Source organism: Eschscholzia californica, unplaced genomic scaffold (assembly GCF_041429995.1).
Source record: "Eschscholzia californica isolate CP2 unplaced genomic scaffold, dmEscCali1.0.p SCAF_3, whole genome shotgun sequence".
NCBI lineage: Eukaryota > Viridiplantae > Streptophyta > Magnoliopsida > Ranunculales > Papaveraceae > Eschscholzia > Eschscholzia californica.
In genome coordinates this window covers 53,025,226-53,161,333 of record NW_028238420.1, presented here as the reverse complement: position 1 = coordinate 53,161,333, position 136,108 = coordinate 53,025,226, and the positions used below count along the sequence as shown (strand labels likewise).

At 36.3% G+C, this 136,108-nt stretch overlaps 9 protein-coding genes and 1 pseudogene across 16 annotated transcripts; 3 read left to right on the top strand and 7 right to left on the bottom strand.

The window, feature by feature from the left end:
- Positions 1 to 2,306: 2,306 nt before the first annotated feature.
- On the bottom strand, positions 2,307 to 3,113 carry LOC147551799 (uncharacterized). The gene has a single exon (XM_086668597.1). It carries the CDS (start codon positions 3,111 to 3,113, stop codon positions 2,307 to 2,309), a length of 807 nt encoding a protein of 268 aa, XP_086524723.1.
- A 23,182-nt stretch (positions 3,114 to 26,295) lies between these two features.
- On the bottom strand, positions 26,296 to 30,406 carry LOC147551798 (AP2-like ethylene-responsive transcription factor ANT). The gene is made up of 9 exons (XM_086670259.1): positions 29,300 to 30,406; positions 28,498 to 29,206; positions 28,303 to 28,385; positions 28,152 to 28,160; positions 27,966 to 28,054; positions 27,802 to 27,875; positions 27,652 to 27,702; positions 27,488 to 27,564; positions 26,296 to 27,245 (listed from the first exon to the last, which is right to left on the bottom strand). Exons 1-9 carry the CDS (start codon positions 29,658 to 29,660, stop codon positions 26,608 to 26,610), a joined length of 2,091 nt encoding a protein of 696 aa, XP_086526385.1. The 5' UTR covers positions 29,661 to 30,406; the 3' UTR covers positions 26,296 to 26,607.
- A 22,825-nt stretch (positions 30,407 to 53,231) lies between these two features.
- Positions 53,232 to 70,132, top strand: LOC147551797 (pre-mRNA-processing protein 40A-like). 5 transcript variants are annotated; one of them, XM_086664727.1, is made up of 30 exons: positions 53,232 to 53,718; positions 55,845 to 55,924; positions 56,012 to 56,080; positions 56,170 to 56,457; positions 56,589 to 56,777; positions 56,958 to 57,034; positions 58,064 to 58,133; positions 61,217 to 61,269; positions 62,105 to 62,162; positions 62,249 to 62,595; positions 62,692 to 62,758; positions 63,017 to 63,115; positions 63,187 to 63,255; positions 63,336 to 63,413; positions 63,548 to 63,634; positions 63,712 to 63,746; positions 63,874 to 63,979; positions 64,662 to 64,742; positions 64,858 to 64,950; positions 65,019 to 65,072; positions 65,154 to 65,270; positions 65,373 to 65,471; positions 66,311 to 66,358; positions 66,429 to 66,521; positions 67,290 to 67,397; positions 67,519 to 67,583; positions 67,670 to 67,772; positions 68,662 to 68,946; positions 69,058 to 69,185; positions 69,737 to 70,132. In XM_086664727.1, the coding sequence occupies exons 2-30, from the start codon at positions 55,892 to 55,894 to the stop codon at positions 69,750 to 69,752; spliced, it is 3,015 nt and encodes a 1,004-aa protein (XP_086520853.1). In that variant the 5' UTR covers positions 53,232 to 53,718; positions 55,845 to 55,891; the 3' UTR covers positions 69,753 to 70,132. The 5 variants fall into 5 exon arrangements, with proteins under 5 accessions (XP_086520853.1, XP_086520855.1, XP_086520854.1 ...); XM_086664728.1 differs by having other exon boundaries at positions 53,499 to 53,718; positions 55,869 to 55,924; XM_086664729.1 differs by lacking the exon at positions 69,737 to 70,132 and having other exon boundaries at positions 69,058 to 69,189.
- An 8,680-nt stretch (positions 70,133 to 78,812) lies between these two features.
- LOC147551796 (protein PHLOEM PROTEIN 2-LIKE A10 pseudogene) lies at positions 78,813 to 80,716 on the bottom strand (annotated as a pseudogene). The gene has a single exon (XR_015236968.1). The product of XR_015236968.1 is annotated as a protein PHLOEM PROTEIN 2-LIKE A10 pseudogene (transcript).
- Positions 80,717 to 82,992: 2,276 nt separating this feature from the next.
- On the bottom strand, positions 82,993 to 87,227 carry LOC147551795 (uncharacterized). Of its 2 annotated transcripts, none has more exons than XM_086666208.1 (3): positions 85,959 to 87,227; positions 84,291 to 84,478; positions 82,993 to 83,759 (listed from the first exon to the last, which is right to left on the bottom strand). In XM_086666208.1, the coding sequence occupies exons 1-3, from the start codon at positions 86,698 to 86,700 to the stop codon at positions 83,223 to 83,225; spliced, it is 1,467 nt and encodes a 488-aa protein (XP_086522334.1). In that variant the 5' UTR covers positions 86,701 to 87,227; the 3' UTR covers positions 82,993 to 83,222. The 2 variants fall into 2 exon arrangements, with proteins under 2 accessions (XP_086522334.1, XP_086522333.1); XM_086666207.1 differs by having other exon boundaries at positions 84,291 to 84,490; positions 85,959 to 86,797.
- A 4,983-nt stretch (positions 87,228 to 92,210) lies between these two features.
- On the top strand, positions 92,211 to 98,733 carry LOC147551794 (WD repeat-containing protein PCN-like). The gene is made up of 11 exons (XM_086665333.1): positions 92,211 to 92,735; positions 92,828 to 92,965; positions 93,452 to 93,764; positions 93,861 to 93,924; positions 94,097 to 94,210; positions 94,330 to 94,492; positions 95,544 to 95,697; positions 95,787 to 96,373; positions 97,046 to 97,227; positions 97,571 to 97,828; positions 98,252 to 98,733. The coding sequence occupies exons 1-11, from the start codon at positions 92,568 to 92,570 to the stop codon at positions 98,583 to 98,585; spliced, it is 2,475 nt and encodes an 824-aa protein (XP_086521459.1). The 5' UTR covers positions 92,211 to 92,567; the 3' UTR covers positions 98,586 to 98,733.
- A 1,744-nt stretch (positions 98,734 to 100,477) lies between these two features.
- On the top strand, positions 100,478 to 104,401 carry LOC147551793 (P-loop containing nucleoside triphosphate hydrolases superfamily protein). Its single transcript, XM_086671098.1, has 2 exons — positions 100,478 to 101,392; positions 103,449 to 104,401. The coding sequence occupies exons 1-2, from the start codon at positions 100,644 to 100,646 to the stop codon at positions 104,104 to 104,106; spliced, it is 1,407 nt and encodes a 468-aa protein (XP_086527224.1). The 5' UTR covers positions 100,478 to 100,643; the 3' UTR covers positions 104,107 to 104,401.
- Positions 104,402 to 106,827: 2,426 nt separating this feature from the next.
- On the bottom strand, positions 106,828 to 108,400 carry LOC147551792 (protein SOB FIVE-LIKE 5-like). The gene is made up of 4 exons (XM_086666206.1): positions 107,697 to 108,400; positions 107,488 to 107,571; positions 107,349 to 107,402; positions 106,828 to 107,091 (listed from the first exon to the last, which is right to left on the bottom strand). Exons 1-4 carry the CDS (start codon positions 108,069 to 108,071, stop codon positions 107,059 to 107,061), a joined length of 546 nt encoding a protein of 181 aa, XP_086522332.1. The 5' UTR covers positions 108,072 to 108,400; the 3' UTR covers positions 106,828 to 107,058.
- Positions 108,401 to 111,563: 3,163 nt separating this feature from the next.
- On the bottom strand, positions 111,564 to 114,862 carry LOC147551791 (heptahelical transmembrane protein 4-like). Of its 2 annotated transcripts, none has more exons than XM_086670703.1 (4): positions 114,527 to 114,862; positions 114,094 to 114,359; positions 112,793 to 113,099; positions 111,564 to 112,390 (listed from the first exon to the last, which is right to left on the bottom strand). In XM_086670703.1, exons 2-4 carry the CDS (start codon positions 114,342 to 114,344, stop codon positions 111,737 to 111,739), a joined length of 1,212 nt encoding a protein of 403 aa, XP_086526829.1. In that variant the 5' UTR covers positions 114,345 to 114,359; positions 114,527 to 114,862; the 3' UTR covers positions 111,564 to 111,736. The 2 variants fall into 2 exon arrangements, with proteins under 2 accessions (XP_086526829.1, XP_086526830.1); XM_086670704.1 differs by having other exon boundaries at positions 114,094 to 114,363; positions 114,527 to 114,734.
- Positions 114,863 to 121,691: 6,829 nt separating this feature from the next.
- LOC147551790 (uncharacterized) lies at positions 121,692 to 123,680 on the bottom strand. Its single transcript, XM_086669643.1, has 3 exons — positions 123,410 to 123,680; positions 123,117 to 123,300; positions 121,692 to 122,044 (listed from the first exon to the last, which is right to left on the bottom strand). Exons 1-3 carry the CDS (start codon positions 123,456 to 123,458, stop codon positions 121,999 to 122,001), a joined length of 279 nt encoding a protein of 92 aa, XP_086525769.1. The 5' UTR covers positions 123,459 to 123,680; the 3' UTR covers positions 121,692 to 121,998.
- Between the last annotated feature and the right edge of the window lie 12,428 nt (positions 123,681 to 136,108).

Genomic DNA, 136,108 nt, shown 5'->3' with positions numbered 1-136,108 from the left:
AGATCTGTATTATTTGTATGCCTAATTAGATCCTTGAAACTATTGCAGTGAGAGAACAAATGATCCCTGGTTTCAATCTCCCTTCTGTCGCACATGGTACACAGGTTAGGTATATTGGGTACTTTACTACTGATATTGGTTCGATTAGGTAAGCCATCATGAATTAATTTCCATATAAATATTTGTATATTCGGATCCATTTGTTTCTGTTTTCAGAATTTCTTCCATGGAAAGTTATAAGCTTGATCAGAAATAATAGGAGTGGTTTTGATCTGTTGGTAATAAGATTTTGTGGAGAATTGTCCACTCTCTACTGAAGTCCAAATAAGCCTATCATTTTGTGGTTGTTGAGGAAGCACTATACTTGAAATAGCCTGTATTGATGATTCTTCAAAATATGTGTTAAGTAACTCCATATCCCACTGTTTAGCCATTGAATCACTCTTTATTAAATCTGCCACCCAATATATGTTGTTTGGAAGTTCTTGTTTAAACTGTAGCTGATGACCTTGTAAGTCAGGGATCCAAGGATCTTGCTTAATTTTAATTCTTGAACCGTCCCCAATGAGCCAAAGACAATTCCTGTGAATTGTCGCTTTAGTATGAGTAACAGCTTTCCAAAAATTAGATGTCGAGGTTGGATTAGAAGAAGACCAAAAGTCATCACCCGTAATGTATTTTGCCTTTACTAACTTGACCCATATACTATTTGGAGTTGTTAGTAACTTCCAAGTCATTTTAGCTATTAGAGCTTCATTGACCTCCTTTAATGACCTAATACCAAGTCCTCCACTTCTCTTTGGACTACAGAGAATATCCCACTTTATGAAATGTAGCTTCCTCTCATCGGAATCATGCCCCTACCAAAAATTCCTTTCTACTTTTTCTAACTTATGGATAACAGTCTGAGGTAGAATTTGGAAACTGAAAGGATATGTACAGAAGGAGGATAAAATTGATTTGATTAGTACCGTTCTTCCTGCTTGAGTAATATATTTCATTTTCCAAGTTGATAGAGATTTTGTGAATTTTTCTTCTAACCATTGATGACTTTTAATCCTGTTGCTTGGCTTGAGTATGAAGGACCCGAGATACTTTGATTGATCATTCATAAGAGGAGCTTGGAGTTGAGAGGTATATGAATTCCTAATGGTGGTTGGAACTCCCTTGCTGAAGTGGATTGATGATTTATTGAAGTTTACACTTTGCCCTGAAAACTTAGAGTAAACATCCATTATTTGTAAAGTAGATTCTAAGTTTTCTTTTGTTGTTTTACCAAAAATAATCAGGTCGTCCGCAAATAATAAGTGAGATATACTAGGGGCGGCCTGATTAACCTTGTAACCTGTAAATTTCCCTTGTTGTTCATAATGAGAAATTAAGAGGGGGAGAGACTGGGAGGCTAGAATAAAAAGATACGGGGACAATGGGCAACCTTGCCTAAGGCCTCTAGAGGCCGTGAAGTCTCCTACCAAATTACCATTAAGGAGGATGTTGAAGTGAGTAGTAATGATGCATGAAATAATCAAGGATAACAGGGTACCATTGATACCCATGGCACGGAGAACAGCTTCCAAAAAACTCCAACTAACACGGTCATAGGCCTTAGCCATGTCCATTTTAAGGGAAAAATGACCATTTTTATTAGTAGACTTGTTCATGGAATGAAGAAGCTCTTGTGTGATGATAATATTCTCCATGATCTGTCTGCCCGGTACGAAGGCATTTTGGGTCCACATCACACATTCATCTAAAAATGGACCCAGACGGTTGGCAATGATTTTGGTGATGAATTTGTAGACCGAGTTACAAAGAGAAATCGGTCTATAGTCTGCGGCCATACTCGGGTTCCTGATTTTGGGAATTAAAACAATAGTCGTGTAATTCAGAGAAAGAGAAATACAACCTGATTGAAATGCCGATTGAATATAGATAGTGAGATCTTCCCCAATAGTATCCCAATTATGTTAAAAAAAGAAATGAGGCAAACCATCAGGACCCGGACTTTTGATTGCAGGCATGTCCATCACGACTTGTTTTATCTCCTCAGATGACGGAACCCTAGAGATGTAGCCCAACTGTTCGACCGTCAGTACCTTGTATGAATTTAGGATCTCGGTAGGTGGTGAATCGACCATATCCGCCTGAAACAAATTCTGAAAATAGCCAATGAATTCTTCCGCTATTTCATCCTGACTAATCTTTCTCTCACCATTAGCTAAAGTGACATGTTGAATTTTATTTTTGTGTCGTCTCGCCGACATAGCCATGTGGAAAGCTTTAGTGTTACGGTCACCATTCTGAGTCTATTTTGATCTGGCTCTTTGTTCAGCCTTCAATCTTTGAACCTCCTCTAAATGTATAATCTGTTCTTGTAATTCACTCTCTATGTTCAGAGAGTCATCAGTAGGGGTAAGAGATTGAATATCTTTGAGGCGTTTTCTAAGGATTAGAAGTCTGTTCTTAATAATACCAAAAGCCGTCTTGCTCCAAGAGCGGATACTGTTTTTAACTTGACTAATTTTCTCTGGGAAAGATCCAGTAGTGTGACTCCAGGCGGACTGAAAAGTATCATTGTAATCTCGATGTTTAGTCCAATAATTTTCGAACTTATCGATGGTATTCAGAATCTGTCCTTGAACTTTCAATTTGAGAAGAATGGGAGCGTGATCACTGTTGTAACGGGGTAAATGAAAGACCCCCGCATCCGGGAATTGCAAAAGCCAATTTGAATTGCACAAAACTCTATCCAGTCTCTCTCTAGTGAGATGATGAATGGATTGATTATTTGTCCAGGTATATCCGGGGCCATTGAACCCTAAATCAATCAATTGAGCATTCTGAACAAATTGCTGAAACTGAGACAAAAAAGGAATATTAGTGGTACCACCCCATTTTTCATTTCTGGAAGATAAGGCGTTAAGATCGCCAATACAAATAAATGGGTGAGGAATGCTACGGATTCTGTTCAGTATATTGTTCCAGAAGGGAAGCCTATCTTGGACCCTAGGAGGTCCATAAATGCAAAGAATGTCCCAGTGGTCTAAATCTGACGGTCGTTTGACCCTAAGATGAATAATATTAGCATTAGAAAAGACCACATTTACATCCATAGAATTAGTCCAGTGAACCAGAAGTCCGCCACTACGACCATTCGCGGGAACATGGTGGAAATTAAGCAGTTCATATTTATTAAAGAAAGAGAAAAATTCATAATTAATAATACGAGTTTCTGATGGGTCATGAAAATGTCCCATCAGAGTCGTTTAAATTAGCCGAGTTTGTCTGTTTCGAGTCTTTATTGTAATAAAATGGTTGGTTTTCTTGATTAGGTGTCTTTTGCAGAGTTAGGTGTGAAAAATGGTTAAAAATGAGAAAAAGATGCATAAAGGGTATTTTGGTCATTTGGAGTCAAGGACATTCTGGAAATTTGGTCAAGGTCAGTGCGTGGTTGAAAAGTAGAGGTCGAGACGAGTCCGTAGGAGAAAACGGAAGTCAAATCGGAGTCCGGACGAAGGAATAAACCAAGGTCAAAGTCAGGTCAACATTTGGTCAGCATTCGGTACAAGTTCGGGCAAGTTTCTGGCCAGCGGTATGCTTAGGGACACGTTTCGTAGTTCGGAGGTCGGAGCATCTAAATCGCGTGTTCGCGCTAAGCAGCGAAGTGGCCCCTATGAGCGTGATCCAGTACTCCCGTTTGCAACTTAATTCCGTGCATCATATCCCACGTTTTAATCTTATCCATTCACTCCCGTGTTTTTGAAATCGTGCGGCTGCTATTTGTCCCGTGCTTTATTGCATTTTCCGTGTACCCGAAACAACTTAAAAGCGTGCTCCTGGACGCGTGACTCTCTCCCGTGAAGGATTTATTCGTTCGGTCTGAAGGAGATGTCCTTCCGAAGGAGTGTCCTTCGACCAAGGTGGCAATGCGATCAATTTGTCAGTTAGGATAACGATGACCGCACGTAAAGATCATCCAGTCCGGTCCAATTAGGGGTCGTAATGCTTTGCTAGAAGCCAACTACGATCATCGGATCAAGGAGTTGATTCGAGGCTAACATAGACCGGATCCTACAACGGGTTACACATAAGAGTGGTAACTTGATCAGAGAGTATTGACTAGACGGGAACTGGCTTAAGTTGGATGGGATTCAACCGGGAAGGCCAAAAGGGTCCGAATGGAGATTCGGGACAAGATAGAAAGGAGGCTCTTTGGGCCGGCCATGAGATGGCCGACCAGAGTAAGTGGGCCGGCCATATAAGGCCCATAGTGGGCTGCCCTGGCCGGCCACACTTAAGGGGATTATCAAAATACCCCAAAAAGGGTATTTTGGTAATTATCTTTTCTGTGACCCAGAAAATAGAAAACCTAATCTGAATGAGATTCTAATTAGGGTTTGTCTATATATTGGGTCAGTTAAGAACAGAAAAGGTGTGGATTTTTCTCTAAGGAAAATTATACAGCTCTCTCTCTCTCTGAATATACAGCTATTGGAGAGAGAGGAATATAGAGAGAAAGTTCCCATTCTATCAATCTAGTCAAGAAGAAGAGTTCTTCTCAACCTTCTACTAAGTCCTAGCAGTCTGAAAGGAAGGGAGATCAAGTCTATTCACTCGGTGTCTCAAGTAGAGGAGCTACAGTTGGAGCTCTGATCTTTGCATGCGATTGGAATGGTTCGAGGGAAAAAACGCGTTAAGGTATTTATCCCTCTCTAGTTCATTGATTAGTTTATGCATATAGGTCCTGGGCAATCTAGTGTTAAACATGAGATGTTTGAGATTCCGCTTACAACACTAGGTAGTGTATGAGATACACAAAACCCTACAGTGGCATCACGAGCCGGTTGCATGAAACTATCTCTGACTAGTCGAATTAGATTCGAGCTTGATTGATTAGATTATTTTATGTTTAAATAGGGATTTAGACATAGAATTGATTAGTTTAAATTAGATTTAGACTTAATCTGATAGAAGATTGAAAGAGTTTCAATGGAAATCTTTAAAATTTGGTGTTTTTGAAAAGAGTTTTCAAAATAAAATTTTAAAGTGGATGGTTTTTTGAAAAAGAGTTTTCAAATTGCTGAGTTTTGGATGAAGAATCATCAAAACAGCAGCAAAAGTTGGAGTTTTTTCGAAAATTAGAGGAAAACAGGGTGCTGTCCAGAGACCGGACTGACCAGGACGCGTCCCAGGACGCGTCTGGCCAGTCGCGGACGCTCAGGACGCGTCCCAGTCCTTCCCGGACTGGGAATCCGAGAGCGTCTCGGATTAGGACGCGTCCGAGAGTTTCTCGGACAGAGGACGCGTCCGAGAGCGTCTCGGACTGGGAGTCCGAGAGCGTCTCGGACAGGGATCCCGAAGGATCCGCGTCCAGCACCTGAGGTCGCGTCTTCCAGACGCGACCACAGAGACATGTCCGGACGCGTCTCGGATTGAGAATCCGGACGCGACCAGGACAGACCTTCTATATAGCGTCTGGGACGCGTCTGGTGAGACCAGAAGCTACCTCGGACTGGGAGTCCGAGGAGCACAGACTTGGGCAGAGCGTCTAGGACGCGTCTGCTGGGATGGAAGCGTCTGGCCTAGGGCCAAGACGCGACCACCTGAGGGACAAGGCACGGTCTGGAACGTGCCAGTCCGGGTCTGACCTTGGTTCAGACCTTGACCGAGACTTGACTGGGTCAAGTCAAAGGGTCCCTTGACCAAGTTTGACTTAAGTCTTTGGAGTTGGACTCGGGTCTTTTGGGCCTTGACTTAAGTGGGAGGTTATTTTCTTCTGCCAACTTTGACCATATTTTTTTTTTTTCCGAAAGCGACCCGGGCCCACCAAAGCCCGAATCGGAGTTTTTCCAAAACGATTTCAAAATCTTTTAGGATAAAACCAGAACGAGCCATTAGTCAGAATTATGAGATAATTAGACTTAAGGCACGTTAGACATAGAGATGTCGGTAGTATCTCCCGAATAGCTATCTAGAACATAGCAAACCTAGATTCGACCTAAGTAAGCGAATCTCATACATACTTGGGTGTTTTATGAATGTCATATTATTATGTGTGTATGGATGTGAATGCGGGTTCTAGTATGGCCATAGAATTGTTCTATCTTGTTTTTAAGCACGGATGGGTGCCCGTTGTAATTAATTTAATTTCAAGTTTTATACGATCTGCGAATCGTTGAGTCTTGTAATTAGAGTTTAAGGGTACAATTGAGTCCATCGAAGAGCCAAAGGATGAGATCGTGGTTCGAGTGGGAGAATTCAATGGATGTTCGAGGATGGAGATCCAGGCGAACGGAGGTTAAACAAGCAAAGAACCTAAGAAGATTAGATCTTTTAGGTTAGGGGCCATACTAGGATCATATCTGCTTGATTTATTTTCTCGCGCGCATTTACTTATTTACGTTTTGTGTGGTGTATGATTATGTTAGAGTTCACAGTAATGCATGCAAACAAAAACGTAAGAGTCCCCAAAAAGAATTTTGAGTAATGCCTACCCAGATTAAGACACCTGTTGCGCCCTTGTTCATCGATGGTGGGTCATGCCAAAGCAGGGTGCCATCTTTTACCTCGGGACAATACGGGTAGACCTATGAAGAGGTCTACATGTCTAAATGGTTATTCTCAACGAGTCAGCAAAAGAGTTTTGGATTTCGAGGCAAAAGGATGAATCTGACACATAAGTGTTATTCATCAACCAAGAGTCATATGAGATATGATCAGTAAGGAGTTACTCACCCAGGAGGGTGAAGTTAAGGGCAGTGCCAAAGTACGCTTAGCTTCACAGGAATGGGGTCTTGGAATCGTATTATTCATAGGGGGACGTTTTTTCATTGAATAATATGGCAAAAAGTGTTTTTGCGTAAACATTGAATGTAGTACTTAGCAAAATCCTTATTTTGTTTCTGTAAAGTAGAGATGGCAAATAGGATTAGTTCACGTTTAGATAGAGATCTATACGACTTTCTAGATTGGGAGGAAGATCAGAGAAGAGTTCTCGATGCTTCAAAGAAAGAAAGCGTAATAGAGCTACCAGAAAGGGAAGTGGAAGTCGGTGCCTATGTTATAGAGGTCAATTTGGCAGATATGGCTGACTCTCCCTCATGGGTATATGATACCGGATGTGGAGCTCATATAATTTCAGAATTAGATGAGCTCAAGGAGGTCAGGTATCTGACAAAGAGCGAGATGGTTCTACGAGTCGCAAACAAGGCAAGAGTTGCTGCTGTGGCTGTAGGAACTTTCGAGCTCAGTTTAGAGACTGGGTTGATATTAGTGCTACGTAATTGCTATTACGTACCGACTATATCGAGGAACATCATCTCTGCGTCGGTGTTAGACAAAGAGGGATATCACGCTATAATAAAGGACAAGAGTTGTTCTTTATACAAGGGTGAGATGTTCTACACCAGTGCTAAGCTGCGTAATGGTCTTTATGTTGTGAACATAGAAGACGAAATCCTGAACATAGACACGAAACGGCTTCGTACTCATGATTCTAACCAAAGTTATCTCTGGCATTGTCGTTTGGGTCACATTAACATGAAACGCATGCAGAAGCTTCATGCAGATGGACTTCTGGGATCGTGTGATTTGGAATCGTACGATACATGTGAGCCATGCTTAGTGGGCAAGATGACAAGATCGTCCTTCAAAGGGAAAGGAGATCGGGTGAGTGAACCCTTAGGACTGATACATACGGATGTATGCGGACCTATGAGTACACTCGCGAGAGGTAACTATGGCTACTTCATTACGTTCACTGATGACTTCACTAGATATGGTTACGTGTATCTAATGAGGCATAAGTCGGAATCGTTTGAAGTGTTCAAACAATTCCAGAATGAAGTAGAGAATCAGCTTGGCAAGAAAATAAAAGCCATTCGATCGGATCGAGGTGGTGAGTATTTGAGTCAAGAGTTTGAGGATCATCTTCGGAGTTGTGGAATAGTTTCACAACTCACTCCTCCAGGAACACCTCAGATGAACGGTGTGTCCGAGAGGAGGAATCGAACATTGATGGACATGGTTCGATCGATGATGAACTTAGCCGATCTTCCTAACACTTTCTGGGGGTATGCTCTAGAAACGGCTGCTTTCACACTTAACCGAGCTCCGTCAAAAGCTGTAGAAAAGACGCCACATGAGATGTGGACTGGAAAGGTTCCAAAGTTGTCTTTTCTCAAAGTCTGGGGTTGCGATGTTTATGTAAAGCGTTTACAAGGAGATAAACTAGCACCAAGATCAGACAAGTGTCTCTTCGTCGGTTATCCGAAAGAGACAAAGGGGTATTACTTCTACAACCCGTCAGAGAACAAAGTGTTTGTTGCTCGTGATGGTGTCTTCCTTGAAAAGGAGTTCCTTTCCAAGAAGACAAGTGGGAGAAATATAGAGATCGAAGAGGTTCGATCTGAGCAACAAACTGACACCGTTGCACCGATGTCAGAAGTCGCGATTCCTAACTATTATGAGCCGATAGAAGAGGAAAGAGGGGATGAGATGGTAGATCTCGGAGATCCTCCCGCGCAGAGCGAATGTGATTCGCAGGAGAACCCTCAAGGAGTTGAGAGTGTCTCACCTGTTGTTCAAGCCCCGCGTAGGTCCGCAAGGCTGATTGAGTTGTCTCAACGACAAGAGTTGTTGTTGGTAGAGGATAACGAACCCAGCACCTACGAAGAAGCTATGACGAGCCCAGACTCCGAAAAATGGCTGGGAGCCATGAAATCCGAAATGGAATCCATGTCTGAGAATCAAGTTTGGAACTTGGTTGATTTGCCCGATGGAGTAAAACCCATAGGATGCAAATGGATTTTCAAGATGAAAACAGACAAGGATGGAAACGTGAGCGTTTTCAAAGCTAGACTGGTGGCAAAAGGTTACAGACAAGTCCAGGGTATAGACTACGAAGAAACCTTTTCCCCTGTCGCGATGCTTAAGTCCATTAGGATTATTCTAGCAATTGCAGCTCATTATGATTATGAGATTTGGCAAATGGATGTCAAAACCGCCTTCCTGAACGGTAAACTGGAAGAGGATGTGTACATGACACAGCCTGAGGGTTTTGAGGATTCCGGGAATGCTGGAAAGGTTTGCAAGCTTCAAAGGTCCATCTACGGGTTGAAGCAAGCAAGTCGGAGCTGGAATCTTCGATTCGACGAGAAAATCAAAGAGTTTGGTTTTCTGAAGAATGAAGAGGAATCTTGTGTATACAAGAAGGTTAGTGGGAGCAACCTAGTTTTCTTGGTCCTGTATGTGGATGACATACTGATCGTTGGAAATGACGTTCCTATGCTTGACTCCGTGAAAGAGTGGCTTAGGAAGTGTTTTTCAATGAAAGACCTAGGAGATGCAGAATATATATTGGGCATCAAGATCTATAGAGATAGATCGAGGAGGATGATTGGACTTAGTCAAGAGACTTATATAGATAAGGTTCTTGGGAGGTTCAAGATGGAAGACTCTAAGAGAGGATTCCTACCCATGACACATGGTACGACGCTTAGCAAGACTCAGTGTCCCCGAGATCCTGATGAGCTAGCACACATGAAAAAGGTGCCTTATGCTTCGGCAATAGGATCTATCATGTACGCCATGGTCTGCACTCGCCCAGACGTCTCATATGCTTTGAGTATGTGTAGTCGTTACCAATCTAATCCAGGGGAGAAACACTGGACCGCAGCCAAAAATATCCTGAAGTACTTGAGAAGGACTAAGGATCACTTTTTGGTGTATGGCGGGAAAGAGGAACTAATCGTGGAAGGCCATGTGGATGCGAGCTTCCAAACAGACAGAGATGATTTCCGATCGCAGTCGGGATATGTCTTTTGTCTAAACGGAGGAGCAGTAAGCTGGAAGAGCTCAAAGCAGACTACTGTAGCAGACTCTACTACGGAAGCAGAATACCTTGCCGCTTCGGAAGCAGCGAAGGAAGGAGTTTGGATAAAGAAGTTTATCTCCGAACTTGGTGTAGTTCCTAGCATAGAGAATGGGGTTACTCTATATTGTGACAACAATGGAGCTATCGCCCAGGCTAAGGAACCAAGGGCACACCAGAAATCCAAACATATCCTAAGGAAGTACCACGTGATTAGGGAAATCACTGAGCGAAAGGATGTGGTCATTTGCAAAGTCGATACGGACGACAACGTTGCCGATCCGTTAACTAAACCACTGCCTCAGCCCAAGTATGAGAGTCATAGAAGGGGCATAGGTATAAAGCGCATCGATGAATGGCTTTAGGTTGTAATTGGATTAATGAAAAAGGGTTTTTCATGTAATCAATTAGCTACATTCAATAAAAAGAAATAAAGAGTTTATTTCTGTCGTTAAATAATGGTTTAGTGTTTAATGACGGTCCAAAATAATGAGGAATTCCAGGTGGGTTTATCAGATACGTGATCTGGTGAATGGAACCCCACTAAGTGAACGTGGAATAGATTCATTATTAAGTCCCTAGTCCAGGTCATTGCATGGACAACAATGACTTAAGAAGGCTAGCATGGGAATTGACTGATAGCGCAGTTCCATGGGCTATAGGAATATAGTATTTAAGTCAATTACATGGATGTAGATTGGGGAATCTACATTGGATTAACCCAAAGATGAGAGTTTTTCCAAGGAGTTGGAAAAGGAGTCACAAACTCTCATAGGCAAGATTGGAGAGATTCCGTAAACATGAGTGCTCCACTCATCTTATGTAAGGAATGTCGAGCTTTGGTACTGTCAAACGCCGCGCCGTAAAAGGAGGTTATAAAGGCAGCATACTGGGGGAGACAGGATAGACATGAAGTTAAGTGGGAGTACAAGACTGGATGATGTCCTCCTATTAAGTTAGGGATAAGTATCTCCGGGCCACTTGAGGAGAAGCAACTGGAAATGTGTGGCCACACTCAAATGGATTAAGAGTTAATCATTTGGTTTGACAGTTGTTCTCTGGATCAAGAAAGTCTGAAACGTGTGACGTATCAGATGGGATACTAAGCGACATGGGAATCGAGCATTGCACTTGTTCTAAGTACAAGTGGGAGACTGAAGGATTTATTCGTTCGGTCTGAAGGAGATGTCCTTCCGAAGGAGTGTCCTTCGACCAAGGTGGCAATGCGATCAATTTGTCAGTTAGGATAACGATGACCGCACGTAAAGATCATCCAGTCCGGTCCAATTAGGGGTCGTAATGCTTTGCTAGAAGCCAACTACGATCATCGGATCAAGGAGTTGATTCGAGGCTAACATAGACCGGATCCTACAACGGGTTACACATAAGAGTGGTAACTTGATCAGAGAGTATTGACTAGACGGGAACTGGCTTAAGTTGGATGGGATTCAACCGGGAAGGCCAAAAGGGTCCGAATGGAGATTCGGGACAAGATAGAAAGGAGGCTCTTTGGGCCGGCCATGAGATGGCCGACCAGAGTAAGTGGGCCGGCCATATAAGGCCCATAGTGGGCTGCCCTGGCCGGCCACACTTAAGGGGATTATCAAAATACCCCAAAAAGGGTATTTTGGTAATTATCTTTTCTGTGACCCAGAAAATAGAAAACCTAATCTGAATGAGATTCTAATTAGGGTTTGTCTATATATTGGGTCAGTTAAGAACAGAAAAGGTGTGGATTTTTCTCTAAGGAAAATTATACAGCTCTCTCTCTCTCTGAATATACAGCTATTGGAGAGAGAGGAATATAGAGAGAAAGTTCCCATTCTATCAATCTAGTCAAGAAGAAGAGTTCTTCTCAACCTTCTACTAAGTCCTAGCAGTCTGAAAGGAAGGGAGATCAAGTCTATTCACTCGGTGTCTCAAGTAGAGGAGCTACAGTTGGAGCTCTGATCTTTGCATGCGATTGGAATGGTTCGAGGGAAAAAACGCGTTAAGGTATTTATCCCTCTCTAGTTCATTGATTAGTTTATGCATATAGGTCCTGGGCAATCTAGTGTTAAACATGAGATGTTTGAGATTCCGCTTACAACACTAGGTAGTGTATGAGATACACAAAACCCTACATCCCGTCCCTCCAGATCCGTGCGCTTCAAGATCTAACGGTTGCTGTGTTGTCCCATCTTATTATCTCACAACCGGCTACACCAAATCATCCGAAACCCATTATAAACCCTAGCCGCCGACACTTGTGTGCTTTTAGCGTTTTTCAACTTTAAACCCTCCCAAATTCCAAAAGTAACCCTTCTTTTACCTTTTCCTACCATTTAACCCAACCAAAACCAAAACCTACCTATAAATAAGTCCCTTTCTCCTCCATTAAACCCTAGACTTGCAAACCCTCTCAATATCTCTTCTTACCTATTTCTTTTTACCTATTTCTTCAAACTTCCTCTTACCTAATCTTTCTTCTCTACTACCTAATCCATTTTTCCCATTCTTTTTCTATCTTCTCTACTAATACTACTACTTTCTTCTCTACCATTAATAGTCATCTCCTTCTTTCTTCCATATTCTTCCATAATCTTTATCCCCTTTCATCTCTTCTTTCCAACTTCTTTCTAGATCTAATTTCTTCCTTTTCCTTCTTTTTCTTATTTGGGTTGCAATAAAATAGCTATTACTTGGATTTCTTGGAGTACAATTCTTGAACACAAATGGAGCAAATCTTGGATAAAATGGAGATACATGAGAATATGGAATTGGACATTCTTGGTGATTTCTTTCCATTAACTTCTTAGTATTTTCATTTATTTTACAATGTCAATGAATGTTATTTCTAGATTCCATGTATAGTTAATTTAGCAATCTAAGGTTGTAGAGGAAACCCATATTTAGGCTTATTTTGAGATATGTTATAAATCAATGAATCCTTGTATTGAGCTTCAATGCCTATTGATTGTCATTTCATGTTGATTCTATAACCTTATTGTCATTCATGTATTATAATTAGATATTTCATGCTTTTATTGAATTATTAGATGAGATATGCCTTTTAGATCTTGAATGATAGTGTAGGAAATTAGTCTTATATGATAGTCAATCATACATTCTTGATTTTGAATCGTGTTATTAAAGAATATATTCCGAAATCTAAATAGTTTATTATGTTAGATTTTGAGTTATACATGAGAAAAGGGATTTGTTAATTAATGCATGTTTTAAGTAGTCCATTTATGTGCCATTTTGGATCTTTATAATACTTGCTCTTGATTAATTAAATCCTTTGATGTGCTTTAATGTCTATTGATTGTTTATCTATATGGATTGGATTTTCTTTCCATTACTCATGCCTCATAATTAGATATTTCATACTTTCGTTAAGTTGTTAGATGGAGTATGCTTTTTAGATGATGAATAATAGTTAAGTGATCCGAATCTTTATAAGGAAGACAATTAGAATTAGTGATTATAAAATTGTTTTATCTAGAATATCATCCGGAATCCAAATAGTTCATTATATTGGATCCCGAGTAAATACAAAAGAGATTTAAGTAATTAAGTGCTTGTTTTATAAAGTGAAATTATGTGGTGGAATTTATAACCTTAGATATCTTCTCTCATCTCTTTCTTAGATAGGTTTAGTTAGTTTTATTTATTTTCTTACTTCTTCCAAATCAATCATCAAATTCATGAGTGGGGTGTGTGTGTTAGTCTAAGTTAGCTATTGACATCTTGATGATTGGGTTAAACCCGCATTCAATATCCGAAGTTACCTACCTATCTCTTGGGACGATACTCGATCTTATTTTCAATACTATAACTTGACCCCGTATACTTGCGGGAAAAGACCTAATTTTAGGCCCATCAAGTTTTTGGCGCCGCTGCCGGGGACTAAGCTTGAATTTGTCTTATCTCATTTCTATATTAGTTTTATTTTTGGTAAGTTTTTATTTTTGGACACTTTGACTTGCTTTTCCATTTTTTGTGTGTAGAACGCTAAGGAGCAAAGGAAGAGGCGCAACAAGGAGAGGAGCTCAAGAAGGAAAATTTACATTTTATTTTTAGTATTTTTTATTTTATTTTATTTTTTGTGAGAGAGAGACTTTTAGACTTTCTAGTTTTTATTTTTGGTTTAAACGTTTTGACCCTAAATTGGAGGGCATTTAAATTGTAACCGAAAACCAAAACGAAGCCTCGGGTTCGAACACTCACGGGAGAGTGGCCCGGGTCGTCTACAAAGGTCGTCGCCCGTCTTGAACGGGAGGTAACTTCTTGATCACCCACGAATCTCCTGTAAGTGGGTACTTGTGATGTTTCTTGCTTGTTAATTGATTGTATAACTATTAGTTTAATTATCATATTAGTAAGGGCATCAACCCATTACAAGATAGGAGTCGGATTTCATCACCGGTCTCTTGCCCATCTAGGTAACAACATCGCCGATCCCAAGCCTCACTTAAAATTAAAAATCGATTTAGACATTGGCCAAAGGGTAACGAGCTTATAGGACACTCTTGACAAATCTCGAACTTGATTAGTATTTGGAGTTTTCCCAGGAAGAGGGAACGATCCAAGAACACAATTCTAGATCGTTGTACTGTGACGGAGTAACTCCTCATAAGAATCATAGTTCAAGTTTGGTGAGAAGTAGAAGCTGTCTAGATCAATTTTTAGGTGAAAAAGACTACCCGGTCGTCTAGATTGTGTCTAGGTTGCTTGGTGGAGTCAGCTTGCTTGCTTTGTTGTTTTCCTTAGGATCTTCGTAGTTTCCTTAATTCTTTTCTTTTCAAAAAAAAAATTTTCAAAAAGAGTCCCTTGTCTTGTCTCTTGGTTTATGCCCCCTAGGTTACGTGATAAGAGAGGTCGTTTTGTTAAAGAGTCTGATTTGAGTATTTTACTTGAAAACCTTTCTTTAAACGAGTCTATGGAGGATCACGTTGATCAAGCTAGGGTCGAGGATCAACCTATGACTCTCAAAAACTACATGCATCCGGCTAGAGTTAGCCAACCATCATGCATTAGGCTACCCCCGACAATTCCAGGCTAGAATACTCATTCATTCGTCGGCATTAGGGATGCCGAGACCCTTTCGTTGTCGAGAATAATTTGCTTGGCAGATCTCTTATACTGTCTCTTAGGTCTGTCTTCCTTTCCATCTGTCCTTATCTGATCATCCTCGTGTGATGATTTCATGATGGAGGTGGATGCTGCCATTCCCATTGGGCTGAACGTGGTTGGCGTTCCCATTGAAATATCAACCGAGACTCCTTGTGTTGGAGTAATTCTACTCCGTTTAGCCTGTGATGGACTAGAAAGCGATTCACCCAAGTTAGAATTAATGGAATGTTTGCCAGGAGTTTTACTTACAAAATCTGTTTGGTTGATTTCACCAACGTCTTCCAGATCCAACAATATTGCTCTTTCACTGCCAAAAGAACCGATTTCTTTTCCTTGATTTCGCTGATTAAGAGGAATTTTGTAATATTCCTTATATTTAGGGGTCATTGCCTTGAGAATTTGAGATCTCTGATCCTCAGACAATTGATGTTTTAGAAAGTCACCCAACGCCAACATAGTTGGGCAGAATTTGATTGTATGCCCTAAAAAACCACAATTGATGCAAAACCGGGGTAATTTCTCAACTCTTATTTCAATGGAAATAAGTTTAGTATTGGATAGTTTGAGATTTACCTTAGGAGGCATTCGGGCAGTAAGAGAATGTTCAATTCGAACCCTACCGAATGAACTCCATTTCATTGCATCCTCCACAGTAGTTGGAACGAAATTGCCTATGGTGGATGCTAATCTGTTCACTACTGTACCATTCAAATGTCCGAGGGGAATCCCATGGAATTGAGTCCAAAACCATGCCGATTCGAATATATGATCAGCCGGGGAAACATCTTATTCGACCCGAATTGATTACAGAACAACCAAACAAGAACAAGCCTAAAGCCCAACTAAACTATCGCCTTAAGTCCATCTACATTATTAATGTCTTAATAATCTCAAATTCAATAATCCAGAGATTACACCTCCTCCGGGGTCGAACCCTAAACCTCCAAAGACCTTTGGAGTAGATGAGAACAACCAAATTTTAAAGTGTCCACGTGTTTGTTTTTTCTTTCCAATTTATTTAACTTCAGATTTGGGGATACAAGGAGTGTTTGTTCTTCTTTCCAATTTATTTAACTCCAATTTGGGGATGTTTGTTATCAGTGGACTCGTTTAAATAGCTTATTTGAGCCATTCTGAATCCTATTAAATGATATGATTCAGACAACGAGAAAAGGTCATTATTTCAATACTAACCGCGTTAATTTTCGGAGCGACAGACGTCTCTTCACCGACCTATGCCTCTAAAGAAAAATTCCTCAACACATTTTAAGTGTGGAACTATAAGTTACTGTTTTTTTAAACATTGTTGAATTCGTATCCAGTTCATATGTTTTTTATACTTCAAATATATTAATGTATACTTGAGTCTCATTATTAAAATCAAATTTTAAAATCAATTAACCTTTTTTTAAATCAAATATATTAATGTATATTTGAATCTTAAACATTAAACTAAAATCATTACATTAAAATCTAACCAGTTCTGTATATCGGCCTGCGGTTTACATAAATCTCTTTTCTTAGCAACATTCTCTATGACAGTAAGAGCTAAATTCTACAAGAAATTTTTTGAAAAATCGACTACAATCTATGTTAACTGTTACAAGACATTGATACATCATGAAAATGTGATAAGCACAATAACTGTCTAAGTTAAACTTACAACGAAATAGACCTAAAATCTAACAACATGAGATCTCTGGCATTTTGGAGTTTATGTCAACACTTATCAACCACTCGGGCAACCAAGTGTGGACCGAATTTTAGAACACTTAAAGACAAGGATGAAGAATAAATTAGGAGAGCTTGTAGGTGTATAAATGGTGGTCCGTCTACATAAGCCCTTCCCAAATAAGGGATTTTTGGGCTGCCTACAGCTTAATCCATAGTATATTTTTTTTTGGGGTGACAGCTTAATCCACAGTATTTTTTTGTTTTTTGGTGAAAGCTTAATCCACAGTATATCTTCTGAGAGTTGTGTATATACATACCGGCCGTACATAATTATTCCTCTTAATCAAATCAAAAGTGGTTTAATTAATCATCACTTGACATTCATATTTCTCTGACTTTTTAATTAAATATCTCCACATTGGATTATTGAAGAGATATTCACACATAAGAAGTTTGAGCGTTAGTTCTATCATTCAGTATTAGTTTGGTGATTATCAATAATGAAGATAAACCCAAATTGAGAAAAAAAAAAAAAAAAAAGACAAGTTTGGTGCCTTAGATGATCCAAAGTGTTGGGGGCTGCTTATAGGCAAATACCACCCCTTAAGAAAGTTTTACGGACACCACCATGATTACAAAATTCCACTATAAGTTGCTTGGGAAATTCTAAAAGGGGCCAAGAGATCTCATCAAGGCATTACAAGGCATGGGATCTGATATATCATCAAAATGGGATAAACATGATAACCGTCTAAGTCAAACCATAATTAAAGGGGTCTAAAAATCCAACAATATAGAGCCTAAAACCCGACATGTTAATTTTTTTTTCTTAAACCAAGAGAAACCATATTTCATTGATAAGTGATTCAATCACAACTTACATGGATGATAATTGTAATTCTTTGAGAATTACATGAGAGTTACAGACGATAAGTTCATAGAACTTTCGAATGTAAAGTGCCTCACGAAGGGAAAGAAATTGACCAGACACATATTCAAACAAAAAACCCTAAAAGTCGACAAAAGAAGATCCTAAAGATCGAGAATGAAAACACCCTAAAGGTCGACAAAATATATAAACTAATACTAAAATTGCTCCAACCGAGAGAACTACCGCCGTCGATGAATGTAAATCGCAAGGTCAACCACCACCATCACTGCCGAACAAGTCTTTGAATCCTTCTGTTTAGACTTATTACATGATAGATCCAAAGATTCAAGAAGCTTCAATCAGCCAAATGTTGTTGTTTCAATTTCTGTTTGAACCTTAGAAATCCCAAATCTCTCTTCTTTTCTTCCTCTCTCACTCCATCAATCTGTTACTAAATCATTTGAATCCTTAAATAAAATGAAAGAAGCAATGTGTGGTGAGTTCAGAAAACAATCCCTAGAAACTCAATCTCTGATGGAAAACAACCATAGAAATTCTTTATTGATGGAAAAACAAACTACAAAAGGAACCATAAAAGGGTTCCGGCGAAGAGATGACCATTCGCCGGGGGAAATCGACGTAGATCTGAAACAGTTTAAAAGATAGAGAGACGGTTAAAAAAAATTCAGAGAGAACCGGGGTTTCATTCCGACATGTTTATTATTATTTATACCTTTAATAACCTAAATTCAATAATCATAGATTTCACCTCCTCTCGAACCTAAAGACCTCAGGATTTTGGAGTTTCTGTCAAGACTATAAACCATTTGGACAACAAAGTATTGATAACAAGCCCAATTACTAGTAATGGTAAAAAAAAAGTAGTAGATTGTATGAACGACGAGTTGCACCCATTGTCATTGTTGGCATTTTTAATACTAATGATTATGTGGACTTAATATGAGGTTTATAATATATAATATGTTGGCTATTTCGAGTAAGGGTCCTTAGTGGTCTAATTAATTATTATGTGGACCTATTTACTAAAGAATGATGGGCTCTTTAGTAATAACTTTGGCAACTTCCAATAATTGGTTGGCAGTTCCGTCAATAAATGGGCAAATCCCTGAACCAGAGAGACACGACTCTGATTTTGTTCTCTTCCCATTAAGACAAAATTACTACAGAGATCTCTCTAGGTTTAGAAGATTTAAATTTCATCTCTTTATTCATCAAATATGACTCCTGGAATGTTTTTCATTGTTTAGAATCGATAACATGTTTGATTCTTGTCTATAATGATGAAAAATCCCAACAGTCATTTCTCTCATTTCCCTCTCTCTCTCATCGAGGGTTTCTTATGTGGAACCTACAACGACATCGGGAGAGATAAAAAAATAGGGGGAGGATAGAGTGGAGGCGGTTTAATTTTTGTGAAGATGGTGGTGGCAGTGAGTTAAAATTTTGTGAAATTTGTTTGACTATGTCGACACTTTCACCGTTTTAAAATTCTTTTTTTTGTTACAATCCATTTTAAAATTTACTGTCTTGAGAATTATATCAGACTAATAATTTATAGTTGAAAAATAAAAATAAAATTTTGCACACGTACGTCACACACATTTAAATCTGATTATTGAGATTCCTCCATTTTACAACCCACATTAAAATTGAAAACTCAAGAACTCCTAAAATTTCTTAGGCTTCCAAAATAGAAGTCCAACTGCTCGGCATTAGGTTTGCTATTAGAGGTCCGAGCTTTGTAAAAGAAATAAGAAACAAACAAAATACCAAAACAACATGAAGAAAAAAAAAGGAGGGTGAGAGAAATGTGTAGAGACAGAGAGAGAGAGGGAGAAAAGCATATATCTTTTGTTAGATTGGAGTGAAGAATGTGTAGCTGTCAATTGGTCAAACTCAAACCAGTGGAGAAAAGGAATGTGTAATTGGTTGAATTAAAACAACAAAAGATTCCAAGAAGCAGCTAGCTAGAGAGAGAGAGAAGATGACAGAGGGGTTTGGATTGGATGGGATTGGGATTGCATGACTTTATGTGATAAGAGTAATAGTACGGGTGTTTAGTTGTTTGGTTGTCTTGTCTGGTTTGAAGTCGACAACTCCTCCTCCCTTAATCTCTCTCTCTCTCTCTCACTCTATCTAACCAAATAGTTCTCTTTCTCTCTTTCCTTTCTCACTCTCAATGCTTTTCTACTCTCTTTTTTTCCTTTCTCTCTTTTGTCATTGGAGGTTGTTGTTTATTGATAGTGTACGATCACCTTACATGAGAGAATTGTGGGTGGTTTATAGGTGGGAATCAGGATTGTGGGTGGTTTAGAGGTGGGAAGTCTTAGGGGGTAGTGGTTCAGGACATTGGAGGACACTCAGAGACAAAATATTTCAGAGACATTTCAAGACATTTCAGGACATTTGTCCGTAGACAAAATGTCTTTATGGACATTTCAGGACATTTGATTCATAGACAAAATGTCTCAGGGACATTTCAAGACATTTGGTTCATGGACAAAATGTCCTGGGGACATTTCAACATATTGAATCCATGGACAAAATGTGTAGTGGATATTATTATTATTATTATTATTATTATTATTATTTATTATTATTATTTATTATTATTATTATTATTATTATTATTATTATTATTATTATTATTATTATTATTATTATTATTATTATCTCATCATTGAAGGATAATTGGTAGACATTTATTATTTTAATATTATTATTATTGTCAAACCATATGAAATAATATATTTGTACTCATGTTTCAATAATATATTTTTCGACTTTTGTGGACATCTGTGGATATCTGAGGACATTGATGGCAATTGGTAGACATTTATTATTTTAATGTAATCATTATTGTCTAATCATACGAAATAAATTTGCCCTACTACTTTGAAAATATATTTTTCGACTTTCGTAGACATCCGTGAATATCTGTGGACATTGATAGATATTTAGTTGATATTTATTATTTTTAATATTATTACTGTCTTACCATATGAAATAAAAAAATTAATTAATATTTCCAAATATATACTTTTCGACTTTCGTAGACATCTGTAGATATCTGTGGACATTGATGGACAATTGGTAATAATAATAATAATAATTATTATAATTATAATAATAATACAATAATATAGTAATATAATAATAAGATAATATTATTATAATATGATTTGGTAATAATAATTATTTTTATTATCTTCCTTACTCAAATGTCCCCAAGTGTCTTCCATATTTTGAGAGACATTTTCTCTCCAAAAGCTCTCCAAATTTACACTAAAATGTCTCCAAATGTCCCCAAAAACAATTTGTCTTGAAATGTCCCTAATTTCGTGTCCCGAACGAATAACACAGACATTTGGGGACATTTGAAATGTCTCCAACCAATAACACGGACATTTGAGGACATTTGGAGACATTTAAAATGTCTCCAACCAATAACACGGACATTTGGGGACATTTCAAATGTCCCCAACCAATAACACGGACATTGGGGGACATGAAAATGTCCCCCAATGTCCCCAACCACTACCCCCCCCCCCCCCCCCCTTAGTACATCTGATCTAAAATGACAAACACATTGAGAAAAATGGACTATTATCTTAGCCTGCTTAGCCCACATGGGCCTAGGAATGGAATTTAGAGGTGGGAAACCCCCTAGTCCGATGCGTAAACAAACAACCCGAAGCTCGTGAGACGGCGAGAGGTTGTTCACGCATGACCCGCCTAAGGCTGGTCGGCAGGCTAGGACTCTATTCGGAAAAAAAAACCTACTCGCTTGCCTAACCTAAACATTAAGCGCAGTGTAATGTTTTTTAAATCTCCCTACGAGTTTCAATTTTAAAGGTTTTTGGGCAAAATAATGAGATGGAGATCAGAGATGCATGCCGTGACCCGTGAGAAATAATAAGCAGTGGATTCGTCATCTTCCTCAACAAGTGGAACCAAAATCTTAGCCCCTAACCATAAATGATCCATCTCCGTTTGCATCTTCGTCCTTCTACTCAGGCACGACTAGAGCAAACCCAAGTTTTGCGATACATCCTCCTTCAAAGAAAATAACATGAAAGAGACGAATGGTCGATAATTCCCACTGGTACTCGAGCGTCATCTAATTCCCATCTGCAGCCCAATACGTGGGGTGATCGGGTTCAACTCACGAGCAAAGCGAGTAGACTTGCGATATGAGATGTATAAAGATAATTTCTGTTGGAATCGGAGCCGATTTTGGATCGGTTAAAGTCGTCAAACTCAGAAACGGAGCATGCCATTGCGTTCGTCTCGTCGAGCTCTTAAGTTTAGACTCAAGAATCACTCAAATCCGATTCCGGATGAATGAGATATTCAAGTCCGAAGTTTGATCGATGTTTGGTTGATTTAGGGACTAAGTCGCAATAAGGAAAAGTTGGTTTAGGGACCATTTACGCAAAGCGGACACGGCCAGATCTGATGGCAGGCGTTCCTCCCGAGATCTTGAGCGAGATCTGACGGTCCTCATTGTTGCCGACAGAAACCGTTGCTAAGAAGTGATCCGTCACGTTTCTTTCCAACAGATGCGTCCCTAAAAGCCAACAGACCTGTCCCTTATGAATGCATCTATTCGAAACCTATTTATAGGACCCAAATCAACTCCAAATTTCAATCCGTTTTTTCCAGAGTGTCAAGCATTGTTAGAAGATCATATTAGAGTGTCTAAGAGAAAGATTTAGCAGAGTTTTCAAGGAGTTTCATAAGCAAGAAGTTTGGTCCATTTGCATAAGTCAGAGGTTAGTATACTTTCAAGTTCGACTGCTTTCTAATTCGAAGTACCATTGAATCGAAAGGTTAATCGTTGTATCCTGGGAGACAAACGCCGGTAACTGTTTGGTACTATACAGGGCGTCAATTGTCTTAAGGAAAGAGGAATACCTCGCCTCGATTAAAAAAATTATTCTTCTTCTTATCCTCTGATTTTCTTTTTCTTTTTAGTCTATCTGATTTCTTAATCAAAGACATTCTGATTTTCCAAATCAGAAGTGTGTTGATTTTTAAAGTAATAAATCAGTAAACACAGAAGGATACAATTCCTCTTTCCGATCTTAAATCGATAGTGAGATTCGACTACGAATCATCTGTTCTGGATAACAGACATTATCGGTTAGAAATACGAAAGATATTGAGTTGTTTTATTCCTTAGTTTTTCTCCATTAATTTGGAAAGAAAGTGTTTTTGATTAATTTACAAATAAAATCAAAGTAGTAACCAGTTTCACCAGTGATTCGGTTATAGACTCGCAGAGTCAACTCGTTGAATCGGTACACCGAAACCAACAATTTCTTCTCTTGATTACTATTTGAAATGTTTTTCTGATAAATTCACACGTAAAATAAAAAAACACAATGAAATGTAGATTAAGTGGTTCCTACGTAGTTTAATGGTAGTGAAATAGTAAAGTAGGTATCTTATAGAATATAGAGTATTGACGGAGGTGAAGTTTACTTTGTTTCTGTACTTAATTTGTATGTCTTTCACCTGCCAGATTATAGGGTTGGGTTTTTCTTATTGAGGAAAGAAAAATTTTGTTATTGAAATTCTTCATTTGGTTACTAAAAGCATAAGTCATGAATATTTTCCAATCTCCAATAACATAACCTATTTTTGGTCTCAGCTCTTGTTAGTGGTGGTGGAACCTCCCTCTTGCATTTCTTTTCTCATTGTGTTCTCTCACTTCTTTTATAAATTTAAGTCAAACTAAGAATACAGTGAGTAACTAATAAAATTTAAAAGCTCAATTTTAGACAATTAAAAATGGCAAAGCCAACTCCAGACAATTAAACAACCAGTCAAACTTTCAGACCATCATGTCCCTAAAAACCTAAAAACATTCACATCTCAAAAACCTTTTATTCACTCTCACAGTCTCACTTGGGCAATTTTTTCCACATGTTCCACCAATTGTTTCCACATTCAACTTATAACAATTTTAGTTCAACAAAAAAAAAAAAAAACTTATAACAATTTATTTTTATTTGTCAATGATAAAATGGTGTGGCATTCTTTTAAGCTAGTATATATTTATATGATTAGTTTCTAAGTCATACCATGATCACATAGTTATTCAAAATCTATAGTTCACAAGATGTTATATTTATATGGTGGCATTCTTCATTAATATATATTTACTTTTCGGTAAGTGATCATGTTAGTGTATATTTAGGTTTTTACATGGTTCTTGATTCCTATCATCTCTAACTAATATAGGCATGTATTGATTTGTAAAGGCATCATCCGTCTCTTTTCCTCAAAAATGAAAAGTATAAAACTTAATTTAGTTATTTTCGTGTAGTCACTCAAATCATTATGTCTATATCGTCTTTAACTTTGACACTTAAGACCAAACCCAAAGGGTACAAGTTTTGTTCTTCTTGCGAGGTCTCACAAGTCCACCGTGATGGCATCAATGTCCCAAAACCCTGACATCCCTGGCCTATAGTCCATCTTCCAATTGTCGCCCTAAAGCACTAGATGTTGTGAGATTAATAAAGTGTTATGAATTTTTTATGCAAACTTTTCATATGCAACAACCCGACGGTAGGGTTGGGCAAAAATAGACCACACCAATAAAAGCAAACTAGACCAAAACCAAACTCTTAAATTTTAATTCCAAACCAAATCTAGCGAAATTGATTTTGTTGGACTCTGAAAGCATTTTTGGAACTTCTTAAATCAAATGGAGTGATCTTATACCCCATCAAGTCTATCAGAAAAATCCCCTCCACAAGAACAACCAAACATAGCGTGATAGAACCCTACTCACTCCTGCATTATTATGACTTGAAAGAAAACTTTTAATAATTGACAAAAATATTTTTTGTATTCGTTGGTCTAACCAAACCAACTGAATCAAATCAAATTGACTTAAATCGAACTTGATAGGCCGAACCCTTGGGTTGGTTTAGCTTGGGTTGAGCAAAATTGATAGACGACCGACGTATTTTAACCAGTATATGACAAAACCTACTATCATATATATATCTCAGTATCTATATTTTGTGCTTTTTCTTTCTCTATTTGTTTGTTTCTTGCCCTTCCCCATATGAAAAAACCAAGCTGTATTGCAACTCAACAACTGATTAGGACGTTTTGGTGGTGGTGACCCAAAAATCTTGACTATTATTTTGATTTGATTAGATTGAAAGTTTACTAATTGATTAAGTTTAAAATCACATGATTACAGCTCTGTAACTTAACTATATATGTGGTAATAATGAATAACACGTGTGGAGATACACACGTGTGATACCATTCACCATGAAGATGAAGAACACTCATGGTTGCTTGAGCTCACTATAGAGACATAAAAGTGCTTTTAAGACCTGTTTTTGTCTTTTGACCTAAAAGTAAAATAATGAGAAATGCTAAATGGTCCGAAAAATTAGGCCGGTGATTTGACGTGACCAATTGGAGCCGATCACATCCTTATTAAGCTTATGGTCGGCTCTAATTTTTGGGCCATTTAGTATTAGAATATACATGTGATATATTGAAGTTGTAAGAACAACTTAATGCAACTTAGGGGTGAGAATCATGTCGTGTGATTTTGTGGCTCCTTATGACATCAGATTCGCTATACCAAATGGTAAAGGTAAAAGTAAAACACGATTTTCGGGTTGTATTAGACCTAACATGTAAGAGATGTCTAACATACACCCATGCTTTTCTATTTTTTCAAGCAAAGTGGGGTTCTAGGCAGTCGAGCCTCGAGCTAGTAGCTACGTTAATCTAAGTTTTTGCTCAAGTAAACTAAGATAGACACATAATGTAAGATTTCACCTTGGAGGTGAAGTTAGAGAAACGAATAACTTTACTGGATTGAGATTGACATAAATATTTAGGTGTAAACATCACTTGAGAGTACGTACAAAACATGCCACATTTACGTATTCCAAAATTTGAAATTGATGTGTTGATCAACTAGTATTTTGACGAAGAATTGCAGGAACGCAAAAGACGAGCGGAATTATGATTTAGTTACAACTAGAATCTCTTTTTACAAAGAGAGGAGACAAATTGCCATCATATTATGGCCATAAAACTTAAACAAAACCACCTAAAAAGTCACTAAATTTTAGAATCAACCTAATAGCACCTTTTGAATAATGGAAGGGAATGTCTGGTGACTTTGGGAAAAGCTCTCATATGGAAAAGAAGAATTGTCATGATGGGATTATGCAGGGATAGTGAGAAGGCATAGGTGATAATATTTTGATGAGATACAGAGAGATAAAGGTTACTTTGCATTATTATAAAACATTTTCACAGAGGGTGCGTCCCTAGGCGCCCCCGTCATTTTATTCTTGGTCTTCCTCCCTTCTTCGCACCCCCACAGACTAGGACAATCTGAGGGCATTCGGACTGGACCTAATCTGTAATGGGGTTTGAACAACACGGATTATTCCAAGTCTGAGATCAACGGAGAGTTTCAAGAGAGGGATGGGCTAAGCGCAAAAGGATGAGGCACATTTAGAGTCACAGTCGTCATCCAATCGTTGTAAAATAATTGAAGTTATTGAGATTTGTGATGAATTGGTTCCAAAATAGAGATGATTAACAAATCATCTGTAATTGTTTCAATTTTCAGATTTGTGATGAATTCCAAAGTATAAAGGCAGGGTTTTACTTTTATAGTTAAAGAAAAGTTAAAGAATGGATCACTTGAATTCCCATATTAAAACAATAATAATTCCAAGAATTTAATCATGAAATCTTGCTTTAAAATCATTCCCCACCATTTCTGCAAAATCCATCATTTAAGATAAGCTAAAAAGGGTCAGTTTTGAAATAGTTCAAACTGTTCTTACAATACTAAAAGAAACTAGGTCTACTACCCTGACCTTCATTAGAATCATCAAATATACCACCATTGACTGAATCACTATCTCCTCTACCTAATTCCCAAAAGCAAAAATTCCCTCTTTTCCCCCCCATAACATTAGCCATCATAGTTCTTTACTTTTCTTCCCCCTTTTTTTCATGCAAAAAGAAGATGAACAGAGAGCAAAGTTTAAACATCAGTCCAAGCAGCAAACATGGGCAAATGGGTCATCGAAATCGCAGGCTTAAGTTGTGCAGATGGTATCCAAGAATTTGGTGAGGTTGATGGGCTCATAAACTTAGAGGTGGATGGACCGATAGGCATCGAGAGTGTAGTCTTATCAGGGCTGCCTTCTCTTGAGCTACTCAAGCTTGTAACTAACGACGAAGTGTTCGATAAATGAGCACTTAACTTTGTTGAATCTTCTATTCCTTGTTGGTTTGAGTTCATTGTATCAATACCAACCACATCATGTAAATCCATTGAGAATGGAAGGCTCAGATAATTACCCATTCCAAACGGCTTTCGCTCATGAGATTCAACTCTAGTAGTTTGTTGTTCTTGTTGGGATTGATTCAGACCCACTTTGTTCCAGTTTGATCCATCAACAGATAACCTTCCTTCTTCTAGTCCTCTACCATTTTGAGTAACCTCATTAACCGGTACTATCTCTTTGTTTCGCTTGGCTTGTTCTCCGGCAAGAAGGGTATTACTCGCTGTAATTCTTTCGACATCGTATCGTGTTATGTCGAAGTTTGTGACAGCATTTAGACCACGAAACTTGATTGCTGCAACATCATAAGCCTCAGCTGCTTCTTCTTGGGTACCTGAAAAAAAATTGAAGTTTTAAGAACCTAAAACATTTAAGTTTCAAAGAGAAAGCTTTCTCTTTTCTTCTCTGATCTAAAAATTTTAGCCTTAGAAAAAGAAAAGTGTTTACTATAAGAATGAAAGCAAAGTAGACCTTTTAAAAGTTCTTAAAGCACTTCTCAAAACTTTTTTTTCTTACAATTTTTTTTTATCAAGTTAATGTTTCGATTAGAGATGTTTATAACAGAGATAAAATTACTGAATGTCCCAAGGTAAAGATCTTTGTTTCCCGCTACTCGGCCGATTCTTGCTTGCCATCGACCATGTTGATGATGCCTATAGAGAACAATAAAAGACCAACGATTAGATAACGAGGACTATTTTCATTATGGACTTCCAATGTAAATTCAAAATCTTTGAGACCTTGTTACGCCTCGATACATTGAAGCACCCCTCGAAAACCCACTACTTTTCCTGCGAAAAAAAGATCGAAAAAAACATATAAATATCGACATAACAAGTGAGAAATGCAGTAAGACAAAAATCAAGCAAGAATATCTTCTTATGCGATACCTTCTCAAGTGAGCAACATATTCTTGCCTACTCATGTTCTTCATTTCTTCAAGCTCTTCTTGATAATTTTCCAACTACCCAAAACAGAGCAAAAAAAACTTCCAAGTTTTAGCAATCAAAAGTATAAATTCATTAACAAATTTGTTTCGGGTTCGAATCTATACCGAGAAATTGATATGGGTTGATGGTCCCCAATATTTCAGTGCTGCTAGATCATAAGATCTTGCTGCTTTTTCTTCCATATCATAACCCCCTAATAAAAAAATAAATCTTTGAATGATTAAACTTAACATTATAAACACTTTTCATTTTGATGTTCTTTTAATCTTTCAAGAACAAAAAAGACTTACCAAGATAAACTAAATGATATTATTTGATTTGAATGGCATCCCCAACCAAGCAAGAAATATGAACAAAAACAAGAATAGTCAGTCCAAACAACAACAATATAAGAATGCAGAAAAATACTGAAAAAAATGTTGTTTTCTTCTTGTGACCAACCTTGTCTTCCTTTCCTAGTCTGCCCTTCTTTTTTGCAACTATTATCCCACAGATGAGCTTCATATCTTCCAGTCCATCTATGTCTGATAAGATCAAGAGAAATCCAAAAACATAAATGTCAAAAAATTGAAGTAAAATAGTAAAAACCCAAGGAAGAAAAACAGTAAAAAAAAAAAAAAAAAAAAAACAACTCACCTTGTGACACCTCTATATTGTGAAGTTCTTTGCCCAAATGTGTCAATGGATTTCCTATGAACAGGTTGTTTTTGACCCATTTTTGAAGATCCTCTCTTGTTTGTTTCAATAGTAATAGATTGATCAGTTCCAGTAGGTGAGATCTGTTGTGGAACTGTAACACAACTTGATTGTGAACCAGGACTCATAGATAAACTCAAAGACTGTAAATCTCCATAACCCATTTGGCCAATAGAACTAGACCCATTACCACCACCTCCATGATGATCATCATGACCTAAACAACTAGCCATTTTCTGGTCCATTGATGAATAATGTCTAGCAACCCAGTTATTAAAACCTGAAATTCCATCTTCTGTCATTGCAGGAAGTTGAAGACTACAATTTCCAATAAGGGTTTCCTTTTGATCTTCATCTAATGTTGGTTGTGTTTGATATATCTCATGATGGTTTGTTAAACCAGAGAAATATGGGTTTTGTTGGACTTGAATTTGATGATCATCTTGTTGTCTACTAAATGGTTGTTGAAAAAAGTTAAGAGCATGTTCTCTATTGTTTGAAGGTTCGGAGTTTTGATGATAATACATGCTATCTAAACTAAGAGCCATAGTTTCTCTTTGATCATTACTTCCATATTGATGATGAGTAGCCATTGTTGCTCCACCACCTAAGAAATTTTCAAGTTTTGGGGATGAAGTTGGTACCATTCCTTCACAAAATGTCAAAAACAAAGAATATTAGACAAAAGGGTAGGTTTAAAAAGTATCAAAAAGCTAAGAACTTCAACCAAAGAAATATAGACCTTCTGATTGTGATGATCTATTGAGAGCTTCCATGATACAAAGAGACCCATCTGATTTTAAAGGCATTATAGCTAAGTGAGAATAAAACCCACTATTATCATGACTTCCTCCAACTCCATAACACAACCCATTGTTGTTCAAATGAGGAGACAGAAAGAAACTTGTTGGTACTGTTGTTGTAGTTGAAACAACAGAAGAAGAAGAAGCTTGTTGTTGTTGGGTTTCATTATGATGATGATGATGATGAGATTCTGAAGGTACTTCCATGTTCATGTGGGGTGAGAGAGAAAAACCTAACCAGTTATTGTTGTTGTTGTTGTTGTTGATATTGTTGTTGTTATCATTACTCAAGGACTTCATCTTCTTTCTAAATAAGTTCACAGAGATTCTTAACAGGATCTATTGCTGCAAGGAAACTCAATCATTGGGTAACAAATAATCTAATCATTTCCAAAATCTATCTTCCTCTCATTTGAACAAAAAAAAAAACTTGATTTTTTTTTTTGTTTTCTAGCTGCAGAAACTCATACTATATCTTAAACCCAAATCTAAAAAACTCTTGATTGAATCTATAAACACTCTTCTACAGTCCCCACTACTCTCTCTCTCTCTCTCACTCTATAACTAAAATCTTGTAAACAAAAGAGAACAAACAAGTCCCTTTAAACTAAAACAAAAAGAATGAGTTTCACCAAGTAAAAGCACAAGAGGGTGGCCTAGGCCTTGTTGAATTCTATAGGGATCTGTGTATTTGAAAAAAGATTAAGTTTTTTTGCTTTCCTGTTTCCTTCTACCCCTTCTTCCTTCTTTTGCTCTTTTTCTTTAATCCTTTACTGAAAAAATAGAAAGCAAAACCCCAGAGCCAGATGAGGGAATAAAATACTAAATCCTGCATAAAGACAACTAACACATTCAAATTTTCAAATTCCACCCACTTTTCATAAATGGGGTTTCTTTTTTTCTATGGAATTTGCTTATTAGCCATTAAGACATAGTAATTCTTAGTAAATATTTTTCCTTTTTTATGATAGAAATCTAGTGGGGTTTTGTTGAAAGAGGATTAAATAACCAAAATATGGTCACTTTTTTTTTTTACAGTTTTATTAGGAGGGAGGGTTTGGAGGGTACTCAGGAGCTTGATATAGATTTGACAGGGAGGACAATTCTCCATCTAGTCTCTTCAAAAAACAGTACCCAATCTGCACAATTCTGCCACTTCTTAGATCTGAAAAATTAAATGTTTCAATAACCTCTGTACCAACTTCTCTCATGACTATCTTCTTGACTTTTGGTACTATCAATCTATATGTTAATTATCATATAGTGGAGCTTGGTTATATGCTATGCATGAAATATGACAATGAATGGTGCTGCTTTGATGCTAGAGGTTGTGGTTGTAGACATTAGTTGACATGTTGGGAGATATTTGAAATGTTCTCCAATATCTATGTTATTTTTTAATAACATTTTTAGGGGTAGTGGATTGAGACATCGGTAGACATTCGAGGATTCTCAAATGACTGGGGCATTCAAATCCAGAAATTTGAGAATCCTGAAATGTCTGAGGCATTAAAATTCAGACATTTGAAAGCCCCGAGATGTCTGAGGCATTCAAACCTAGACATTCACAAATCCCCGAATTTCTGTGGCATCCAATTATAGACAAAATGTCCGCGGACTTTGGTAGACTTCATAGTTTGATAGGTTTTGTGAAGGTTTGGGACAAATTTGGAGGTCAAAATGTCTTTAAAAAAACAAGAGACATTTGAAGTCTATCATGTGATCAAACAACAATAATAATATTAAAATAATAAATGACCACCAAATGCCCATCAATGTCCACAAATATTTACAGATGTCTACGAAAGTCAAAAATATACTTTTTGAAATGTTAGTATAAATATATTAGGGTAATTCCGTTTTGGCCCCCGATTTGTGACCAACTGGTCGTTTTAGCCCCCATAAGTGTCCGGCAGTTCGTTTTGGCCTCAAGGGTCAAATTTTTGACGAAATTATCCTCGGGGGCCAAAACAGAATTATTTCTGAAAAAGGATAAAAACAAAAAAAAGCCACATCACCCCTTTCTTTATCATCCACTTCACCTTATCTCTCCTCCATCTCACCACCTCCTCTCCACCTCACCCTTCTTCTCCGGCGAAAGGTTGCCGGCCGGAAAAAAAATTCCGGCCGGCCACCTTTAAAAAAAAAATTTTCTCTTTCTCTCTCTTCTTCTTCTTTCTCTCTCTTACTCTTCTTCTTCTTCTTCTTTCTCTCTCTTTTCTTCTTCTTCTTCTTCTTCTTCTTCTTTCTCTCTCTCTTCCTCTTCTTTACTCTCTCCCTCTCTCTTTACAAGTCCGGTGAAGGGGAGGACCCCCTTCGCCGGACGTCTGGTTTCCAGACCTTCACGGTCTGGAAACCAGACTTTGAAGGTCTGGAAACCAGGCCGTGAAGGTCTGGAAACCAGGCCGTGAAGGTCTGGTTTCCAGACCTTCGTCTGGATCTGGAACTCCAGATCCAGACGAATCTGGAGTTCCCTTTCCAGATTCGTCTGGATCTGGAACTCCAGATCCAGACGAAGGTCTGGAAACCAGACCTTCACGGCCTGGTTTCCAGGCCTTCAAAGTCTGGTTTCCAGACCGTAAAGGTCTGGAAACCAGACGTCCGGCGAAGGGGGTCCTCCCCTTCGCCGGACTTGTAAAGAGAGAGGGAGAGAGTAAAGAAGAGGAAGAGAGAGAGAAAGAAGAAGAAGAAGAAGAAAAGAGAGAGAAAGAAGAAGAGTAAGAGAGAGAGAAGAAGAAGAGTAAGAGAGAGAAAGAAAGAGAATTTTTTTTTTTTTTTTAAAGGTGGCCGGCCGGAATTTTTATTCCGGCCGGCCACCTTTCGCCGGAGAAGAAGGGTGAGGTGGACAGAGGTGATGTAATAATTGTTATATGAGGTGGACAGAGAAAAAGAAAAAAAAAATTACAGAAATGCCATGGGGGTAGAATTGGGAGGTTGGAAAAAATTTGGGGCCAATTAGGAAATTTTTGGGGTCAAAACGAACTGCCGGACACTTATGGGGGCTAAAACGGCCAGTTGGTCACAAATCGGGGGCCAAAACGGAATTAACCCAATATATTATTTCATGTGATTAAACAATAATAATAATATTAAAATAATAAATGTCTACCAAATGTCCACAAATATTCATAGATGTCTACGAAAGAAAATATATTTTTGAAATGTTAGTATAAATATATTATTTCATGTGATTAAACAATAATAATCATATTAAAACAAAAGATGTCTACCAAATGTCCACCAATGTCCACAAATATTCACAGGTGTCTATGAAAGTCGAAAAATATATTTTTGATTAGTACACATATAATATGCATTACACATTTTGTCAACGGACTCAAGATCTTGAAATGTCCCCAGGGACATTTTGTCTATGGATCAAATGTCTTGAAATGTCTATAAAGACATTTTGGTCTACAAACTCAATGTCTTGAAAATGTCTGTGAACACATGTTGTCTATAATAAGTCATCTGAAATATCTTGAAATGTCTACGGGACATTTTGTCTATGAAAGTCTGTGAGAGTCTCAATCCTCTACCCCCTTAGTGTTTACCAATTTTTTTGTTACTTTGTGACATTTTAAACATCACCCACAGTTTTACTTTGTAACATTTTAAACATCTCCCACGGTGTCTTACTTCTTTTAGGACAATTCAAATATCTCTCAATATCTCTGCTATTCGTTTGGTATGTTCCAAATGTCCTTCAATGCCTCTATTATTCGTTCAAGACAGGAAATCACATATATTGTAGGACATTTTAGTTTCATAGACGTGGTAGACATTTTAGGGTAAACTTGGAGCGCTTGAAGTAGCGAGAGAGATGAAGTGGAAGAGAGAGGTGATGAAATGGAAAAGAGAGGAAAGGATGAGGTGGAGGTTATATTTAAAAAAAAAAATTAAATCAATTTCATTTTGACCTCGAACGGTAGTTTCGGAAACAGTTGAAATTTTTTTGGACCTCGAATGCCAAAACGAATAACAAGACACTTATGAGAGCCTTAACGAGATTACCCTGATAATAATAATAATAATAATAATAATAATAATAATAAATGTCCTCAATGCCCAACAAATAACTATTAGAATATCATTAATATTTTATTATTTCATATAACAAACTCATAATAATAAAAGGCCGCGGCTCTGGGGAATAAAGAAAATTCTCCGGGAAATAAATTCTAGAGGGAATCCAGATTTTTTGAAAGTTCTCTAGGGAATAAATTTTTATGGGGAATACAGAATACATTTTTTTTTAAAAGTTCACCTCCATCTCATCTGTTCTCTCTGCCACTTCATCTTCTCCGGCGAAGGTCGCCGACCGGCCAATTTTCTGGTCGGCGACCTTCAAACATTAAAAAAATTAAAATTAAAGGTCTGTTCGTGAAACCTCTCTCTAGACCTGTTATAGAGAGAGAGAGAGAAAAGGAAAAAAAATGGAGAGAGAGAGGAGAGAGAAAAATTATTATTATTTTTTTATGTTTGAAGGAAGCCGGTCGGAAAATTAGCCGGTCGGCGACCTTCGCCAGATAAGATGATGAGATGGCGTGAAGATGAAGTGGTAGAGAGAGGTGATGAAATGGAAGAGCTTTTTTTATAGCATCTTCTAAAATTAGAAGCCCCTTAGCAATAAAAAGAAACATAAAAGTCAATATTATTTGACTAGTTTTAAGAAAAGTCTTTATTCTCCGAAGAATTTTCTTTATTGCCCAAAGCCGCGGCCTAATAAAATAGGGTCCATGAGTTTTAAGTCCAAAATAAAGTTCAAAAATGGTTTAAGGTCCAATCTTCTCAAAAAATGGATTTTTAGTCCTTTTCCGTTTTGGAATAAACATTGTTAATACATGATGTGTTATGTATGACACATATAAAAAAAATGAAATAAAGTATGAAACTTTAACAATAAATAACAGGTAATTTATGAAACAAAACAAGAAACAATAAGTAGAAAAACGCATTAACTTTGACATATATACATACTTTAACTAATTTGGACTAAATATCCATTATAATTATTATTTTGGCTTAAAATCCTATATTAATATTAGGGTGGACTAAATGTGTGTTTAGGGGTAGATTTTTGGACTAGGAACCCAAAATTTCAATAAAATATCCGCAAAATTTTCACCAATGCTAAACAAGGTATTTTCGAAATTTCTATGAAAATAATTTTTCAAAATTTTTTTTGTTGAAATGATATTATATTAAAACTATAAAATAAGGGTTCTATTAAAATACATACGATAATTTTTTCATTTGATAAGATTAATATTATTAAATATCCACCAACTTGTCCCTTAACTTCTACAAATGTTCACAAAAGTCCGAAAAAATATCTTGAAATATTAGCGGAATGTTGTTATTTTCATACGAAAAGATAATAATGTTATTATGATAATAAATGAAAAGGAGCAGAAGTTGTTTTTTCTATGGACTCAATATATTGACTACAATAGTAATCACAAAGGCACTGATATATCAATGAACTGTTTTATTTACACTAAAGTTAAACGATCTGGGATTAACACTTTCACATGATCGAACTTGAGACCTCCGTATTACGAAGTAGATATACTACCAACTTGGCTGCCAGATGTTGGCATCGACCAACATCTTTATCTCCTTCTACTTTAGGGGTGTGATTTTAGCTTGTGGCCTGGTACCTGACCACGTCCGCCCGCGTCCAGAGGCTCTGTGGACATCCTGTGACCGAGTCGGTCAAAACCCGCTCTCCGACAGATGTTTAGCGAACAGACATGAGCAAGGGCGCCTAACCGGTGTACCGCCCGTTTAAGTTGTCCGTTTACCCGTCCCGTAATACCTCACTCATAATAAGTACGAACAATTAAATGTTTAGAGTAAGATGGTAGTGTTTGACTATTTTAGACTATAACATATAACCCTTGAAATCAGAAGAAGCTCAATCCTTTTCTTTCCTCTTCTTTTCGACTCTCTTCCACTCATGTCACTTATGATTCTCAACAGCAAAACCCCAACCATTAATCATAATTGACGATTCCTCTCTTTTGATTAAACCGAAATGCCGGTTGTCCCGAAAAGACAATTTTGAACGGCGTCCGTTCCGCCCGGACCAGAAGGATAGTCGTCCGCAGATGATTAAGGGTTGAGGTTTTGCTGTTGAGAATCATAATTGACATGAGTGGAAGAGAGTCGAAAAGAAGAGGAAAGAAAAGGATTGAGCTTCTTCTGATTTCGAGGGTTATATGTCATAGTCTAAAAGACAATTCCTCTCTTTTGATTAAACCGAAATGCCGGTTATCCCGAAAAGACAATTTTGAACCGCATCCGTTCCGCCCGGACCAGAAGGATAGTCGTCCGCAGACTACCCGTCTGGACCGATTGTCCCCCCTATTCTAGTTAGTGAAAAAAGCACCCACCTTGACATGTTAGTCAAAATTGTGGACTTAACCTCATGAATCTTCACTAAAAGACTAAATTGTTTCCAAAAGACAGGAAACACTGTTTAAGTCACTAAAAGTAATTCTGTTATCTTCAGAGTATGTAACAGTGCATTAGGTAGTCATTTATGGATGGAATTCAAGATGGGTTACTATCTATTTATGGGAATCATGAATAGTTCAAGGGTGTTTTACTAATTTGCAAATTATAGGGTAGGGAGTGAAATTAGTTTATTCTTTTCATTTTTGGGGACATTGAGATGCTCTTTCACAAAAAATAAAAAAATAAAAAAAGGAATAGAAATTATCCACCTTCTTCTCACTTGGCTTTTGTAATGCCTTTGGATGTAGTCAACACTCAAACCCCTGTTATTCAGAGACAAAAAAGTGAGAAGTGGGTCTCTCTATTAATAACTGGAAATATTCCAGAATGATGGTTAAAGGCCCCTCAAAAACAAGCTTTTTTTTGTGATGAGACATAAATATCACATCCCACCATATAACTAGAACCTCTCTCTATTCACTAGCTTGTTATGTAATATGTATAAACTTTTGTAGCATTATTTAGGTATAGTTTTTCCCTAAGCACTTATAGTATGGAATGAACGAGGTTATAATGTGTCCTTCGGGCAAGAACAGTTCTATCAAATGTGTCACGTGAGGTGATCTATATGCGCCCCCACATTGTAGTTATAGGCGCCCCTCAAAGGCTAAAGTTTTAAGAGATCCATATGTAAACGGGACGCCTACAACAATAATATGGGTGTCTTTAAAGTTTCCCAAAGAAAAATAGGATCTTTGATAAGATGCTATATCTTATAGAGTCTACGGATTTTAGGCCCAAAATAAAATTCAGAAGGGGATTAAGGTTCAATCTTCTCAGAAAAAAGTATTTTAGTCATTTTTCGTTTTGAAAGAAACATTGTTAATACATACTGTGTTATGTATGACAAATATAAAAAAATGAAATAAAGTATGAAACTTTAAGAATAAATAACATGTTATTTATGAAACAAAACAAGAATCAATAAACAGTCAAACACTGTAACTTTGACATCTAGACATACTTTAACTATACTAAATGTGTTTTGTTGCAGAAACATAAGTAATTGATACTAAATAACATGTATATTGCGAAACAGATAGTAAGTTTGAAATCAATCGAAAAAATCTGAGGAAAAAAAAAAGAAAGAGAATTTTGGAGATTGGTTTTCAAAAGTGGATTTTTTTCTTATGTAAAAGGTTATAATGAATATTATGGTTAAATATAAATGATAGAGATCGGTTTTTCTATAGAGATGAGTCGATTTAGACTAAATATCCATTATAATTATTACTTTGGCTTAAATCCTATATTAATATTAGAGTGGACTAAATGTGTGTTTAGGTGCAGATTTTTTTACTAGGAACCCAAATTTTTTTTCTTATAATCTCAAACCGTGGTTGATTTTTAATGAAATCTAGACCCTCAAACTCTGATAGAGTAAATCTTAACCATTATAGACAAGTATGGGAGAACAAATTTTAGCAATTGGGAGGAGAGAGAAAAATACCCTCCTCTCTTACTATATAGAAGATTTACCATATCCTACCAGATAGTTTGAGGAAATAGATGTATAGATTAATAATTGGTAATTGTAGTCGTAATTTTGTTTATTGCATATCTAGGTAGGGATGATCTACAAGGGATTGGTGGTAGTTTTACATATCAGGTGAAGTAATTAGTTGAAAAATGAAGATTACGTATTATTCGAAACAAATAATTTGAATAAATCTAACTTTTGGACGAATAAATAAGGTCATAAGTTTTTATTTCCTAAACGAATATGTTGGCCCAATATTTTAGTAATTGCAATGTATAACATATGATTTCACTACAAACAAATTTTTATGGTGTGTTTGGTTGCAGTATTTCTAAGTAGAATTTCTATCAAAAGTGAGATTTGGTAGGAATCAAGAATCTTTGGTCTATTTGCCTACTAAGAATCCTAGGCCTCTTTGGACCAAAATCTCAACCTACCCCTTAAGATTTGCTAGAATTTTGATTTATAAATCTCAATTTCAAACTTAAAATAAAAATAATATTTCCTTCTACAAAATAATTATATTAAAAATATTATTTTGAATTTTTTCAAAAATAAAGTTTTTTCCCCCGAAAATCGTTTTGTTCCCGAAACCGATTCTTTCTCAAATAATTTTTTTTCGAAATCCTTTTTTTTAAAACAGTTTTTTCCTTGAAAACACTTTTTTTTTTTCTCCAAGCCCATTTTTTTTCTCGAAAACGTTTTTTCAACAACTGAAATTTCCTCGTGAAGACCATTTTTTCCCGAATTGTTTTCTTTTTTCATGAAATCTCGGTTACCGAAACAAATAGTTTTCAAAAAAAATAATTTTGGAAATTTTTTTTTCGAGAAAAAGGGTTTTCGGGAAAAACATATTTGAAAAAAATATTTTTGAAGAATAAAATTTGTTTACGGAAAAAATCGGAAAGCAGTTATCGAAAAAAAATTTATGAAGAAAACGGAGGGTTCTCGAATGAAACAATATTTGAAAAAAACGACTTTCGAGATTAAGTTTTCTTCAATATTTTTTTTAAAGAAGCGTTTAAAAATACTTAAATAATAATATAACATAGGAATCTTATTAGTTGTCAAACAAACCATAAAATATAATTTGAATTCATGAATTCGTGGATTCACGATTCCGTCATCCAAACACACCCTTAACGTATCCTATGATGGGATCTTGTATTGGACCCAAAGAAATTCCACGGTATAAATGTAGTGTTTCAACAAAATATAAAAAGGTATAAATGTAGTTTCATATATTCAGGATATTTCTTGTAGTAACCTAATATATCAGTATAGCTACATATTATCTTGATTTATTTGATCAACTAGGAATATTAGGATATTAGAAAACCCCAACTCACTCTATAAATATGAATCGGGTCTTATAGTTCATTCATTTTGATTATGTCTAACCAATGTAACAAATCAAACACACGATTGTGGTGAATACTATTAAATCCATTATTAGTTTCCCCCAGGGCCGTGCCTGACAATTTAGGGGCCCGGTGCCAAACTTAAAACGAGACCCCTTTATATGAAAAACACGAGAGTTGAAATATTTCTTTTACTTCAAAATTTTGTTTTGAAATGATTTAACTATGAAAAAAAAATATTGAACCATTGACGAATCCAAACTCAATGTATGATGTTAATATATGATTGACGTAACACTATTCATGTAAAATTTGTCTGTTTTGACGAGTTTTTTTTCTCATAAACTATTATTTTGAACTTTAAGACATGAAAACTAAACTATGAGAATAAGGACATAACACTATTCATGAAAACTTCTTTTTGAAATAATCAAATGTTATTGTCTGGTGAGATACGAGAAAGATTGAACTATCATCCTCTCAATGTACGATTGTCCATTATATTTTGACCTACGACAAACTTGAAAGAGATGTGAGGTCGATGAACAAGAGAAATAAATTTTTTGGAAGGAGATACACGCCAGATTGTGATGAAGCGTGATTTGTTTGCAACCATTAATACTTATTTGATGTTGATGTAGAACGCAGCGGAAATAAAGAAGACGATAAACTAACGAAGAACGATAAAAGAAAGATTAAAATAACTCTAAAACTGGTAAACTTTATTAAACTCAAGGGGATTTTCTCTTCAACTTGAAATTAAAAGACAGACTGGAACTCCTTTTATAGGATAACATACTTTCCTAGATAGACTCGAACTAGACTTTCCTAAATAATTAAAAGACTGCAACTTCCTAAATAGATAGACTCAAATCTGGACCTTTCCAATTATTGGAAATACTAAAACAATATAATTTCCTAAACCTAGATTCTTTATGAATCATACTAAATTTGGGACTTCCTAAACTAATCAATATGGCCGGTTGGCCTACGTGGCCGTTAGGGCCACGGCAAAAGCGTCCACGCCGGGTGCCCCTGCATCAGCTTTCCCTTCTCCCACGAGGTTCGTCCCGAACCGTTTCGATGAATAAAATAATTTGATGCTCCCGCATACGATGAGATATGTCATGGCGATCCGTAATTCCCTTTTCGAATGACTGTAGCATTGAGTGTGAAAGATACCAATATGCAAGAAATCACCAACACTATTCTCATATTGCAATGAGGCGCGCCAAACTAACATTAGTGAATTAACAACATTCATCTCGCCATCTTCCCACGGTAGACTCAACCACTTGACAATCTTCAAGAACGTGTGAAGGAATTTGAGCAAGTGTGAAGTCAGAACAATTGTAGCTAATCCCCAATAATCGTCAGCAAGAGCCAAACACAAATTGCAATAGTCACTCAAAGCGTTGCCGCTTCCAGGATATAGATGACTAGTCCATTTTAGTACTTGACACTCTCTTTTGAAACCCCATGATATCCCTAATCTAATCGTGGAATCCAATATTTGGATAACAATTGTTGTAATACTTCTAAGAACTCCTTCGTAAACACGTCCCAATCTCCCCGAGCCACTTATGTTCAAAGATATTCGTAGAAGAATCGTCAACAAATAAAGATATTCGAGGGCAATGAAGTTTCCAAGTTGCGCTGGTATTTCACCGGTTAGTTTGTTTGGACAAAGAACAATAGCTAAAACTATATCCATCTTACCTAGTTATAACGGTATAGGTCCCTTTAAGAAATTGCGAGACAAGTTCAGGTATGATTTCAAGCTTCTCAAACCAGCAACTTCATCAGGAATTGTCCCCACGTGTTCGTATTTACGTGGTATTGTGTTTATGGTGACTTTTGGGATAGGACACCTTTTGAAAAATGTTAAAACGACTCTGCTCTTAACTCCCAATTGTTGCTGTAACGTATCACCAACATGAAAGGTTATTTTGCGCGAACCAAAACAAGCAATATATATTCCCTTTCCAAGATAATGAATCTTTCTTTGATATCGTTTCTGTCGCCTCCCTGGTAAAAGGTTGACCACAGTAACTCGCGTACCGGAACCTAAAAGAATTACATCCTCGAGCATCATTAAAACTACAGTACGACCCCTAGAATTCTCTGCTACCAGAGAGAGAACAACCGGGTTATCGAATTCATCTTCATGAACAACCTGGGTATTGAACCCATCTTTATGTACATCTATTAAGTTGGGACGAGTTATGCCTTGCCACTTCTTGATAACCACAATTCCAATCCCTATTCCATTCACCATGCATTTAATTAAACCCATGTACCTCAAAATTGCTTGTGGAGCAACCACTTTGATCACACTTTTTGCTTGGAATCCATTCTTAAATCCATTCTTCAGTTGAGGGCTCATGTATAGACTCCATATCGGGTTTCTGACAAGATCGATTAAGGACTCTCCAGCACTTATCCAGAAAAGAGACGCAACAACACTCAAAGAAGATGTATAAAGTGAAAAGTGGTGGTTAACACCAGCAAGCAACAAGGAATAGGCGATTCTAGTCTTGCTCAACCTAAAACCCTCTGAAATTGTATCATCTAATCCCAAGTCGAGGGCCAATAAGTTATTAGCACTAACCTTATACGCAGAAGATAGGGTAATAAACGCAATCAAAGAGAGATGACGCAAAGGTTGCAAATTGATAATCTTCGGCCTTGACAACTTTTCTTCTTCTTCTGGTTGGTTTTTTTGGACACTTTGTGTGAACAGATTTTCCAGCTTCTCGCAACTGACTTCAGCTAAGGAGGAACTAGCAGCTAGGGCACCACCGTCCATCTCTTGACTCATAACCAGACTGATGCAGGGGCACCCGGCGTGGAGACTATTTCCATGACCGGACCCGGTCATGGACCAACCGGCCAGAGAGAGTGGAATTAGGAAGTCCTTATTTTAGTAAGATTATTAATTAATTTAGGTTTAGGAATTATGCTATTTTAATATTTCCAATAATTGGAAAGGTTCATATTTGAGTCCAAGTTATTTAGGCAGTTGCAGTATTTAATTATTTAGGAAGTCTAATTCAAGTCTATCTTGGAAAGTCCAGAATCCTATAAAAGGATATCTAGTTTGTCTATTATTCTCAGATTGAGAGAAAAACCCCATTGAAGTTTTAATCAAGTTTATTATTTAGAGTTATTTGATCTTTATTTTCATCGTTCTTACTTAATTATTCATCTCTTTTAATTCCGCTGCGTTTCTACATCAAGTGGTATCTAGAGCCATCAAAATTCTGGATTTTTTTTATCGTGAAGGTTAGTTTTTATATCAATGGATTCTTCGTCTTATAGTGATGAAAGTTTTTTTGAAGATCGATCGAATTACGAGGAAGATGATTTATCTTACCAAGATATTTATTTCAATGATCAACAAGAAAATAACTTCTCCCACTATGGGGCAGAAAATTTCGATGAGTCAAGTATGGATGATTTTGGATACGAATTAGACTATTCAAAACACAACTCCGTAGACAAAATAAATACAGAAGAAAATCATCATAATCCAAAAAAGCATTCGGCATGTTCATATGTTTGGAAACCCGGAGGCAAACCAAGTACGTCTTATTTTTCGTATCATCCTTCTTCATCTTCTTATATCTCTAAGGAACAACCACCACCCACCGCCATTACTTCTATGTTTTCACAAAACACGGATATTTTTTTCACTCCATCCATGGCTATATCTTCACCATACTCTAACTTTAGTGAAGCTCCACCATATACACCACCACCACCACCACCACCGTATTACCATTCTTATTTGCCACCAAGCCATTCACCACCGTATTCACCACCGCTGATGGAACAACAACAACAATGGGCTATGTTGCAACCTTACCAAAATCAAGCTACACCTCCTGTTTGGAACCAACAACAACCACCACAACAAGCTCAACCTGACATGATGCCTCAACAACAACAACAACATTCGTATCAAACCTCTCCACCAACTAGTGTCGATGAGGTTCGAACTCTTTGGATCGGTAATCTGCAACCTTGGATGGAAGAGTTATATTCATGGTTATTTTGCTCATACTAGAGACGTTGTTAATGTGAAAGTAATTCGTAATAAGCAAACGGGTCAATCTGATTGTTATGGTTTTGTTGAGTTGATAAGTCATGATGCAGCAGCAAGGATTTTACATACTTATAATGGGGCATTGATGCCTAATGTTGAGCAAAATTTTAGAATGAATTGGGCTTCTTTTGGTTCAGGAGAGAAGCGTCAAGATAGCAGTGCTGATTTCACAAAATTTTTAGGGGATTTGGCTTCTGATGTTACTGATTATACTTCACAAGAGACTTTTAAGAGTCGTTATATTTCTGTCAAAGGTGCAAAAATTATTACTGATAGGACACTTAGACGATCGATAGGATATGATATTGTCGTACAAGAGGAGGATTCCGACGAAGAAGAAGAAGAGAAAGCCGAAGATACGTTCACTGAAGCAAATTCAGATGATATTAAAGAAGAACGCGATGAAAATAGCAGCCCTAATTCTGATCATTCTTCTACTTTGACATCCAACCCTACTACTTCAATCGAACCTATTGTTGATCAGAGGGAAGCTCAATCACAATGGGAAAAACCTATTTTTGATGAGCATAGAGTCGAACCTCATGTAATGGGAGAGAATATTGAAAGTGAACCTGAAGAAGAAAAAGAAGATTACGAAGAAGTTGAAGAAGTCGATCACGAAGAAGTTGAATACGAAGAGGTTACTCACACCCGAGCAGCTCCTTCTCAAGCCGATTTGCTGTTGCAAAACTACACAGTTATTAAGGAGAAGTTTCAATCCAAAAAAAAGGCCAACAACATGGATCCTCACAACCCTCATCTTTTTGCAAGCCGTGCTCAAGCTAACATCATCATTAATTTCGCTGAAGTTGTCGCTGATTCAAATAGAGCAATTGCGTTGGATCCTTCAAGCTACCATAAGCCAGAGGACGTGGCAGTGACAATATTTGCTAAGGGAATACCAACCAGCAATGTTGGTGTTGGATTTGGTGAACATATATTAGATGTTAGCAGTGAGATCCTTGCTCCTCTTCAATCTCATCCACCTAATCAGTCTTCTCTTGTCTTGGTTAATGATAACATGGACCATTCCTTCCAATACCAAGCCTTAACATATTGGAATTTGATGAATAACGGTGGTGGCAGCAAGAGAGAGGAGATTAAAGCTATCGGTTCGAACTTTTGCGATGGAAATTCAAGTGGTTTTCAAGGGTTTTATCCAAACCAACCCACACTGCTTCATGGACTAATGCGTGTGGGAAATTCTTCTTCTACAATGGGAAGGAAGTGGAGCTCTGGCAATGGTTACGACGAATCATACTTTGGTAGTCGAATCTCTATGGCTATGAATTCGCCGAGTAGTGATAATGTCGGATTTCATAAGTTGACAAAATATGATAGAATTAAACTTCATGAAGATGAACGTGGGAAGGAGGATTTTGGGCGTCATATCAACACTACACGTTTCCACCTCGGTAACTTAATTGAAGTTGGTTACGTTTATACTTTGGTTGTTGACGACGAATTTTATGAAGATGTCGAGATGAAGGTTCTTCATTCCCTCAAGATAATTTTGATTCAATCATTGGCATATGAGATTGAATATGAGGTTGGCGTTTTCTTACATATTAGTATCCATCACTTCCAAGACAACCTTCGTTCGAAGTGGGAGTTGCGAATCGCCTTGGTGAAATTCAATCTTATGCGGATACATCCAGCTTTTCTTAATCAATCGGTTCGGGACGAACCTCTTGAGGGAAGGGGATGCTGATGCAGGGGCACCCGGCGTGGAGACTATTTCCATGACCGGACCCGGTCATGGACCAACCGGCCAGAGAGAGTAGAATTAGGAAGTCCTTATTTTAGTAAGATTATTAATTAATTTAGGTTTAGGAATTATGCTATTTTAATATTTCCAATAATTGGAAAGGTTCATATTTGAGTCCAAGTTATTTAGGCAGTTGCAGTATTTAATTATTTAGGAAGTCTAATTCAAGTCTATCTAGGAAAGTCCAGAATCCTATAAAAGGATATCTAGTTTGTCTATTATTCTCAGATTGAGAGAAAAACCCCATTGAATTTTTAATCAAGTTTATTATTTAGAGTTATTTGATCTTTATTTTCATCGTTCTTACTTAATTATTCTTCTCTTTTAATTCCGCTGCGTTTCTACATCACAGACTTTTTCTAGAACAGAGAATATCATCTGACTCTGGTTTAGCAAGAAAGGATTCACCTTCGCAAAACGTTTCGAGAAGATTTCTTGCACTGTCTCGTTTAGAAACAACCTCATCCTTGCTTCCGTTGTGTTCAAATTTCTCTTCTTCTACTTCGAATAAGGGATCATCTTCTTCTTCTGCAACTTTAACTTCTTCGTAATCTTCTTTCTCAATTTCTTCATACTCTTCTTTTTCTTTTTCCTGATGGAACCGTATAGTAGTCGAGGAAGATGGTTGACGTATTATCATTTTGATGTCGTCACACATATGTTGAATCTTAGTCAAATTGGATATTAGCGGTTGAATTGTTTCGCAAAAAGACGGTTGTGGTGTTTGTGGTGGTGAATAGGAAAGAGAAGAAAGAGATGGAGGTGATGGTGAATAACACACTGGTGGTGGTGGTGAAGGTTGGTATTGCCAAGGAGACGATTGTGGTGGATAATAGTTCGATTGAAGCGTTTCTGAAAAAAACGGAGACGGTTGTGGTGGTGGTGAAGTTGTTATTATAGGTGTTGAACACGGTAGTGAATACGACGATGGTGTATAATTAGAGTACGGAGGTGGTGGTGGTGGTGGTGGTGTTGCTGTTGTTGTCGGATAATAAGAAGGTAGAGGTGCGGAAGAAGGTAGAGGTGCGGAAGATGGTAAAGGTGGTGAATACGATGGTGAATAATAAGAGTATGGAGGTGGTGTAGAAGAAGAATATGGATGTGAAGCTGTATAAGACAATGGTGGGGGTGGTGACGGTGATGATGAATACGGTTGTGGAGGGGTTTCTCGTTCGATTTCTCCCGGATTCCAATGATAATTGTACGAGTCGTTATTCGCATATAAACATGAAGAACATCAGCATTGATTCGTTATCTCTTCATGAGTATAATTTGATTGAATATAATCATCTTGACGAATATAATACGATTGATACTGATGTAACTGGTCTGGAAAAAAAATTTCAGAATCATTAGCCAAAAACTTTGGTGGCTCTGAATACCACATGATGTAGAACGCAACGGAAATAAAGAAGACGATAAAATAACGAAGAACGATAAAAGAAAGATTAAAATAACTCTAAAACTGGTAAACTTTATTAAACTCAAGGGGATTTTCTCTTCAACTTGAAATTAAAAGACAGACTGGAACTCCTTTTATAGGATAACATACTTTCCTAGATAGACTCGAACTAGACTTTCCTAAATAATTAAAAGACTGCAACTTCCTAAATAGATAGACTCAAATCTGGACCTTTCCAATTATTGGAAATACTAAAACAATATAATTTCCTAAACCTAGATTCTTTATGAATCATACTAAATTTGGGACTTCCTAAACTAATCAATATGGCCGGTTGGCCTACGTGGTCGTTAGGGCCACGGCAAAAGCGTCCACGCCGGGTGCCCCTGCATCAGATGTGCAAGAACTTACGAACTAAAAAGATATTAAAATCAAACTAAAATTGAATATGGCATAATCAACTAACAACCACACAAGCATTGTGATCTCAAAAAAGAAAAAGAAAAAAAAACAGAAAGCACCAAGTGTTGTGCTCTTAGAGAAAAAGAGCATAAGTATTGTGTTATTAAAAGAAATGCAAATTGTAACTAATTGTTCTCGAACACAAGACCTCCGCGTATACAAGCAAGCATCATACCAACCGAGTTGGTACAGTTAGATGTTAACTTACTGAATTTTCTGTCTCTAATAAACCTCCTATACCCTTAAAAGAGCACAAGTGGGCCCCGTGTGGTGGGAGGCCCTGTGCGGGCGCACGGCTCGCACCCCCCACCACACGGCCCTGGTTTCCCCGTAAATGTAGGTCGAGATTATGGAGGGGATCTTCAACTGAACTACGTTAAGTTATAATGTCGACTATTTCAATGTAATTGTTCGATCATTACGTAGTTGCAAATTTAGTAGAAACTACAACCTAACTCCCAATCGAGGAAAATTTCCTTCCTCAAAAGTTATTGTTTTAAAATTGCATACAAAAATATTCTTCTCAGACATATTTAATTTAATATATCTCTCATTTTTTAAATGGTTCACATAATTTAATAGAAGTTCAAAAACCTTTGAAGAACAAAACTCTCCAACAAATTTTGATCATATATTTGTAATATGAGTTAGTTTCGTTCGGTAAGGTGATAGGGCTAATTTATTGCGGTATGAACAGAAAAAAGATATAATTAGTGAATCATATTATGTATTTATTATTTTCATCTTTTTACATAGGTGTTGGCGGCAGATTTAGCCAATATTCTTTTGAGCTCGAATAGCGAATAAATATAGGCAATTGCCTACGTTCATCAAAAAAAAAAAAGATTATAGATTTTTCCTCCTCTTTCCTTTTTCTTTTCTTTTTAATAGTGGTTGCATGCAAATATGTAGGAAGGTTTTTGCATCGTGGAGACAGATTTTCTTGTGTGAATTATTAGGGTTTGAAAAGGAGGTGAGTTTGTGAGGGAAAAGATGTACTGAGGAGAAAATGGGTCTCTTTTTGATTGAAGTAATGATGAGAGAATCCATTTACCACACCAAGGCAATATATTTTAATAGGGCAACAAATCAATAATGCATGGGATGTTTGGGCAACAAATCAATAATGCATGGGATGTTTGGATTAGTCCTTTCTAACCTGGTCACATTCTTCCTATCATTTTCACCGACCTTTTAATGGTAGGAGAAATTGGACAAGTTTGGTGATGCCTATTTTACTACATTCTTCCTATAATTTTCAACCTATAAAGATTTTTTGTAAAAGGGCAGTTCTTTTTTTTTAGTTTTTGGATTGTTACAATCAAGAAAATAACCACAACATGGAGCAAAAAAGTGTGAATATTTGAAAAAAAAAGTTAAGTGAATGTCGGGAATAAAGAGTGTTGTCTGAAGTCATTTTCCTCTTTTTGGTACTATTCGAGCTATCTGGGTTTTTATTTTGCATTTGAACCGGTGTTTATACAATTTAAGAATGTACATCTTCTTAAATTTAAAACTATTGAGAATACAAAAGAAACATACACAAAAATTATAAAAATAAATAAACATTGAACCAGTCGACACGATAAATTTAACAACACAAACTATAATGGGGTTGACATGCATAGTTGTATGAGGGTATGACTTATGAGGGACAAGAGGTGTAGAAGAGAAACCTAAAGTTGAAAGTGTATCCGTAAGGAAGCTCCATAGTTCTCTGTCAAAAGCTCTTGATATGTCTAATTTTAAACCCATAAACTTATGCTTACCTTTCATAGTTCTGAGAGCGATTTCATTAGCAATGATAATGTTATCAATGTCATCTTGTCAAACACCTTTCGAAATCTCGTGTAAAAGAACGTCATCTATATCTAAAATTCTTTTTTTGTTAACAGTTGGACCATCAATATTATGCGGGCTTAAAAGATGTAAACAAAGTGTAAGAATTTGTGAGATGGGATCATGGGAAGAACAAAAATTGTATTATAACTCTTACACGTAAAATATATGGCTACGGAGCACCTATAGGCGCCCCTCTTTTTTTTTACTCTTGGGCCTCCTTCAATCCTAGCACCCCACAGATTGAGGCAGGCTGAAGGTATTGAGACTGGGTCTAACCCGTATTAGACTTGAACAACATAGACTTACGTAAATCGGAGTACTCTCAAATTGTCCCAATTTGTGGTCTCGGTTTTGTTCGAAGACCACGAAGAGTGCCAAGAGAAGGATGGGCCAAGAGCAAAAGAAAAAGAGCGCCGGTAAAGGCACCCATACCAAATTTTCATGACACTTTAATACACAGCAAGAGTGGACCAATTGAAATTGCCCTCTAATTAGAGATCAAATCCTAAACTTTCAAATTTACCATTTTTATCTAATGCATTTGATTACAGTTCTATGTAGTCCTTTTTGTGGTCCTTGATGTCTCAGCTTACACCTTGTTTGAAAATTATTCATAATTGATTTCTCCTCGAGTAAATGAAATTGTTCAAGAATATTAAGTTCTACATTAATTTTTATTAGATCTCATTAAGGTTTATAGGCTGGTTTTTGTGTGGACAGTTTGGTTCAGAAGAAACCTGTTGGAAACCTGGGAACCAAGAAGATTACTCATTGAAACGTTAATATCATTCAATTTTTGGACCACTTACTATTTTTGTGCTGAATTGTCTCACTCACTTTGTATGATGATCAAATGAGAAAACAAGTTGTGATCAATGAAGCAAACAAATAACTAAATTTCTATTAAAATGGATAAAGTATTATGTCTATGTTATAGGGTATTTTACTCTTTTCGCCGTCAAACTGTAAAAAGACTAAGATACCCATTGTCCTATTAGGGGGAGTGTACGAGAGAGTCCACATATCAACGTATAAATTACGTATCTATGTTTATTTTTTTCATATTTGATCTCAATCTGTAAATTCTCCGTGCACCACCTTAGTGAGTATCTCCAACTCCGCCACAATCTTTTAAGTGTCAATGTGAAACCCAACTTCCAAATTAGGATTAGGTTTTTTCTTTTCGATCAATTTGTTTTCTCATTGTCTCCTAAATTTGATTGGAAAATTGTGGACTTGTCGAAATCTTATTTCCTTTTGAAGTGAAATATGTTTATCCATTTCTCTTTCATCTGTATCTTATCTTCCATTTCCAATTTTAAAATATGTAAAACATACCACACTTCCCACTAAAAACAGGCTAAAAATTGTTAAAAGAGGTTTTTATTCTCCGGTCCACTGGGTGGCTTTACCTTTTAAGTCCTTTGAAAAAATAACGAATTTTAATAGAAAGTTAAATTTTAATTTGTGCGAAGTTAGAAATTTTTGTATCAAAGTAACCTTTTCACTTTGCTGATAAAAAACTATTTTTGTGTTATCAAACGACACTTGAATGTCTCTCTTGCCTTCTTCACTAGGGCTTCATATGTGTATGGGCTTGGGTTTGGTGTGTGGGCTTGGGCTTGGGTTTGGATTGGGGCTTGGGCTTGACCTAAACTTCCCCAAGAGGCCCAGACAAAAAGTTGACAATGTAGAGGTAGGAGAAGGGTTTTGGAGTGTAGCAGTATAAAATTAGTTCCCCTGAAACAGAACATCTAGCTGTTGCATGAAATTTAATAGGAGAATGAGAAAGGTGTTTGTTATTATTAGTAATTTGTTAACAGAGTTTGAAAATTTCATTTTTTTTAGGAAGCTTCACGTGGAAACACACAAAATCCAAACAAAATCTAAAATAAGATCATTGAAACAGTGGAGGGCCCTATTACAAAAGCTAGCTAGGGTTTAATATGTTGATAGCAATGGGTCTGAGAGTGACAAGAGAAAATGTGTTAAGACTGTATCACTCTGTCCTCTCTTCTGTATTTTGTATTTCTAGAGAGAGAAACAACAGTTTTAAGTTCATCAGAAGAGATTGAAAAAAAAAGCTCACATGACATTCTTTACTTTCTTCCCCCCCTCCATTAAAGTGCCATCAACCCTACTACTACCCAACACCATCTATTGAAGTTCCACCCTCTCTCTCTCTATATATCTAAACTTTGAACTTTCTCTCTCTAGGAATACAACAACTAATGTCAGTTCAGTATCTAGTTCTAAATCTCTTCTTGGGTTAACTTTGTCCTTCTGTCTAGTTTTGTTTGTTTGCTTTAATTGTAAACTAAAAGAGTAAGCAAAATGGCATTAAAATAGATTCACCCATTAGATATTTTCTCTCTTTAAAGATACAAATAATTAATGCTTCTTTTTAATATACCCATCAAAAAATGAAAATGAGTCTTTAAGTTGATCCTCCGCAGGGGTGTCAATGGGTACTCTCAATTTCCTAAAGATAGAGATATATAATGTCTAACATGATATTCCCCGATTAAAACTGATAAAATCTCAATACGTGTTTGATGGATAATCCTGAAGTTCTATTGATTACATGTTGACAAAACATTATTTTGTACGTCTTTCATCACTTATTTTATATTTTGACAATTTGACTTGTAGAAATCACTTGATAAAATCCGTTTTGTATTTTACCATTGTTTAAAAGAAGTTACACACTTGTATAGGGGTCCATAGTTGGTATAATTATTTTACTTGAACAATGTACGATAGAAAAATGTACAAAGCGAATTCAATAGTAGGTAACTTCAACAAAAGTTAAAAAAAAAAAAAAACACAACTTATTATCCAATCATACTCATAATTTAGCTGGCTACTGAATATACAGAAACCGTTAAAACAATTACAACATGCACGCAAAAGAACACTGTACCAACTAGAAACTACTAGAGGAAACAAAATGTTGTTTTATGAGGACAAAACATTGTATAGTAGTAGTACCCATTCATTAAAAGAGTGGGAAAAATAAAAAAAATAAACAGTGTAAGTTGTTATTAGTTGGGTGTATATTACCCTATTAGGTGGTGGTGGGTGGGACTGAAAGTAATAGAAAAAATCTCAAAAGAATTTAAAGCCTTCTTTAAGTTGGCAAGGAAAGTGAACCTCTCAATATCATATCCCCCACAATGGACTGAAAAACAACTTCATTTTGACCTTCCCTTTGTTTCTTTTCTCATTATAGTGTAAATTTGTACTCTTTTTTTCCCCCCTTTTGTTTGTTTTTATTACCAAACCCATTTTTAATGGAACACAGTATTCTAATGTCTGACCCATGAGAGTCCATGACCACCAAAGATCAAACTAGATTTTCGTATTGGGTAATTCTAAAGGCTCCCCTTAAAAGTGATATTGAATCCCCTTTTCCTCACACTCCCCTTCAAAAATTTGTCGTCCAATAGCACTTTGGAGAAGCGTCTTTAAAATTGTCCTTTCATACGTCCGAGTTATATATGTAAGAATAAGGGTGCCCATAACGTGAAATAATTTGATATAGAAAACCAGATTGATTACTCAGTTGGTATCATGTGGTGATAGAAGGCAGAGCGGGGGGCTTGTGTCGCCATAGCTGTACCATGTAAGTGCCTATAACTTATAACCACATTCGAAACAAAACTAAAAACTAAAATAAATAAATATAAAGATACATTAATGTTGGGGGCCTATAGCCGCTTAAGATGTGAAGATTGATTCCCTGGTCATGGACTCATGGCTCATGGGGATATCCAGTAGCTTCTAAGTTTAAGGACCATCTTCTTATGACCTAAATTTAAGCCTGTTTAGGGCTTGGGATAGGAATTGAGCTTGGGCTAGGAACTGAACTTGGGCTTGGGATTAGATTTGGGCTTGGGATTAGATTTGGACTTGGGCTGTAAATTGAGTTTAGGTAAGGAACTAAACTTGGGCTTAGATTTGGAGTTGGAGATGGTCTTGGCCTCTTGGGCTGTGAATTGAGCTTATGTTTGGAACTAAGCTCGGGTTTGGGATCAAATTTGGACTTGGTGATGGTCTAGGCCTGTGAATTGAGCTTAGGCTAGGAACTAAACTTGGGATTAGATTTGGACTCAGTGACGGTTTTGGGCTGTGAATTGAGCTTAGAGCTAGGAACTAAACTTGGGTTTGGGATTAGATTTGGACGTGGGATGGTCTTGGGCTCTTGGGTTGTGAATTGAGCTTAGGCTTGGTATTTATCGACTACCAATAATTTCAGAAAGAAGATGTCTCGCAATACCTCTATCACTCTATGCAAAATAACCGTCGTTTTTTTTTTGTTATTTCCTATTTGGCCCCTTACATGACCATTTTCCACTTAACCCTCAAGTTTATGCAAAATACTCATATGACTTATTTTTTGTATTTTCAATGCATTGACTGGAAAGTTAAATTTTTTTACTAGTTTAAAAAAAGTCTTGGAGGAGTATTTATTTTTTTAACTCAAAATAAGAGGCCCAACCCGGCTCAGGATAAAACCAAAGTTGACCTGACCCATTTTTTCTGTATGATATTGTAAGAGCGAGTCATTTTCGTGATGAGATTTGCTAGACATCCTTATGAAAGAGAAAAATATTAAGAGAGAGGTAGTTGAATATTGTCAGAGATTGAATATATACAGATAGATATGAAGAGTTTAGTTTGTAATCGCCTCCTTCATTCTTAATTGTCCTATAATCATATATTCTCGTTTCGATTTGATCCCGACCAAACTCCCAACTGAAAAGTAAACGACTAGATTTATCTCCTAAATAATTGACTAATAAGAAAAATATATTAAGTTTAAGGTTCGAACTGAATATAAAATAAGTAAAAAGTTTTTATTTGAATATTGTTACTGTCTCGTATAAATACACAAATATATCACGTAAGTGTTGATAATTTAGTGAATGTGTAGATATGTCAAGGAATAGGTTTGTTTCGTACCAACACAAAGCAAATTGCGTGAAGTTTAACAGTAAAGTGTATAAGATTATTTATGTTTTGTTTAATGCAATACGATAACGATGTCATTAAAAAATGATTTATTTGGTGAATCCGAAAAATGGTATGCAAAAATGATTTGTTTGGTGCATTTCAAAATTTATATCCTAGTATATTTTTTTGGACTTTTGGCCAATTTTGTGTTAACAGTGGCCTTATTGTGATATTAAGATTATATTTTGGACCTTCCTTCCATAATTTCTTTTATTTGATCGGTGAACCCCTCATGGAAGCGTTCAGCTTTTATTCGCCGGAGTTATATTCATTTTTCGAGCCTCCCTTCGGACTGCTTTTAAGGGCTATAGGCAGGGTTTTGGAATCAAGATTCTCCAAGAGCGACAGAGACAGAGAGAGAGAGAGAAAGAGTTCTTCGTTGAATTCCTATAAATTGGTACGACCTTTTCCAATTTTTATTCCTATTTTATTACTTTTTTTTCTTGTTCTGATTCTTGAAATTATACCATTTTGATCGTTATTACTCAAAATTAATCAAACTTTTTAGCTAAAGAATTCTTAGTTTATTGAATTCCAATAAGCTGAGTGAAAATTTTGACGCTTCTTGTTTCGCTAAACAATGTACAATCAGTTTACAATTTGTTTGTTTGAGATATATGCTCCTATAGGGTTTAAGGACCAAGGTTAAATTTAAACATTTCCGATTTAGGGTTTTTTAGACGTGCATTTGGATTCTTGATTGGTATGTTCTTGTTATGGTTTAGCTTTTGATTTAGGGGATTATGGTTTTAGTGTTTATGAGTCTATGATCCGTGATAGTCCAACTATATTAGCTAAAATCATTTCCTAGTGTTTTTATGGAAGAACACTAGAAACACGAAATTATTTTATGCAGCAATTTTCTTAATGATGACCACCACGTAAAGGGCTGTCTGTGAAATCTAGGTGTAGCTATTGGAAGAAGCTAGGATCATATTTGACGGTGTGTTGTATAATGCAGGAAAATGGAGATGATGTATGTTGATAATCATGCCTAGCATGATATGTTTATGAGATAGCTACTTAATGTGTTTGATTGAGACTTTGAGAGGGTTGGGGACTTCAAGATCGTGCTCTAGGCCAAATCCTTTCCACAAACATTAACTTAATATATTTCTCCAAACGTACAACGAGTCACTCAGTAAGCCAGATGACTCCTAACTCGACTGTCTCGGAAATGACTCGCCTGAGTGATTGGGTAACTCAGAACTCAAGAACTCTGGGGATCGACTCAGGATACAGTGGTGAGGCCAGAAACGTTTTGTTGTGGGGGCACGTCTTAGAGACAATAAATATGCAGAACTGCATGTCAAAAAAAGATTATACTAGGATGTGTTTGGGTTAAAAATGAAACGTAAAGTTGTATGCAAATAAACCCACTCATTTATAACGAACTCATCAGAAAAATCATGGAATTTGTAGTTCGCACTTCACATGTATTACTTACACACAAAATAAAAAAATAAAAAAATAAAAAAGAATGTTGTCGACGAAGGGTTTTCTCCGCCGGAGACAGAGAGATATAGAGAGATGAGATGTGAGAAAGAGGCTATCTCTCGATTTCTTTGTTGCCTGTGCAAAGGGGCTCTCTGCAAACGGGTCTTCTTCGTATCTCTCTCTCTCAGTCTCTCTCTCGCTTTCTTCCTTAATCTGACGATCTTTATCTTTTATCCAACAATTTCTCCCTCCATACATCCCTCTCAATTTTACTTTCTTTTTGTTTCTTTTGAATCAATATCTGTGTAAGTTGGCAAAGGGTTTCTTCCACGATTGTTCATCTTCTACTCACTTTTTTTTTTGCGGCCTTAATAAAGAGTTGGACTTTGACCAAGTTAAAGACAAATGTTGCTTTGGGTTTGTAAAACTGGTGGCACGTATGTAACTTTTTCAAGTGGGATAAGGGGATGGTTATGAAAAAGTAATAGCTAAGCTTGTGATCAATCGTGTAGACATATTGCATGTGCGCTTGAATTTTAAAGTTGTTTGAACTAGTGTTAACTGAACTTGGGTTTGGGCTTGAACTTTAAAAGTATTCTTTATATTGGTGCTAACTAAACTTTGGTTTGGGGCACATGTGGCTAATCCTAAAGGGAGCCCACATTTAGGCATGTGGGCGCATGTGCCCCGCAGGCCCCTATGTGGACTCGCCCCTGCCAGGATACCTGCAAGTTTGGGCCAATCCATGAGTTACTGGCGAGTTTGGCTTCATAAAGTACTCATAGTTATTTGTGTCCTAGTTGGCGAGCGCTTTTGCTCGTGATGCAATGTGTGGACTAGTTCTTTAGTCTAAAAATATTTTCAATTTAGTCCCATGATGTGGCTCTACCTTCTCTCAATCAGCTCCTATCTAGTCCCGTTCTCACTCTCTCTTCCCTTCGGTTAAGTTAATTAACTTTTCTTAGTCAAGTTTGTAGCTCGTTTTCTTTTTGTGTTTAGCTTCTCATGTTACTCTAGTTGTTGGAACTTGCAATTCTTCCAGTTCGACATTGTCGATCTTTAACGTTGTTTCTTACCTTTTTACAGTTTGATACTTGTATTGGTCTATAGGAGAGGCTTGCAGTTTTGCAAAAATGGCTGGTAACCCGCAATCGTCTGGGACGCAGGTAACAATTGTATTCCCCATCCTCATGTTGTTTTATTTGCTTATCATGTATTGAGTAATATAACTTTTGTTTATTTCTTTGGACTAGCCTCTTTGGCCTCCAATAGGTGGGTCCGCAGGTCCTCCCTCAAATTATGGCCTCCCAGTGTCTACACAGGTAGATGTTTCTACTTAGTCTGTTCTCTATATGTATGGGCCCCTTCAGTGAGTTCAATGCACGCTGTCTTACATTTTAACGGTATACAGTTTCGACCTGTGGCTCCTCAACAACAAGTACAGTCTTTTATTCAAGCAGCTGCTCAACAATTTCTGCCAGCTGGACAAGGAGTTTCTGCACCAACCATTGGATTATCTGTGGCTCAGAGTCAGCAACTCCAGTTTTCCCTATCGTTGCATCAATTAGCTCTAAGATCTGGGCAGCCGGGTTATGGTCTGTCAGCATCGCAAGCAATTCAGATCCCATTCATGCAGCAAAACATGCCTATTACGCCTGGATCGCTGCTGGCCCAGCAAAACTCTAATCATATGCCTGGTGTAGGTGGCATTGGAATGCATCCTTTGCTGTCATACACTTAATATTGTTTTAAATGTATCGCTGTATTTGCTTAGATGGTTTCAGTGGTTTTCATATATTTAATCTTAATTGTTGATTTCATTTATTGCAGTTTGAGACATCTTATGGTCAGCCACAGAGTAATATTACCGTCTCCCCCCATTATCAACCAATATCTCAAATGCATACTCCTGTTGTACCTGCTGCTGTACAACCTTGGTTATCATCTGAAAGTCAGATTATACCTCCTGTCGAACCAGAGCAGCAAACAGGCCCGAAAGCTTCAGTTTCAGCTGTCACAGTCAGTGTTTTCCTTAACGGTTTTCTCTTTTTGTTCTTACTTTGTTTTGCTCCTCTCGGGAAATGTCAATCCACTTTTTGTTAAAGAAAAAGAGAAATGTTATTCCATTCCTGCAAATTCTTGTAGTTTATAGAGATTCCCTGCTAAGAGTATCAGGTTTGTTTCATTTTAAAATTTCAGCCAACAAATGCTTCGCCCAGCTCGTCCATTCAGTCTTCATCAGATTGGCAAGAGCATACTTCTGCTGATGGGAAAAGGTAACCACTTTCTTTTGTGAAACTCTGAATTAATATTAAAAAATTAAAGAGTGCACAGAGGGATCCAGTGTTCATGTTACATCATCAATTCCTCCCATCTATAAACAAAATCTTAGTATGTTTTGTCCTTCATCCAGTCAATCGTCCTACTCCAATGGAATAACAGTGCAAGGATATCCTCTACTTCTAAAACACGAGGGTTAGAGTCCATAAAATTTTTGTTGTTTCTATCCTTCCAGATGCCCCACATGATTGCTATTGGAATTAGGGTCCAGTGGTCCACAACTCTCTCTTTGTCTTCCCGACTTTGAGCTTTTACCATTGAGTGATAGTCTGTTCTATCGATTTAGGGATGTACCACTGGTTCTTTGAAATGATTGTAAAGAAGTCCATCAGGAATCTTGCCCTGTTGCAGTGTAGAAAAAGATGCTCAGTTGATTCTTCCGACCTTTTGCACCTTATGCATCGATTGGGCATTTGAATCAGCGTGTCCACTGTTGGAGCCTTATTCTTTGTGGCTGCCCAAACTATGAAGCTTGCCCTCGGGGGAATCTGAGAGTTCCATATACCTTTGAGCCTCAATGTAGCCATTTTGATCAGCCGACACCAGTCTTTTGTAGCACCGTTTTACCGTGAATTCATCCTTCTCCCCTGATTTCCTTACTTTTGTGTCATCTCTCCCTCCTTAGCCAGGTCATCGATTTTTCTCAAGACCTCCTCTGAGCATTCTGCTTCGAGAAGGCTGGAGGTTTCAGTTGCCATCCTAGGCAGCTCCATATTGTCTATTCGAGGTCTCCATATCTTATGCTCCGTGTATAAATTGCTGAAGTTTTCCATAGCATATTTTTGAATATCCTGGTAAACACTTCTTGTATAAATGTGTAATTGGAAAATGAAGTGTTAAATTTCCATGAGTTCCTTTTTTTCATCATCGGAGAAGTGTTAATATCGGGGTTTTAATGTATTTTGATCTCTTGATGATCAGTTTTATGGAATTTTCTAAAAGTTCAAGTATGTCTAACCTTTCAGGTATTATTACAACAACAAGACACAGAAATCTACTTGGCGTAAGCCACTAGAATTGATGACACTTATTGAGGTGAGTCATGTTACTGGTTGTTTGTGTTGTCGATTATACGTCAATGCATAATCTTCAATAATTCTGTCGAATTGCTCCATAATGGTGAAAATGCATCCCTTCATGTGGTTCTTGACAACAATATCTGTGTTTAAATAAATCAAAGTGGTTTTATGCAAGTTCTCTATTTCTCTGCATGTTCTTCTACTGGTTTGTAGATGTCATGGAAAGTCAGCAGAATGTAACGACTGCTCTGTTTGCTCACTTTTGAAGGCGTGGTTTCTGTTTATCAAGGCAGGGAATTATTGCTATTGACTCTTTATTTATAACAAAGGAGATGATGGGATGAAATCAATAGCGGTTACTTCATAGATAGTTGTTTTGTGTTCTGTTTTTCACTTCTGCTATTGGAGTGTCAGTGGTGGGTTATACTTGTTAGTTGTTGTCAGCGTATAAGTTGGTCGCTAGGTACATCTCTATCGTAACTTATTGGTGCGTTTTTACAGCTTCAAGTTGTTACACAGTATCAAGCTGGCATATTCTTATCGGCTCAGAATAAACTCGCTATATAATGTATGCGACCTTTCATTAGTTCGCGTTCTGTCTTCTTTCTTGTAAATTAATAAATATATACTGTCATTTCTTATGATCTCTTTTCTCTCCATTACCATATGAAGTATGACGTCTTTTATCCCTCTGTATTTCTTGTCTCCAATTCGAAGTTTAGCTGCTCTTTCTTACATAATTTTCTAATTAGGTTTTAGAGTTTGGGTCAATGTTAGACAAGAAAAATCTTAACTATAGTGAACTTTCATAAGCAACTAGTACTATTCCCACTTCTAATCATATTCTTCTCTCTACTTCAACCAGGGGGGACATCGTCCGTACATGCTAACCATTATTTTGATTTACTAGACTGTTTAAGTATAAGAAACAACTACACATCCAGATATATGAGCTACAAAGCGAATTTTGGTCTTCCTATGTTTTTGACTTGCATATCTATAGACACTTATTACTATATTATCATCAATACTATCTTAAGATCATTTATTGTACTTGTTTTGATGGCTGTGTTTATTTCTTGTCTGTCGTTAAAGGAGTAATCTTATTCTACCTTGTTAAAACAAAGTATTCTTTGTTTACCACCTTATATTACTGGTCCAATGTTTTAAAAAACGTTTTCCTGCCTCAAGGCGGTTGGCTCCGAAAAAGCAAAGCACTGCCTTGAGGCGTATCCCTCGATGTACAAAAGGCATGGACTTGTACTCTAATTCTTTTAGAAAAATAAATGATAGCACATTTATGTACAAAATTAAGATAATATAGTCTTTTTCACTTTGCTACAATAATTAAAGACTTATCCTTTTAACAAACAAGAAGTATAAATTTAGTTACTTCTTATGTTGCTTAAACTTTAAAGATGCTTTTAAGGTCTTATTCTATTCTGTAGATGCGTGTGCCTCGAGATGAAAACAAACCGCCTCGCCTTGAGGCGCGCCTCGAGGCATAAGCATCTACTGAATTTCAAAACATTGTGCCCTCTTTTCACTCCACAAATGCAGATTGTTAGCATTACGATTGTTATCGTGTTCAGGGAAAGTCTTTTACACCTCTAGTTAGAACTGTTGATGAATTTCAGTCGTATGCCATGAGATTTTAAAAAGTTGTTGTGCTGCTATATTGATATTTTATGTAATTTTTACTAAATTATGTATATGCATTCTCAGTTTAACTTAAATATTTTTTGAAAAGTTTGAATAATTAGGGGGGGATTCACAGAGTGAATATGTTACTTCACGATATCCTCCCAGTTAGAAATGAAATCAAAATACGACAAGTTATGAGCCCACCCAATATTCCTACTCCAATGAAAAATTAAACCTAGGTCATCTCCACTTCTACTACCTAACTATGGGTCGAGTCATTAAAAATGCCCTCGTTTCTAGCTTTCCAAATTGACCATCAAATAGCAAGAGGGATTTATTCCAAAGATCACTTTTAGTTCTCTTGTGAGAGACTCTCTTCCATTGACTCAAAGTTTAACTTAAAATTGCGGTCACCGATCTCGAGCATTCTTTTATATAAAGTTTTCGACCTTGGTGGAGTCAGATGATGGTGTCTGCAAGGTCTATCTTTTCTTTAAATCTGGGACTAGTGGGAGTTCAGTTTCTAAATGTTCCAACTCCTCGTGATGAGTTTCAGCTTCTGCTTCATGATTTTTTTAGTACTTGTGTCTTTGGATATTTTTAAGTTCACAGCGGAAAGTGGGTTCTTTTTATGTACTTATCTAGTAGTTTCTTTGCTAGGTCTTTTGTCTGTTTAAGTTTAGAGAATAATAAGGACTAAATCTGCCTGTATTTATCTTAGTAGGATAGAGTAATATGATGGATTTAAGGTACTAGAAGAGTTTTAATGTTGTCATGACTCACTAGATATATTGTTAGTTTTCATTCTTCTACCCTTCACGACTCTCCATATTTGATTTCTTCTTACCGAATCTTGGGCTAAAGGATCATTATCAATTTTTATCACGAGCATAGTAAAATGAGAGTCCAGAGGAAGTGTATATATTATTTTGATGTTGTGTTAGAGCGTGAAGTATTCGCTTCTCATCCAGTTTGAGAAAAGTTGTGTTTTTATATTTTTTGCTTACAGTCTTGCCAATAATACTAATCTTATTGATCTTGGCACTAAAGACTGAGAGGGCTAAACTACCACAAATTGCCTGATATCACGTACTTTTTTTCATCCTACTTCTCTTTGATTAGTGCCTATTGCCTGTTATTTGATTCTGTTTTTTTCTGTTGCGACTTTTCTTTGATTATTGCCTATTGCCTGTTATTCGATTCTGTTTTTTTCTGTTGCGACTTCTCTTTGATTATTGCCTATTGCCTATTTAATAGTTTTGGATAAGATCTTTTGCTAGAGTTGGTATATGTGTTCTGCCTTGTAATTGGTACGTAGTTCAATCACATAATTTCAATCACTTTGAAATTGTATATACGCTGCTTCTATTTTCTCTTCACTTTTTGCATGTGTTGTGTCAAAATGGTAAATTTGTTCTGTAACATTTCACTTATTGGGTTTCCGCTGCTGAACAGAGAGCAGATGCATCCACCGTATGGAAGGAATTTGCAACTCCGGACGGAAGAAAGTGGGTGGTACTTTTTATTTTTTTTCCCCCGAACAACATTAAGTTAACATGAAACTAATTATTTTTATCTAAATGACATGGATACGGGAAATACCAAAATATTCTCCTTCCGATACGGTTGTGCATGTCAGTTACAAGTAAATAGGGTAGTTCATAGTAGCCATGGATGAACGACAGCACCTTCAGCAGTATTGGCGACATGTTCTTACTACGATGAGACGAGAGAAAGAAGCAAAAGGCTGAGGGAAAAGAGAGACAGAACAGAGTTGAGAGCAACAGAAAGAGAGAAGGGAACACACATAGGGAATAGCGGAAGAGATAGAGATAATACCGTTAGAAAAAGAAATGACGTGAGAATAACTGTGACGTATCCCATCTAGGGGACACCAACTTTGTACTATTTCTTTTTGAAAATAAGTATTTTTTTCGTCTCATATATTATTGATCTGTCATTGCTTTTTGTATCTTATTATCAATCTAAACCAACAGCAGAAGGTGCAACAGTTGTCCCTTTTGATGCATTACATTTTTCAAAATATTGAAACTAAAACATCTTCATCAGTTTCTTTGAGATTATGTCTTTATTTAATAAAAGCATTAAAATGCTTAAGACAGTTAACATTGTTGAGATTGGAAAACATCAATATACATTAATATTAAGCCCAGCCAGATAGCTTTTTACCTATGCAAGATATGGAATTCATAGTGATATCCATGTTAGGCAGCTTCTCATCTTTGTTGAATGTCAAGATGTGGTTTCGTACGTTGTCTTCTTAGTTTGCTTTGAGCCGAAATTGCTGTTTGATTGATCTTATACTTGGGAAAATCGTTGCAGATACTATTACAACAAGGTTACAAAGCAATCTAAATGGACAATACCTGAAGAACTGAAGGTCTTAGCATACTTTAAGATAATTTTGTTTGAATATTCTACAATTACATTTCTAACTCATCTAAACCGATTTGCAAATTCTTCCAGTTGGCTCGCGAGCAGGCACAAAAGGCTGCTAATCATGGGACACAAATAGAAGTTGGTGTGGCTTCACAACCCCCAGCTTCTCTAACTGCCCCCTCTCTTGAAACACCATCTATCTCTTCTTCCACAACATCTGGTAAAACGTCAAGCCCTGTTGAGGTGAACCCAACTGCTGCTGTTGTAAATACACCTACTGTAGTGGCTTCTGGATCACCATCTGTCCCTGCTCTATCTTCGGGTTTACCAGAGAACGGAGTTGCAGTTGAAACTCCAGTAGCTACTGTCACTGCCTTGCCCACTCCTTGTGGAGATGCTGGAGCTACTGATGCTCTGGCCACAGCTACTACAGCGTATGGACATCTTTAGCTTCCTTTCGATCTTAAACAGGTCTAGTTATGAGTTGGAATTTGTTGCTCACTTGTCCTTAATATTTTAAATGAATACAGGAACATCTTAGAAAGTTTCCCCAAAGATGCTTTAAATTCAGACGGAGCTTCTGATCCACATTTGGAGGTACATGTTGTTTCTCTTATATGAGTAAAAATATTGCTATTTTCCGAAGCTTGGCTACGTGTAGCTTATCAATTTTTTTATCATCTTGCTTCAGTTAACTAGTGAGTTGGTATCCCAATAAATAGGCCTTCGAAGTAGATACTAGAAAGAGTACCAATTTTAATTATGCCGTTAAGGTGTTGGCATTAGTTGTTTCTCATTGTGCTAATGCGTATTGGTAGTTCAAAATGCTGTATTTACGTGGTTTACCCTGGGCAGAAAGCAAGAAAAGGAACGGCAGTTGCTGGGATGATTAATGGTACCTCATCAGAAGAGAAAGCAGTTGATGATGAAACCTTGACTTATGCAACAAAGCAGGTAACATCCCTCCACCAGCTCTACTGGTTCTTTGTGATACAAGCTGACCCATCTACCATTTTGTTCTTCAGGAAGCAAAAGTTGCATTTAAGACTCTATTGGAATCTGCAAATGTTGAATCAGACTGGACTTGGGAGCAGGTTACTTAATTATTCACAATTTACCTTGAATTTCTTGTGTCTATGCAAGTAATTAGATATTGATATTGGGTGAATCTCAGGCTATGAGAGTGATAATAAATGACAAAAGATATGGTGCTCTGAGATCTCTTGGGGAGCGAAAGCAAGCTTTTAATGAGGTAAACATTCACAAGGATGTCCGTTTCGGTGAATTTTCTTAACATATGTCAATAGTTCATTCTAGCACTATCTGTTTACTTTACCTATTTTAGCTGTTCTCATTTTTCTAATTTCCTTTCTTCTTTCCTTTTAGTACTTGGGCGAGAAGAAAAAACAGGATGCGGAGGAGAGGCGCGTGAAACAAAAAATGGCACGAGAAGAATTTACAAAAATGTTAGAGGTGGGTGCTCTTTTCCTAGAATTTTCTGTTAGTACCTCTTGTGTTGCTGATACATTTTTGGATTTGTACTTTGACAGGAGTCAAAAGTGCAAACATCATCCACAAGATGGAGGTTTATCTTTCTCTACATAGTTTTGAGATTCTTCTTTAATCAATTATATGCTCTGTGGTTATTGGTTAATTTAAATGTAGTTCATTGTCTCTTTTGTATATGCTAAAATATTTGTTCCATCGTACAGCAAAGCTGTAACAATGTTTGAGAATGATGAACGGTTCAAAGCTGTTGAACGATCTAGGGACCGTGAGGATCTTTTTGAAAATTATTTGGATGAACTTCAGAAAAAGGTAAAAATTGCGCAAACATATTTTCTTATGTCGCTTATTGATCTAGTTATTAGGCTAGTACGTTATAGTGTGAAACTGTGAACTGAGCTAAACAGTTTTAGTTCATCTAGCAATTATAAGATGTTCTTCTCAAGCCATTAAACTCACTTCTTTTCAGTTGTAAAATAAAAAAAAAAAGTTGAAAGAACAAAAGACTCACTTTTATAGTGGGTTCCCTATGTCAAGCTCATTCTACCTGCATAATGAAAAACTAAAATTGATTTTCTTGGCATGAGCCTCAATACTATTGGTGTTGTACCTGTACAAGAATGACAGAACTAGCTGGTAATCTTTCACGAGCTTTGCCCATGTGATTTTTTTTCTCTAGTTATAGCACTTGGTGACTTTAGGTTGACTCGCTTGATGTATTTCTGTGGCTTTAATTAGTGGGTGTTTTAGAAGTTTAACAGAGGTAATTGCATTAAATAATGGGAGGACTGTTCTTCACCTATCTCTTGCACTGTTCTTCAAGAGCCTGTTTTAATTTTCTTAAGTATCCAATCTCTTTTGTTCTCCATATCAATGTGTTCAGTTTTGTAGTGCATTTTTGTGGTCGATCACCTCTCGTTCAACTGTTAACAGAGGTAAAGCAGTTTCTCGTTTTAAATGTGTTCAATATTCATGTTTTGGGGTCCTCGTGTAGGAAAAAGCTAAGGCACAAGAGGAGCATAAGAGGAATATATTGGAATATAGACAGTTTCTTGAAACTTGTGATTTTATTAAAGTATGTCTTCGAGCATTTTGATTCTCATTGTCTGTTTAGTCGGTTGAATTTGCAATTCTATGGGGCACTATAAATCCGCAATTTCTTATACTAGTGAGAATCTTTCTTTTTGCAGCCCAGCAGCCAGTGGCGGAAAGTACAAGACCGGTTGGAGGATGATGAACGATGCTCACGTCTTGAAAAGTTTGAACTCTTGGAAGTCTTTCAGGTTATCGTCTTCATTTTACTTTTCATTATGTTCCTAAACTTTCTGCTGATTGTCATATTATGTCGCAGGAATATGTACGTGAATTAGAGATGGAGGAGGAAGAGCAGAGGAAGATACAAAAGGTAGATCAGAAACATTCATTTGATTACTGCATCTTGGTGGAGTTCAGAATCATCCTGATTTCTTCTTTTTGAGAAATTTAGGAACAATTAAGACGTGTTGAGAGGAAAAACCGTGATGAGTTTCGCAAGTTGATGGAAGGGCATGTCTCTAATGGCATTCTTACAACAAAAATTTGCTGGCGGGACTACTGTATGAAGGTATTGTTTTATAGTTTAATTCTCGCATGTATAGGGTGGAAAAGATGAGAATTGGTTATCATGAAGCAATTTCTGATCTGTTTCTTCGGTTGTGTTTTCTAGGTTAAGGATTTACCAGAGTACGTTGCTGCATCGTCAAACACATCTGGGTCAACACCATTGGATTTGTTTGAGGATGTTGCTGAAGAACTAGAAAAACAGGTTATCCTTTCATCTTATGTGTTGTTCCTCTTATTGCGCTTGTGCATGGTTGCTAGTAGATTCTGTGCACTATGTAGGATTTAGGTGAACGACAACGGCTTGGGTTGGATTCCCTTTGACCTGGGGTTTCTTTGGATGGTGTCAAGTTCTACTCTTTTAGTTGAGGTCTGACTGCAGCCATAACAGAATAGTTGAGGCCCACTATTCTTTGGAGTTTGGGCAAGGGTTGGGTAAAGCCTTGCTTCTAGGTTCTTGTTTCTGAACATTGAAAAAGAGTTCACATTTAGTTGTAAAGCCGTGAAAATTTGAAGAATGTGTAAGAAGTTTGTTTCTGCTACAGGTTACCAATTAAAAAATCTTTACTTCACAAAGTTTGAAATAGTTTTAAGGTCAAAACGAATCTCTTGATGTTCAGATTTTGTTCCATATCCGAAATCTGGATTTCAAGTTCATTACGTTTACAATGTCATTCAACTAGAGAAATATTATATGTATATTGCTGTGACCTATGCGGTTGTACAAATGCAGTATTGTATACCGAGAACATTTCCTATGTGGTCACCATCTACTTATATATCACTCATCTGGGCAACTCAATTAGTTATAAAGTGAGAGACTATCTAAAGTCGAACTGGTTTATGCACACGTTTGATACCCTTGACTGTTTTATCTGTGTTTCTTTCTTTTCATCTTCAATGGTATAAAAGAAAGTATGATAATGATGGTGTTTGTATATTCGGGCCACATGGTGAGGTCGATTCTTGCATTGCAAAGGCTTGCAGGATTTCTGCTCTCTAACTGTTTTTTTTTTTTTTTTTTTCTTACATTGGTTTTTGCAGTATCGTGAAGATAAGGCTCGAGTTAAAGATGTGATGAAGCTAGGGAAGGTAATTTCTTCTTCAGCAAATTAATACATACCATAATTTCTAGATTTTGAGATGTTCGTTCTCTTTCCAGATAACTATGACTTCTGTATGGACGTTCGAAGAGTTCAAAACTGCCATCTCAGAGGGTATGAAGTCCCCACCAGTATCTGATTTCAACTTGCAGGTAAATGCTTTTTCTATGGAGCAAGTGGCTGCTCGCCTTATGTTTAGTCCCTATACTTAGATGTAACCTTAAATTTTTCTTCTGTTCAAGGCATTTGTTGTTCAAAACCCAAAAGAGCGAACCCTCTAGTTTACTGTCTTTTTTGCTGGTTTGCTAGTCTGCTCTAGAGATATCTTCTTAATGAATATGTTAGATTGCAAAAGTTTCTTGTGCCTAGGCTTGGATGTCCGTTTCTAGATGAGTTAAGAATTGATTTCTATTGAATAATTTCTGCTGGATCCGAAGCATGCTACTTATTGTCACAAGAAATTAAATCATTTACCCTGTATAATAATGATTTACAAACTAAAAGCCCAATCGTTGAAAGTAATCAGACCTATAATTTGGCTTTCCAGTTCTAAGTTGTACACCTCCTTCCCTTTGGGGGAGGTCTTTAGTTTGAATTCCAGTGGCAGATATGTGGTGCTAAATAACGGGAATTAAACAAATGTGTACAAGAAAATATCTCAAGCCATATGAAAGTATAAAATATGTTCATCTAGCGAAATGAGTATGTTTGGTCATATCTTATGATAAATGTCATGTCAAAAGGACCAACCTTAGATTAGTAGGCTGGTTTATGGTCAAGTGCGTCATGCCAATTGCAGCCAAAAGAAGAGGGAATAAAATCTCAATGTCCTTGAGTGAATAATGCATTTTATTGGTGTTCTTGATATCCATTTCGTGATGCATGAGTGGTACTTCTTGGGGTTTCTGTCATTTTTGCAGCTTGTGTTTGATGAGATGCTAGAAAAGATCAAGGAGAAGGAAGAGAAAGAAGCTAAAAAGCTTCAACATTTGACTGATGATTTCTCAGATCTACTACACTCTATCAAGGTATAACAACATAATGTAACACCAGACTAACAATTGAATTTGTTTCTGAACTGTAAAAGTACTTCGTCAATTTCTAGTCTATCTTCACAGTACCAAATCCAATGTGATTTTGTCTCCCCAGGGAATGACTGCGTCATCAAATTGGGATGACTGCAAGTCACTTTTAGAGAACAGCCAGGAATATAGGTATTTCATTCGAACTTCTTTTTAAATTCAAATAAACAAAGCTGTATGTTTGATACTTTTATTGTTGTTCATTCATACTTGTACAGGAGCATTATTGATGAGAGTCTCAAGAGGGAAATTTTTAATGGATACATTACGCATTTGCGAGAAAAGGCTGAGGAGAAGGAAAGGAAGCGTGAGGAAGAAAAGGTATAGCACTTCCTTAGTGTTATCTTTTTAGTTGTGTAGGTACTGCTTTGAGATACTAATATGCGAGATATATTGGAAAACTTCCCCTAATGCTGGTGGAAAGTGTTTGGGGTTCTAACTTTCCCTTATATTAGATGTTATAGGAATATGACCCACTTCATTATGATTCATGAGGAAGTCGTATTGGTACAGATATTTTCATCTGACACAAATACTGCTACTCCAGATATGGAGACTATAGTACAAAAAAAAAGGGAAATTGGATCAATCCAAATTAAAACTTAGTTGGCAGCTGTTCCAGCTTGAGGGTTTGACGAGACTCAGGGGTAGCCCGAGCTGATTCGTCTAATCCGAGCCGACCCAAATAATCATTAGATTAGAGTCTGGGCGCTATGTAATATATCTCTATGTATTTATATATTGATATACAGGTGTGTATATTAGTTAGTACATATACATAAGAGTTACTTGAAGCTTGCCTACAATCGGTGGGCTTTGAAGATAGGCTCTTAGCTAGCCCCACCTTCAAATGCTTACATGTGATATGCTTTATTAGCGTAGCTGCGTTTCTCTCATTAAATTCCGACTCATTAAACTTCACTAAAACATTTCCATATTAGAAATCTCTCGTTACACTTCTTGTATACGATTGATATTCTGATGAGTTGGATTTTACTTCGCGAAAAAAAATTAAATGTTGCAAGTTATCACAAGCAATTTGCTTTTGTTTGCTCTACAGCTAATTGATTCTGTAAACTAAGTAATCCCGACTCATGGGAACTATTGTATGGTTTTTAAATCCCAACTTTCTATTTTCGTTGTAGCTGCTTCATTTATTTTCTTCGAAATGTATAACGAATCTGTCTCAATTTTCTTCATCATATGACAGGCAAAGAAAGAAAAAGAAAGAGAGGAGAAAGAGAAGAGAAAAGGAAACAGAAAAGAAAAAGAGAGAAGAGACAAAGAGGTGGAATATTTTAAGAAGGATGAAATGGAAAGTGAAGCTGTTGATGTAACCAGTGCAAGAGATGACCGAAGAAGAGAAAAGGACAAGGATAGGAAACATCGGAAGCGACACCAAAGTGAAGCCGATGACTTGAGCTCCGATAAGGAGGAGAAACAAGACTCAAAGAGGTCACATAGGCATAGTAGTTCTCGTAGAAAATCAAGAAAGGTAGGATTTTTTTAGTTCAGTTTTTGATAGTTCTTCTAGTATCGCTAATTCAAGCTTGTGCAAACCGAGAAGTGGATGGTTGAGCACTTTCCTTTTTTGCTTCTTGAGCAGCATACGTACACCCCTGAAACAGACAGTGAAGGGGAGCATAGAAGACATAGGAGAAACCATAAGGATGGGTCTGATAGAGCTGGTGGGGATCTTGAAGATGAGGAATTTGGAGAGGATGGGGAAATACGGTAGTTTCCTTTAATACCCTTCTAATTTTCTTGACGTTCCCTATTATCTCAGTTTCATGTTATTAATTTACTTTATAGAACCTCCAACTTTATTATTATGTTGTGCACATGGCACATATTGTGGTACCATAAAACTCTTGATGTAGTTGCTCGTATCTTGGTGGATTCGTAAGAGTGTACCTATGCTTGTTATAGATTATAATAATTGGTTGGCGCTGAATTTGGGTATTGCAATAGCAAGGGCAAAAAATCATCAACGTCAAAATCTTATTTAGAGAATGGCCCCAATCTCATAGACTTGTCAATTTACAAAACCATAATCTTTCATATACTTGTGATCTTTATCATTTATGACTTTTAGGTTCTTATTATTTTTTATGAAGAAATTTATGTAGCCACATAATTGCTAGAATCCAGATATAAATCTACCATCAAACATGAATTCTTTTCCATCTTTTTGAATTCGGTTATTACGAAAGTTCTTTAAAGTATCTGGCTTGAATAGGACATTATTTACTTCTCTACCAATCTAATATTAATGGCTTCTGCAGGAACAGAAGAGTCTAGACAAGAGTATCCAAGTGGACCAACTATAGGGTGAAGATCTCGATCTGGATTTTTCTACAATATTTTGAAAGGCAGGTATACATGAGGGGCTAACTGAGGTATGATGATAAATTAGATTACAAACTAGTTCTTGTAGAAATGTAAGGGACAATGCATATCATCCTTCCCTTAGATGACACTGCAAGGTTTTCTTCGGGTGAAATTGTGGCACAGCTAGGTTTGTTCTGTTTCGCTAACGCAAAATTTTAGATTCATTAAAAAATTTCTACTATGTATTACTTGAGAAGCAGCCATTATTCTACTGAGGTTACTTGTTTACTTTCGATACAGTTGAATGTTTTTTAAAGTTCAAAGTAAAACGGAACTTCAGTTCTTTAAAATTTAATTTCTTCCTGATGCTGGAACAATACTAGAATCACATTAGAACGGCTAGTAGGCAGGAGCTGTCCCAGGCTCAAGGCATCCGAAGCGTTAAGGTGTCTAATCTGGGCCAAACTTTTTAGTGAAGTGTGTGGTTTGTGTTTAAATGGTTGTTGAGGTCCAATCCTCCTTTTTTTTGGCACCCAAAATGCTCCAGCTGGCTTTGCAAATGGGTTTGCCTGGAGTGGTTTGTAGTTATGCTCGGCTGAGATGTGGCAAAGCACCGATCCTGATGAGAGCCTTGCGTGGTCGTTTGGACGATAATATCAGAGGAGTGAAGAGTGGTGTCACATCTTTTGACCTTACTTTTTGTGTATGAAAAGTAAATTGTTGGTGCTTTTTGGCTTCCTGTGACATGTTTTGTTCGAGTTGTTTTGAGCTCGGATGGACCGAGTTCTTCTCGGTTGATTTTTGTATACAAGGTTGAGGTCGGGTAGACCTCATCCGGATCCGCAATTGCATGTCTCGAGGAAGTACGGGGCTCAAGGTGTCGAGTTGATTCCCTCTTATCTCCCATGTTTCAGGCTTCAGAACAAAGCTTGGACCAGAGCTAGCTTGGTTTTTCCTCTTTACTTGTATCTGAGCCAGAGCATGGTTCAAGGTGCTTAGGAGACTCGTGTCGACCTCCCATGTTAGAGCTTAGGTGGAAAGGTCTTGTCGAGTTCACCTCCCTAACGCTTTAACGGGGATGTTCTTTTTTATATTTTGGTCAATCAGTCGATTTTTGACTTGGTCGAAGTTGACCACATTTAGCTTCGCATAGGTGTAGGAAGCAGTCCGGTCGAGTTGTTCGTGTGCCTAAACTTCTGGAGCTCCTCTTGATTAGGAACCAAAATTTTGTGCGCATTAAATTATTCGGTTGGATCGAGTCAAAGTCGCAAATTCCTTTGACCATTGTATGCTTGTGACTGGCTGATCGGATGGCCTCTCCCTATCTCCCTCTTTCTCTCACCTCTCTCTCTCAATCCTCCATTCGTCAGAATCCTTTCGCCTTAGATAAGGTAAAGGTTTTTGCCGAAATCTTCCACGAGGGTTTTTCTGAAATCCTTCATCTGAGAGGAAGGGTGTTTCCGTAAAGGGAACCCTTCCAATCATCAAAACAACGAGGATAAAGAAAAAAAGGGATTTAGCTGAGATGGAGAGAGAGAGAAGAGAGGACGAAAATAGTATGGTGATGGTTGGAGGAATCGAAAAGAGAGAAAAAGATCTAAAGAAGGTGGGTGTTTTAGGTAAATAAGAAAGTTATCATGGTGTAAAGTTTTGGGTGGAAACAAAAAAAATTGGCACATTTTGTTTCTTCCAAACACTTCAACCTTTCAGCTTCTTCCTCAACAGAAATTCCGGCGACCCCACCATACTCCTGCAACATTCACCATTAACGCCGGTCAAACACTTCAACTTTCGTCTCTTCTTCCTCTCTATCTTTTTTTCTCTCTCTCTCTCTCTCCCTCTCTCTTCCGTTTCCTTTTTAATCTCTCTTTCTTTCTCTAAGTCCGTGAAGGGGCTCTTCCTTCGTCGGAATTACAAAAAGAAAGAAAGAGAGAAGCAAGGAGGGGGATGGAAAGAGAGAGAGAAAGAGGAAATAGAGAGAGATAGAAAGAGAAGGAAAGTTGTTGACGACCGACGACTCTATGCCTGCAACAAGAAAGGGTATGTTTGGCTAATATTTTTTATTTTTCACCTTTTAAAATTTTACACCTCGAATAATTTTTTTTTATTTCTCCAAATCACCCACCTAAAAGAATTATAAGTTGTTAGCAACGGTAGTTTGTCGGTGATCGTCGCATGTTGGCAAATTTGACCATAAACCATAATTAAATCAAATAATAAACATAAATATAGATATAAACTCCATTTGATTTAAAGAGATTAAAGAAAACATGAGCGTACTTTTTGATTCGTAGTCTGAAGTAATTGACTTGATTGGGTTGATGATCTTCCATTTGGTTTTTCTTCCCCTTGAAACCTTTCTTATGAAGGGGTGCCATACCCTAACCAAAATTTTAGAAAGATCAAGCAAAAGTCCAAATGGGGATCACGTCCCCTATAAATAGTTCAACTATTTTATCTCTTTCTAATTTGGTCCTTCATCAAATTAGAAATCGCCTAATAGTCTTTACACATTTACTATGTGACATTCTGATACCTTAAGTCAATAGTAAACCGTATTAGATCACTATATGAGTTGCCTACACTTTCAGATAGTCATACAAACACCTTTACCTATGTGAGATCACATATGTTAGATTTTTCTCACATTGCATGCATGGAGAATAAATTGTGGTGGAGTGGGAGAACAAAATAAAATATGACCTATAATTTCCATCTTGTGATATTGTCCGTGATGACACACCTGAACCTCACAGTTTTAAAATGCCTCACTAGAGAAAGGTGCTTAGCTTCTTAAGAGGAGCATCACGCTCCATCTCAGCATTAACGTGAGATTGATTCACAACACACTTAAAATTTTCTGGCTCCCAAAATTTTCTTGTTTCCTATATGGAAGGCCAATTCCTAATGCACTACTACCCCCATATTAAAATTGAAAATGAGTCACAATAACCCACCTGTTGTTAGTGCCTCTCTCTCTCTCTCTCTCTCTCTATATATATATATATAGCCATCTGCTTTCTTTCTTTCTTCTCCAATTCTCTTTCTATAGGTCACAAACTCTTAATTGTATTTGAAAATCAATGAGATAAAATGAAGAAACTGAATACCATTTTCTTGATAGTACTCCTCTTCTTCCTCTTCTTCTTCTCTCTAAGCTACTCTGCTCCCCTAGGAGCTCTATATCAAAGTCAAACAACACATAGTGAGGTAACTAATTGACTACATTTTCCTCTCTCTTTATCTCTAGTCTCTCTCTCTCTCTCTCTCTCTCTCTCTCTCTCTCTCTCTCTCTCTCTCTCTCTCTCTCTCTCTCTCTCTCTCTCTCTCTCTCTCTCTCTCTCTCTCTCTCTCTCTCTCTCTCTCTCTCTCTCTCTCTCTCTCTCTCTCTCTCTCTCTCTCTCTCTCTCTCTCTCTCTCTCTCTCTCTCTCTCTCTCCTCTCTCTTTCTATATATATGTACACTCACATAATTTGGTAGTACTTCATTTACCAAATAGTCGTTTAATTTGTTTTTAATCTGTGGGTGTACTGAGATAATTGGTTTTATTATTGTGAATGTAATTAGCAGGATTATAAAGGTGTTCATGATCAAGAGGTAATATCTGTAAGTATGGATGATGGAGAGAGTAATAGTTGTGAAGGGGCTAAGGAAGAAGAAGAAGAATGCTTGATGATGAGAAGAACACTTGTAGCTCACACAGATTACATCTACACCCAGGAATACAATAAACCCTAGCACACTGATTATATGGTGTGAGAGTAGAAACCTTGTTTTTGTAATAATATAGTCCCACATTGATGGTTTTCCCTGTTATCTTTTTTATGCAACCTTTGTAGGTAGTATCTCATGTTGCTCTAATTGCTTAACCTTTACACTTTGTCTATTTTATTGAATTCTTTAAGAAACCCTTCTAGGTGGTATTATGTTTCTTGAAAACAATTAACTACATGATGATATTGGTTCTAAGCCATCTCAGTCTATAAATCGATAAGTTGGAGTGTTTTTCTTGCGTGTTCTTGATGAACTGGTATTTATATGTACTGTGTACATGTAATGCGATGACACTCTGTTGTCGTTTGTTTACAGACCTCTCTCACTGCTTATACATTGGACGAGTCACAAATTGAACCATTTTTTTATAAGAGAATTGAAACTCAACAACTCATGAATAACATGTAAAAAATTGTGTAACAAACCCATGATGTCCAATAGAACAACCATAGAATTAATTTTAGGATATAGGACTTTTCTATTATAACAGGTTGTTCAAAAAGATCTCTCGTTCTTCCCTCTAATATTCTGTTTTTCCCGGACACTCAGGGTTCAAATACCCCAATGATTGGTTGTTTCTTTAGTTGCTTCACATAAAACAATAGTTTTCTCTCTTGCTCACATCTCTCATTAAATGGTGTTATTCGACAATATTTGTCCTATAATTCGAGCCACCATTCAAATATTTTTCCTACATTTATTTGTGAGTGTACTCATAGTACGTGGTGGGTTGAAGACTGTATCAACAGATACTCCATCTTGTAAATTAGGCATATCTTGTCTAAGCAAATTTTTAGAATGATACCTTTATGTCCATGCCTTCCAGCGACTTTATTACCTATTTTGCTTCAAGTTTTGTGAAATATATTTGTCAGCTGTATCAACAATATAACATTTCTAAGATAATTAAAATATATTAATCAAATTAAGCTTTACATAGTTTGCGGACAATAAAAATAGATCTGCCTACTTGACTGTATCATATGAAGCCGAGGAAAAAAAGAGAGAGGTAAAAGTGACCATATTACCTTCACACCTCTACCTCTCTTCTTGTCCTGTTATTCAGACGATCACGATCTAGCATATAAACATGTCTTTTTTTTTTTTGGCAAGGAAGACTTTTAGGGTTTCAAAACCTTTTTGGTTTCTTTGGAACTTCCACCCATCTTTGTTGTGTATTTTTAGATTGATCTCTACAATATTCAGATGCTTTTTAAGAGAATGATCATCACCTTTGGCGGGGCATGTTTTTTTGGACAGGATATTACACCTTTTGAGGATTTTTTTTAAGAGGCTATGGATCTTGGAAAGCTGAAGTTGATTAACCTCACTCCAAGTCTTCAACTCCAACCTAGCTTATTAATGTTGCAGTATAGGGTAATTTCTAGCTATTAGATTAATAAAACACTTGATTCCAATGGTTTAAGGCAAGGGTCACACTACCCCTGTTCAGAGACAGTGAGACACCTTATATAATAAAATTTATGGCCAATACAATTTTGACCTCCAATCTAGGACCGGTGAAAAAATAACGTCTATATTTGTCTAATATTTCATAATCATATTTACGTTAGTCAAACTTAACGATTAATTTTTTTTTTTTTTCTGTTTTTGCCTTTATTCAAAAGTACTTACCTATATGTTCTTTCTGTTTTTGGACTTGGGCGTACAGTTTACTGGCAACTTCCAACTTAAAAAGGAAAATTATCTTGTCGTTCCTCTCTTCTTCACTACCATCGATACCCTTTTTCTCTCTCTCTCTCTCTATAAACCCGAGATTGAAGTTCCTGGAGAACTGCAATCTTGGGCGGGTTCTCCTAAAACCCCAATTTAAATCTAGACAGGAAGGAGAGAGAGAAAGAAGATAATGGTGGTGGTCGTACTGAAAGTAAAAGCGAAAAAATCTAAAGTTGTTGGTAAATAGTCTCTCAGAATATTAAATTATAACTACGGAAAAAACTGATCGTAAGTTCATTGGACTCGATTAATCTAAAAACTAGTATTAGATTTTAACAAACAAAAAAAAAAAAAAAGAAAAATCAAACATTACCTAAAGTTGATTGGGCTTTGAAAACCTAAGATATGTTAAGGGTTGTGCGTGCATGCATGTAAGGGGCTTCTTTTGTCAATTTGTATATGTGTAGTTTATTTAGGTGCAGTCTAACAGTTGTGTGTTAAGAGAATGATATAATTACCTTTTCAGTATCTCATTACTTAAAATACTAATCACCTTTTTGGAACTTGTTTCAGATACCTTTTCAGCATCTATGTTATAAAATAAGGAGTTAATTCCTATATGCCCCCCTACTTTGTGACCAGCTTCCTTTATGGCCCCTAAATTTCTGTAAATTCAAATATGGCCCCTTATTTTCATGGAAATGTCATAACTACCCTTCTCATTAATATATTTTCAAAATAAAATTAAAAACAAAAACCTAAATTCCACCTCACTTCCCTCTCCACCACTCATCTCTCTCCACGTCACCTCTCTCTCCAACTCACCTCTCTCTCTCTCTCCAAGTCAGCACTCTCTTCTCTGATGAAGGTTGCCGGCCGGAAAATTTTCCTTCCGGCGACCTTCAAACTAAAAAAAAAAAAAAAAAAAAAAAATTCACTCATCTCTATCTCTCTTTCTGAAAATTCCGGCGAAGGGGTTTTCCCTTCGCCGGAATCTGATCTGTTGAAGAACAGACCGAACTGGTCTGTTGAAGAACAGACCGAACTGGTCTGTTGAAGAACAGGCCGATCTGGTCTGTTCTTCAACAGACCAGATTTCGGCGAAGGGAAACCCCCTTCGCCGGAAATTTTAGAGAGAGAGAGATGAGGGAAAAAAAAATTTAAGTTTGAAGGTCGCCGGCCGGAAAATTTTCCGGCCGACAACCTTCATCGGAGAAGAGAGTGCTTACTTGGAGAGAGAGAGAGAGAGAGAGAGGTGAGTTGGAGAGAGAGATGACGTGGAGAGAGACGAGTGGTGGAGAGGGAAGTGAGGTGGAATTTAAGTTTTTGTTTTTAATTTTATTTTGAAAATATATTAATGGGAAGGGTAGTTATGACATTTCCATGAAAATAGGGGGTCATATTTGAATTTACAGAAATTTGAGGGCCATAAAGGAAGCTGGTCACAAAGTAGGGGCCATATAGAAATTAACTCTAAAATAAAATAAAATAAACAGGCTCATTACTAAATCACTATAGTGATAATTTTCTGTTTTGACATGAAACCCAAGAATAATGAAATCCAATATGAATAATAAATTTTATATCTATCATTATCAGGATATCTTGGATTCTAAAAGCTATATAAACATTTTTAAGACTATTCTAAAAGGTGACCAATACGCGACAACCGTTTTTCTTATATGGACAACTATCTTATGTGGACAACACAAAAAAATTAAATTTTTATATGGACATCAGTTTCTAAGGGGACAACTCTCTATTATTTTCACTCAAGTCCTCTTAGAATTAGATGTATTATTTGATGACCTCTCCCTTTCTCCATAAACCCTAGGTTAGTTTAGTCTTCATCTCTTCTATTACTTGTTCTTCATCATCACCCAAATTTCTAGAGAGAGAAACTCCTTGGAGAAGCATTGGTGGTTATGGCATCAAACAAAGGCAAGGGAGTTGTTGTAGAATCTCCCCAAAGACAAAAGTTAGAACCCTAAAACTCTAAAACCAACCATTAAGAAGAAGATGGTACTGATGGCAGAGAAAATTAGAGAAGATGTGGAAGACGAAGATGGATCTGTTGGTTCCGACTTTGAAAACGATGAAGAAGAGGAAGATGAATCTGGTAATTCGGGTTGTGCAAAAATATGGCATAACAGAACATCACTTGCGACGAAAATCTGGCATAATCAGAAAACTTGCCAGATTTTCGTCGCAACTTAGCTTCTGTTATGCAATATTTTCGTCGGTTTTCTCCGAAAATACGGCATAACAGAAGCTAAGTTGCTACGAAAATCTGGAAAATTGTCCGATTTTACCAGATTTTCGTCGCAAGTTATGTTCTGTTTTACCTCATCAATGTCATTAATGCCTATTATAGAAACGCCCGGAAAAACTTCTTCTGGTGTAGATTGAGGGATTTTGTCTTCTTCATCCATCTAGGGTTTGATAAAAAAAATGGTAGAAACTACAGTTTACTTTTAGTAGAAGTGAAGAAAGAAGAATAAGACTAAGAAGAGATTTTGTCTTCTTCATCCATCTAGGGTTTGATAAAAAAAAATGATAGAAACTACAGTTTACTTTTAGTATAAGTGAAGAACGAAGAATAAGACTAAGAAGAAGAAGACAGTTTAGGTTTTCGATCTTTAACTATTATTTTTGTTAGTAGTCCACAAGTTACTAATTATTAGTATTTAAGACTTTATGGAGTTGTCCCCTTATTAAATCAAAGTCAACTGAGTCAAGCATAGTTTATGATGAGTTATTCAATAATTTCAGCATAGCTATCTTAGGGGTTTTGTGGTAAAAAATGCTTAAGTTGGCTCCAGCCATGAGACCATGACCGGTGTTCTCAAAGCTTTACATAATCAGATACACTCAAAATGTTGTATCCCCTGAACTATTCAGGAAGTACAGAAGTAACAGAACAATATTTTCATGAATCGCAGGTAAGATGATGCTTATTTCCGTCATATATATAACGCGTGACGGCATGAGCAGTTGGGGAAGGGATCAACTCGGGATCTTCTTAATATTGACTTGGGGTCGATCACCCGTCCAACTATGTATATATAATTATATACATATCTAGACATACATTATGCATAAAATTATAAATAATAGCTACAAAACTATTAAAGCAGTTATTGTGTAACAAGCTTATGCATAGGATCAGCTTGCTCTACACCCGATTGATCTGGCCCACAAGTTACTTGGGTGGTTGAGCGATCCACACACTGCTAAACACGTAATAAGTACCCAACTTCGTTAAACACATTGATCAAAGTCGTAAATCAATTCTATAGATAATTCCCAACTAAAGCCAGGATTTTATAGTTTTAAGTTCCTGTATCAAATACACATCAATACAATCACAAAGGAGCAGAACTCGTTTATCTACTTGATGAATCGAATAAATTCTAATCGGTCAGTCATAGGAGAAAATTTTAATCCTCTTTTCTCTAAGTATTATAGAAATGTCATATTTCATAAAGCAATCCTATACTCCTATCTTATTGTCAAAACTAATCGCAAGCACATAGATTTATTCAGAGGTTTTCAAAAAGGGTAGAAGAATATAGCTCATACGCCGCAAAGTCATTCAGGAGCAGAAGATTTGGTTCCATTATTCAGCTCAAGACATAACATAATTTCATGTTTCTTTCTCCCGGAATTTTAAAGAAATCTGTATCAATCGAACAGATAACAACGAATAACGGAAAGTAAAGAGAGTGGAGAAAGCTTACAGATGTCTAATTGGTAGTACTCCATTATCAAAGTACTGTTCTCGTTTATTTAGCTAAGGTTTGGAGATTGAATAAACTACAAAGCTATCAACTTTGACCTTGTTGATTACAGAAACCCGTATTGAGATTAATCCCATATGAGCAAATATCCAATAGTTAAGCTGGCAGTAAAACCCTGGCACCATCCATGAGATGCAAACAAACAGCAAGGCATACAGTGAAGATAACAGAAGACTTCGCAGTAATATATCTCATGACATCTAAACCCCTCTCAATAATTTCCAATTGAACAACGTCGAAGCTTCTTCTTGCACCATCTTGTACCTTCCACAGTATAAAATCCAAAAACGATCTAACAGTTTCAAATGTTACCCTTCCAGTAACATCAAGAATAAGATCCCTATTGCTCGGAATCGCCAAAGTAGATGACACCTTACTTAACCATCCACTATCTTCAACATACATAGAAGAACTCTTTGATCGATAACCTTTCATTATTACTTCTCTATCAAAAGTTTCATCTTCATCCATACCGAAATCTTCACTTCTACGAAAAACCGGTGAGGATTTTAATAAATTACCACTAATGTTTGAACTTGAATTCGGACTCGTAATCACTTGGTGAGATGTTTTAATGAGTGTTTCTACCGCTCCATTACAGAGAGAAACCAAGATGTTTTTAACTTTTGTTTCATGCTTTGGATTAGTCAAACCAGTAAAAAGTTCGTCATAAAGATTGATACTCATTGTCTTGTCAAGATAAACAGCAACGGCGGTGCTCACGAACACTTGAATGCTCTCCGCAACGAGCTCTCTGCATTTTCCGCTGCAAATAACATCTACCCATCTTGGTATATCAGGGGAACTCGAACCAAGATTCGATCTTTTTCCTTGTTCTTCCCCATTAACACCATCAAAAGATTCATAAAACGCCATTACCAGATTCCTAGCAAAGCTACCAACAACAACAGATACAAACCCAGAACCAGCATTTGAGAAAAGCTTATCCATAACACGATCAGAAAAACCATAACTTGTTTGTGAATCATTATCACTCTTACTTCCCAATTTATAACCTTTTAAAATTCCCACAGTTAAAGCTTGTGAAACCCTAATTAAAGACTCTGAGAATTCATTTGATTTAGCAATTTTCGAAATTTGTTTCAAACTATTAGGAATTTCATCAGAATCAGACTGAAGAAACACTTTCAAATCTTTAGAAACAACTCCAATCATCTCAGATGAATCAGCAACTACTTCTATAACAGAAATTAGGGCACCAATTAATTTGATTAACCTCTTTCTCTTCTTCACAACAGAAGGTAGATTATAAACCTTATAAGCAGTATAACCAGTAACACCAAAAGCAGCAAGTAACAAAATCCATTTTTTCCTTCTTCGAGAGAAATTCAAACCCTTTTTCATAATTTGCAAATCCATATATGAAGAATCTAGGGTTCTTGATTTCGACTTACAGTAGTTCTTGTATTAGGGTTTTGTGAATTTTGATGATTGAAAATGTTATCTATAGATTTGTGTATTACGAGGATGCCTGACTAAGAATTTAATTAATAGCAGAAGAAGAAAGAAAAAGAAAGGAACCTGGCGTGAAGATAATCAATGACGTTAAAACCGGTTTCAGGAAAGAGATAGGTTTCTTGTGGGGCTTCTGCTGTTTAATTGAAATTTGACAAAACTATCTGATAAATATTTTTGGCTAACGAGGACACAAGTAGATAGTTCAACAAAAAAAAAAGAGGACACGAGTAGATATTTTTTTTTTTTTTTATGAAAACTGCAATGTCATTAAACATTACTTAAGTTACATATGAGATTGTTGCAGCTGGAAGAGACTTGCTTGAACAACCATGATCTAGACGTTTTATGCGTTCTCGACCATTTAGCAAGTTGTCCGCTTTTATATTAACGGATCGATTAACATACATAAACTTTACATTAACAAAAGAAGTAGTAAGACTCCTAATTTTATCCAAAACATGAACCGCTGTCCAGTGTAAGTGATATGTTCTTCGATCGTTTTGGTTCAACGTGTTTATAACATTCTTGGAGTCTCCACAAAAAAGCACACTTCGTTTTCCTTTGTCGATGGCCCATCGAACTGCCCACAAAAGTGCCATCGACTCTCCTTCATCTATTGATCGACATCGGATGCCCTTTGATTCTCCGACAATGCTTTTACTTATTATCAAATACAACAAAAGCAATTCCAGCATCTTCAGTAGTCCGTTTAAAAGATGCATCAAACTTTATACATATATCGAACAATTGATATTCCGAAGGGTGTGAATTCAAAGTTGAACTCTCTATAGGTTTCCTTTTTATCATTTGTGCTATCATCCATTTGGCTTGATAGAGAACTCTTTCAATTGAGGGATTAATATTTTGAAAGACTTTTGAGCCTTTCTTTCCAACAATACCATATGGCAATCATTAATTTCGACTTGAGTGATATATCAGTTGGTGGAACATCGCTTTTTATCCCTCCTAGTTGAGTAATCCAGTCTTTGAAAGAGCTTCCTTCCATTCTATCTGTATGAAGTCCATTGCTTATCTCATATATGATCCCTCTAGTAAAAGGGCATCTTAATACGAAATGTCGCCATGTTTCGTTCGTTTCATTGCACAAAGGACATAATATAGATGGCAAATTCATAAAAGGACTCAAAATATCATAAAACGGGACCATATTAAGACTTAGCGTCCACATAAAAATTTTGATTCTAGGGGTTACCTCAAGTTTCCATAAATCATTCCAATAATTTTTATCATTAAGTTCAACTGTTTGATAACAAGTGAGGTGTTTGTAAAGGGATGAAACCGAAAAGGTGCCATTTTGTGTAAGAGTCCATTTAAGTGGATCTTGGGTGTGTTGACCATTCAGGGGGATAGATAGGATTAAATCACATGTATGCTCATCAAATAATTCATGCAACAATTCTACATTCCAATGATTTTGATCATTTCTAAGCTGATTAACATAATAAAAATTAGCATGCTCAGGAACTACATTCAAAGCTAACTTTCCAGGAATCCAATTATCATGCCAAATATGAATGCGACTCCCGTTTCCCACTTCCCACATGGACAAGTCCTTGACCAGAGAAATCCTCCTATGAATACCTTTCCAGAGCCAGGATGAGTTGGTCATTCTAGCTCTTTCAATGGTAGTTCTAGGGTAATATTTATACTTGACAAAATTACACCAAAGAGAGTCTGTATGTGTTTGAAGCCTCCAAACCATCTTTGAAATCAAAGCAGTATTAAAATGGGTCAAGTTTTTGAAGCCTAATCCTCCTAAACTTTTTGGTTTCTGTAAGGTCGACCACGCCTTAAGATGAAGAGTTTTTTTGTTATCCTTCTTGCCCACCAGAAATCCCTTTCTAGGGATACGGGCAATCTCCCCAAAGGCTGTTCCTAGTTCGGTTAAAGGTGATGTGTTTTAAGAAGCGCCACCCGACTCCTGCTGGCTGACTCCTGTCGACTATCTCAACTGATTTTGTTTTCTCTCTCTCTCTTCTTCCATCCTTCCTTCATCTTCTTCTCTTCCTTCTCATCCCTCTCCTCTCTCTATTGCCAGCGGAGGGGAGGACCCCCTTCATTGGAGGTCTGGTTTACGAGACCCTCGTCTGGATCTGGGGATAATTCGGTCGGTAACTTTTACAGTTTGGTTTACTAGACTGTCGTCCCCTTCATTGAAGGTTGTAATTTCGTATCACAACACAAAATACCGTTATTGTTTGTCTAATTCGATCAGGAGGCAACACGTGTATCTCTCCATGCCTGGGAGTAGTATACAAATCTTATTGTTACACGAAGAAAAATCAAATCTTGAGCAATTTATTGGTCCGTTAACTTCTCTGGTATGTTATAGACATCGAGCACATGCAAAGAACAGTCGAATGTAAGTAATTTATCCTTACGTGTACAATCAGATTTCTTTTACAAAAATACAAAAAACAGAGTTATGTAAATGGAAGAAAATTTCAACACATTCATCATCATGAAAGGCAAAATTGATTTCATACACATCATTGATTCCATATTTCTGTTACACAAACAAACCCACTAAAGTTCATTTGAAACTCAAATGAACAACACCCCTCATTTTAGGGTTATCATGTACAAAAACATTGGCCATTTCAAAGGAATTCATGGTTCACACGACACGGGCGCAAAAACACACGGAACATATTTCAGAGCTTACCGGAAGAAGAGCTCCACACTTTCATCAATGGTGGCTTGAATCTTTTGCAGAAAGAGAATTTGCTGGTCTCGAAATAATATGTAGACTTTCTTCATCCTCAAGATCACTAAACGATACGTCTTCTTCATGACCTAATGGAATAGTTGTTCTACTATACTCCCCAATATCTGAACTCTCTTCTAACCAATCGTCCCCATCATCATCGTCTTTCTGGTCCAAGATTTTTGAGACACCAGCTAGTAAGTCCCAGTTTCTATGATGGACTGTCGGCTCTTCTTCAACCACGGATTTATCAATGAATCTCGTCTCTGTACCTACAACTTGAGGGTATCTAGAAGTATCATAATCTGTCGAAACAGAACGTGGAGTTTCATAGTTAAACCTATTTGGTAAAATCGCTTCATTTGAATCGTCAGATGATGCAGATTGATGTTGTTCTTGTGGTTGATAGGTTGAGTCTCTAAAATAAGATGGCCCTCCTCTTCTTAACCACTCTGGTTCTATATCTGGCTTCATTCTCTTCTGTAATTCTTGCATCCACATTGCTCTGCCTTCCACGACCTGCGAAAAGACCGAACATGCTCAAATATCCAAGCATAGTTTCTGCATATGCAGTGTCCTTTGAACTCGTCATACAATTGACATGAATAACTATGAGGGAGACATACTGGTGGCGTTTGTTTTTTATTGTATGAATCTGACTCACCTAAGTCTGACTTGTCTGTACCCGACTCGCCTGAGCATAACTTGATTTCGTCAAGGGCACAATACTCATTTTAGGTCGTTTAAGACAAAGGACTATTAATTTAATACAAATTTATCTTATGTCACACTCGAATGGACCCAAAATCAGATCCCCTCAACCATTCCGACGAGTCAGACGCATAAATCATATTGTATTAAGAAAAAGAAAATTGAAACGTGACTTGAGTTAATTCGGATCTCGAGTTAGATTTCAAATTTGGATTTGAGAAAAAACACACCACCTTTTCTTTCTTGTTCGTTTTCTATCTCCTTTTTCTGGTAGTAAGTACAAGGTACCTATAAACACTAAATGCAAGAAAACGTTGTACAAGGTTTTGAGGAACTGACCTGGGGTGTAGATAAAAGACCAGCGTCATGTTTATTGAGTCGAGAATGCAGGAGAACAAAATAAATCTTCCAAAAACACTCTTGACTCATATGGCGAGGGCAAAGTTCAATCCGAAGAGCTGCAAATCTTGGTGAAAGCCGTTCAATAGCCAATGCGTGTTCATACTGTGCATCAGACATGTCGAAATCTGAAAATGGAACTTTATAAGATGTTATATAATAAGTTAATATGTTTATCTTCCAGCAAAAAAAAAATACTTGAAATGTTAAAATCAAATGTTTTACAACTGACAATATGAGGCGAAAGCTTAAAACCTTAAACTCTTAATCCTAAACTAAGTTGGATCAGTGCTAAAAGAGCTATACTCATCAATCATCATGCTAAAAAGAAGAAGCTGATTTCACCACGAATCTATGTATTATAAAAATAACTCACAAGGTTAAAATATGACGAATAATTGCTTGGTATGTATAATTGAAGGAAGATGAATATGATGGATGAAAGCGTAGAGAGCGTAAAATGTCACTTAATATTAACAATATTTCATTATGTTGCAACAACATTTCATCATATGCCTCCTGAAAACCTTTCCCAACTATTTTAGAATAAGCTAATATAAACCTACTTGTGAATTTACTTGTACATAAAACAATATCTTCAACTAATTTAAGGAGCGTAATGTCACCTCATACCTTACCCATTTGTAAATTTCGATCATTGTTACTTCGGAGTTCAAAATCTTCAACATCCTAATATTTAGTGATTACCAATGAACCGCCACATCCTTCCAATCAATTGGACTTCAGACATCTAACTGAAGCCACATCGGGCAACAGAATTGTCGGTCGGAAAAGGTTATATAGTGGGTTCTATTCTATGAACATTTGCATAATTTACACTTCAATATTTCTTACTACCTTTTTTCTTTTGCAATGGTTTCCTTGGATTTTATGGAGGACAACAAAGGATCAACTCCTGTTCTACACAATGCAGACCAACCATACAACTGAGTCGAGTTCTTCAACAACTTATGTCTCCTGTAATTGCTTATTCAAAGATATTTACTGTTTCCTTTCCTTCACCACAACAATTGTGCATTCGAAAATATTACTTGCGCACAAGTTTGATGCATGTACTCATAGTAAAGGTACCACTTACATCGCAATTACTCGCAGAAGCAGGTTCACATGCGACTGTGACAAAATATGCTCCTTGTGGACAGATGTCGTAGGTTTGCTTAAATTTGACAAAATATTTGGGCTTTGATTCATATTGTGGAGATCTTATCAAAGTTACATATCTCATTTTAAGTGTTTAGGTGGTATTACATGGATTTTATGTCTAATTGGCAAACCTAAACTTGGCAACAAAATAGGGTTCAATATTTGTAGCTATAATTAAAATTACAAACATTTACATCATATATCGTCAAACTCTGTTGTAAAGTTCTGCAAAATTCCCCAATTTCATGCACTCACTCTATGAACCCAAGTTCTAATAGTCTTTAGTAGAAAAAAAAAACAGTTTTTCATTTCAACTGCTAACTCAAATTGAGGGGTTTTATAATTTCCAGACCTAAATCTATACAAGTAATGAATTTCTTCATTTTCCAAATATGATGGAATTGAATTGAAACGGGAAATAAGAGAAAGAATAGAAGAAGATACCATGAAATTCTTCATCATCAACAAGTGGAAAATCCAACCAAGTTTCAGGATGCATAGCAATATTCCTAGCAAACATCAAAACCTCATCAGTAACCCCAACTGCTCCACCAATTGGATACTTATCTTGAGATTCCTCTGACTCAGAAGGATGATCAATCGGTGAACCAATCCGTGATATCTCACTAACAGCTTTATCAATTGACAAATCAGAGATCTCAATATCATCAAAAATTTCACCATCTCCATTAATTCTAGAAGAATCAACATGATCATTAGTTTCTCCTCCAGAGACAACAGACCGATCAGATGAATCCCAAATATTCCAACCAGATACAGATGTTGATGAATCAACAACAGCAGATGAGGATGAATCTTGAGGACAAGGAGGAGTTGGTGGAGGAGGAGGTGGAGCGAGAAAAGAAGCAACACCACGGAACTGACGAGTTAGGGTTTCTGTAAGATCTGAAAGATCTTCTTTTACGCCTCTTCCAAGATTATCTAATGAAGATTCTTCTTCGACATAATAATTTTGATCTTCGTGTTGTTGATTTTGAATTTGAGATTCTTGTCTGTTGGTCGTGGTAGTGAAATTGTTGCCGTTGTTGATGTCGTCGTCGTCTTCTTCATCGTCGTAGTCGTCGTCGTCGGTGAGTTTCAGAGAGTTTGCAAGAGATCTCGCCAGCCATGAGGACATTTCCATGGGAGGTATTTTTTTAGTCAAATTTTTGGAGAAGGGGTGCATTTTGGGGGCACCATTTGGAGGAGTTTCCGAACTGGAACAGAACAGAATCAGCCTGGCCAATCCAGGATTTTTCCTTTATCTCTTTTAGGTTCTGTTTGGGTACGAAAAAAATGTTTTTTTTCTCGTAGAAAAGAAAACAATTTTGTCCTAATAGCAAATTCAAATGTTACTGTTTCCTATAGTTGTGAGAAATTTTAAATATAATCTCCTTCGTTTTAAAGATTTCAGTTTAAGTTTTGAACCCAAATTAGGGTTTGGGATAGTCAATTTAAGGTAAGATAGTTCAATTTAGGATTTCTTAACAAATTTGGAGTTTAAAGTTCACAAAAACTCGGAGGTTTTTGTTGGGGATTAGAGTGTAAGGATTGTGTCTACTAAGGATAAAATTCTATCTTCAACAAAAAAAAGAGGATAAAATTCTATAAGAATATTGGGGGTTCGTGTTTCTTGTTGTTGCATGTTACGATAGAGTAAGAAACGAATAGGGATATGCTAGAGTTACTTAGAGGAGACAGAAAGAGCTAGGTTTTTAACTCATGTGTGTTGCATGAGTGAAATATAAAGACGATAGAGGGAGTGTGTCTGTCTTGTAATCCCATTGTTGCGTGCGTGAGTGAAAGAGAGAGAAAAATAACGACAATAGTGTGATATTTATATGTAAAGAGAGAGAGAGAGAGAGAGAGAGAGAGAGAGAGAGAGAGAGAGAGAGAGAGAGAGAGAGAGAGAGAGAGAGAGAGAGAGAGAGAGAGAGAGAGATAGAGAAGTGAGAGTTGTGTTGAGAGAAAGAGATAGAGCTACGATAGATGAGGAGAGACTGTGTGAGTTAAAGGGGAAAAGTTTTGACATGTTTTCAATGTTAGAATATTCTAGCATGTAAGGTTTCTTCCACTATGAGAAACTAAGTTTTTCATTATTTCAGTCCAACCTAACACTAAAAATTGTTTCTTACTTTCGTTAAACTAATTTTCACAACTAATTTTCAAGTGTACCAGACAACCCGTTAAGTATAATGGTTTCAAATTCAAAGTAAGAGTTTTTATTAGGTTGGCTTGTACTAACTTATTTACGTCTACAATGGACTTAACATGTGTATGGATACCTTGGCGAGCTCCGGGAACAAAGAGTCAGCCAGACAGATCTTTGTAAAGGTCTAGGCTAAATAAGTTAACTCTTGGAAAGGCACACACGTTGGCGCAATGTCCCAATCTAGGCCTCGTTTAGGGTCTGCCAATGCCAAGGTTAATAGCGATAACACAAGCTCACCTACTCTGTAGCTCTAATGATTCATGAGAGTCAGAGGCATAATACAAAGATTTTCATTAGTGGCTAACATGGAACTCTACATCCAATACTAATATATAAAGGCGTTTTCGGTATATGACCCAAAAAACGCCCCTAATAACACTTTTAATCCTCTCTAATCCCATAAAGGGTATAAAAACAAAATATTAACACAAATAGATATCTAGTCCATTTGTATACATCTAGTGAGAAAACACAAATTCCTAGAATAACTATAAAATCTTAATACCTAAACTAACCTTTCTTAAATATAAATACACATTTAAGCTCAAATTCGCCAAATATCTTTTTCATTTTTATTTCCTTGTTTCTCTCTCCAATCACGTTTCTAAACAAAGAAACCGTGATCTTCATCATCTTTTTGTAACCGAAACCTTTTGGTTTTATCTTTCTCTCTCTCTACATCTTAATCGTCTGAAACTATCCTCCATTAAATCAGAAACCTTTGTTTCATAATCATTTGAGTTGCTGAAATCATCTTAATCATTGTTAATCAGGTAAAATACAAATCAATTTATAAGTGTTCTGATTATGTTTCAGTTTATTATAGTTGATTATCTCTCTATACATCTTAATCGACTGAAAATCTTCCACTAAAACAGAAAACTTGTTTCATATTCATTAGAGCTTTTGAAAATCATCTTCTTAATTGTTAATAAGGCAAACAAAATTCTTCTTTACTGATTCTGTTTCAAATCGAGTATGTTATTATTGTCTTCTTCTCTCTAAAAATCGAGAATATCCTTCATTACTGAATCCTACCAATCGAGTATACTGATTGTTGCAATCAATCATTATATCAGATATATTCAGATTTGTAGTTTAAGCAAAGTATGATATTCACATTTTTGTTCAGATCTGGTTTTCAATCCGTACGGATTTATGAAACGTGCTTTTTCGTACGGTTCCTTATAACAGAATTAACATTATATGTACTTTATCATAAATTACCATAATTTACAGTAAATTATACAAAAATCTCCCGTACGATGTTTTTCAAAATGAGAACATGATATATGTATTTTCTAACAAATTATATATACTTTATCAGGAATATCATGAATATTATATTATTGTCCATAAATTATGCGTAATTTATAGAACATTATGTATGTTTTAATCTCAAAACAGTACTCGTTTCATTATAGAACAACTTCGCTTTATATATGCAAATCTCGTGTACTTTGAAATAAGTTACATATAATTTACGTAAATGTTCATGTAATTTATTGTAAATAATATATTTTTCTATATAATTTATATGTATTAATCTTTCTCCATTTGTTATCACAGATGGAGTTCCAGGCAGAATCATCAAATCAAAATAAGCAAATCAAACTGAAATCAGATGGTTGGGATAAGATATTTACAAAAACAAGACAGTTATTTCCTGGGGGTGCAAAAGCATTTCGATATGCTCTTAGGCAATATAGTTTACTATAAATCTAGTTTCTTCTTCAGAAATCTAAATGGATTGAATGTCTTCCCTTCTGGAATTATCTTTTTCTCACCTACTATGTCAACAACACGACAAGAGTTAGCTTTTTCCTTCCCTTTCTTGCTGGTTGAGCTTGCTCCCACCTGTTACATAACGTATTAAGATGTATGCCCAAAGTATGACCAATTTCAAATAAATTATGTATACTTTATCATAAATAATAGAAATTTTTCAGAAATTTCATAAACAGACTCATACATCGTACCTCTTTGACTGAAATTACTTTGTTTTTTTTGCTTTTTCAGTGTTAGACCTTCTTCATTGGCCGAGCTTACTTTGGTTTTGGATTTTTTTGCAGGAACTAATTTTTCCACTGTTCCTTTTCTTTTAAAAGGATTTTTTCTAACTGGAATAGTATCTTTGGCTGCTTTAGGTGTCGATTTTGATTTAGGTGCCATTGAAATCTCCTACAAAAAAAAATCAAACAGTTAGATACTTTCAGAATCCTAAAAGCATTTTTTATAATAAATTATATGTAATTTATACATCATAAGCATCAAAATAAGTAACAATGTGAAACTAAACACTTAAATCACAAATCAAAACCCTCAAAACACACAAAATGTTCACAAAATCGCCAAAATACCATAAGCAAACCCTAAACCCCAAAAAGAAAGAATCACAAAGAAAGAACCATAAATTATAGTTTTTCACAAAATAGTATCTATAAATTATCAAACGGATCTCAAAAAATTGATTTATGACGAAGCTTTGAACATCAGAAACTATGTTACAACAGAAAAATCCAAAAAATCAACCAAAAATCTCACCATAACGTTGCAACAAACTTCTTTATGATGAAAAGTAACCATGCAAGCTCGGTTTTATATAGATTTTCACCTGAAAGTAATGATGGTTCGAAACCCAAACGAATCGAGAAAACTTTTCGTTTTAATGACGATGATACCTCTTCACCTGAATCGGAAGCTTGAAAGATTAAGAAGGTTGAAGAATAAAGTCGGTTTCTTACCTTCTGGAAGATGGCGATTCGACTATCTCGTTAGGGTTTTGGAGCGTTTCGATTTGGGAAAGGTGTGATTTTTGCCTAAATAGTAAAACTGATGAGAGAGAAAGTCGAGTAAGAGATATTGTTGTAAACGGAAATAATCCAAAAATCACGCTTCATTTAACCGTTACAAAGATTCGCTCGACCCCACATTTCGAAATCCCGCTCAAATAGAGTTGGGACACAACTGGAAATAAAATAGAGATGGTAAGGGTTTTTTTACCAAAGAGTAAAAGGACTAAAAATCCATGTTTTGACAAGATTGGACCATAAACCCTTTTTCAATTTTTTTCCCTATATACCCACCGGGCCATATATAAATTTAATTTAATTATTTACTCAAATTGATTGTTTGATGTTTGTTTCGTGTTTTGTATGAGATTCTCTATCTAATTCTATGATCATTTTGGAGGTAAGATTTTGTGTATTTTCAATTTATTTTGGTTAGATGAGTTCACAGACAACAAAAATATATGTGAGATGGACTCAAACTGAAATGAGGGACTAATTTAATTGTTATTGAATCCATGAAAAACGACAACTAAGGTAAATATGATGCACTTTCAGAGACTTACTATGACCAAGTTAGGATTCCAACTCTAAATAAAAATGTTATAGTAATGAACCTGAATATAAGTAGTGAAATTAAGAAATTGAGGGGTAATTAAGTAAATTAAGAAATGTGTTTGGTTGGGATGGGACTACCAGTGAGATAACCTCTACAAAAGAAGTTTGGATGAATATTTTAAGGTAATTAAAATCAATTTAAATTTAATGAATTGTGATAACATTTCTTAATCAAGTATGGATTTAAATAGCTTATTGCGTAACACCCAAATACTAAAGATTAACTATGACTAAACCTACGACCCTCCAACTGCATAGGACAATACTTGTAGATCGCAACAACATAGTACTTGGCCAACGATAACGAGTTAGGACACATTATGATGATCTTGGTGAAAGAATGACATGGAGTCTTGAAAAACTTGTTTAGACTACAAAGAGTGCAAACGATTGATACAAAACAATTTATGATATTCTTCGTCTAGACTACTCAGTGAAAATAAACAGAACACGCCCTTTAAAAACACGGATGCAGAAGATCGATGTTCGTCATAATGGATCTAGATGATCAAAAAATTGGATAAGATAAGGATATCGATTATATGCGTTAGCTATATTAACCACAAACCTGTGCTCTTAACCACATGGGTCGAGACTCGGATGTTGCCTTTTCTAGTCGCGTCTTTCTATTAGGTCTGATTCTGTAAGTGTGTAACCTGTTGCCGGATTTAGTCACGGTTAACCGCAAATCAAACATTTGACTTATGGATTGTAGTTGGTTTCTAGCTAAATGCTACTGCTCAACCAAATATTAGTTAGCTTTGACCAGTAAAGAAGTCAACATATTAATTTAAGCTACACGTGTGGGGCCCACATGCCCAACAAACAAACCTCTAATGGAGCGGTAGGGGGTGGACCTGACAGAGCTTTATCATGTGACCCAACTCTAACGGGATAGATTGTTAAGAGGTTGATATGAGTCTCTTAGGCACCCTAAATCTTGTGTTGACCTATAAACAAACGAAGAAGTGGATCTCTCGAGTCATGCTTAAGTCTTGAAACATAGTAAGGGGTCCGAGAAATCAACTCCACACCTTAGACTGACCAACTAATTTTAGATTTTTTTTATTGACACTTGACAACAGATTTTAGAGTTTCTCTCGTTCCTTTGGAGATGCTCTCAGCCTGGGTTATTGACCGCTACCACATTTTGTCCACTATAATATCAAAAATACCATTCATATTCTTTTTCCGGTAGGAGTGAGAATTTGTAGAAATTTTTTTTTACCCTCGTTCACAAAACCCTGTCGCGTCCAAACACGCCGCTTAAACCCTTCCCCTAAAAACTACAACACCGAACTTCGCATCCCTTTCTCTCTTCCACTTTCATCGCCTCCAAATCTCATTCGATTGAACACGAGAAGTCATCGTCAAGACTTTGTTGATGTGTTCAAGGTGCAGAGAGAAAGTTATTGCCTAGGGTTTCTTTCCACCATGGACACTCTTGAACTTCACAGAAATAGTTCAATCCTTTGGAAACCATCTCCCATCGTAGCCCTAGCTACTAGTATTGATGAATCTCGAGTAGCTGCTGCTCGAGAAGATGGTTCATTAGAGATTTGGTCAGTTTCACCACGCTCAGTTGATTGGCATTGTCAGCTGGTATACTTCATTTCTTTTTTATTGATCTTGTTCTTTAAAGTGATGATCTTGATGTTTCTAATTCCATTAATGTAACTGACTGGATTTTGTAGACTATTCATGGAAACCCTAATTCTAGAGTTTCTTCACTAGTTTGGTGCCCGTCGAAAACTTCTCCCTTTGGTCGGTTGCTGTCGTCGAGTATTGATGGAACTGTTTCAGAGTGGGATCTCTTTCATTTGAAGCAGAAGGTATAAATATTGTCATTTGTTTGTTTCAGAGAGATTGACTTTGTTACTTTCATTTTGCTTTAGTAATATTTAGTTGTGATTCTTAAAAATTGCAACTTGCTTGGAATTATTAAGCTAAATGTAAATATTTCAGCATCTAAATGAATTCTTCGTACTTGTGAGAGCAAGAAGTTTATTAATCCAATGCAATATTGGTTATTGGTCATAGGTTGACTAGGCATTTTTGCAGGAATTATTGGCTGAATTATTCAGCTCTAAGTAGCGAAGACCCTAGGTTTTCTTTTTCCTGCTTTTCGGAAAGTAAGAACAAGTAAAAGAATTAATACAAGGTCTTGACATTGGGTATTTCACTATATTGTGCTGCTTTATTTGGTTTCTTCATACTTAAACTTTTTTTCTTCCTATTTTAATTTAGGAATGCTTTATCAATTTCATTTGAACGCCTCAGAGAGGCAGTATCTTACTCTCACTGTTTGTACTATGCAGATCGTTCTAGATACTATCGGAGTTTCCATCTGGCAAATGGCTGTAGAACCTTCGGATGATTCTCTGCTTCTCGGACAAAATAATACCGCTCATCGTGCAGTCAATGGATATGCAAGTAATAATGTTAGTTATCTTAGCGATGATGGAACAAGTGAAAGTGATGATGAGTCTGTAATTTCCATGGAAGTTCATGGGCAGTCAATGGTTGAATCTCCACTAGTAGCTTTAGGCTGCGATGATGGTTGTGTACGACTTTATAGCTTGTCTGGTTCAGATGGATTAACCTACTACAGGTCGTTGCCTAGAGTTAGTGGTGAGATATCCATATTTCTTTGTTTGGAATTATTCTTTTATTTATCCAATTCAGAATTTTGATTGTGAACACATTTGCTCACCTGTTAATTGACAGCACGTGTTTTAAGCATTGCATGGAGCTTTGATGGAAAACTTATATTTTCCGGGAGCAGTGATGGGTATGTTTAAGTTATGACAAATACGAGTTGTAGTTCTACTTGTGATTTTGATGTTAAATGGTTCATTTTGTTTATTTATATCTACCAAGGTATCAGTTTCATGTATTTTACAAATTTGCTATGAAGTGTTTATCTGAATTTCTTTAGTAAGTGACATTATTTGGGTTTGCAGTTTTATAAGATGCTGGAACGTGAAGTCAGCACATGAAACTTATAGGATAACTGTTGGACTTGGTGGGTTGGGCAATGGTCGAGATATTTGTGTATGGTCGTTACTTTTGCTAAGGTAAGAAGAGAAGCTTGTTCCCAACTTAGTAAATGATTGTGAAGTCAACTAGCCATTTTATACTTCGATTGCATCTCAAAGGTGTACCTTTAGGTTGCTGACATTTTTTTATTATCTAGATCTGGTACTCTAGTTAGTGGAGATAGCTCCGGTAGTGTTCAATTCTGGGATAGCAATCAAGGAACTCTTCTTCAAGCACATTCTAACCACAAAGGCGATGTCAATGCGTTGGCAGCTGCTCCTAACCATAACAGAGTGTTTTCTGCAGGTTCTGATGGCCAGGTACTAGCTACTATTATAACCTCCCGCATCCAAGTTCTTTGGCGCTCTCCCTCTCCCCTTGTAATGCAAAGCAAGGAATTAAATTTTAAAACGTTTCGGCCGAAATGACCAAAACATTTCCATTTCCTTGCCAACCGAAATTTAATTCCTTGCTCTTACAATGCTTGATGAAAGAATTAAATGTCGAAATATTTCTGCCGAAATGACCGAAATATTTCTATTTTCTTGCCTACCAAAATTTCCACTGAAATTAAATTTTTTATTAGCTGCTCCAAAGTAGTTGGCCCAAATTTAACGGATACTCTAGCCTCCATCGCCTATCAGATTATCCGTACCCTTTTTCGGTGGGTTTGCGTTCCAATACTCCAAATTTGGCAATCTGGAACAGGGGAATTTTCTGTCTTAATTAACTCAATTTCATTGTAAAAATTAATATGCTCGACTACTTGAGTAATTAATAACAATATTTTCTTATTAGCTGGTTGAGATTCTAAGTTTTACAAAATTATATACGCGTCATAGAGATATATTTGGGGTTCACAAAATTAATCCAAAGTGTACTACAACAAATGACATCGTACCGAAGAGGTATACCCCTAGTATATCCGATACTCACATGATCCGGGGTGACCCCGTACTATGTAACATTGAGTTGGCCTAGTTTAGATAATTTCTTGGCTAATACTCCACTTGATGATTTGATGTTATTCCACTTGATTATTTGATGTTATTGACAAGCTGATACTCCCCATTTGTTTTTCATTGACTAGAAACTATTGTTTATTGAGGAAAAATAAATGTAGTGCATATCTACTCATGCGGCGAACAGTGAAATATGCAATTTAGGTTTTACTTTTCTTTTGTCTGGTACTTCATTTAAGTGCTAGTTATACATTTTTATATTTTTGTTGTTATTGATCCAAGTAGTTGTTATTTTATTTTCTTAGACATTTTTTTATCTATTGTTCCAATATTGCCTATTGAATGCAGATATGAGTGATATTCTTTGCTTTAATAGCCTTGTTAATGTCCGAGTTCTCAATGTTTGTAGGTTATCCACTATAAGCTCTCTACTGTCACGGTTGATTCCGGAAAAGACATGTCCTCTACTGATGTGGTAAAAAAGTGGGTATATGTTGGTTATCTTAGAGCTCACACCCATGATATAAGAGCCTTGACAACAGCCATACCTATACGTAGAGAAGGTTTATTCTTAATACCATGTTTTCTTCTCTTCGAAGTCATAATTTGTTTTTTTGTTTAAATCGTTTTTATTGATTTCCTATCCTGGCAGATACTTTACCTGATGAAAAGATCGCACCAAATAAAAAAAGGAGAACAAAGTTTCGTCAACGTCAAAAACCCGTTGAGTTTAGTTATGGTAAGTGGGCCCATACTGGAGTTCCAATGCTAATCTCTGCTGGTGATGACTCAAGGCTCTTTGCGTACTCTGCCCAAGAGTTCACCAAGTTTGCCCCTCATGATATCTGCCCTGCACCTCAACGAGTACCTGTTCAATTGGTGCTTAATACAGCAATGACCAAATCTTCTTTGATTCTAGTTCAAAACTTTAACTCTTTGGATGTTTTGAGTGTTCACGTGAATAATGGTGCTGCAAGGAATGCAAGCACCTCACTTCTTGCTCGAGTTAATAGTAAGGGAAAGAAGAAAATCATTTGCAGCTCCATGTCTTCAACTGGAACATTATTTGCTTACTCTGACCATGCGAAACCAAGCTTATTTGAGTTGAATGAAGTTGCGAAAAACTCTTGGACAGTAAAGAAAAAGCAACTACCTCGGAAACTTCCATTCGCCCATTCCATGGTTTTCAGTAATGATTCTCTGCGGTTGATAGTAGCAGGTCATGATAGAAAGATACATGTAAGCTCTTCATATAGTTTGGTATTTTCTATTTTATTCCAAATCGTATAATTCATATAAATTGTAAGTTTTGTCTTGTTACGAGACACAACCAGTATATACTATATAAGGATATAGTATAGGATGTGCTACCCTGCCAGTCGATTAATTCGTAATCATCTAACGGATGAATATTTTCTGCTGAAACATTCTAGAACAATCCCATTGATTAGGTTATCCCCACGGATAGATTTGGTTAATTTCTTATTCTGGTATATTTGATGTCTGACTTGTTACTTGTTAAAAGGTAGGTCACTACCACGCCATGCATACTATGTTTTGTGTGATACGTGGTAATAGAGAGATAACTGAGAATGTTTTAGCTGCATTTCCCGATGTGCTACCCTGCCAGTCGATTAATTCGTAATCATCTAACGGATGAATATTTTCTGCTGAAACATTCTAGAACAATCCCATTGATTAGGTTATCCCCACGGATAGATTTGGTTAATTTCTTATTCTGGTATATTTGATGTCTGACTTGTTACTTGTTAAAAGGTAGGTCACTACCACGCCATGCATACTATGTTTTGTGTGATACGTGGTAATAGAGAGATAACTGAGAATGTTTTAGCTGCATTTCCCGATGGTGTTTTTGGCGGGCTCAATAATTTGTGTAAGTTTCTGATTCAGGTTTTAGATGTCGAAAATGCGGAGCTCTTGCATACTTTCACCCCTCGCCGGAAGGAAGATAATAGTAAATCGCCACCCAATGAGCCCCCAATTACAAGAATGTTTACAAGTTCAGATGGACAATGGTTATCTGCAGTCAACTGTTTTGGTGATATATATGTTTTCAATCTTGAGATGAAAAGGTGATAAAGTTACTTCCATCTACTTATTCATAATCTTAACCAAACTAGCTATTTATAGAACTGCAAAATTTCACTTTATTTTGTCAAAATCACGTGGGACTAACAAACAAAGTAGTCCACGCGATTGGCTTTTGCCAAGGCATAAACATTAAACGATATGTTAAACTTTGTAAAAGTTCCTTGGACACCAAATGGTGAAATGGGCCAATGAGATTCATTGAAAAATTGGGGTGGTGTTGTTTTTTAAGCACTAGTGTTGTGTAATTTCAAGTTTCTTGATTCTGGCTCGGCCTTTAGATTATGGACACATGTGAATATAAGTTAACTTTTGGTGAATGGACAGGCAACACTGGTTCATATCCAGATTGGATGGAGCTTCTGTTACTGCTGGTGGTTTTCATCCCCAAAACAGCAACGTTCTTGTCATCGCAACCTCTTCAAACCAAGTATATGTATTTGATGTGGACGCCAAACAGTTGGGGAAATGGTCGATGAACCACCCGATCGTACTTCCCGAAAGATTTCAGGAATCTCCCGGGGAGATTATTGGGCTATCCTTCCCTCATTCCTGTTCGACTTCTGTAATAATCTATAGTGCCAGGTATGGTCATTCTCACCTTCTATGTTTTTTAATATACTTTTCCATTGATATTTAGAGACAAAAAACCTGTACACGAAGAGGAAAAAAATTCTTTACTAAAAACATTATAAAGAAAGAATTTAGGATTCCACCTACCACCAATTGGCCTCCAAGCCATGGATACCAATTCTCATTTAGGGTAGCTTAACTTGGCCGGGTGGTATCATGTGTTGCTTCTCATTTGGGAGAGGGAGGTTCGATTTGCAGTCGTGAGATTATTGGTCCTAATCCTTAAAAGCTGTGCAGACCTTTGCACAACAAGAATCGGTTGATCAAAAAGCTATTCTAGTGACTGCTAGGAGCTTTGATTTATCAAATTCCAGATACCTTTTATTTTGTTTACTATACATTTTGTATGTAACTTCAAATTATTTCTACGTTTAGGGCAATGTGCTTGATTGACTTTGAGAAGCCGGTCTTTCAAAATGGTGACATCGACGACGACGAAAACTTGTCAAACGGAGTGGATTTTTCAGTCCAGAAGTTGCAACATTCACATGAAAGTAACGAGAAGGTGAATCGGAAAAGGAAAAGTTCAAAAATAGTAGAACCTAACTTGAAAGGTAAAGGGAGTTCTGATTTTATTGCTTTTGAAAACCCCGTTCTATTTCTCGGGCACCTCTCAGAAAATTCGGTGTTAGTAATGGATAAGCCATGGAAGGAAGTGGTCAAGACTTTTGATGCTTCTCCAGTCCATAGACATATTTTCGGAACCTAACTTGGTTTCCTAGTTTTGACAGTTGTTTCACTACTCACCCTAGAAAGGGATTTTGGTTGTGGCATCGAAACCTTATTCAATTTTTTGTTCTATTTTCCTGTTATTGTTGGTCACTATAACATATTTAATGTAACATGTTAGTTAGACACGTTTTATAGAGTAATCACCTCATGATATTTATGAATTAGTTTATATTTTTCTAGGTTAATCTGATTATGCCAATGGTTGGGTGATTGCCATTGTTTGCTGTTGCCACTATCATTTTTTATCAGGACGTGTGAATAGTAGATTTATGATTCCTGTTGGGATAATCTTTGGTTGTGGAGGGCAGGTGGTCAAAAGTCAGGGAGAAACATCACTTTTTGAAATAGGTTTTGGGGGTGAGGGAGGGCCAAATACCACCCAAGGCCAAAAGCAACAACTAAATCTATATAATAAAGGAGGATATCGTTTTTATATTAAACCCTCATCTTTAAACGCCAAGATTGTAACTCAAGTTAATTTCCGAAGGTTGAGATTACATCTCCCAAGTAAATCTTCAAAATTTATCTCCAAGGGTTGAAATTATGTCTCTAAATTTATCAAGTAGGTGAAGCTTTTTGATTTTGTTGCCCTAAAAACCAATAGGCTGGGTCCAAACTGAACAAGCTCCATATGATTCATACACTTGTGTACATTTATAATTTTCAAGTGTAACATATAAAGATTAACAAGCAAACATAAGTGATGTCATAAGTCGGTGCTCATATGGAGAAATAAGATATTTTGTCCGAAAACCCTCATCATATGATAGTGTGATCCATAAGGAATCTTATGCTAGCGTTGAACGCATGCACTCTATACCTTAGTATACCTCATCATGTGAATTGACTAGTCACCGTGATGAACATTCGTCAGAGAGAGTCGAACTAATAACCAAACTCATACAACTTTTCGAAGGAGATGTCATTCGATCAAGATGACAATGCAATCAATTTGTTGGGGAGGACAAATGATGAAGAAGTTCGGTCATTTTAAGGATTGTAATGTTTAGCTAGAAACCAACCACGATCTGTGACTCATTCGTACGACGCGCGACTAATGACGACCGAACCCTACAGCAGGCTACACGTATATAGTATCTACTCGATCAGAAGGTATGACTAGAGGGAACGTGGCATAAGACACAGATTAAATCTGGCCAAGGGATGTCCAATTGGCTGGACGAGAGCCGCAAAAAAAGATCAAGTTCGATTCAGTTCTAACCTAAAGACCTAGGTTGATCCAAGGGCCAAAAGAAGAATTTTCAAAAATTGATTTTAAAAATCATAGCAGAGAAAAGCATAACGCGTTTTAGTCACAATTTATCGTAAATAAACTTAAGACCCATTTGCATAGAAATGTCAATAATATCTCCCGAATTGTTTCGAGTCCACAAATTGAGAAATGTAGCGAACCATGATTGTAGGTCTTAGAGACGAATCCAAAGTAACATGCGTATTTTGATTTTATGAATGTCATATTATGTAATTCTATGTGGATGTTTATGAATGCGAAAACTTATAAATCTTTTTTATACGGTGGAAGGAAGAAAAATGAAAATCCTTAACCTAATTTTGCTCTTATATGTATCTAAGGGTATTTTTCACCATTTCAAAAAAAATCTTTTGTTTTTCGAAACCAATTTTCTCGCCTTCTTCGCCATTTGTCAGATAATTTTAGCCTAAAATGCTATTAGGCCATCTCATACCATATTAACTCTTTTAGTGGTTTCTTTGTCCTCCCACCAAATTATTTGGGTCATAATGCCACTTTTCCATAGAAGAAGTACCTAATGGGTGGTCCATGTGAAAATGAGGTCAAAGTTCTAATTTACGGAAAAAGAGGCTAAAAAGGAAAGTAGTCATAAACTAGGGAGCCAAACGAAAGAGCCCTTACACTTTTGATTTTAAACTGTAAAACCCTAGTTCCCCAAAACCCTTCTTCTGCTTCTTTATTTTGTGAAATTTTCCTTCGTCGTCTTCTCTCTCTCTCTCTCGCTTTACCTTTCCGTTTCCACTAGCCCTAACAGAAACAACAATGGCGGAACTCAAACTCTCTGAAACTCGAGACTTAACTCGAATAGAACGTATTGGCGCTCACTCTCACATCCGAGGTCTCGGCTTAGATTCAGCCCTAGAACCCCGAGATGTCTCAGAGGGAATGGTCGGCCAAGCTCCAGCTCGTAAAGCCGCCGGAGTCATTCTCCAAATGATTAAAGAAGGTAAAATCGCCGGTCGAGCGGTTCTTTTAGCCGGACAACCAGGTACAGGTAAAACCGCCATTGCTATGGGAATGGCCAAATCCTTAGGTGAAGAAACTCCTTTCGCCATGATGGCTGGTAGTGAACTATTCTCTCTTGAAATGTCAAAAACTGAAGCCCTAATGCAAGCATTCCGTAAAGCAATAGGAGTTCGAATAAAGGAAGAGACTGAAGTGATTGAAGCTGAAGTAGTTGAAGTTCAGATCGATCGGCCAGCAGTGGCGGGTGCTGCTTCTAAGACAGGGAAGATGACATTGAAGACAACTGATATGGAAACAGTATATGATTTGGGTGCAAAGATGATTGAAGCTATTGGGAAACAGAAAGTACAAAGTGGTGATGTTATTGCTATTGATAAGTTATCTGGGAAGATAACTAAGCTTGGGAGATCTTTTGCTAGGTCTAGGGATTATGATGCTACTGGACCTCAAACTAAGTTTGTTCAGTGTCCTGAAGGAGAGTTGCAGAAAAGGAAGGAGGTTGTCCATTGTGTTACTCTCCATGAGATTGATGTTATTAACAGCAGGTCTCTTCTCTCTCTCTCTCTCTCTCTCTCTATTACTTGCTGTTTCGCACTTGTTAAAGTAGTTGTTTTGTAGGTTGATTAATATTGATTGAGTTCTACAAAAAACGATATAGGTTTAGATGGGTAGTTTGGGTTTAGATGTTCGAAAGATAAGGATTTCGTTACGCCCGATTCTCAAAATTTGTGTTGATAAGTGTCTATGGTTCTTTAGTAATACACCTTAAAGCTTAAAACACTGAGTACATGATATGTGACTGCATATCAAGTTGTCGCATTTTGTGGTCTTAATGCGACAACTTGATTTGTATTGGGAACCTAGTATCAGTTTGAATGCAAAAAATTTACTGCTTCCTTCAGGACGAATATCGAATCTGAAGGAAGCATTGCCGTAGGTAAGTTGTTGGGGGGTCAAGAGGAACTGGTCCTCTTGGTAGTAAATCTGAAGTCAACCCCATTAAGTTATGGACTTGTAACTAGTGATCACAGGCTCAACATCAAACCTTTGTATGAAAAGTCACCAAGTTAATCATTGTACTTGCTTTAGTGAAATACTTGTTACATGATTCTGTACCTTTCAATTTCAACTACAATCGACTAATCGAGTGGCGGGTGTCCTTAATATTGTCTCTTTCTGTAGAGTTCGGACTAATAAATCTGTAAGTTGTATATGTCCCTAGTTTCATTGGATGATGCTTGTAATGCTTAAATGGTTTAGATCCTAATTTCCCTCTCTTCTTCTGACTAATCTTTAAATATGCCATCTTCCTTCTTTGCGAATTCATATCCAATTTCAAGAATATTCTAACTTGCTTGCATACTTGGTTTGAGGTATTTTTTTGGATTTTATTATCACTGAGCATAAGTACAAGGATTTATTTGCTAATTACATGATGATACAAGCGCAGAACATGTTTGGGTTTGTTCAAGAAAAAATAAAATTAGTGCCTGTGTTTTTTAACCCATGAGCTTATCTAACGCATACTTTCGATTTTGTAAACCTTAATACCTTATTCTTGTAAAAAGTCAGGATAAGTGAAGTAGTATACGGTTTTTATTCTAAGATATGAGATAAGTTTTGCGGTTGTTGGGCATACTGGTACGAGCGACCATTTATGGCACTTCGATGTCTTGGAGGACATTAACATTTGACCAGACTGTTTGTGTTGTTACATGAGTTGAAAGTTGAAACAAATGATTGATGTCCTATATGGGAATGTGGTGCCTTTTTTTTTTTGAAGAGAAGCATGATAAGATTTTTGGTTGGGCTAGAAAACTCTGGGCTAGACGTGGAGGACATAAAATCTGTAATTTTTGGTTGGGCTAGAAGTTTACCTTTGTTTGGCAACATTTCTTTCATAGACGTGGTGTATAATTGGGATGCGTGGATATCGTGAGGATGCCGCCCTCCCTTTTCTCGTTGTATAGTTCCCCTTTCGTTTAATATTAATTCAAATTTAAAAAAAAAGAAGAAGCTTGATAAGATTTGTTTTGCTTCATTGTTTGTCTTCTTGGAGTGTTTGTGGTTGGATATTTAGTTTGGACTTTGAACTAAAACTTGCGTGCTGTGGTATTTTGAGAAGGAAAAAAAGGACTGGAGTCGCTTGTGTTAATAGTCAATAGAAATCATGGCCACACTTGAGTGATTTGGTTGGTGGTGAGTGATTTGGTTGGTGGTGACTGGTGAAATAGTGTAGATGCACTTTTGGTTAAAACACTTGAACGCATTGAGCTGGGTTCATTACAGATTATCTCGTCTGTAATACCTCATGAGTTAACAAAATGAACTATGTTGACATTGAGTTTGAGAACAATGTCATGTTACTACAAGGTATCTGCACCGAAACGAAATAAGAAATAAATACTAGTATAAGGTATCTGCACCGAAACGAATAAGAAATAAATATACTCAGACTTTGTGTGCAATGCTCGAGATAATCGATGTAAAACTTCGAGTCCTATTTGATTTATTGGTTTGATCCAGTCTTACTGTGTTCATTTTGCTGCATATAGATCGAGTTAAGCACTAAATTGCCTGCACTTCTAATTTATCTCACAGGACACAAGGATTTCTAGCTCTCTTCACTGGGGATACAGGTGAAATTCGTGCAGAAGTGAGAGAGCAGATTGACACAAAGGTGGCAGAGTGGAGGGAGGAAGGGAAAGCAGAGATAGTTCCCGGGGTCTTGTTCATCGACGAGGTTCACATGCTTGATATTGAATGTTTCTCTTTCCTAAACCGTGCATTAGAAAACGACATGGCACCTATATTAGTAGTCGCCACCAATAGAGGAATTACAACAATCCGGGGCACAAACTACAAAGCCCCACATGGAATCCCAATTGACCTTCTTGACCGCTTACTCATTATCTCAACCCAACCATACTCCGAGGATGAGATCCGTAAGATCCTCGATATTAGGTCACAAGAAGAAGATGTTGAAATGACCGAAGATGCAAAAGTCTTGTTAACAAAGATAGGGGTGGAAGCTTCTCTAAGGTATGCAATTCACCTTATAACTGCTGCATCATTGGCTTGTCAAAAGAGAAAGGGCAAGGTTGTGGAAATGGAAGACATTAGCAGAGTTTACCAGTTATTCCTGGATGTGAAGAGATCAACACAGTACTTAATGGAATATCAAAACCAGTATATGTTCAATGAAGTACCAACAAGAGATGGCGGTGATGATGATGAAGCTACTGCCATGAATTCTTGATTTTTCTTTATGGGTTAAGATAGCAGAAATTCTCATCTTTCATATATCGAAACCTATCTATACCCTATCTTCACAAAGATGAGGGCATTACTAGCGAAATATCTGTACGTAAGTATTTATAACTAGGGTTAGGTTGTTTTGCCATTTTGCTGCTTTCAGTCATGAAGTCTTATACAGAGACAAGTCTGATATAGAACACATGTTCATTAAAAACCATAACATTTTTCTTGCAATTTGGGCAGTTTTCTGTAAGAATGTTATTGTTTTATCAAAATTGAATTCCTAAATTTATGTAGATGGGCGTTGCTTGTGACATTTTCTTTCTTTGGCTATCTCAGGCCCCCTGCCATCTCGGAGTTCCTTTTGTTTAGTACTTCTATCTTCATAATTTTTGTGACATTCGTTAGTCGGAAATGAGCTCATTTTGGCATTTTATGTTGAATTCATCTTGTCAATGAAAAACTAAGAACTAGTGAAAATGTTGAATTTTTCAGTGGATCATGGCAGTAAGCACATGTTATGGGCATTTGCCGTCTTACTTGTTCATGTCACACGAGAATTGCAGAGACATCATACTTGAATGAAAATCATGGTCACAGGACTGAATGAAAAGATCAAAGATACACACTTGGGTTGGGTGGGTCCTTCAAGCCATTCCCAGATCTTTAGGATACTATGATGTCAGTTCATTTAGAAAACACCAAATCAAGAATACATGGAAGAAAGAGATAAAAAATCAAGGGTTTGTTTGGATCTTTTAGGGTTTGTTAAGATTTGTATGTGTTTATGTAGACAATTCATACTATGCCTTTTTTGGTTCTTACCCATTATCCAACATGATGTAATGTGGTAAACCAAAATTTACCCTTGCCCCATTCACCCCAAGGAGGTAATAGAATGGTCTAGGGCTCTAGACTCATTACTATTAAAACACAAAAGTGACATTTATATAGTTCGGCTAATGTCATTACGGAAATTGTCAGGTTACAATAGTCTTTTGTTCATTTCAAGTGAAAAACGGGCAAACCTACTGTTCTTATAAATATGATTGTTTATTAACGATTACTTGTGAATGAAATAAACGGTAATGTAGTGGTTATTTTGATATTGAAACACAAATAACAACAACTGTTCTCCAGATATTTAATGGTCCTGTTTTACGACTATTTTGTAAAAATTATATTTGTCTTTTGTTTTGGTTGTAGCTTGAAGTACTTATTTCATAATTGAAGATTGAAAACATAAAGATAGAGTAGTCAAGGATGGGAACATTCCAAGTAACCAAGTCCTCAAGCCAAACAAAGGAGATTTAACAAACAAAATATAAAATTAAATAAATGAGTAATAATTGTGAATAACACCAACACCATTAACAACTTCAAAGCAGACAATGAGAGAGAGAGAGAGAGAGAGAGAGAGAGAGAGAGAGAGAGAGAGAGGCAAAAGCAAACAAAATACATGAAACAAATAATAAATAAATGGGTTCCTTAAAGAAGAGACAATGACATCACTCTATATTAAATTGAGTATATTGTTTTGGATCAGAAAGATCTCAGGCAGGATCAGAGACTCTAACTAGATGATGTTCAATATTAATATCATATATTCCAAAATCATCTATCTCATTCTCTTCCCTTTGGTGTCCATTGCCCATTATCAACTATCAAAACAAATTTATGTGCACTTAATCCCACATTGCTTAGAAAGTTACTTTGGATTTACATTTAGCATAGAACCTAGTTTTTACATATAGGATATTCATTTCCGATGTATTTGGTGTTAACGACCACGGTTGGTCAGGAGGAGAAACCTAATGTGGTGTAGGGCAGTTCCGTGCCACGAAAAACTTTGTAACATGTGAAACTAGACTAGAGGCCTACGGTGGTGCTAATAATGGCGTCTACGGGGGAGTCTATGCTGAAGAAAACTAGTACAATTGGAATAGGCCAGTTGGTCTTGGTGGTTCCCAAATCAAGTACAATATGAGTGGTATTGAGATGGTTGTTGCATCATTTAGAGTCATTTATCCTCTCTGGTTATCCATTATAATTTCCTATCCTGTCTTCTTTTGGAGATGCCAATATTATGTTCAAATTTTGCTTTAATATAAAGAAGGACCAACAGTAGTAGGAAGAAGAACAAAAGGGTTTTTGTCTTCATATTCAGAAATCTGGGGTGTTTGTCTTTCCAGTACTATAAAATGATATGGTTCAAAACAGATTAAAACCCACCAAAAAGTAAAATAATTGTACTAATACTTCAATCATGAAAAATAGAATGAACCCATCAAACTTGGGATATGGATAAGTCATTACCCACGAGGTAGAGAGAGTAAAGACCCAAACTTCAACTATTATGGATATTTTCTCCGTTTTTGATTCCCATGCCTATGTCCGATAGGTTCGGGATTTTGTTCTTCGTGAAAGCTTTGTCATCTCCTAAAAAGCCTCGACACGTACTAAACTTGAACTCGCACCTATAGCCCACATTTCAAATGCTCTCCCAACTGAGACAGGACTATCACATCCACCCATCCTCTCTTCAACTTTGATACCATTTTTAATGAACCAAGCCTCAATTGTTATCGATATTGTCACCGCTTTTGACACCTAAGCCTAAGTCCAACATAATCTTGCTCCAAACGCTCTGCCAAGCGATATGGGACTATTCATTCGAGAGAAAGGGAGAGATTATGCATGTATGCAGTGAATGACCCACAAGTTCATCACAAAGTGTTTGTTTTTATTATCCTCATAACTTCAAAGCATAACTAAGAATTTTTATTACTTCTTTTGCTTTATGTGTTTGTTTCTCACAACATTGAAAGGGAAAAAAGAAAAGGAAAAAAAGATTCACTTTGAAACTGAACTCTTTTTTTTTCTCTTACAACCCACTCATCTTCTGAAACATCAAAAGCAGTTCAAGAGATAGAAAATGGAGTTGCCACCATAACTAATCATCCCCGCTTTCTTTTCTGCAAATTACCTGTATAAAAAAAAAACAAAGATCAGAAAAGTGTTCAATTTTCAACATTTTCGCAAAAAGTTTTTCGATCAATAAAAATGCTAGGAAAGAAGAAAAACCAGGCAGACAGACTCTAGGCAGAAATCCTACGTGGATTGTAGTGATTCGTGCTTTCGATGTTTCGATCCACTAAACAGAGAACCACGGAAAGTCACATAGGATTTCTGCTCAGAGTCTATGGCGCCAATTTGGCATTACTCAAAAAATTAAAACTTAACTGGTTTTGCTGAAATTTCTTTTCCAAAACCCTTCTTGACTAATGTTGATCTTTCCTGTAATTTCCCAAAGTTCGAAAACAATGTTAGTCTGAATAATCACAACCCAATGCAAAAAGAAGAAGATGAACTGTAGAATTACCTTAACTTGATTATCACTATAACCTTGAGAAAAATTTAGAAGATTATCCATTGAGTCTTGCTTGTTGGTGAGTGTGAAATTGTTCTGTTTACAAAATCAAGAGCTACCCATTAATGAAAAAGCATCCCTCTAGAAATAAAAAGAAATGGGTAGGTGAAAAATGAAGTAACTTAAAGAAAAACAATCTAGTAATATTGCCATGGATTTACCTTGGTGAAGCTGAAGACAGTTGAGCTAGCAGTATCATCAAGAAGAGAAGAGTAATGTTCTTGATGTTTTTGAATTTTCTGTTTTTTGCTGTTTTTCTTCATGGGTTTAGTAATTGAAGGAGAATACTCAGTTTCAGTATAGTAATGTTCATGAAAATGTGAAGGACCAGAAGATGCATCAGACACCATTGATGAATCTTCTTCTTCTTCTTGTTCTTCAATGGGTGGTACCTTCTGTTTACAAAATTCTTCATTAAATTGATGATCATGATCAATATTATTGCAGAGATTTAGAGAAGTGGAAGATTCATCTAAGTACATAGTCCATCCTGATTCGCACCCATTACTGCATTCTGATGTCAAACTGTTCTTCATTCTCTCAATAAACAATAAAATCCACAGAGTTCTCTCTCTCTCTCTTTCTCTTATATATATATATATATATATATATAGAAGGAAGTAGATGAGAGATTGAATTGGGTATCCTTCTCTTTCTCTATCTAATTATCTAATTCTGCCTAGTCTAGTTAGTAAGAGAAGTGAATAATGGAGTGAGAAAAAAAAAATCACACACTCAAATCCCAGACTATTTTGTCCATATCCTCTCTTCAATTGCCACCTTTTCCTGAATGTATAATGAATCAATATTGCAAGTTGGGTTCTTTTCCTGTTTTTGTGGCAGTGTGTGTGGTTTTCTTTATCTCTCTAACTGTAAGGAAGTGAGTGAGTTAGAGAGACTGTGTGTGAGAGAGAGAGAGAGAGGGATGCTCATCACATGCAGATACAGGGAGGCACAGAGTACACTTCTAAACCATAACAAGCCAAACTTTCATTGTTTCAAGTACTCCATGTACTAAATACACTCTTGTTTGTTTTGGTGCAACTCTTGGTCCTGGTCCCTTTGTTTGCCATGTTATTAACAGAAGGAGTTGGAAGAAAAACCCGAGAGCCCGTTACACGACCTGCTCAAGTCGAGTCCATAAAGGCCCATGGAACCCGAAGAAATCTTGGTTGTACCCGTTAGTCTGATACTTAATTTTTTTCTTATGATAAAAGCATATAGTATTATAGTACTAACATAGTGGTTAATTAGGTGTATAAATAAGTTACATTTTGGTTGTTTTGCATATGATTTATGTTGTAATTACTTTTTTAGGGATTTACCTCAACCAATTGGTTAAGATTATGACGGGAAATGGATTCATAATTTAATGACAAATGGAATAGACATTAAAGAATTATTGAATTTCAAACTTCTTAAGTGGGTAGGAGTAACACACAAGTAAAGTTGAACTAACAGAGTTAGACATCACATCAATTAAACATTCTAAAAACTATTCTTGGATTGAAACCCTAGCTACATAATATAAGTAAAGTTGAACTAATAGAGTTAGACATCGCATCAATTAAACATTCTAAAAACTATTCTTAGATTGAAACCCTAGCTACATAAGTTTTCTTCTTTTGTCTGATTTCAAGAGAGGCCTGATAATATGAGAAATATCAAATTATGTATAATAAAAAGTCTCCTAAGATCACTGCTAGCCATTTATTCTATCCATTAAATGATGCATGTTTTCTCCAAAGTCATCAAACAAACTCACAAGTCATTTGTATGTTTTAGTGTTTACCTTCCCTTAATATCTCTCGGCCGACAATATTATTGATACTAATTTCGTAAACATGTGTGTTCCGTTGATGCATTAAGAGGTCTGCTGCATAAAAAAAAGTCTATTTGTCCTAGTAGGATCTTATGACATGAATTACGCAATTGCGGCATTGTATATAGTAAGAAAACTCGTTAACAACATGTTTTAGTAACCATCTTATAAAAAAAACATGTTTTAGTAACCATATTTAATTGTAATAAACTATTGGTATCAATAGCCATCACATTTAGAAAAAATATATTAATACTAATTTTGTAAACATGTGTGTTCTGTTGATGCTCCTAGTAGGATCTTATGACAGGAATTACACTATTGCAGCATTGTATAGAGTAAGAAAACTCATTAATAACATGTTTTAGTAACCATCTTTAATTGTATCAATACACACTACTGGTATCAAGAACCATCACATTTGTCTACCACCCTTTGGTGTAACCCCTCTTAAGCCCATGAGATTGTGGGATCGAGTTTCACATATAAAAAAATTATAGGTAGTTAGGGAATGGCATTACTTTGATCTTATGTTTTCACTTTCAATTGTATCACATCTCAACAAAAAAGACTATTGTAATTTGTGATAGTTGTTTTCCATGTGACCTTTGTTTTTATTAACGATACCAATACAAACTACGGGTATCAATAGTGAGGACTGTGACTGACAAATTAGAAGCCCGATGTCAAATTCTACTATCAATAGTGAGGACTGTGACTGACAAATTAGAAGCCCGATGTCAAATTCTACTAACTAAAAGAAAAAATATGTACATATACGTAGTAATAAGAGAAAATTCATGTAATTTAACTAAAAGAACTAGTAAGTCGTTGATAAATCTAAGATTAACATATGACGTTGATATATTACCGTCCTAATAACATTTTTCCATGTAAACTTCCATGATCTTTTTAGAAACTTTTAATTCCACAAAGTATTATTTTGAAATAAGAGAAGAGTAAACTTATGGGACAAAGTATGTTGATCAATGTAAAAAAAACTAAAGATTTATGAGAGATTACCAGAGAAAAATTGCAAGAGATAAAAATTTGTGAGAAAAAGTGAAAGAGAAAATGAACAGAGGGAGATTTGCGAGAGAATAAAAAACGAGATTTAGAGATCGTTTGTCTTATTTTCTCTATACATATTATACTAAATGAGTTGTCACACTATCAAAACGACATATTTGAGATTTAAAGCACCGACCTAGCATGAATTCTGGGCTTTACAGAAAATAAGAGTAATTAGCCGCGAATAACAATCAAACCTTGGACTTTTTACTCAAGACCTATAGAGACAACCAACTAAGCTACTATTCTTTTCCTTCAACAAAAAAAAAAGCTACTATTCTTTTGTTGTCTATGGTTCCCCGCAATATAAATACCCTATATCGAAGAACTTGCAAAAAGAAGCCCTTGGGGGTCTACCCCCACCCCCACCTCGGAGTCGCGTGAATAGCGAAGTTGATGGAGATTCTTTAATTTGAAAATTGCAAACTTTTAGGCTTTTCTAGTTTTAAACGACTGTTATTAGAAAAGATTGGTATGAATAACGTGGATGATGCATATTCTTTGATTTGAAAGTTGCATAGTTTTAGGCTTTTATAGTTTCGAAAGAACGTCCATCTTTATGGAAAAAACTGGTATGATTAACATAGTTGACAGATTTTTTTTTATTTGAAAGTTGCGAACTTTTAGGCTTTTATACTTTTGAAAGAATGTCCAAATCGTTATACTGTTAAAAGTTGAAAACGAACGCTTTCCTCCTGCAATGGGGTGTTTACAACAATAAGAAAATCACTTGAGACTCATGTGTGATATGTGACATATTTAACATAACAAACAATGGAATAATAATAAAAATAATATGTACAAAAAGATCAAGTCAGTAATGAATAAACTATATAAATGGGCGTACACAGATTTTCGTATTTGATTTACTATAAAAATACGGGTAATCTCTACTCGACGTAGTTGATTTCAAGCCATCAAGGATTAGGCTGTAAGATTACGGGGAACAACTAGAGTTTCAATATGTTTGTCTCGTTTTACTTGTGTGAATTTTATTTGTTTGAATCACAGGGATCAATAGTCAACTCAAATATTAGGCAAATCAGACTGCACGAGCCAGATAAAAACAAACAACATGGAACTAAATGAATTTAAACATTGAGTCACATTTCAGATTTTGATGTGAATCTCGTCATAGGAAAAAGTTCCATCTTTCTAAACTCCATTAATCAGAATTCTTGATTTAATTAGTTGCTTATCTTTACTTTTAGATATATTTCTAAGTTACAAATCATGTAGAATCATGATAAGTAAAGGTTCTTTATTTTCTTCCTCTAGAAACCTCTACTCTCACCACCTTTTGTTTCCCTAGCAACCTTGTAGATCCCTCCATTTCAGGTACACCAACCCTGCCCTATAGTGTGTATAAGCTCCGGCTAGTACAAACAAATGAAACAGTTGATGACTATTCCCAACTATATCAAACTTACCAGGCATCCATCTCTCTGGAATTCTCATTGCGTATATCACAGCTCCGATTCCGTAAAAAATACCCATAAGTATCTCATACCCTGTCGTAAACAGAGCCTCTGGTTGGTCATTGAATAAGATTAGTTTGTGCAGTACCGGTGCCACACCAGAGAAACCCATCCCGAAAAATAGAGAAGCCCGGATCTTTCGGAACTCGGGTTTCTGAAAGACAGGAAGAAGAGAGCCCAAGAGAGTTGCAATTCCTAGTAGTGTTATGAAGCCCAAGTAAAGGCTGCAGAAGAAGGGTTTACACATGAAGGAATAGTAGACAGATGGGTAGAAAGAAGTGGAAATGAGAATTGCAATTCCTGCGTAGTCGAGTCTAAGCATTATATAGGAAAGTCGCTCAGAGTGACAAGAGAAAAGGTGGCATGTGCTGCTCGCCAGTAGACAGAACATGGCTCCACCCAAGAAGGCAAAGAATGGCCACCGAGTAATTGGCGTTAACATCAAAGGTGCTATCATGCTTGCAATTTCTTCTTTGACAATTCGCTGCATTTAAGCAACGTAAAGATAATCACATAAAAAGTAGAGACTTAATCGGTTTAATTCTTAGCAAGAATCACTAGACTAGATCCATAATCCTGTTTAGTCTTTGGATAGGCCAGATAAGTTTATAAATTTATAAATACGTAACATCGATACTCCTTTCCAGTAGCTTCCATGTTGGGTACTCTAATACTCCCGTCGGTACTCCGGAGACACTGGATGAGACGTTGTGCACGTGTGTGTGTATATATATATATATATATATATATATAAGTATATCTGTGTTTCCATGTCGGTCTTTTCCTACTAACCACATCCGACGCCTCGTACCGGCGTCTATACCAAAACTTGTATCTACGTCAATGTTAAGTAGTTTATATATATGGGCAAGTAAAAGAAAATTACCAGACCCCAAACATTGGTGTAATTACCACTGGAGAATCTCTCACGTAAACATTTCGAGAGAAGTTCCACAACACTCCATCCTGAGAGTGACGGAAGCATGTCCATCGATGGTAAAGAAGCCTTTACACCGTCCTTCAATCTTTGAAGGGAAGGAAGGCAAGTCAAGAGTTCTGTCTTTAACTTCTGAAGATCTGCTTTTTCCCATACATCAGGTAAATTTTGCAAGGTTTGAAGGTCAACAACCTTCGGAATTTTCATTGCAGTGTATATTGTTAAAGCTAGGAAGATGAAAAACCCAATCAAGTGCCTTCAAAACACAAAAAGATGGAACAAGAGCAGACAAGTTATGTTCTGAAATGGACTCCCAAGTAAAATCCATAAGAAAAATATCCAATCAATAACTTCAAAATCCAAGTATCTCACGTAAATAGCATCTTCTACCTCAATTCATGATATTAGATAGCACTGTGATATTCGATAGCACAAGAATCACGTCTATTTGTTGTCGAAATGCAATCACTTTACCTTAAGTGAGGAAGTAATTGAACCACTTATTTTGTTTGAAGATTTCATTTCAAAGGACTTTCAAGTTTCGCATTCATGACACGATTTCTCAAAAGAAAACTTCTGGCTTACGAAGTGTCCGAACTGTAAAAGTTCTATTGTCCGTCGGAAGATTACGATGAATATTGTTTTTGTTATTCCATTAACACCTGAGTAATCTTAACGATTAATTTACCCAAACATGGGAGTATGGGACATCAATTAAAAAAAAATGATGCTTGTTATGGTAAACTATTAAGGATTGTATTAGTTTTTCAAGTAGCTAAACTTAATCCTCCGATTTCTTGCACACATCAGCATGCGCAACAACTTTTGGTGTTTTTCGTGTCAAGACTCAACATACCGTTTCCAACCCTGGCATACTCTTGTCGAATGCTAGAAACCACTCTAGTGGGTCAGGGTATAATGTAAGATCTTATATGTTCATCGTCTAATGAATCCCACACAAAATTATATTAAAACATCACTTCTTAGTGTTGGCCTCCCTAAAGTAAGACTAGAAGTCTAAATTGACTCAGAGTCAGAATTCAGAATGTTTGTTTCTGTCTGACCTGTGATGTTTGATTCGTCTGAATGGATGAATTAAGTTAGTTCTGGCTCCATTTGAGTCGGAAAATTCAGATTTCAAACAAATGAGAAAAAATATTTTATATAACACAACAAATTTAATCTATGTGAGAACCAATTGAGAAAAAAAGGGTTCTTAGATAATTAAAAGATGGAATTAAAATACTTACGTCCAAACATTGAGAGTCTCATTATGAATGGTGAAAATGCTAAGTAAAATCTGCTTCAAAGGCCACTCACATCTGTAATGACCTAAAATGAATTCATTATCCTTCATATAATTAGGCAATGCATGATATTCAATTAACTGATATTTCACTTTCTTCCATAATCTCTTTCCTTTCCCCCCTTGTTTCAAATAACTATTTTCATTCTCTGAATCATTATCTGAATCATGATTCTCAATACCCCCCCTGTTCATAATTCCCTAAAAATCCTGCCTCCACAAATTCAAAACAACAAAACCCCAGATTAATAAACACATAATTCATAACATATATTAGAACAAAACCTAATAAAAGACCCATTTTTTCAGACTACTCAAAAAAATTTCCACCTTTTTTTTTTAGGTAAAAGAAGAGAACCTAGATTGGGGGACATTACCTGAAAACGAAATTCAGCCAAAGTTCTTCTGATTTCAATGTATTTGATCTTGGTAAATCTTTGTCGAGGGAAATTATAAACGATATCTCCCTCGGATTTTCGAATTTCAGAAGATTTACTTGAAATTTGAGACAATCCTGTAGAGGGAAGAAAGTAGAGAAATTTTGTACTTCTCTTTAATATTATTATTTTATTAGGAATGATTGGTGAATTCATTTCTCTCGTGTATATCTTATCTAGAGAGGAAGGAGAAACTAGGACGTCCATGGGGTACAAAATTAGACGACCCCGGTCCCAAACCCGTCATAGACACCCGAACCCTATAGAGCCCACAAAAACCAAAACTCGAAGAAGTTCAGCCAGACTGACCATATGAAATAAAAGATCGGACTACAGTTTTAATGCGCTCCACGCCAACCTTTTAGTATTTGTCTGACATAATCCCCGCCCAACGACCGGCGACCTTGCCGGAGAAGACGATGAGGTTGCAGAGAGAAGCGATGAGATGGAGGAAAGATAAATAATGACTGGTTAACGAAAAGTTAACGGTAACTGAAAAAGAGGGCCATATGGGAATTATTGGTAAAGTAGGGGGTTAGGCAGGAAGCTGGTCACAAAGTTGGGGGCCATTTGGGAAATAACTCAATAAATATTCGATATTTTATCTCCATCATACAAAACCAATATTTTGTTTAACTTCAATAACCATGAACCAACAACCCTTGGTTGGAGTGGTAAGAGGTACACGCTTAACCATTTAAAAAAAAAAAAATCTTCAATAACCATTAACTTTCTCAACCGTACCTATATACAGGGGCGGACCCAGAAATTCTTTATTGTGGGGGCACATTTAATTATATTAAATAGTAAAAAATGAATGTCATCCCAAATGACAAATTGTCGAGCTTCATTACGAAACTCTACCAAAACGAGTTATAAGTTTGAAAACAAATGATCTCTATGTGTGATGGTAACACTCATGACTCATCGAATTAGATTACCACTAAACGTGAGTTGATTTGACTACAATCTAATTACAAAGAGTATTCGGAATGCCAAAAGCTAACATCAAAAAATGTTGGGACAAAAATAAATTACCCAAAAGAAATGGTGATGGCAATGGGATTCGTACCCACGACCTTTGTAGTAAACAACTACTACCTCACCATCTAGGCAATTCCAATTTCATGTTCAATTATAACAACTACTCAAATTATTTAGAACTGACCTTAGGAAATTTCGAAATCACTTACATTTTCAGCTCGGGACCCACTCTGGAGCCGTGGGGGCACGTGTCCCCATAGGCCCCAACGTGGGTCCGCCCCTGCCTATATATGGTGGGAAAGATCAGATACTGTAAGCAATTAAAACCAAACATTTTTTTTTAATTAAAGATGAGAAATTAAACAGAGCCCATTAAGGTTGGATACACGGATAAGATCTTCTCTCATAAAACTTTCTCTCTCTCTAGTATTTGCCATTGTTGGGTTTAGGTGTTGGGGAATAGATAAAAGGTCCAACAGAGTACAAGTAGTGTTTGTTGGAGATAATCTGATATGGACCAATAACTGCACCAGTTTTAGTAGGAACACTACAAGTCTTTAATGGTGATACCCCAAGGGTGACCTTGCATTGTATTAGGTATTTGAATCCATGTTTTGGTTCAGGCAATATTGTGTAGAATTAGCCTTTCTTGTTAGTTGGGTTGGTCATGGTAGTGTATGGAGAAGATTCATATCCATTTTCTTTAACTGCCAAACATGTCACCTTGGCCACAGCTCCTGCATACAAAATCATGAAAATTGATCATAAGTTTAGTTTCTTTTAGGTGCTGTTTGTTTTTTTTATATGTGTCTGAATCTGAATTAACTGAATCTGAATTAACTGAATCTGAATTAGCTGAACTGAAATGACTGAATCTGAAATATTTTAATTAACATGTTTGTTTTAAAATCTGAATGATTAAATCTGAAATAAACTTTTGACATTTATACCCCTCTTTTGATATTTTAGACAAAAACCTAATTTAAGGAAACCCTAAACTATTTCTAATAAATAGAAACCCTAAACTATTTGTCTCTTCAAACCCTAAACTCCTTCTTTCTCCACCACCTAGGACACAACCGCCGTCTCATAAACTCTTTCTCTCTTCAAACCTAAACTCCTCTCTCCACCACCTACATCACAACTGCTGTATCAACCCTTTCTCTCTAACCAGATCGAATCCTCTCTCAATCCATCTCTCTAAAAGTAAGTGAAAATATGGCTAGATCTTCTCTAACTCCCTCTCTCTATAGCCGAAATTAATCCACAAGATCTGCGATTTTGTGGTGGTTGTGGTGGCGATTTCCTGATTTTTTGATGGTGAGATTGTGGCGGTTTTGTTTAACGTTGGTGGTAGTGATTTTGTGGTGGTGGTAGTGATTTTGTGGTGGTGGTGGCGATGCCCTAATTTCGTAATGGTGATTATGGCGGTGGTGGTTTTGTGGTGTTGGTGGTGGTAGTGATTTTGTGGTGGTGGTGGTAGTGATTTTGTGGCGGCGGTCTGGCGGTGGTGGCGGTCAGGTGGTGGTGGCGGTCAGTTGGTGGTGGGGGTCTGGGGGTGGAAAAACTTTAAAAGAAATAATTTCTTTTTCTAATTAATGGGGGTATAAGTGTCATTTAACCTAATTCAGATAGGGTGTCATTGTTTCAGACTTATTTTGAAGTCTGAAAATTATGGACTAGTTTTCAGCCAATTCAGACATACACTTAATTCAACTACTATTTCAGATTTTCGAAAATCAGAAAAAACAAACGTCTGACATCTGAATTTGCCTCAATTCAGATTTCAGCAATTCAGATTTCAGATCTGAAATATTTAAAAAACAAACAGCACCTTAGGTGCATTGTGTTAGTATCTTAAAAATTCAAATCTTACTTGACTAAGAGCAACTCCAATGTAAGACAATTTTTTCAATTCAGATGTCACGCTCCCAACAGGGGCTCCCACATTCAAATTATGTACGTGTGTAAGATTTTGATTTCAATTTTCAACTATAAATTATTAATTTTAAATATAACATTAAAAGGATAAAAATTTTAGAGAAAGAACTAAAAAAGTCAAGCAAGCGCCCATTTATCATTTTTTTTAACGTAAAATGACTATTACACTTCTAACCAAAATAATTCAGCCTCTGCAAAGTCTTCTTTTAGCTTTCATTTACTGATCAACGATGAAAGAATACGTGCGAACATTTTTATAATCCATTTATGTTTAGTTAGATAAAAGATTTACCTTCAATCGGAATGAGGTTAATGCCCGATCGACAATAAACAAGTCCTTGGATCACGATTTGTTTAGGCTTTACTTCAAGTTCATACAACCTTTTTTATCTACTACACGGTTGTTTCCTATATCACTCTTTCCTCCCCCGATAAAAATTGGTCTATTTGCTGAGGGGTTCGCCAAAACGATGTCAAAGGCGCTGAGAACGGGCGAAGAAATTTGAAGAGCAAGAAAAGCAAGAGAGAAGACCCAAAATCTAATGGCCATAGCTACCATTTCCAAGAATAGAAGTTTAATGTAGTGATTATGATCAGAAAGGCGATGAATGATAACCTAACCAATGAAATGAAATGAAGACCTAAGTAGTGTAGTGGTATATATTATAGTGATGAATTAAAACAGCCTTATTAGTACTTCATAACGTGCACCAGTGAAATACATACACTGATGCACGATTAGAGGATTGCTAGGCATGTATTTTGTTACATATTTTAATTGATATTTATGTTTGATTAGATTTGCAATCTATATGGGATGCTAACCCAATTTTGTGAGAATTTTTTGATGAGAAGCCTAAAAATCGGGACCAAATAGAAAATTGCCCCCTAATTTTTCTTTTTTGTTAACAAAACTCACTTCATAAAAGTTATTTCAAATAAAGCTTAAACCCAGATCTCTGTGTTGTTTATCTCATCTCAAAACATTCTTATTTTTCCTAAAATCCTTTCTACCCTTCTTTTTCTCTTGACTTGTTATAAACTATTGATAACATATATAATTATGTTGTTAAACAAGATCGACTATATTAACTGTTTTTACTAAAATTCTTTCTTTAGATAGAAGAATTTTTTTAGTCTAAGGTCCAATAATAGGGTGTAATAAATCATACAGTATATCTATTCCTAAATTAATAAACAGTATAAGACCAAGATAGAACATGAAATTTATTTAATAAAAACAGTCATTTTACGTTACAAAATATTAGTCATATATAATTATGTTGTTAAACAAGATTAACAACATTTTCAGTATTATTCTAACATTTTATTGATACTATTAGCATAATATGCGTGGTGTATGTTTGAATTAGTTAAAGCAGGTGAATAAAAGTTTGATTATTTATTAAGTTAATTCCTATTTGGCCCCCTACTTTGTGACCAGCTTCAAATATGGCCCCCAAATTTCTGTAAATTCAAATATGGCCCTCTATTCAGAAAAATGTCATAACTACCCCTCCTATTAATGTACTTTCAAAATAAAATAAAATAAATAACCTAAATTCCACCACTCATCTCTCTCCACGTCACCTCTCTCTCCAAGTCACCACTCTCTTCTCCGATGAAGGTCGTCGGTCGGAAAATTTTCCGGCCGGCGACCTTCAAACTTAAAAAAAAAAATTTAGAGAGAGAGAGAGATGAGTGAATTTTTTTTTTTTTTAAGTTTGAAGGTCGCCGACCGGAAAATTTTCCGGCCGGCGACCTTCACCGGAGAAGAGAGTGGTGACTTGGAGAGAGAGAGAGGTGAGTTGGAGAGAGATGAGTGGAGAGGGAAGTGAGGTGGAATTTAAGTTTTCTTTTTTATTTTCTTTTTGTAAATACATCAATATGAGGGGTAGTTATGGCATTTGTGTGAAAATAAGAAGCCATATTTGAAGCTGATCACAAAATAGGGAGCCAAATAAGAATTAACTCTTATTTATTTATCACTAGGTATAGCCCCCTAGGGCACAAGCAAGTTCTTTTGTTGCATCACATATGAATTTGTATTGATGCATGATATATATATATATATATATATATTGGGGAGTGCTTACCTCTAAAGACCTTATACTCCGCATATGGAAACGTATTAGAAGTCTCATCTTTTGCAAATAAAGCTCAGATTAAACAGACCTTTCAATTCACCTTCATGAAACACAAAAGACCTAAAACTGCTTTTAAACACACGGCTTGGAACACAACTATGTAACCCGCGTTTATAGAACACAAATAGTTCTTTTTAAACACGTCACGAGAAGTTGTGATTACACTGCTATTCCACTAACACGACAAACTAAAGCTTTGTTAAACTGCAAAATCCTCTAGTGATATCATTTGCTATTTGAACACCAACTCTGTTTTTACATTTCTGAGTCCAAAATGCTTTACATGCTGCAAAAATCAAAACCAAAAGAGTACCCAAATCTATAATTGCAAATACAAATGTTGTGCAAGTCACGGACACAGTCAAATTATTGGGTTTAAGTATAATTTATATATTTCAAAGTATGGCAGTGACCCGCTAATTGGTTGTATCATGGATGTGAATATGTGATGATTGTAGGGTGGTAGTGACTAAAGTGACGAAGTATGGCAGTGACCCGCTAATTGGTTGTATCATAATAACTACTAAATTCTTAAATATTTAATGTAGGTTGATATGTTTAATATATATATATATTTATACAGGTGCCCGAAGTGTCCTCTTCTGGAATAGTGAAAACGTGAGGCGTGAACATATGATACCCAATGAAACAAGAAGGTTGACGGGCTTGGACGAGTTTTGCACACTAGAATTTTCAAAATAATTCGTCTAAGTCCGCCTGATAATCTTAACTGACCTAGACTTTTAGAGCATCTCCAGTTGGACACTCTAACAAAAACTCTATAGTCTAATTGTCAAGTGTCAAATAAAGATTCTCTTTCCGAATACACATAGAGACACTCTATAACTTTTTGGTCATCCAATGAAAATCTCTAAAATCTCTCTACTTAATACACATGTCACTTTTTAATTGAATATGGAACAAGTAGTTGAAAAGAAAATGTTTCTATTGATTTAAGTTTTAAAGTGACACTTAGAGAGTCTCAAAGAGATACCCTCCTTGTCCGCAAATTCTCCATGGGCGGTCGTTTATGGACATTAAGTTGCCCATTGTTCTTTGCAGTTTAGAGTTTCTATCAATTTACTTTCTCAAATTTTCTACTATTTCTTAAAGATAACTTTACTGTCCACTAGCATAATCCTTTTTTGTTGTTGCTAAGTATTAGCATAATCCTTAGCTAAGGGGCAAACAATTTCTCTAATCAAAACGTCGTGAGGCAGGTGGCCTTTTGGTTGGGGTATATCAGCCGAATTCCCAGCAATTGAGCCCTGTAAAAGACAAACCACCTGTACTATACCAAGACACATGGTCCTGTAGTCGACAGGTGCACTCAGAGGCCAATAAGAATTCGAGCAACCAATTTCTTTCTCGCTCTCTTGTTATTCATCACGAGATAATAATGAAGAAATAGGTCACTCTCCCCCTTAGCAGTAGAAGTAGAGATTGAACATTCATCCATTTGATCCTGATTCTAGTGGAGTGCATAGGTTTCACCAAAACAATAAGTGGAGCGCACTGCACATAGGTGTCCGTTTGTGTTCCAACCGAGGAAAAGCTTTGTTCCCGCATAAAGGAGCTCATTGTGGTATGACAACGGGCGATTAGGCGGCCAACTTCTCTAATGCTAAGCACTGAGCCGACCCCCTCCCTGTATGCGGTAGTCATTGGCTCCTTTTATTCATGGACCCTATCCAACTGGCCGCATCTCATCTCAACGAGCCTCCCACCCTTTCCTTAAATTGGCTTCCCGGCCCGGCGGAAAGGGAAGCCAATATAAGGTAAGGCTTGGTTCCCAAATGACACCCTATTCCGTCTCATAGTTCCCCCTTGGATGGTAAGACATTTGCCCATTAGCTCTTAAATAGAACACTATGAATAATACCACTTGTTTATAAGTCCATTCCACCCACTCAGTGGGTCAATTTTTTTGGTGGATGCCTCAAAAAGTCTATGAAAAATAAATTTTAGATTTTTGGACAAGATTATATCAAATTGATCGTTTACTAAGACTTGAATAAAATAATCAGAAATAATAAATTATGAATTTCTCATTGAAAGAAGAAAGATAACATATATAAAAATCATGCACAAAACCCAATATGAATCTCCAAATGCCAAATCCAACCAACACCAAGGGAAGAAGAAAGGTCTCATTTACAAATCATAAAATCCATAACACTTCAATTTTTTCTCCAAACAAAAGAAAATTATAAAGCAATAAGATCTAGAAAAAAAACAAGTTGGTAAGAAATTTAATAATATAATTTAGGGTTTTCTTTTGCTTGTAGTAGTAGTGGTAGAAAGCCTTCCCCCATCATTCATCCATTCTGCTCAGTCTACTTAGAAACAAGCATCTAGGAGACAACAACAACAAAGAGCTGCCAAACTGCACAATATAATAAAGTAATCATCAAAACTCCATTAGTTTTTAATATTGAAGTTTTTAAAGTTATATCTATATTTAGCTCTTATCTCTTGATCTTTAATTTTTCAATTAGGAAAAAGAAACTGATCAATTAAGTATGATAACTAGTTTTCTTTGGTTTTGTTCAAGATATTTATGATTTCTAATCCCCTATTCCTCTCCTTAAAACAAGGAGAGGTAAACACATTCATTATCTACTAAATTTACTACTAATAGGTATACAAGAAATTATTGATATCTAAAATAATGTCACTACTGAAATAATAGATCCCCAATTAATAAACCGACTTAGACATTTTAATACTTTCAAATTTCCAAAATGTTTATCTAGGGTCGTCAATAAAACTAAGCTCATTTTCGTAAGCATTTCCAATGTAATACTGGCGCCTTAGAACATTTCAAGATGTGCAGGTAGTTGGAGACATAAAAGAATTGAGATGTAATTTAATTACAACTTGACACATACTATAGATATTAATTGAGTTTTGCATTGCTGCCGGGGAAGACTGACTGAAACATACATAGGGCACATATGTCCCAGCACGATTGACCCTACCAGTCCACCAATAATTTCAAGTTTTTTTGTGCTTCTCCAATAATTTCACACCTTCTGCCTAATATACCCTCAGTCCGTACTGAGGGTAAGAAAGAAGATTCAAGGGTAGTTTGGGAAAATTTCTATGATTTAAAAAAGAAGTAGTTTATAACAGATTTGACCAAATCATCTCAACGTGTTTTTCGACGTTAGTTATTCTACTTGTTTATCTTCGATGGAAGATTAATGACATACATAGCTTAGCGCACGTTAGTAACAGATGCTTTGCTACCACCGGTGACCGGCCGGCAGCCTGACACCTAACACCGATCTGACCTGCCGGTACTAGTAGCCAATTTTCAAAAGAAATTATTATCTAGATCTCAATCTGAATAATTTGTCCTAAATGTTTCCATCAACTCAAATTCAGAGTAAATTTAGAGAGACAAACACTAGGATAATTAAGAATCTAGAGAGAGAGTGTGTGTGGGTGTGTACCATCCTTCCATGAGACCAGGTCCTTGTTTTTGAGGTTGCTGTTGTTGAGGAGGGTAACCTTGCTGTGGAGGAGGATAACCATAACCTTGTTGGGGAGGGTAACCTTGCTGAGGAGGGTAACCTTGTTGTGGTGGGTATCCTTGTGGAGGGTACCCTGGTGGTGGGTAAGCATCTTTCCCATATCCTTCATTCATCAACATATATAATCAAGAACCCATTAATCAATTATTCTCAAATTCAAACACCCAATTTAAGAGAAACCCTATATTAGAATTTAGATAGAAAGACTATACCTTGTTGAGGAGGAACACCCACCGGAGGTTGTTGGTTGTAATAACTCATTATTTTCTAGGTGAAGAGAGAAAGAGAGAGAGAGAGAGAGAGAGAGAGAGAGAGAGAGAGAGAGAGAGAGAGAGAGAGAGAGAGGAGGACAGAGTGTAATAAGTTGAAGGGAGTTTTTATAGAGTAAAAGAAGGAGACTTTGGAAACAGCATAATACAAGTCTCCGTTAGTATCCTACACGGTTTATCCATACGAAAGATAGGCCGCCGCTCTGGGGTATACAGATTGGGCTGCGGGGACTAGGTTATTTTGGGGTTAAAAAAAAAAAAAAAGGCCAGCGCTTTGGGGAAAGCTAAATAGTTTCCGGGGTGTGAAGACTTGGTCAAAAATTGGTCAATTTTGTTTGACAATTTTATTTAGGGGGAAAACACAATACTTCTCCACCTCACCTCTCTCTCTCTCCACCTCACCTCACCTCACTCTCTCTCCACCCACCTCACTCTCTCTCCACCCCACCTCACCTCACCTCACTCTCTCTCCACCTCACCTCTATCTTCTCCGATTAGGTTGCCGGCCGGAAAATTTTCCGGCCGGCGACCATGAAGACAAAAAAAAAATTTCGCTCACTCTCTCTCTCTCTAGAAACTCCGGCGAAGGGGTTTCCCTTCGCCGGAGTTCCGGTCTGTTGAAGAACAGACTGGAACTGGTCTGTTCTTCAACAGACCAGATCGGTCTGTTCTTCAACAGACCCGAACTGGTCTGTTCTTCAACAGACCGGAACTCCGGCGAAGGGAAACCCCTTCGCCGGAGTTTCTACAGAGAGAGAGAGCGAAATTTTTTTTTTTTGTCTTAATGGTCGCCGGCCGGAAAAATTTCCGGCCGGCGACCTAATCGGAGAAGACAAAGAGGTGAGGTGGAGAGAGAGTGAGGTGAGGTGGAGATAGAGTGAGGTGAGGTGGAGATAGAGTGAGGTGAGGTGGAGATAGAGTGAGGTGAGGTGATAGAGTGAGGTGAGGTGGAGATAGAGTGAGGTGAGGTGGAGATAGAGTGAGGTGAGGTGGAGTGTTTTTTTTATTTCCCCTGAAAATTTCTACAATTCTACATATTCCCTTTAAAATTTCACACCCCGGAAACTATTTAGCTTTCCCCAAAGCGCTGGCCAAAAAAAAAAACAAGTAGCATAAGACTTAGTCAATCTGATTTGACCTCTATTGAGTAAGGGGGATTACAAGACTCCCCCAGTACTCTTCTCCTCCTTTCTCCCCTCCGCCTCTTTCTTTCTCCTTGTTACCTTGTATCTCTGTTCCGGTGAAGGAGAAGGTCCCAACAAACGTAAGAATGTTTGTCCCTAATAGATATTTTTTTTGTAGTGTTCTTTTGGTGGAAAAGACATTGTGGTTTGGATTTAACACCAATTCAAATTATAAACACAAAACGTATCGTATTCTGGTTTGGGTTTCAATGAGACGGTATAGTTTGGAAAACCAAATCCAATTTTTTAGCTAAAGGTACTGTAAGAAGTGAAAGATTGGTAGAGAGAGAAGTTGTAGTTTTTTTATTAATTATCAAAGAGAGAGAGATTCTCCATATATACAAGTAGAATGAGAGAAGACGAAGGTTGTTGTAGAGAGAGAAAGTTTGTTATCCAAGTAACGACTTTCTCACTCATTATAACAGAAAATGAAAAAGAGGAAAAGACCATTATAACCCTGGTCGACTTATTCTTACACCCTTATTACACTAATCTCTCTTCTCTCTAACTCAAACTATATTCTTACACTCTTATTACACTAACCTCTCTTCTCTCTAACTCAAACTCCATTAATATCTCTAACACTCCCCCTCAAGCTGAAGAAGGAGTGATCTTCATCAGATTGTTAATGAGAGAGAGAAACAGAGGGTTAGACAATCCTTTAGTAAACACATCTGCAAGTTGAAGATGAGATGGAACAAAATCAAGTCGAAGAGAACCAGAAGAAACTAAGTCTCGAACAAAGTGGTAATCTATCTCCACATGCTTCGTGCGAGCATGGAAGACAGGGTTTGTAGCCAAGTGACGAGCCCCTAAGTTATCACATTTCAGCACAAATGGTTTGGAAACAGAAATCCCCAATTCAGCCAAAACATATGATAACCACAATAGCTCAGATGTAGCCACAGCTAGAGCTTTGTATTCAGCCTCTGTACTTGATCGAGCCACAGTAGGCTGTTTCTTAGAACACCAGGCCACCAATGTATTACCAAGAAAAACACAGTAGCCACAAGTTGATCTTCTGGAATCAGGGCATCCTGCCCAATCTGAATCACTATAAGCAGTAAGAGAAGTAATATCCCCTGACTTGATTGAAAGACCAGAACCAAGAGTTCCTTTTATGTATCTGAAAATCCTCTTAACCATTTGGAGATGAACATCTCTTGGTTCCTTCAAAAATTGTGCTACATAGTTCACTCCAAAAGCTATGTCAGGCCTAGTCATTGTGAGATACTGAAGACCACCCACAAGACTCCTATAATGAGTAGGATCATCTAAGAGAACACCATCAGCCTGAGAGAGTCTCTTCCCAAATGGAATTGGGGTAGCAATCGATTTAGACTCAAGAAGCTCTGCCTTCTGAAGAAGCTCCAATGTGTACTTATTTTGAGTAAGTAACAACTCAGAAGAAGAGCTGGCTGTAACTTCAATTCCTAGAAAGTAATGAAGTGTGCCCAAATCTTTCATGGCAAACTCACTATGTAGAGACATTATTAAAGAAGTAATCAAGTCAGGAGATGATCCAGTTAGGATTATATCATCTACATAGAGAAGTAGGACCAAAGTTACACCTGCGGCTTGAAACACAAACATTGAGTGATCTGTGGCACTCTTTTGAAACCCATAATCAAGCAAGAAAGTAGCAAATCTTGTGTACCAGGCTCTTGGAGCCTGCTTTAGGCCATATAAGGACTTGTGAAGATGACATACCCAATCCTTCTTAGATGCTTCTGCAAATCCAGGAGGTTGTACCATAAAGACATCCTCATCTAAGACACCATGTAAGAATGCATTTGATACATCTAGCTGTTTTATAGACCATTGATTTGTGACAGCAATGGTGAGAACAGCCCTAATGGTGGAAAATTTCACAACTGGGCTAAAGGTTTCAGAATAGTCAAGACCATCTAATTGATGAAACCCCTTGGCCACAAGTCGAGCCTTGTACCTTTCTATACTACCATCTGACTTGAGTTTTGTCTTAAAAACCCACTTACAACCCAAGATATTCATAGAGTCTTGCTTAGGAACTAAAGACCAAGTGTTGTTATGATGTAAAGCTTCAATTTCATCTTTCATTGCTTGCATCCACTCAGGAGACTTTGAAGCTTGAGTAAAACAAGTAGGTTCTGTAGGTATATCAAGTAAAGCTAGAAAACATTGAGGCAAAGGATGACACACTGAATGATAGGTGACAAAATCTTCTAAGTGTCTAGGTCTTAGAGCACCAGTCCTTGATCTGGTTGTCATAGGATGTATAGGAGCAGGGTTAGCAATGACAGAAGAATTATTGATGCTACTCTCTCCTATATGATGTGTTGAATGTGAAAAAGGTACAGAAGAATGTCCCTGAGGTTGATTTTGAGAAAGTGATGAAGAGGGGATAGGGAATTCAGTAGTGACAAAGGGTAGAACAACCTGTGCTGGCTTAAGAGATGGTTGTTTAGAATGAGGTGAAACAAGTTGCTCAGCAAAAGGAAAAGATTCCTCATCAAATGTCACATGTCTTGAGATATAAATTCTAGAGGTTGAAGGATCAAGACACTTATACCCTTTGTGAATCAAGCTATAACCCAAAAATACACACTTCACAGATTTTGGAGATAGTTTATCTTGTCTAGTTGAAGCTAAATGAGGGTAGCAGGTGCAACCAAATACTTTTAGAAATGAGTAATCAGGATGAGTAGAGAAAAGTACCTCATAAGGAGACTTTTGATCAAGAACCTTAGAAGGTAGCCTATTGATCACATAAGCAGCAGCCTCAAAAGCATCAAACCAATATGATTTTGGAAGAGAAGCTTGAAATGAGAAGGTATTACCAACTTCAGTAATCTGTCTGTTCTTCCTCTCAGCAGTACCATTTTGCTGAGGGGTGTAAGGACAAGAACATCTTAACAAAATCCCATTCTCATCCAAATACTTCTTGAATTCACCTTTAGAGAGTTCAGGTGCCCCATCACTTTGAAACATCTTAATAGAAGTAGATAAGAGTTTCTCATATGTAATTTTGAATTGCTTAAAGCAATCCACACTCTCTGATCTTTGCCTCATAGGATATATCCAAAAATACTTGCTAAAATCATCAACAAAGAGTATGTAATATCTTGTTCCATTAACTGTCTCCACTGGTGCTGGACCCCAGACATCACAGTGGATCATCTCAAGTGGAAAGGAAGAACTACTAGTGGAAAGAGGGAAGGGCTGACACTTGCTCTTGCCTAGTTGACAAGAGTGACAGACTCTCACAAAGTCAGTGGAGTTCAATTGAATAAGCCCTTTTGAATTTAGTTTCTCCAAGACACCTCTAGCAGTGTGACCAAGTCTCTTGTGCCATAGAGAGGGAGAAGCTGATAAGACAGCAGTAAGTCCCAATGGGACATCTTCAGATTGACATTCAATGGGGTAAAGATTATTGATCATTGGACCTTCTGTAAGGATATCCCTAGATAAGAGATCCTTGATGCTATATCCCCAAGGGAAAAACTCAACAGAACAATCATTATCCTTAGTGAATTTTGAAATAGAGAGTAAATTTTTCTTTAAATGAGGAACCACTAGTATGTTCTCTAACTCAAACTCATGATCTGAAGTATTCAATGTTGCATTACCAGTACACACAATAGGGATTGAAGAGCCACTTCCTACCATAACTGACTCATGACCAAGATAAGGAGAAGTTTGAGCCAGTACCTTAGCATCATTTGTCATATGGCTTGAAGCTCCTGAATCAGCAAGCCAGACTTTGGAAGGAGAAATAGTAGTAGCAGCCATATGACACTCTTCAATAGCAACATTACACTCTTCTTGAGATGATTCTGTATTATCTTCCATACTTGGTAAGGAAGAATTGGTATTATCTTTAATATGAAGACCAGCAAAGTTTGGAGAATTCAGAGATGTTGATGGTGTGTATCTGAATCTGCACTTACTTGCTAAGTGACCCCATTTATGACAAATTCCACAAGGAATTGAAGTGAAATCAAAATTTACTGCTTTCTTATTCATAAGTGGATGTCTAGTTTGTTGTTGTTGTGAATTTGATGGAGATTGTGGAATCTCATTCTGATTTTTAAGACTTTTCGTCTGCACAGAATCAGACTTGTATTTCTGATTTGGTTTGGATTGATATGAACCTTGTCTAAAAGGTTTTTGATTTCGTGTGTTACTTTGATTAACATAATAAGCTGTTTGTTCAACAGTTTCTTGAGAAAGAAGCCATTGTTCATGATGAAGCAGCTTTGATCTTAACTCAGGAAGATGAATTCTATCTGTTCTATTATCAATAGCTATAACAAATTGACTAAACTTTTTGCCTAATCCAGCTAAAATAATACGAATCATCTCTTTCTCAGAAACTTTATCATTAACAGAAGCTAAAGAATCAGCTAATGACTTTATTCTTCGAAGATAATCATTGATAGAAGCATTACCTCTCTGAATATTCTGAATTTGCCTTCGAAGAAAGTCTTGTTTAGCTTCAAATTCCTCAGCATAAACCTCATTTAGATAGCTCCAGATCTTGTGTGAAGTAGGAAGCCCTAGAACATCAGCTGAAATTGAATCCGAGAAAGTAGCTTTCAAACACGATTTCACATAATGATCATATTTTCTCCAAGTTTGAAAGGCTGGATTAATAATCTCTCTTCCTTCTGAATCGATAATAGAAGTTTCAGGTTGCGAAATCGATCCATCAACATATCCTATCAGATCATTACTGATCAAAATAGACTCAAATTGATCACGCCAAACCAGAAAATTGTTTTCATCGAGTTTAATTGAGATGAAATTAGTAATATTGAATGTTAAAGGTTGTGAAGATGATGAAGACGACGCCATGAATTTCGATTGTTTCTCTCTCTAGATTGTAGATGCGGAAGCAAATTGAAAACCTAGACGCTCTGATACCATGTAAGAAGTGAAAGATTGGTAGAGAGAGAAGTTGTAGTTTTTTTATTAATTATCAAAGAGAGAGAGATTCTCCTTATATACAAGTAGAATGAGAGAAGACGAAGGTTGTTATAGAGAGAGAAAGTTTGTTATCCAAGTAACGACTTTCTCACTCATTATAACAGAAAATGAAAAAGAGGAAAAGACCATTATAACCCTGGTCGACTTATTCTTACACCCTTATTACACTAATCTCTCTTCTCTCTAACTCAAACTATATTCTTACACTCTTATTACACTAACCTCTCTTCTCTCTAACTCAAACTCCATTAATATCTCTAACAGGTACCTTCCCCTTAACATCAAATCGGCCATATAAGGCATCTGGTCCTTGATAACATGATCTGCTTTTTTTTTTTTTTTTTTTATCTTGAACTCAAAAGATCCGTTGGAGATGACATTCACAACATCATCAAATCGCAGTTCTAGTTTTAAAGACGGTATTCTTTTAATAATTTTTGGGTTTCTCCAAAAATCTACACCTAAACACACATTTAGTCCACCCTAATATTAAAATAGGATTTTAAGTCAAAATAATCATTATAACGGATATTTAGTCCAAATTGACCCATCTCTATAGAAAAAACAGATCTCTATCATTTCTATTTAATCATAATACCAATTCTAACATTTTATATAAGAAAAAACCCACTTTTGAAAACCAATCCCCAAAATTCTTTCTTTTTTTTTTTCCTCAGATTTTTTCGATTGATTTCAAACTTACTCTCTGTTTCGCGATATAAACGTTATTTAGTACAATTACGTATATTTCTACAACAAAACACATTTAGTATAGTTAAAGTATGTATAGATGTCAAAACACATTTAGTATATTTCTGTTTATTGATTCTACAACAAAACACATTTAGTACAATTACGTATATTTCTACAACAAAACACATTTAGTATATTTCTGTTTATTGATTCTTGTTTTGTTTCATAAATAACGTGTTATTTATTGTTAAAGTTTCATATTTTATTTCATTTTTCTTTATATGTGTTATATATACAACACATTATGTATCAACAATGTTTCTTTCAAAAGGGAAAAATGACTAAAATCCTATTTTCTGAGAAGATTGAACCTTAATCCTTTTTTGAATTTTATTTTGGTTCTGAAACCCGTGGACTACCCCTAATAAAGTAGACAACAAGCAAAATGATTGAAATTGAACCTAAGTAGGAATTTAGTTGATCGATTCAATGTTCCCGACTTCCTGTAGATGTAAGAATCTAAGAAAAAGAAAAGATAAAGAGAACCCTAATTTAGAGAGAGAGAGAGAGAGAGAGAGAGAGAGAGAGAGAGAGAGAGAGAGAGAGAGAGGAAGAAAGCTCATTCAGAGAAGATAAAATCATAAATGATGAGAGAGTGATATTTTTTTAGAAAGAGTGAAAGAAAATTGATGTGAAACAATTAAAAGAAGGATAGTATTGAGAGATAAAATATAAAATTAACGGTCTTTTGACGTCAACAACAAAAAGAAGTCATCTATGCATTTTCGAAAAACCAGAAGTCTAGGCAGGAAACTTGTCATGAACTAAGAGGCCATTTGGGAAACAACCCTTTCATATTCCCCAATCAAACTAGTATTTTCCAAAACGAGCCTAAACTAGCCACTTAGAGCATCTCCAATGGGACATTCAATCTCTAACACTTAGAGTGCAACATATGACTTTTTGGAGTTTTTGTTAAAAAATCATCTCCAATGGAACACTTTGTTACACACTCTATAATGAGTTGGACACATTTATTATAGAGTGTCTAGAGAGAGAAACTCTAAAATGAGAGTGTCTACTTGAGACTCTCTAAGTGTTACTTTATTATTTCAACCAATAGAAAACTTTGTTTTTCAACTACTTTTTATCTATTGAATTGAAGAGGGACATGTGTATTAAGTAAGAGATTTTAGAGATCTCCATTGGAGACCAAACAAATGTAGAGTGTCTCTATATTGACACTAGGAAAGAGAATCTTTATTTGACACATGACAACTAGATTTTTAGAGTGTTTATTAGAGTGTCCCATTGGAGATGCTCTTATTTAGCGTGTGGCCATGAATTCTTTGGGTGGAGTTAATTTTATATGAGACTAGTCTACAAGGTGAGTTTGTCTTTGGTTTAAAAGTTTAGGATAGAAAAGTACCTAATGGTCTGTTTGAATGAGCCAACCCAAAGTACAATGTTGACGGAGAAAAATAGAAGAAGGCGACTTTTCTTTTAAAGCAAATAGAGGGCATTGCCAATGGCGCATTGGGATACTAAGAGATGGCTCTCTTGGAAGGTCAATAAATGACTTTCAACAAAAATAAAGGTCAATAAAATACAAACCTAACCCCCCTAGTTAAATAACACAGATATTGTTTTCTAAAATTGAATGTTTCTAAATCCCTATGGTTTAAGGTTCTATTTTAATTTGTGAAGTTCACTTTAATTAGGTTAGAAAGTAAATCTCCATTCTCTCACATCACATACTGGCAAACCAAATTAGAAAAAAAAAAGTAAAACAAAAAAGGTGGAGAACTATAACAACTAACCACCTTTGTTATTTTAACAATTAAGTAGAGGAATTATTGATTAATTTCCTCATTGGTTGGCATAAGATGATTAGTCACTAACTAGTTGTACTAATTATTTGCAATTGGCTAATAAAAAAAAATTATGCGCACATGTGCTGAAATTATTTAGGTTTATGAACTACAAAATTGGGTTTTTTCTCGAAAATGGTCGATATTTCGGAAGAGACTGAATCTGCATTTGACATTTTCATTTATATTTGTGATCATGTGAATCACTCAAAATGCAAAATGCAAACTAACTGACTTAAATGAGTGCAACTTAAGAAATAATTTATAAAGAATGAAATTTATTTAATAATTAGATTCAATAATTTATAAAGAATATGGAAAAAGACTTCGTTACCTAGTAGAACCGAGTCCTAGGTGGATGATGAATTGAAAGCATTATTTGCCTTTCATTGTACTACACTAGGCATAACCCGTGCCTCCGGCACGGACTATCTTTTCTTTTTTGTTACAAATATAAATAAATTCTTACAAATAGAAATTTTAATTGGTTGAAAAGAGTAGAGAAAAATTGTACAATTAACTAACAACTATAAAGCTGAAGAGGTTAAATAAGAGATATAAATATAGAGATTTATAAAGTCTACAAAAACTACTGATCCCATTTATGTAGATCATTTTATTGCAAAATGTATTGTAACTTTTGATATGGTTGCATATTCATGCTTCGTTAAACGTATAACAGGACAACATGCTCTATAAGTCGAAGAAATGTCGTGAACATAATCAACTAATTTTAGTTTCATTTTTCTAGTAAGGTAGTCAACTGTATTGCTCTTCCAACAAATGATATTTATTAAAAGAAAACAATTTCAAGCTCTGAACAATAGCAACCAATATTAGTTTCATATTTCACAAATCCTTTTCTTTTTCTTGTTTTCGTTTCAGGCGGATCTTTAATTTCATTAATCTGCTAGATAAGAAATTAATTTCTATCATCATACTTTTCTTACATCTACTCCTTTAACAAGTTCTTTAATCTTTAAGTGGGAAACTTTAAAGAATAAAAAACAACTATTAATTAAACTAATACAACTTTCAACAAAAAAAATAATAATTAAACTAATACAACTTCAATGACCTGAACATTTAGATCTTTCATGAGATTTTTGTGGGTATGGTGTTCACTGCTCACAAGTAGCAATTGCTTTGGAACTGCATACTTCACGAAATTAACCAAGTCATCCTGAGCTTGAAGAAGTCGTATAGGAGAAGCATTTAGATGATGCATAGAGTACACACTGCAAAATACATCAAACCATATAATTTAGACAAATTTGATTGACATAATAACGACATACATAAAATTAAGACATAAACTCGCCAATAATCTAATTTCGTATAATTAGTAGCAAATTCATATATGTCCATTGCTTATTATGAATCCTAATTATCTAATCACAAACTTGATCATGAAAATAATTATTTGACTCGATACCTAGGTAACATGGAGTCGTATGGAAATCAATAGCAAGTCACTGGGAAAAAATAAATTAGTTTCTCATGAGTTGCAAACGTGAACCCAATTCATTAACAAATTGCATATTATATGATCGGGAGAATTTGACATACACCCCCACTATTATATGAATATTAGGACTACACCCCCACTTTTTGAAAACTTTTGACATACACCCCTACCTGGACGGAAACCGTCAACTCAGAGTTAAGTTGGGTGTGTGTGAAACACACTCGCCAACCATGACGATTTTACCCTTTTGTAGTAATTGAAATATTTTGAGCGATTTTGACATACACCCCCACTATTATATGAATTTTTGGACTACACCCCCATTTTTTGAAAAAACAAAATTTTTCAATTTGCCCTCCAACGATCATCTTTTACCTCTTTTCTTATAAACTTATTTATCTTAGACAAGCTAAAAGATCAAAGCGAAAGAACTTATTTATCTTATATGTCAAATAAGATAAATAAGTTCCTCCCATATAAGATAAATAAGTTCTTTCGCTTGATATCCCAAATATTTCCTCCCATCTTTTCTATAGTTTGATATCTCAAATAGTTCTTTCGCTTTGACCTTTTAGCTTGTCTAAGATAAATAAATTTATAAGACAAAAGGTAAAAGATGATCGTTGGAGGGCAAATTGAAAAATTTTGTTTTTTTCAAAAAAATGGGGGTGTAGTCCAAAAATTCATATAATAGTGGGGGTGTATGTCAAAATCGCTCAAAATATTTCAACAACTACAAAAGGGTAAAATTGTCATGGTTGGCGTGTGTGTTTCGCACACACCCAACTTAACTCTGAGTTGACGGTTTCCGTCCAAGTGGGGGTGTATATCAAAAGTTTTGAAAAAGTGGGGGTGTAGTCCTAATATTCATATAATAGTGGGGGTGTATGTCAAATTCTCCCTATATGATCTGGATCAAATGAATTTCGTGAAAATTAGCAAATCAAGTCCAGATATATTCAAGTATGTAATTAAAGAACTAAGTTGATTAAAATTTCATAAGTTGCTCCAGAAACGTTTCCAAACGTAGTACAATACTTCAATAGTAAAGGGTAAGATGAATTTTTTGCAAATATTCACCGAAAAGATGTACCAATATTACTGAGATGATGTCAAATATCAACTAAGAACTGGTCTAACTAAAAATCGCGGGTCAAGCTATAATTTGGACCTTTATTTAATAAATCAATTTATATTATTTCGGTATATACTTCAAGCCATGTTTAAATGCATAAATATTCATACATTAATTAGTCAAACTTGTATAATTTGGATATTTGGAGTCTAGGTTAGGTGTCTCATAGTCGACAAAGGCAATGGGTCTGTGAACTATTTAATACCTCTTCTACTTACGAATTTGGACCAAAAAGATGTCACTAAACTTATCGAACTAACTTCTAATTGCTATATTCTTTCATCGAAATATATGCACATTGGCAAGAAGTTATATTAAGATAATATGCTTGATCAGTACCACCACAACCATATATGTTTGTTAATATAATTCATACCAACAATGTTGAAGATAATCAAAATTGACCAAGTAATATAAGCTGATCTATAATGCAATGAGTCTATCAACTCCATTTACGAGTAGAGCTAATCTATAAATGCAAGAACAAAAAAATAAAGTTCAATTGAAGTTTTGATATGAGATATAAGACCTTATTATCGAAATGAAGCGAATAATACCTCTTCACTAAGAGAAATTTAGTATAACTTTAAGCAGAAACACAACTTTTAATTACCTCACTAAGATTACACCTGAATCTGTGAAGAAGTGGTTATATGGGTCAAAACAGCACTGCATTCATAATATCAATAAGCATATTAGTGTTATTTCCATTAAGACATGTTCACAAGAACTTAGTATTCATGTCAGTAATTTGTTTAAGATTATACCCATCAAATAAATGAAATAATTTGATATCCTTTTTAGTTCTTTATCATAACGGGTAGAAATTAAACAACATATACACATACCAAAATTTAACGTATCCTTAAAATTCAGACACCAAGTACTTTAGATAGACATTCTATTTAAATACTTCAGATAGACATTCAGTATAGATACTTACCCCAAGTGGTTCATATACTACTGCACATCATGAACCGAAAATCTGAAATCAATACAAAAGTAATAACAATACCTTTCTCCACCAATTCTTAGCATTATGAAGATAAAAATATAGAAGATTGATTACCCCAAGATGCTAATTAAATTAAGTTCTTAGACCGATAGTTGCCATTGCGAGTCCTATTTAGCCACCTTATAAATGAAAATCATAAAACTTGATCAAACATACGCAGACTAAGATCAACAACCATGAAGATCAAAGTACACAATAATATCTGTTGTGCTGAGATTATCAGGAGTCCAATAAAAACACCACAAAGCTTGGGAACATTTATATATTACCTTCAGAATCTCTTTCTGCCATTTCAACAAACACTTGAA

Coding starts and splice junctions, on each gene's coding strand:
- LOC147551791 (XM_086670703.1), bottom strand. CDS start 114,344: ATGAACAGGGGGGGTATTGAGAATCATGATTCAGATAATGATTCAGAG. Junction 113,100..114,093: donor GAGACTCTCAATGTTTGGAC/GTAAGTATTTTA, acceptor TGTGTTTTGAAG/GCACTTGATTGGGTTTTTCA. Junction 112,391..112,792: donor ACACCAATGTTTGGGGTCTG/GTAATTTTCTTT, acceptor GCTTAAATGCAG/CGAATTGTCAAAGAAGAAAT.
- LOC147551797 (XM_086664727.1), top strand. CDS start 55,892: ATGGCTGGTAACCCGCAATCGTCTGGGACGCAG. Junction 63,980..64,661: donor TGGATGAACTTCAGAAAAAG/GTAAAAATTGCG, acceptor GTCCTCGTGTAG/GAAAAAGCTAAGGCACAAGA. Junction 66,522..67,289: donor TATCTGATTTCAACTTGCAG/GTAAATGCTTTT, acceptor TCATTTTTGCAG/CTTGTGTTTGATGAGATGCT.
- LOC147551793 (XM_086671098.1), top strand. CDS start 100,644: ATGGCGGAACTCAAACTCTCTGAAACTCGAGACTTAACTCGAATAGAA. Junction 101,393..103,448: donor ATTGATGTTATTAACAGCAG/GTCTCTTCTCTC, acceptor TTTATCTCACAG/GACACAAGGATTTCTAGCTC.
- LOC147551792 (XM_086666206.1), bottom strand. CDS start 108,071: ATGAAGAACAGTTTGACATCAGAATGCAGTAATGGGTGCGAATCAGGA. Junction 107,572..107,696: donor CTGTCTTCAGCTTCACCAAG/GTAAATCCATGG, acceptor TTTTGTAAACAG/AACAATTTCACACTCACCAA. Junction 107,403..107,487: donor ATAGTGATAATCAAGTTAAG/GTAATTCTACAG, acceptor GGGAAATTACAG/GAAAGATCAACATTAGTCAA.
- LOC147551798 (XM_086670259.1), bottom strand. CDS start 29,660: ATGAAGTCCTTGAGTAATGATAACAACAACAATATCAACAACAACAAC. Junction 27,703..27,801: donor TATGTTGCTCACTTGAGAAG/GTATCGCATAAG, acceptor TTTTTTTCGCAG/GAAAAGTAGTGGGTTTTCGA. Junction 27,246..27,487: donor TCTTTACCTTGGGACATTCA/GTAATTTTATCT, acceptor ATTTTTTTTCAG/GTACCCAAGAAGAAGCAGCT.
- LOC147551790 (XM_086669643.1), bottom strand. CDS start 123,458: ATGAGTTATTACAACCAACAACCTCCGGTGGGTGTTCCTCCTCAACAA. Junction 123,301..123,409: donor GGGTGTTCCTCCTCAACAAG/GTATAGTCTTTC, acceptor TGATGAATGAAG/GATATGGGAAAGATGCTTAC. Junction 122,045..123,116: donor CCTGGTCTCATGGAAGGATG/GTACACACCCAC, acceptor TATATTGTGCAG/TTTGGCAGCTCTTTGTTGTT.
- LOC147551799 (XM_086668597.1), bottom strand. CDS start 3,113: ATGGATGTAAATGTGGTCTTTTCTAATGCTAATATTATTCATCTTAGG.
- LOC147551794 (XM_086665333.1), top strand. CDS start 92,568: ATGGACACTCTTGAACTTCACAGAAATAGTTCAATCCTTTGGAAACCA. Junction 97,228..97,570: donor TTCAATCTTGAGATGAAAAG/GTGATAAAGTTA, acceptor GTGAATGGACAG/GCAACACTGGTTCATATCCA. Junction 97,829..98,251: donor GTAATAATCTATAGTGCCAG/GTATGGTCATTC, acceptor TTCTACGTTTAG/GGCAATGTGCTTGATTGACT.
- LOC147551795 (XM_086666207.1), bottom strand. CDS start 86,700: ATGCACCCCTTCTCCAAAAATTTGACTAAAAAAATACCTCCCATGGAA. Junction 84,491..85,958: donor TGATGATGAAGAATTTCATG/GTATCTTCTTCT, acceptor CATCTTATAAAG/TTCCATTTTCAGATTTCGAC. Junction 83,760..84,290: donor GTCTTTTATCTACACCCCAG/GTCAGTTCCTCA, acceptor GTCTTTTCGCAG/GTCGTGGAAGGCAGAGCAAT.